The sequence below is a fragment of the Mangifera indica genome, unplaced genomic scaffold (assembly GCF_011075055.1).
Source record: "Mangifera indica cultivar Alphonso unplaced genomic scaffold, CATAS_Mindica_2.1 Un_0029, whole genome shotgun sequence".
Lineage (NCBI taxonomy): Eukaryota > Viridiplantae > Streptophyta > Magnoliopsida > Sapindales > Anacardiaceae > Mangifera > Mangifera indica.
This window is the reverse complement of record NW_025401121.1, coordinates 115625-259803: the sequence shown is the minus strand read 5'-3', so window position 1 is coordinate 259803 and position 144179 is coordinate 115625. Positions and strand designations below refer to the sequence as shown.

The window sequence follows — 144179 nt, the reverse complement described above, 5'->3', positions numbered from 1 at the left end:
ACCTATCCAATTTATAGTAGGTTAATTGACCCTCCATCAAGGTCTAATAAACCTTAAGACCCATACTTGTGACCCCCAATCATAACCTTTAAGTGTATTGAGTTTATCTTTATTGATTACTTGATTCCATTTTTAAATTGACATTGAACTATTCAATTTCTCGGTTTTATTAAACAAAACTATAATTAATGTTAGCTCACACTAGAAAATTTCTAACACAAATGGCAAGTACGAATGCAAAATGGAAGCTGTTGAGTGGTGACCTTATTCTTTACAATTACACGTAGATCTGAGTCAGACGATTATTTTTGCTTTAGCAAATTAAAGTTGGTTCCTCCAATAATTTTCCTATTAAGTCTTGGCCTTCACTTCTAAGGTGTGCTTTAGCATTACTATATATTACATACTGCCTTGATTTCCATCATTTCTACCTCTCTCTCTCTATTTCTTTGTTCGTTTGTTTTCACCCAACAAAAGAAAAATACATGACTATGGAAGATCAGTTTCCGAAAATGGAAAACTTCATGCACAAGGAATCGCCATCTTATTTTCATAGTCTGATGCCTTCAGGATTGAAGTTTTTTGGCGATTCAAACTTTTGGGGTGACTTGAATGAGACTGCTTGCGGTGATCACTGCCTGAATTCTTCATCTTCCCCACCTGATAGATTGTTTTCGAGTTCTGAGTCTAGTTCATCGGCTGAAGAGGTTTCTGGTGCCAATTTGCTTAATAACATTCCTGGATTCATCAAACAGGACGTTGTTAGGGAGCAGTTTGTTTCAGGATTGAGTTGTGTTCATCCACATGGCAGAGCTTCGGTTTTTTATGAGAAAGATAGTTTTATTCCTGTAAATTTCTTGCAGTCTTTTCCGAAACTGACTCAAGCTCAAGTTTCTGAACCGCCTTATCCATCTTCATTATGTACCACGTCCAAATTCCCAAATTTAACTTTGTTTTTGAAGGAACCTCCCATGTTAAAATCTCCAGCACAAATGGCTGAATCAATAGGCAAGAACCCTTCATTTGGTCACATTCAGTGTGAACCGGGAAACGAATGGCTTAAAGTCAACGAAAGTTTGACGAATTATTCCTCCAAAGGCTTCAGTGATTACAGGCTCAGCACAACGAAGACACAAACAATGAAATACACAGGAAGAAGACTGCAAAACCAACATAAAAGAGGTCCAAAATTGTCATCAGTTTCATCACCGGGAAAACTCTATAGAGGGGTGAGGCAAAGGCACTGGGGCAAATGGGTTGCAGAAATAAGGCTTCCAAGAAATAGAACAAGGGTTTGGCTGGGGACTTTCGACACAGCGGAAGAAGCCGCGATCGCTTATGACACAGCTGCATATATCCTCCGTGGAGACTATGCGCATTTGAATTTTCCGGAACAGAAGCATCAACTAAAGATAAGTTCTTTGAATAGAACAACGGCAGCTCTTCTTGAAGCGAAGTTGCAGGCGTTATCCCAAGGCATTGCTTTGAATAAAAAGGCTAATGACCACCAGCAACTATCGACTTCGCCAAAGAAAAATTCGTCCGCTCAGAATGCAGAAGTGCTCAAAAATGTGCGCCAAAACACACAAACTACAACAAATTGTCAGTTTGAGTTGGAGAGTAAAGTTGGATCAAAAGTGAGTGAAAATAACAAGAAAAATCAGGAGGTTTCATCACATATGGATACTGTTCAGTTAAGTAGAATGCCCTCCTTGGACATGGATATGATTTGGGATGCTCTTTTGGTCTCTGATTCATGACAATTTTTTCCTTTTTACAAATCAAACTTCATGAGGGGTTATGTTAATTATCAATGGTGAATTTAATTTGCTTAAGTGATGATTTACTTTAAGCAATTTCTTTTCATTTATTTTTCTTTTGTGTTGTTTCTAATAAATTTTACAATTATTATTATGTTTTTGAGTATGGAGTTGAGTTTAAAATTTTAAATATTTAATAGAATATTGGAAGATGAAGAATAACACATAGTTGTTGTAGTAGCTGTCATATTTAGAATGTGGAAGGAAGATTTATATTTATTCTATATTTATGTTTTGATATTATAAAATAAGTAGTATTATGCGTATTTATTTTTGAATATATAAATAAATATACATATGATATATCAATATGTGATTAATCATATATAATTAAGTATTATTTTATCGATAAATTATTTATTTATTTGATAACATATATCAAATGTATATTTATTTATATATTTAAAAATAAATATTTATAATTTTATTGTTTTAAAATATGAAAAAAAAAAGTCATAATGGTTCCATTTTGAATTGGTATTCACCTGTATTTTCAGTGGCGTTTGTTGGGTGTTATTTGTCGTGGTTATGACCATTTTTAATCATAAAAATAAAATAAACGTAAAATGAAATTCAATAAAAAGATAAATTCTCTATATTTATGTTTTAGAAAATAAATTCCCACCCAGTATATCTTTCATCGGTAAATTTTATTTAGTTTTTGTGAAAATAATTGTTTTACCTTTTATTAAAATTATAAAACTACCATTAATATTTAATATAAATATCAAATTATTAATATATTTTTATTATTTTAAAATTTTATTACTTAAATCCGAAAATATCAAGACTTTAATTAACTTTAAAATATTACATATTGTACAATTTTTTTTGGCCGTATAACTATCATTTTTTAAATTATTGAAAGTATATTAAAATTTTAAAGACACCCTCAAAGTTTTTTCAAATTTACAAAACCTTTTAAAAATTTTCATTAACTTCTTTAATATTTTCAACAATTACCATTTACATCACTAATATGTCATTTGAAAATGAAAAATATATTTAAAAAATTTATACAAAATGATCTTCTTAACCGTTTTCGAACATAATTCCTGAATAGAAATGGATGATGGGTGAAAATAGGGATGGCAATGGGGAGGGGCGGGGATGGGATATCAATCCCCGTCCCCGTCCCCTCCCCACGAAGGAAAATCCCCTCCCCATCCCTGCCCCGTTCCCATGGGAAAAAATTCCCTCCCCATACCCGCAAATATAAATTTTAATTCCTTTATGTATTTCAATAAATAAAATAAATCATATTCTCTCAAAATATCATTTGCTACAAGAGCTATAAAATATTCATTGTTATTTTAGTTCAAATACAAAGTTTTCATAAAATCTAACAATATGTAATAATCAATCTCTTCATTAGTCGCTCTTCATATATGTGATTTAAGGTAATTTTATAATAACATTAAATTTAACACTTTTCATTCACTTCAATTGATTTTATCAAGTTTATAATTTTTTTTTGTGTAAAACCTGGTGGATTGACTGATTAAGTTTTGAAGTTGAAATAGAATTAATTTGGTGCATTTGCATTTTATGATAATGAGATTCTAGAGTTTTTTTAATATATTAGATTAATAGTTCAGAAATTAGTAAAAACTGATAATTGATAATTAAAAAATTAGTTAAATTAAAGTTATAGTTTTAATAAATCATAATGTAAAAATTTCTAGAACTTAATAGTTTAGAAATTATTATATTAATATATTAGATTTAGAGGGTGGGGTGGGGTGGGGAGGGGAGGGGCGGGGCGGGGACATATGTGTCCCCGTCCCCAATTACGGAGATTTTTTTCGTCTCCATCCCCTCTCTTTTCCCCGTTTTTATTGGGGAATCCCCTCCCTGTTAGGGTCAAGATCCCTAAAGTCGGGTCCAAATTGTCATCCCTAGATGAAAATATGACTTTTTGAAAATTAAAGGGTGGCATGTCATTTCATCAAACCTTGGATGGGACACAGTGTTGTGGCCTAAAATAACATGTTGGGTTGTTTTTATGCAATTGCTAATAAAGTCATTTCCCTCGCGCATTTTCTTGTGCGTGGCATGAAAGAGGAAGCCAATTCTTCAATAAGCTCCGTATCTAGTCTTACTTTAGAGTGTTGAGCCAAATTGAAGAGATGCATTCTAATTAAGATAATATGAATAGACCAATCATATTGCATTTAGCAGCAAAAATGTATTAATATATATTGGATATTTTACCTTTGAATTCTGATGTGATTTTCTGCTTTTAAAATAACAACTTAATATTGGATATTCTAAGAGTGCATATTTGGCGAATATTTTTACTTTCATTATTTTTTCCATCTTTTTTCCAATGAAATCATTGAAGAGGAAAATATCCCGACCTTCTTGCAAATTTAAGTTAAAATATTTTATTATAAATTTCATTAAATTACGTAATTTGAGTAATAAAAGTGAAAAAGTGAAGCACGGATATGTGTTCAAAACTTATTAATAATACAAAAAAAAAATATCAAAGGATATGCACAATTTTATCTGATATCTATTTTGTCAAATTCAAATCAAACAAAATGTTTTCGGATGAGCAATCTAACAACAAACCAAATCAATTTAAACCGAGTTGATTTAATTTAAATTTAAGTAGTTTTCTCTTTGTCATACTTGTATTTTTGTGATTAAAATTCGTTGGATTTGATTATAAATGTGATTGAAATATATTTTTGCCTTCAACAACTACATAGTAAGCTTGTTAATGATAAATTTATTCAAATTGCTACCGTAGTAATATAATCCAGACCAACCTATTAAAAATATCACTGAGTTAGATTATTTTAGTATCTTGAAAGGCCAAATAACAATTTCCTACCCAATGTTTGATATATTAACAAATTTTCATCTTTAAGTTTAAAAAAGCTAATTTCCCAAACAAACAAAGATTTTTATGTCATTCTGTTTAAGTATTATAATAAAACTATAATTAAGTATACCCCAAGTTTAAATATTATAATAACATTCATATTGGATTGAATTATGAATAATATTATATAGGTGTAAATATCAGTTTTTTTTTTTAAACTTAATAAGACAAATGAATATTTTTCTACTATCTTGTTTAAAAAATTATCATGTTCACTCATACATTTTGAAAATATAATCGTAGTCCTAATAATTTTTAATATAATATTTACACACATAATATATTGTGTTTTATTTAGTTTTACTTTTTTGTGGTATAACTGTGATTTTTTAGACTATCGAAGAGAATATCAAAAATTTAACATTTTCAAAAATACTTAAGACTTTTTTCAAAACTTAAAAGCCCTTTAAAACCTTCATTATTACTTTTAGGGGGCGTTTGGTTTAGGTAATGTTTGATTACTAAAATAAAAAGATTACCTTGAAGATAGATTATTTAGAAGATTACTGGGTATAAATGATTACTATGTTTGATAAAATTTGATAGGTATAAAAATTATTGTGTTTGATTAAAGGTAATAAAAGATTACTAATAAATTATTTTACTTAAATGTCCTTGAATATAATTATTTTTAAATATTTTTTATATTATTTGTCATATTAATTAAAAATAAATTTATTTTTATCTCAAAAAATTAATAAATAATAATATAATTATAATAAACTCAAGATTACCTCAGTAATCTTTAAATACCTAAGGTAAAAGTGGTAATCAAATTGCCACATATATTACCTGCCACGTCAGCATTGGTAATAGAAGATTACTGTAATATTTTATTACTGACAAACCAAACAAGGGAATAAAAGATAGATTACCAAGGTAATCATAAAATCCCTCAATCAAACGCACCCTTAGAATTTTTAAAAATTATAATTTACCTTCAAACATTCGTTTATATATCATTGATACCCTATATTTATATTTGTACTATAATTTTTTATTATTTTCAATTGAGATTGATATAAATTATAATACATGAATTATTTAAAAATTCTTGGGGTCAAAGTGTTATATAATTTGAAGGCTTTTTGGTCTTTTCAACAATTTTATAAAATCTATTACATATTTTATTAACAAATTTAATATATGGTAAGAAATTAGTTCTTTTAAATTTATAATGGTAAAAATCTGTTTTTTCATTAAACCTTATAAGAGAAATAGTCACCTAAACCATATTGCCCGGTTTGGTTTCAATTTTTATGCATACCTTGGAGAGAGATTTGATTTATCAACTCCGTATAACAATTATGTTTTTTTCAATGACTTCAACACTCATTTATTGGATGATTCTGCTTAGGCTAGAGAAGACTAGAATTTAAATATGACTTTAGTGCAAGTAATCAGCTTTTCTTTTTTGGTTAATTATAATTGAACTTTAAGAAATTTTCACAGGGAATTGGATTAACAATGTCAGTGTGCTTTGTTAGGTGACAAATGGGCAAGAATGGCATATCTATTGCTAAACATTACAATTTCCTCCGGAGAAAAATCATCAACTCAGAACTCAAACATCAAAGTATGATTCAAGCTAAAACAAATATAGTTGGAAGAGGATTATGAAATTCACTAATTTTAACAACTGCAAGGCCATCCATGTGTGAACTGATCCCATATCATTTCTAACCACAAAACTGCCTTGAATTGGCTACACATCTCTCCTTGCTCCCTGCTTAATCATTAATACACTCCCTAATTGAAACAACAAACTACTACAGAAACTTTAAATGAAATAGAACAACGGCACTAAACAAGTTACAATGAACCAGCATAGTCAAACTAACTTACATTGAGCTACATTCATTAGTTGTTGTCTCCGCTCGTGTATCAGCTGAGAACTAAGCTTTCTCCACCTTTTTTACCAGCTTTTTCGACAAGAGCATCTCTTGTAATATCATTACCAATACTATCAACCCTATTATGTCCAACATTATCGTCAACCTTAGGCCAGTTTAACGGGGGCTCCTCTGCTGAAACTTCGACACCAACATTCCCAGATTCAGAATCTACTCCCACTGCCTGAGATGCCTTGATATGCAAATCCTTTCCTGTAGCCTTATCATCTTCAAAATCACTTTCAACGGAGATACTATCATTTTCTGGAGTTTGAGGAGAATCTTCAATTTTGTCAGGCTTTGTTTCTGCTTCAATCAAATCTGCCTCTTGTCCTGGAAGACGCTGTCGTAGTGGTATAGCATCACTGATGACTTGACCCGTCCTCAGTCGCTCCCGATAGTCCTCCATCTCTATTCTGTACCTTTCTTTATCTTTAACAGCTTTCTCCTGATAAATCTAAAGATCACATGTGCCAAAGTATTTGCTAGATATGTTTAGAGAGACAGGATTAAAAAGCGAAGCACAAGGCAAGTATTGAGTTCAATAAATAGAAGAGATGTTATGGTTCTTACAGCCTTTTCAGAGTCGTTAATTGTGGTCCACAATTCACCAATCATTCTACTGATCTCCCTGTCCTTCCCTGGGTGCAGTGGCTTCAGTCGTGCATGTTGCTCCGCAAAGAAGAAATTATACCCACTTCTGTTAGGTTTTGGATGAGCAGGGTCTCTCCTCTTAATCTCTGATTTCTTCCTGCGACGGTGACGTTGTACTCCAGAGACTGCACAAGCATTGGCAGAATTGTTTGTGTATACATTATGAGATGGTTGCACGTGCTGTACAGGGCCCAGTGCAGACTGATAGAGAACACCTTTTAGCTTCTCTGAGCCTATAGTGACAGTGACGAGATAGCCACTTTCAAACTTCCCATCAATGACCCCTATCACTGGATATCCTGAAGTTGATGCTGGTCTTGCTGCAACAACAAAAAAAATGTGGATTTTACCTGGATCACAATGTATATAATATAGCACATTGAATTAACAATACAGTAAAGCAACCAAAAAAGTAAGGGGTGGAGGGGGTCGCATCACATTAACAACTGGGAAATGAAGATGCTTAAGATTTAGAAAAATTACCAATTGGTTTATTATATTTATATAGATGACAGAAAAAAAATTGTAGTGAAGTCATACCACCAATAGTACACTCACCCTTGATTAAATATTATTCCACTTTCCAACCAATCATGTAACAGAGGTTTCATAGCCCTAAGAGATCTCGCAACTACTAGACCATATAAGTACTCATGCATTTTTGTAATTTGCAGAGACTCAAAATTGGGGAACTATGAGAAGTCTCAGTAGATACAATGACAATTTATGCTCATGATTCTAGTGCATAGAATAGACAGCAGATTTTTAACTATTTTAAGGAGAGGAGAGCAGGGTGCCCAGGAAGAAAGGCATATGCCAAGGAAAGAAAATGCTACAGGTTTTAGCAAATGAAATAGTACAAGGATTTAAAAAACAATGAGAACCTGTAGGCAACTCAGTAGGATTAATCTTTGGTTGCTGGATAATGGAGGCTGGAACATCTGATGATGGCTGCACTGTCCCTTGATCTAGTATTGGTGTGGTTGACGGGCTCTGCCAAGAATCTGCAAAAGGTTGTTTGGAACTAACTATAAAATTTTAATTTCAGAGAGTAGAGTGTTGCATGTACACAAAACTCAGATTAGAGTTCAACCCCGGGATCTAAAATAGTAAATTTGTTCATAACGATGAAGCAACGAAACATAGTATTTGCGCAGCACAAAAGATGCATTCGTTGCTGTGGAAGGAAAGTTGAATACAGCAGTAACTTCTTTCCATCTTTTCTCCTTGATAATCTGTGAATTGCATCATGAAAGTATTTATTAGTCACAGCGCAGCTAAGAATTCAGCTTATGTCATGAAAGGCATTACATAGTGAAAACAAAAGTTTTTTGAAACAACAATAAATAAATATATGACTCCCTTTGGTTGCAATGAAAATACAGTTGAATAGAAAAACAAAATTATTATTCGTAAATTTTAGAACTTATCAGGATTGCAATATGTCAAAGCTATATATAAACTTTAGCCAGTTAAAATAGCAATGTGGGTAAGCAAGCAACCAAGAAGCATGTGGCAATCAATCTAGTGCTCATAAAACGGATTCAACTACAACTTTCAACTACATTTTGAAGCCAAAATATCATGATAGATGAGCAATGGAGAAAACAATACTTGAAATCATTAAAACATATGGGATTTTTCACTCACAAACTTCAGTATTACAGTGCATGATAAGTCTGCTAGGAGTTTTGCATCACCAACTGACCAATACAAATAAATCAAACCATTTTTTATAATTTATCCAGTAAATTACTTTTATTTGAAGTGTTGATTTCTGTTAGAACTTATATATACATTTCCCGCAGGAAAAGAGAGTGTATAAAAGGTTAGACTTTTAGCAGCGAAGGGATCAGAGGGCTATGGCTCTAATGCAAAATCAGAAGGCTATCACTCTAATGCAAAACCAGCCACAAAAAATATGGAAACGTGGCAAATCAGGGGAAAAAGAGAAAGAAGTAGCTACAAACTTCTTTTAAACTAAATCCCAAAGAAAGCAAAAAAACAAAAAGAAAAACTACATATTTGACAATAAGAACAAAATAAGATCTCAGAAAGTAAGGTATAGATCAGCTGCATGTGTGAAATTTGAATAAATAGTACATGCTATAATATACAACACAATTAAGAGAGAGAAAAGATGAAAAAATATTTTTTTTTTTACAACCCAAAAGTTTCTATATCGATGGATAACCCCCTGACCTGCAACTTAAACTAAAAGATCAGGATTCAAAAATAATATCTAAGCTCTAACATATTCCATCCCCTATAATTTCACATGAGAACAAAATATAACGACAACTTATTACATTTTTATTCATTACAATAGAGCAATTGCATGCATGATACGAAAAAGCAAAGTGAAATTAAACGAATAGAAACTTCAAATATTTAAATCAAAGAAGCAACCACTTTGCTTGAACCTCAAAATATGAGTACTTTCCTACCATTTACTTTCAAACAAAGATCATTTAATTAGCAGCTATGCATTCAATGACATATGCACATGTCTCTCGATTATCAAACTAATCAAATGAAAAACCCAGGTGGAAAGATGCATAATTTTAGTTGTCACTGAAAGAAGCCTGGACTAGAAATTAAAAAGAGCATCATCTTTGGAAATTATCTTGCATAATCAGCAAATCTTAAAGTATTGTACAGAGTATGGATCAAACATTATTTAACTGACTTAAATTTTTAATGAACTTTATAAGAGTACAGAAAGTCAGGAATCTGTAAATCAATTATGAAAAAAACAACTGCCACATTGTTTTTTGGGTTTCCTTTTAGGCAAATTACCACATCTTTTATATCTGAACAAATTATTAACCTAGACAAGGTGTACAACCAAAATAACTAAGAACAAACATCTGGCAATGAATTGCATAAGAAAAGAAAATAAAATAAAAGCTTTAACTTACCTTCTCAATACCACCACGATAAGTAACCTCCACAAAGAGCCGATGCAAATCTAACTCCTTCCCTCCAATAGTGGGGATCCTGAATTTAGAGTACACATTGACAACAGATTATCAATAGAAGGCAGTAATCCCCAAAAAGTAAAAAACAAATTCAGGTTAAAAAAAATTACTTAAATACATGTTAAAATATAAAACATTTCATATAGCTTGCTCTAACAAAACAATTAAATTCAAGTTTCTGATATGCCAAAGCCTACCTACAAAGATATAGAAGTCAGCCTTACCACTATGATTACAATAATATCACCTATTCCTAATTATTATTAACAAAAGCTTGTACATAAACATAAATGTTTATAATCCTATTGAATTAGGTCTCTTCAATAACCAATCAACAAAACAGGACATGATTATACAGGATAAATTACTTCCAGTTTTGCACAAATGAGGGAGAGAAATTTAAAGAATAAACTTAATTTCAAAACATGCGACAAGTAGCTTTTAAAGCGCAAAATTCAGTATAGTTATTAGCAGCATGTACAAGCAGGATTTAAACGTAATTAGTCAGACATTTGGTGGAGACAAAAAAAAAAAAAAAAGATATCTTGTGAGATAAGTCCTTGGGCGCATTGATTTAAAGTCTTGAAAGGCAAGGAAATTAAACCTCTTTGAACAACTTTGTAGGTGATATTAGTCTTCAACCAAAAGATAAGGGAAGATGAGTCAAATTTTCAACCAATGGTATCACAAACTTAAATGTAACAATTTAATAATAATTGAAGTGGGATCTACTTCTGCAAAATGGATAATAGTGAACAGAATACATGGATGCCAAAGGGGTGTTTAAAGGAATAGGAAACAGGCAACACAAGAAACTGTTTTACTAAGATCAGGATACTCGTGTAACCAAGCCAGCAATCTAGAAAAACCAGTATCACTCTTTTACCATTCCTCAGATCTTTCTCTCTATATTCAAAGACAAAATAAAGGAGATCTTGTGACCAGATCTTACCACTAATGAAATATTCCCTTTTATTCCTTATCTAACCCCAAATAAGAAAGATAAAGTTCCTGTTTAATCTAAACCCAACAAGCCATTGGCTTATAAATAAATATGAAGAATTTGTCAAGAAAATAGAAAGCAAAGATGCTTGCATTACTAGAATAACTTCGAAGGTGAAACTTGGAATAGGGGCTATGAAGAGGAAATACAACAAAACACACACATACACACACACAAAATGGAAAAGATGGAAACAGACACGTAGCAAAGATATTGCGGGCAACTTACTGTAATCCACATTGAATTCACAGTAACCACCCTTCTATATAGCAACATGCATAAAAATGCCCAACGGTATATGTTCATATATACAGAATGCTCAGATAGATTGTTGGTTTTTAATCAAGAAGATATAAATCTATTAGAATTCATTTTTTAACTTTAGCAATCAGAACTTCAGGATTATTATTAGTAGTGTTAACCAAGAAGCAGCAAGCTGGTGACAAAGGATAAGAAGATAGACCGGCATACATAAATTTGGTTCCCACAGTAGCATGAAGCTTCTCAAGAGTAGATATGAAGAGCTTCGGACTAGCTACGATTTCCTCATATGTTACAAGACGAGTTGGATGATCAGTAGATGATGGTACTTTCGTCGGCAGTGGACTCTGTTTGGCACAAGAAGTTGACGCCATGGTCAAATTCTCTTCACCAATTAAAGTTTCTCTATTTAACCACCACCAACTCTAGTATTCAACATTCTTTCTCCCACTGTGCTATAATAAACAACAACATAAACATAAATGAAAGTTAACAGATGGAAGAACTTGCAGGTTGATACTAAACTAAATAATTAACTCAATGCCAAAAAACAAATAAGAGAAAACCACCATCAAGAACAATGCCAAATAACAAAGTTGAAAAGAGAACAAGATAACCCCAGAAGAAGGAAACATAAAAAAGAGCACCTTGATGTAATAACTCCCAGTGATAAGGGAGAAATTCAAAACCCAAGAAAAGAAGCAAAAGGTAATAGCATAGTTTAGCTGTCATAGTCATGACATCGTTCACAGAGTACCAAGGATTAAAAGAGAAGATATCCATAAAAGCTCACCCTCCCATAAAGAGAAGGCCAACGGACTGTTTCCCTCCCAAGATTGCCGTTTTTTAAATACTCTTTTAACTTTGAAAATCTTAAATACCCACCAATAAACAGTTGAATTTAACAGTACTTTAACCCTTTAAAATTTTATTTCTTTTTTCCCACTTAAACTTTAAAAACTAAAATTTTTCACCCAACCTAAGTTTTAAAAAATGACAGTTTCCTCCTAGGATTTGGTTTTCAGATCTTTGACGCTGTTACTGACCCTTTATCCCTCTCGAAGCTTTCTCTCCCTCCAACGGTCTCTTTTCACCCATTAGGACTCTCGATCAATGTCAAATGAAGGTTGGAAGACGACAGGAGACGAAGAGCTTTATCTTCCCCGATGAAACTCTTCATCTTTCAGAAGAAGATCGACATCAAACGAATGTTCAAATAGATGGAGAGAGACCGTTGGAGGGAGAGGAAGCTTCGGGAGAGATAGATGGCCAGCAATATTGCTAGATTTAGCGTTAGAGATCTGGAAACCAAACCTTAGGGGAAACTATCATTTTTTAAACTTCGATTGAGTAAAAACTTTTAGTTTTTAAAGTTTAGGGAAAGAAAAAGAGATAATATTTAGTTTATTTTTATATTATAAATAAAATAATAATTTTACTATCGTTAAATTTAACTATTTATAAATAGATATTTGAGATTTTTAAGATTAAAGAGAGATACTTGAGAAAACAACAATCTTACGGTGAGACATAGTCCTTTGGCCTAATGAGAACACCCTTTTAGGATCTGGCAATAAAGACCCAGATACACTATACTCAAATACACAGCCATACTCTCTTTTCTCTCTATATTAAAGCAGCAGACTATTGCAGGCCTGCATGGCCTATAACTTGAGGCTGACATTGTAGACATATGCCGATACTATCTATTGTGCACCAATCAAACGTGCATAAATAAACATGTTACCAATCCATTCACAAAGTCCAACATCCTTTTTTTTTCCTTTATCTGACACTGTTTCAGGCTTTGTATTTAAACACTTCGAGCAAGCAACCAATCTGGGTTAGCTTGTATAGTCCATCAATCAAATAAAAAAATAGATTTTTATTTTTAAAAGCACCAAAACTCCCGTTTGCTTAAATAACCACCTTTATTGACCCTGAATTTTCAAATCAACAATTGTACACACCTGTCCAACCGGCTCTTCCCTGGCGGGTGTGAAAGAAACATAGAAATAAACATTAAAAAATAAAAATTACCTGCAATTAGACACATCAATAGAGCAGGTTGGGTAGGCTCTGGTCTGGCCTATCGGGCTTATGAGTCTAGTCAAGTTTTATATCTATATATAGTAATAGATCTTTAAATCGGATTGGTTCATTTAAATAATTTTTTTAATTTTAATTAAAATTTTTAAATATATATTATTTTTAATTATTAAACCAAAGATATTATCTTGAACAGTTGATTTATAATCTCTCTCTTGTGACGAAAGAATATCATAATTATATAATCAAAAATATTATCATAGTACAAATAAATTTATTTACATACTATATAATTACAAACATAAATAAAATATATATACCATATCATTTATTTACTCGTCTTCAACATCTAAATTTATGAATTCATTTGACATTAAATCCATTTGTAATATTTTGTAATGATAAAACTGAAATAAAAATGAAATTATAAATATAAATAATTATTATTTACAAATTTAAACAGTTTTTAAAAGAGAGCTGATAAGAGAAAATGATATTGAAAATATAATGAAATAATTAAGATTGAGAGATTTGTAAATAAAATTGAAAATAAAAAATATTTGGATTTGTTTATATAGAAAAAATATTTTAAAAATAAAGTCTTGCTTCTGTCCTTTTTTTTTAATTTTTAAACAATATCAAACCAATCATAGGTCTAATATTAAAACTTATAGTCCAGTCTAAAAGGCCTATGAGTCGAGCCCATAGTGCTGCAGTACTAGGTCAGACCCCTTTTGGTTTGGCCTAATTGATATGTCTACTTGCAATAGAAAGATTATATTTTATTTTATATTTCATTTTTATATAGTATAAGTTGTTATTATATTTTGTACTATTATTTCTATTATTAAATAGAAAGCCAAGATGAGAGACGTAACTTACCAAACTGTGTGAAAGAGGATCGAGAAAATGAAAAGGCCGAAGGACTTATTTTCATCCAAAGATTGTTGTTTACCCAAGTTTTAATCTTTTAATTTTGAAAAAAAATTTTAATCCACCCATAATGGGTAAATTTGTTAGTTTTAAGAACAAAATTATAATTTTAATTACAATATTAAAAATAAATGAAAATTTTATTTCATTTTTCTCTCTTTAAACCTAAAAAACTAATAATTTCTCATAGGTCAAGTTTTAAAAAACAACATTTCCCCTTCAAGGTTTACTCTTCAATCTCTAACCGCTTCTTCGATGTCATCTTTAATGGTATCTCCCTTCCAATGTTTTCTCTCCCTTTGGCAATAGTCTCTATTTCCTCATCTCTCCCTCTAACAGTCCATTAAAGTAGGAGACGAAACTCTTTATCTTCCCAAAAAAAGATGAATGTCTTGACGAGGAAGACATGTTTAGGAAGATGAATAGCTTCTTTTTTCCAGCGAAGCTCTTCATCTTCTCGGTTTCAATAGGATATTGGAGGGAGAGATGAGGAGAGAGAGACTTTCGCCGAAGGGAGAGGGAGGGTTGGGAGGAAGAGATCGTTGGAGGAACGGTTAAAGATTGAAGAGTAAACCCTACAGAAAAAATGTTATTTTTTAAACTTGACTTAGGAAGAAAATTATTAGTTTTTAGAGTTTTGGAGCGAAAAAGTTAATATTTTAAACCTAACGGATTTGGTTAAAAAGGTTTTTCAAAGTTAAAAAATAGAAACTTAAGAAAATAACAATCTTTGGGTGGGAATAAATCCTTTGGCTAATTGAAATCACATTAGTTAATCTATGAAGCTTATGAGTTTGAATAATTATATAAAGAAAAACTAATATGACAACAATAATATCGCTTCTTTTTATATATGTTGAATCTTATGAAGATGATAATAAACTTAACCCTTCCCTAAGATACGTACGCGCGAGATAAATGGCAATTCTACTCTCATGCTGTTTTAAATATGAAAATATTGAAGGTAGTTATACTCATGGGTTTCAAGGCAAGAAGAATGGTTGGCCAAATGACTATTTCCCACCCAAGGTTTGAAAAAATCTTTTTTTGGTTTGACTATTAAATTTGTTAAGAAAATCTCTTTTTTGTTTTTTTTAATAAAATTATAAAAAAGATAAAAAAAATCAAACCAAATAACACTCTATCCCCAAAATTTTATGAAATGTAATGTTTACCCTTTATTTATGCTAATTTCAATTAAAATAATATAAAATTAAAATTAAAATTAATTGTAGCTAACAATAAATGTTATTGTCAATAATTAATTTCTAAATTTATTTAGGTTAAAATAAAAATTAAAAAAGTAAAGTATATGACATTTGAATAAAATAACATAAATATTACTTGACTTTAACAAACAATTACAGAAAATAGTTTTCAAACTAAAAAGAATATATCGGTGAAAATAATTATTTGGGCTAAATATTATTTAATTGACCTCCCTTGAAATGGCAAAATATGAAAGAGGAGTTATTAAATTGCCCATATTTCATGGGTAATAGACAAATTTATCCATATTTTTGTGGCTTAAACAAAAATATCCTAAATATCTAAAAAATACCACGACTACCTTTTCTTTATTCTATATAAATCATATCTCTTCTTTTATTGATTAACATATACAATTTTACTCATTATCTGAGAGATATTTCCAGAGAGAGAAAAAAGTTTGTGATTATGATTTTGAGCGAGAAAGAAAAAGTTTGTGATATCGAGGTATTTATATGTACTATAACTTTAATTATTATTATTTTTATTGATAATGCAATTATATGTGGTATTTTGTATAATAAATTAGAATTGTGTGTAAAAATTAAATTGATAAAAATTATAAGGGTATTTTGTAATTATAATAGTAAAGGGGTGAAATAATGTTTTATAATAAAAGGTGTTAGAGATATTAAATAATATTTTTTAATAAAGGGTGTTAGAAATATTAGATAATATTTGGGAATAAAATAATATTTGACGATAGAAAGGTAAAATAATATTTTCAAAAATTAGTATTAAATTAATTAAAGTATATTAACAGTCCCAATATGTAATAAAATTATGGAATAGTTGTAACTGTACAATAAAAATAAAATTACGAAGCTCGAACATAATAATAAAATAATGTAACACAAACCTGTAAATAGTATTTTTGGTCATGTTATTTATGTTAATTATATATTTCATTATAGAATTAATCTAAATAGTGGGATATGTTTAAATTAGATATGAGAGAGAATTGATAGAAAATGGTGACAACGTAATAAAATATATTTGAGGTCATATGAAAGTAATTAAAATTACAGAATACACGACATTTGAGGGATTAATACCAATGGTGAGTGAAAAGTGTAATATAGATCGAAGGGTATTTAACATTTAAATAAACATGAGACCAAGGCATCTTGATGATGACATCCTTCTTGAAATTTCAAATGCTGAAGATGTTGAGGTTTTTAATTGTTTGTCTAACCTCTTTAAAGAATTTGTTTCAATTTTTATAATAACTACACTTAATAATGATAGTTATGATGTTTAACAAGTAGATAAGGGTTTACAAAGTGATGAGTCAAGTAGTTATCCACAAGATCATAAGATTGGTTTACGAGAGATTCAAAATATCGGAATTAATTTGAAACAAAAATTTTTTAAGGAAGACTTTGTTTACTTAAATGATGGTCATGTTGATATATTGTATAGTGCAGAAGAATTTGCGCTTAGCAATCAAAAACAATTTTCAAATTGGAGTGAATTTGATGGGAAGGTTGTGTATGATATTCCCATCAATGAACCAGAGTCCGAAGAGAAGATACATATTAATGAAGATATTGGAGGTACAAGAAGACACATGTTAATAAAGATATTGAAGATATTCCCATCAAATTCTGATAGTAGGAATATTCGTATTGATGCATTTCATTGGTTACCCAAATTTCCTGACCAACCATCTACATCTAGAAACCGAGGAGTGCAAAAAGATGATAATTCTCCAAAAATTGGTATATTATTTCCAAGTAAACAACATGTCATTGATGTAGTAACTCGAGATGCTCTTATGAAAAGATATCAGTTTAAAGTGCACAAGTCAGACAAATTCAGATAAAAGGTTAAATGTCGTAATCAGCAATGTAATTGGTGTGTATAAGCAAACAAGGTGGGAGAAAGTGACAGTTTCAAACTACGTTATATGGATAGCCAACACACATATCCTAGAGATTAGATATTGTCTCATCATAGGCAAACAAGCCCTTGAGCTTTAGGGAAAGTTTTGAAAACCAAATTTATATTGGTTGATCATATATATCAACCTAAGGAGATCATTGTGGACATTGTCGACTGATATAAATTTGATATATCATATGCACAAACATAGTGGACGAGAAATTGAGCACTTCAATATTGAGGGGCATATTTAAAGAGTCGTTTATGTTAATGTCAGAGTATTGTTACAATTTAGTATGTTGTAATCCTAGAACTGTGACACATACACTAACGGATGAGTAGAAATGATATAAATACTTTTACATGGCATTGGGTTGTAGTATCCATGCATTTCAACAACATATTTATCTAATCATTTATATTGACACTGCTTTTTTAAAGGGCAGATATCTAGGTCAATTATCTATTGTTATTGTATTGGATGGCAATAATTAGATATGTCTATTAGCTTTTGGCATCTATCTAAGGGAAGATCATGACACATGGTGTTAGTTTTTAACAAAATTGAAGAATTGTATGGGTAAGGTACCTCATTTAGCAATGATTTTAAATCGACTTGTCAGTATTTTCTCTGCAATGGTTGAAGTCTTTCTAAGTCTGCACCATGACTATTGTTATCATCACCTTCACTAAAACATGCAATCAAAATACAAGAAGAATGCAAAAGTTACATGGATGTATTGGAAAGTAACTAAGGCATACACAAAGTATAAATTTCAAAAGATAATAAAGTTATTATCTTGTATGCACTCTGATGTAGCAACATACCTATGTGATGTAAGTTATGATCGATGGGTAAGGGCATATTTCCTAGGGCATAGGTACAATATAATGATTACCAATATCACTGAGTTGTTTAATACACTTGTCAGACACGCTCGAGGTTTGTCCATTACTATGTTTATCGAGTTCATCAGAGGTATATTACAATGATAGTTTTATGAAATGAGAAATCATACAAGTAAGTACATATTCAATATTATAACATGTTATAAATTTGTTTATGTATACTTATACTTAATGACTTATCATATGTGTTGATATTTATATGATTTGCCAATGCTTGCACCAACCCTGATAACACCTTGGGCAGAGGAAAAGATTGCTAAACATGTGCGAAAGTCTTCAAACTTGAAGGTAAGGCCTATTACATCTGAACAATACAAGGTTCTAAGTAGTGGCTACTTCGATGGTATGGTCAACCTTGTGGAGCAGACATGTATATATAAAAAATTTCAACTATCACAGGTTCCTTACACATATGTTATCGTCATTGCAAGATATATGAAGTTCACCACCTGTGTTCAATGGGTGCATCCATACTACAGTGCCACCTTTTACTATGCAATTTACACGGAGGCCATCAATCCGTTAGGAGATTAATCAGAATGGTTGCATGTAGAGGAGGCACGCGTTATCCATCATTGTCACGCAAGACATCCAACAAATAAAAATAGACATCCTTTATAAAGTGAGGTTGTTAAACAACTTATTTGTTAACTGATGTTAGAAACTTAGACCTACAAGACAAAATTGCAAAAGTCTTGTTCCAATACCTAGTTCCATACCATCAAGTTTAGCAACAAAAAAAAAGGGTTAGAGATAATTGCACTTGTGATTATATTTGTTCATTTTGATATAAAATTAGTGATTTTATTTGTTACTTTATATATAAAGTTTGTGATTGTGATATATTATCTTTAAAACTTGTGATTGTACTTGTTAATATATATATCAGATTTCGGCTTGTAATTGTTATTTATGTCAATGTTGATTTCATATATCCATTTTTAGTTGTTTTTTGTTCACTTGTCCAATCAGTTATAATAACTATATAAAAGACACTGCATATAAATGAATAAACATATAGACATACTAACGCATAAAACATATGAATGAATAAACATATATAAATATACAAACACTTATAATATAAAGATCAATCAATATCTTGAAAAAATAGTTGTGTGGCTAAACATGTATGTAGGCATAATGAGTCCTCAGCCTCAAAAGATAATGGTCAACCGAGTGTCAAACACTCAATGTAACATAACATAAATACACCACAATCATCTGATAGGGGTGCGTGATACGGTATATTTATCACCCTATATAATGCAAATGGATCGTTCCATGGAGTTTAACTTGCCTAAGACCAAAAGGATGTCATAACTAGTAAATGTGATATCATCGACATATACCTTAACATCTTTCTATTAAATATCTCTGAGTCAATAGTAAAACTCTATAACAAGTCATAAACTATGATCTTCCACTCCTTAAAATTCAGGACACCTATTACCCAATATGTATTGTCAAAGTTTATTGGGATAAAAATCTGCACATATTGACAAAATACATATATTAGACTTGAATTAAGTAATCTTTGTAAATTAATTGATTATCGAATACTAACCTTATCCACCACACCCTAAGGTTGCAAATGTAAGTTAGAAAGATAATCTACATCAACCGGTAGTATGAAAAATGGAGGAAATTAGAAATTAAACTAATATTTTATCTACGCGACATACTCATGAGGGATATGTGCAACAAAACAACCCAGAACTGTCATCTAATTTTGACGAACCTCTGTCATAACATCAGTTGTCACTAACTTAATAATCCCGAAAAGAATCTATGTGCTATAAAAATAGATAATATAACATTATCACGCATCTGAACAATATTCTATATTAAAAAACAAAATTAATTGACCAAGTCAATTCACCTCGTCAGATAACTATCTAGATGTGTCCATAACTGTACTGTAGAAGGTAATTTTGGTCTTCATCCCTATGTCATACACCTCTATTTTCTTTTAGAGATCAGGGTCTATATACCATTTTTTGAAAATTTCCTTGAGTTTAGTACTCAATAATGGCATAACAAGCCTCGCCAGTTAGATCCTTAGTTTCAATAGATTTGTGTATGAGCTTCAAACAAGTGATCCTTTCTTGACAAATCGACCATAAAATGTGCGAAAATACTATACCAAAAAAATAATGTATCATTTAAAATTTATTAACTAGTGAGATTTTCAAATTTATTTTAAAACCTTCTGTAAGGCAAGAGTCATGGCCAGGGAATTTTCAAGAAAGGTTAGGTCAACTATATCAAATTTTTGGACCAATTGGTGTTAAATACATAAAAATAGTAAATAAATAATATATTTTTTCTTCATATATATAATATATAATGAAAAAATTAATGAGATTTGCATACCTGAACTATCTTCCTTTATACCGAGAGTTGAACCATATTGTCCCTTACACAAGTGATGTTAATCAACTCATCATCCTGAGGGAATATCAGTCACCTTTTTACCCTTGCTTGGAGTGTTGAGATAGACCAATCGAATATCTTGTCATAACAACAGATAAAAGGTAAATGACTTTTTATATTAACAAAATTAACAATTTATATTGGTTAATCAAACGGTTTACCTCAACCATTAAAGAAGGTGATAATGGGGAATTCTTATGAGGTTATCCATCATAGTGATATCCTATAAAAATATTAAAATTTTATGTTGGTTAATCAAAGTGTTTTACAGAGATTACAATGTCTATAGTCAACATTATATATAGCTCTACCGTAAAAACAAATGTTAATATGGGATCCCCTCTCGATGCAGACTCATCAGATCGAGGCACTGTCATAATGTCGACAATAATGAGTTAACACAAAATGGATAAATGAATGTTGAATTGAGATATAACATTACAAACGATGTTATACTTACCTAACACATCATAGAATGTATCAATGAGGAAACCTCATAAGATGATCTATCATTGTCGACATCTTGTAACAATATTAACATTTTATATTGGTTAATTAAAGTGTTTTACAAAGATTACAATATTTACAGTGGACATTATATGTACCTCTACTGGTAGAACATATGTCAATATAGGACCTTCGATATAACCTTATTGATGTTGGAGCACTGTCACAATGTTAATAGTAACGAGTTAACCGGGAATCGATAAACAAATGTTGAATTAAGATATAACATTTACAAAGAACGTTATACTTACCTAAACCATCATAGAAGGTGTCAATGGGGAAACCTCATGGGATGATCCATCATCACCGATATCCTGTAACAATATTAACATTTTATATTGGTTAATCAAAGTGTTTTACAAAGATTAAAATGTCTATAGTCGACATTATGCATACCTTTACTATCAAAATAGATGTTAATAAGGGATCTCTCTTCAGTGTGACCTCAACAATGCTAGGGCACTATCACAATGTTGATAGTAATAAGTTAACAGGGAATCGATAAACAAATGTTTAATTGAGATATAACATTTACAAACGACATTATACTTACCTAAACCATCATAGAAGGTGTTAATGGGGAAACCTTATATGATGATCTCTCATTGCCCACATCAAAAGTTAATATAAGATCCTCTTTTGATGGTACTTCTTAAAAAAACTAACACTATAACAATATCAACAATCATAAGTTAATAGAATACTAAAAGTGCTTTTAAAATATCATTTTCAATATACTCGAAAAGTTTAGTACTTACCTCAACAGTATGTGGAGATGTGAATATCGGACCCCCTTTCGATAATCTGTCATTATCATCACAAAGAGACTATAACAATTTATATAATTATTATAAGGTTTGTATGTTTGTATATTTAATTAACTAAAATATTTGGTATATCATTAACGTTTTTACCTGCACAACAATATCTATGCGAAAATGAGATCATGTGTTTTCCATACAAGTCATCATGTCTTTTATACGAGTCATCCTATCCTCATACAAGTCAACCGATCTAAGATAAGATTACACCATTGAGCCAATGCAACATCAAAGTAACAAAAATGAGAAACCCTATCCAATGATGAGGGAATCGTCTGACGTGTGCTTAGTAAAGATAGTTGGGATAACATTCTATCTCGGGATGTCTTTCGTATGCCATTTTAACATATAGGCAGATCTTGAAACTAGCATGATATCCACCCATTGATATAGTGTGTCCAACGTCTCATATGTCCAAAACTGCAATTTCAACTTAAATATGTTACTTTATAGAATTACAATCGTATTAAATCAATTCTATTTTAATCACAATTTTTTAAAAAATTAATAGATGTCGTAATTACTTGGAAAGCTAGCAGGAACCTCATGATACCATATTATTTCATAAGATTTTCCTTCTTCTTTAATAAGGTCGGAATCCATAGAAATTCGAGAGATATTGTCACAGATCAATTGATATGTCATTTGCCATACTCGTACTCCTCATGGGTATGCATTGAACCCATCAAGATGATCTACCAATTATAATATCTTCTGATGGATTTTTTTCCTCAAATCACTTCCTAATAACCCTACGTGAAGATAATACAACAAGGCCAACTTTATTGCATCAGTGTCGTCTTCCCCTTAAGGTCTCTATTGGAAAACATGACTTAGATCGACATATGTAATTGACTTATGCCTATGAAAATATGTATATTGGATTTGATATGTGGCCTTCGATAGAATATACATGTCAGTATCTAACATTCGACTGAAGCTCGTATAGGTTGAACTTGATGTCAATCTCATTAACTTAAAACCATAACTCATCGCTCGAGTTTGCCTTATTTACCACTCTTAGGATGAAGGAGTGTATTAATATTCCACTGAATCGGCTAGTCTTAAGGTCAAAAAAATATCTGAAATAGGTATGTTAAAACATTTGTAACTACCGCTCAGTTAATATTTTCTTAATCATGACTCCCACATCTCTATATCTACATATAGTAACTTCAGCCTTAAAGTGCTTTTCAATAGAGAATTTCATTTCATCCTTTCTCTCATCTTTTTTTCTCTTTTATCGAGCTCTTTGTAAAAAAAATTAATTGTAGTTATATCAATTTTATATGGGAAATGATTCAATTTTGAACATAGATGCATTATTAAAAAAAAACCTCAAATTGAAATTCTACACTTAAAAAAAACCTTGAAAATAAAAAAAGATCTCAATTTGTCCCCTCATATGAAAAAATATCAAAAAACACTGATAATTATGAAAAAAATTTATTTTGCCACCCAAAACCTACCACGCGAAATCCTGTGATTGAAAACTTTGAAAAAACGTATTTTTCACTCCATCACATGAATTTGTGTGTCAACAAAATTTTTAAAATTACAATTCTGCCCCACCACACGATTTACTGTGTAAAAACTCGCACTTTGGCTCCTAACTACACAAATTTGTATGGTCCAAAAAGTTTGAAAAATGCATAAAACCTTCCCGTCACTAAGAAATCTCACCACACAAATTCGTGTGGTGAACAAAAACTTTGCATGGTGATTGTCGATTTCGTGTGGTGAGATTTTACTTCCTAACTTTGTTTTTCAAATATCATTTCATCAATAAGCAACTATGCAACTAATCTAACACAAAAACCCTAAGAAAATTAAGCCAAAACATTAACAAATCAAACAATTTAACAAAATTTTCAATTTGAAACCCTAATTCTAAACATCTAAATACCGCATCTAATCGACTAAATCTTACACTAAAATGCATAAAAACATGACAAGGATTGTTTTACTAACTTTTTCATTCATTTTTGTTGTGAAAAACGTCGCCAAATTCACCTGAGAAAATCGGTCAGGGAGAGTTTGCAGTATCGTGTAACCAGGTAGGCATTTTCGTGTGGCTGGGAACAAAAGTTTGTCGTTTTCTTTGATTTTTATTGAAGGGCAATTTTGTCTTCAAAGTGAAATGGGGCAGTTTTGATTAAATTGTAAAAATTTGGGCAGTTTTACTTTGCACCTCTAAATTTTGGATAATTTAATTAATTTGCCAATATGAAAATCAAAAGCAAAAATGAAAAGAGATAAGAAACAAAGAGACATGGGTGCCATAACAACTGCTTAGCTTGTTGATATTGGCAAAAAAAAAAAAAATGTACTGATAATTAATAAATCGAGAGGCATAGTCATCCACTGAGAATTCTAAACTTGCATTTTGATTATATTTGATATCTTTTTCTTCTTATTACTTCATTACCTACTTAGCATCACCTTCAACCCTTCATTATAATGCAATCACTTGGATATAAATTTAATATTAGACATAATTTCTTTATAATTTTAATTAATATCATGTACATATTTAGCTTTTAAAATTTAGTTTACATTGTAGTTAATTTTTATTTTGGAGAATATAAAAAAAACATAGGATAATAATAAACTTTTATAGAATTTTATATTTCTTTGATCAAACTCACAAAGTGACATATAGAAAGTGATTTGTTACAATAATACCAACTAGCAATCTGACATTTGGATAAAGGTCCCCAGCCAAAGGTAATGACTTGCCAACCTTCATTATATCTTTACCTTTTATCAAAGTCAAAAACCTACAACTTCCTGCTAAATTAGGATAAGATTATTATCATGTTTCCAATATAGCCAAATAGAAAATTATATTTTTAATTTAAATTTGAATTATAATTGATAAAATTGTAACTCTTCTTCTTGGCATAAAGGATTACATAAGAGTTACCTCAAGATAAGCAAGGCGGCTTTCAGAAAGATATAATTATAATCAAGTCTTTATTAGAACATCTCTCTCGTAGACACTATTCACAGTCTAATTAAATACTTTTACAAAGTCGTTAATAATATAACTATGAATGTAGGATCTTGAGCAATGGGTTAAACTATATTAAAAATTTTATTATGTCTAAATCACTTACTGTAACACCCATGGATATGTCTCAAATATATTTTATTCATTTTAAATATTTTAATCATTTAAATTTGGAAATTTATGAAGATGAATGATCATGCATGGTCTTGGTACTCCTCTTTATTAGGTAAGTATCATTCATGTAAAGAAAACAATCATAAAAGAGGTAAATAAGTTATTTAACATGACAAATGATCGTGTATAAAAAATATACAATCATTCTTTATAGTTGGTTATTGGATACTTATGTCTCCAAAGAAGAGTGAACATGACCTTTAATAGTTGAACTACTTTGAAAAATCATATAAGGTAACGTCTGTTCATTTAGGGAAAATTTTACAACTTAAATGTATATATTCAGTTGGACAAAAAATAAGAGAAAGAGCGAATAAAAAGTTTTTAAAGGAATTTTGCCAAATTTAGACTTTAGAAAAGTAAAAAAATAGTTGTAGAAGGAATCCCATTGCTATGTAAAGAGTGTTCAGTTGTCGTCAGAAGTATTATAAGTAGGTGAAGACAATATTACTTCTAAATTTGAAATATCATTTGACTATGGTATGATTTGTATATTGACATGGTTTTCTATGTATAAAATCAGTGATTAAAAGCATGATACGATGATAATAAGATTATATTAATTTTGAATTTGCTTAAGTATGAGTGGATGTGATGAAAATGTTGAAAAATGAGTTGAAGTATACTATGATTATCAAACTGGATATGGATGCATGTTGACATTAGTAATGAGATGTTATTCATAACCTAGGGTAATATAAACTTTTATTTCATTCATTAAGGTGTAAAGAAGATAATCCAAAGTTATAATTTAGAGTTACAAACAACAATGAATGACTATTCATAAAGAAAGACGATCATTTATGTGTGATGAAAAAGACAACGAACAGTGGATCTCTAAACCATCAGCAATCACAGTGACAATAGTACCAAACTCAACAACTTCCTCCATAACATCCTTAATTGAATTGATCTTAGCAATAATACAATGAGCAGTATCCACTTGATGGCCATAAAAGACAGTATCCAATAAAGTAAGATCCTTTAATGTCACTTGACCATTTGATTGATCACATGTATGAATAATTCTAATGATTGAATTATGCAATGTGTTTGACTTAATGTTCTTTTTGTATACTTAGACATAGTTTAATGTTTCCTAAGCTACTTGAGCATCAAAACCTCAGTATCACACTTAAGCCACTAAGCTAAGACTTTCAGTTTCACTTCAAAGTAACTTCCCTTCAATGCAAATTTCAAAATGTAGTTCCCTTCAAAGTAACTTCCCTTCAAAGCTAAGACTTTCAATTTCACTTCAAAGTAACTTCCCTTTAAAGTATCACATTCTTATGTGTTTGATTGTAGATGGGAATTCCACAAATCTTGGTATGATAATTTCATTAGGATTGATTTTTTAGTGTCATAGATGATGAAAGTAGCTTAAAACCAACTCAAAATCGAAAGAAATCAACAAAACCATGACGGAGGACAACAGTGAACGACGGTTGGATCTTGACCAAATGAATGACCGACAAAATATAGTGCAAAATATGAAGGAGATAATAATGAAGCATACAAGATGTCACCATGATAATGTACAAGGACACACGATCATCATAAGGATAGTGACACCCATACATGTGAGTAAAATGGTGTACAATCATGCATCAACCTTGTAAGCCCATCACTAGAATTGAAATGATAAAAATATCTTGAAGTTGTATACATTTAAAAGGAATTAACGAGTGCAACATTATATAATGGAAAATAGGGCAAATGGACAATAAAAGGTGCTCTAACTTGTGTATTCTAAGGCATAAACATGAAGATGATATATTTAGATCAGATAAGAGATATAAGTCGTGGTTGCATGGAAACAACTAAAAATTAATATATTGAGCCACCGACTATGTTATCCATGGTCTAAGATTATAAGAGAAGAATCGATGTTGTGTAATCTTCAACTGGAATGGATTAAACACATAAATATAATGTCCCTTTCCAAATACATACCCCTATATGGAATATGATCCAAAGAGATGTGCACAACTTGATCTCTTAACTCATATAATGGAATAAAAAAGTGTGCAATTTAAATACTAACATAAATACGTGTAAAAAGGAACAGTTAAGATACTGAATAACATCATCATAAATAAAAATTGTCAATAATAATGTATGAAATCTCAATCATATTCATACAGTGCATAAGTATCTATAAAGTCTCAATTAAAATAAATACATAAATATCACAAATCTAAAAAATGATAATTTTGCCTTTAACCTTATACAACGAACTGAGTTAGATCGTTTGCCCCTCCATATGCTGTTTACTTATCTTTACTAAGAAAATCACTGAAAAATAACATGTGAATGAAAAAAAACAGTAAATAGGTGACCTCTCGACACCTTGTACACAACATAATTGAAATCCTTATGTCTTATCATTAAGTTTGAATGTGGTTAAAGTGAATGTTTTTCGACACTCTCATATGCTCATCCGTTTACTCTTGGTGTCCTCACATAGAGTACTAAGACCTAAGTTGAATTTGACATATCTAATGCCTTCATGAAAGTAATTACCATCCCAGATGTCTACTAACTATTATGCCTTGCATATATGCTAGTCAAATTATCGGACTACCTAGCTATGATACCATAGTCACATAGGGAATTTAGTCCTAGTCCATCCCTTACCACATATGCATAACTACGAGACTTCTAACTAAATTATTATCCTAGGATGACCTCTACCTTGGATGCTTATATGATGCATCCCACTGACCACATGAAGAATTAACTGAAAGGTCATTCTCCTTTACCATGCACACATGAACTAAAAATGAGTAGTAATTGTGCCTTGGCACTGAATGTATGATACATCTCATGGATATCTATCTCTCATATAGTCTTACTATTTTCACATATCTCACCACTTACATATATAACTAATGGCCTTCTAGGTGTACACCATTTTCCTTAACTTTCTCTATTTTTTATTCGGATTTGACTTTATCAAGGTCTGTGTCATCTTTCACATAATCAAATACCATTACTATAGCTAGCTATCTTAAATTTCCTTGTTGAAGTGTTTCTATTCTTTTTCTTTTTCTTTTTCTTTTCCCCTTTTTGTAGATAACTTAGGGGTAAAATAGTTTTTTTGCTTAAGGTACATGTGCATCCCTTAGCCTTACTCCTAGTATCTTTCACACAGCCTAGACATGATCATGTATAGTACTAAGGATGGGCATCCTTCTAATTGTTGACTAATGGCCAACATTGGCTAACAAATTTTGAAAACTATGACCATACACAATTGTTTTATTCTCCTTAAATGGTTGTTTACTTTTGGGGAAACCTCACACGAACGTATATCTCATACCACACAGTTTGTATCACCCACAGGTAAGTCTAAGGGCATTTTAATCTTTTTTCTAGTTTTAAATTTCGTGATTAATGGCTTTCAGAGGTACACACCCATGTATGAAGGCACAAATAATTGTGTAAGGTCAATCAAAAATCAAACTTTTGGATCAAATTGTGATCATGACGAAATAAGAAGTTGTCTTAGTTAAGCAACTAGATACACGATTGTGTATGGCTTGTACACACTTATGTATCGTGTCTTAGAATTAAAATAAAAACGTGATAACCCAAACGTTTTTCAATTATCTTTCATAGGTACAAAAAATAAAGAGTTAGAGAGAGAAGAGGTATTTTCATCACTTGAGAAGTCACTAGCGATCATCAGAATACTATAGTCGTGCAAGGGAAGCGTTTTCACCAGAATCTAAGCAAGTGGAATGGTTTCCTTTGTTTGATCATGAAATCTTATAATTTTTTTATTATACACATTATTTAGAGTTGTTTTGTATATGAATATGATGAGACATATACATGCTTATTCCCTTGAGTGTATGAATATTATGTGTTTTGGCTTGATAGTTCAATAATGTCATAAATTTATTGTGTATATAGGCTATAAAATATGATTTTCAATAAATAAACTACTTGAAGGACCTAAAGATTCCTTGTATCGGTCGAATGACCTTATTTATGATTAGAACAATGTAAAAACCTTTAGGATGAGATTTCTAGATCGTGACACGTAGCCGGTACGGTCTTATACACGTTTATGTGTCATCATAAAAATTTCGAAAGTCTGAGATTCCTACACTTGTTTTTAGGGAAAACATGCATGACTGTGTAGCATGAGACCTACGCTCATGTATGATGTTCTACAAAGTGGACAGTGTGTAACAAAAGACACGTGGCAGGTATGCATGGAGCAAAGTGCATGAAAGTGTGTCCAAGTTAACTCCTCGTGTGTACCTGTTCTATGCACGATCATGTGTTAAGTGCCACACACCCACGTATATAGGTCAGGAGGCACCTAGGCATAGGTAAAGAAGCACACGAATGCATACCCTTAGGTAAGGATAAAAGATTATTATACCCCTAGGTTACATACATAGAAAGGGAAAGTTAAATAAGGAGAATAACAAGTTATCTGAGGATAAAAAATTCAAGAAAGTTATAAATAAGTTGTCCGACTGTAAGGATGATCCTACTTTGAGACATTTCCAGTTTTAAATTTATTTGTTGAAATGTATGTGTGTGTGTTATATACAAAACAATTACAAAGAAAAACAAAGATATATATATATATATTAATATATTAAAAAGTATGTAAATATATATATAGAGAGAAAAGTCAAAAAAGGCAACTTTTACCCTTTTTTCCATCATTCTCCTATCTCTTCCAGAAGAAGACAGTGTTCTTCTTTGTTTTTGCTGTGTTTTTGAAGAAAAGTGGGTGATTTGGAAGGGTTTGAAAGAAAAGTAAGGAAGGAAAAGAAGAGGAAACACTTTAGAAGCGTTGGTAACCAAAAAACCTCTTTCTTTTCCTTTTACCTATGTTTATATATATTGGATGCATGTTATATGAATATGTTAGTATGTTTTGGTGTTGATTTAAGGTGATTTTGGTGATAAAGGAAGCAAAACAAGGAAGAGGGAGCCAACTTGCAAAGATTGGCTTGAAACAAGGTAAGGGGTATTATCCTTGATATGTTGCATATTTTAGGCTTTTGGTCCTTTTGATCTATGTTATAAATGATGATTTTAAAGTTGAGAAATGTTGTTTTGCCATTTAGGGTATCTAGGTGTGTGATTTTGTTCATGGTAGAGAGTTGGATAATATTTATAGTTTTGCCACTGACTTCATCCCATGTTTACAGAGCTATTTTTGTGAACGTGGGTGATTTGGAAGAGTTTGAAAGAAAAGTAAGGAAAGAAAAGAAGAGGAAACACTTTAGAAGCTTTGCTAACCAAAAGATCTTTTTCTTTTCCCTTTACCTATGTTTATATATATTGGATGCATGTTATATGAATATGTTAGTATATTTTGGTGTTGATTTAAGGTGATTTTGCTGATAAAGGAAACAAAACAAGGAGGAAGGAGTCAACTTGCAAAGATTGGCTTGAAACAAGGTAAAGGGTATTATCCATGATATGTTGCAAGCTTTTGGTTCCTTGGATCTATGTTAGAAATGATGATTTTGAAGTTGAGAAATGTTGTTTTACCATTTAGGGTATCTAGGTGTGTGATTTTGTTCATGACAGAGAGTTAGATAATATTTACAGTTTTACCACTGACTTCATCCCACGTTTTGGCTATCTTATCTGATGAATCATGAGTGCTATTATATCTTCTTGGAAATCTCTTTGAATCCTTTTTTCAATGATATATAACTTGTATGAATTAGAGACCGTTTGGACTGTTAACTTGCATGAAGAAAAAATCTGTTTTACCAAATAAACAGTGAAGACAGGTTTTTTGCCATTGACTTCATCCCACGTTTTGACTGTCTTATCTAATGAATCATGAATGTTATTATAGCGTGTTGGAAAACTATTTTAATCCTATTTCCAATGATATATAGCTTGTATCAATTAGAGATCGTTTGAACTGTTAAAATATTGTATGAACCAAAAGGACTGTTTTACCAAATAAGCAGTGAAGATAGTTTTTTGCCACTGATTTCATCTCACGTTTTGACTGCCTTATCTAATGAATTATGAGTGCTATTATAGCTTGTTGGAAAGGTCTTTAAATCCTCTTTTCAACTATATATAGCTTGTATTAATTAGAGACCGTTATGACTGTTAAATTATATGAAAAAGAAGGTTGCCCTACCTCATGAATAGTCCCGTAAACAGTATTTCACAGTTTTTGGACAGGAAAGAAAAGAGACAAAGGAAAGGAAGAAAGAAATAAAGGAAAGGAAAGAAATGAGAGAAAAAGAAAAGAAGAAGAAAAGAAAGAAAAGTAAAAAAAGGAATTTGAGGCTCAAGATTCATAGGTCGTCCCAAGAGTATGATCTAGTGAGTTGTGAATAGATTTAGATAGAAGCAAGATTAGTAAGATATAAGACACGCATGCATGCTATGAACTATGAAGGGGCATTTTACAAGACACGCATGCATGCTATGAACTATGAGGGGGCATTTTACACTATACCACCCGTAGTAGGGCACGTTCATAGTAGGACACGTCCATAGTAGAACATAGATCCCTTGTAGGGTCTGCTCGCAATAGAGTATACTCATAGTAGAGCTCAATTCAGATTAAAAAATGGTGTAGTGAGATACAGGAAGAGAGCTCAAGCTTAGAAAAGTACCAAATCCCTATAGTCAACTTCTAGAAAGTATCAAATAGACACCAGATGGGACAAAGTATGACCTAAATAGTAAAAAATGAACTAGATTATCCCATCGATTTCTTATAGCGGTTATGATATGGGGTTGAGCCCCAAGAGTGAGTTAGATTAGAAAAAAAGATAGTTTACTTAATTCTTGCCCCTTACTGAGTGTTCTTATCTCTCATTTCCTTTTCTTTCATGATTGTAGGTATAAGTGATCGAGGTAGCTCCGAGACAAGGTCAGGTCAACGAAGATAGATCCGGCTAGTGCAGGTTATCTCTAGTTTATATTACATGCATATAGTCGCATGTTCTTGTTGACGTATGACCTTTTTGAGATGATTGTATAGTTGTATATGATTACTTCATGTTTTCAGATGCTTTTAGATAAGTTTTCATATGAGCATATACATCTTTTATTCATTTTCAGATTTTCAGTTTTCTTCGAATAATTTCTAAACATTTTTAGTGATGCATTCATTTTAAAGTATTTTAAAAGAAAAAAAATAGACGCTCTGGATATTAATTCGTAACATTTCTCTTTCGGTGGATAGTACTTTTAGGGAGGGATGTTACAAGTTGGTATCAGAGCATGATTTTAGGGAACCCAAAAGATGTTTTCCAAAACAAAGTGGAGTAATCCAAAGTAACACAGAGATGAAATACCCTCCAACCACGCTGACCACCCTCACAACCGATCACTGTAAGTTAAGTTTTCACTTATACCTGCTAAGTTTTATGAGACTGATGTGTTCATTTTTAGGACTTATGAGTCGAACACCAGTAGATCCTTTTCAAAAGAGCCAGAGTGAAGGAGCAACCCCCTAGATACCCTAGGGGGCACTCAGTGCACATGATGTGTAACAGATTTTCAGAGAGATGATGAGAGAGCATATAGGTGCTCCTACACAAGGAAGTGAGACAACGCATACACCGCCGACCTGGGGACATGATATGATGGAGGTTACTTCAACATCTACAACCACCCCAGTGAGGACTTAACTGCATCTTATTTTTAACCCCCCTAGTATACATCAGCCTTAAAATTTTAATGGTGCAAAGGACCCAATAGCAGTTGAAGAGTGGTTGGAATCAGTAGAGAGTGCAATGACCCTATTTGATATGACTGACTAGGAGAGAGTGAGATATGTCACCTATTGTTTCAAGTCAGAGGCAAGAATATGGTGGAACTTAGTTAGGGAGACGATCAATGTCTTAGAGATGACATAGTCCAAGTTCAGGCACCGATTTGAGACAGAGTATAGAGGTACCGATGTTACTTGTATTAGGGCCCAAGAGTTTATTAATCTAGTGTAGGGGACAAATTCAGTAAAGGAATATTTCACGAAGTTTAATCAGTTGTTCCAGTATGCCTCCGAGATAATTAGTACAAAAATAGGGCATATGTAAAAGTTTATGTATGGGCTAGATTCGGAGATAGCTCGAGATGTTATGATGGGGACGCAACCACCTAGGACTTATATAGAGGCCCTCAATAGAGCTTTGAGGGCAGAGGTTTTTATGAGAAGGAGGTTTGGTCAGACCACAAGGTAAAAAGTTGCTACCATGCCAGTTCCCCCGATGAGTAGTGGTTTAGTTTCAACACAGAGAGACCCTCTTCCAGACTGAGATAGGAAAGGTAAACGACCTCTCCAGTTTAGAAGCATAAAAAAGAACTAGAAGAGTGGAAAGAAATAGAGAGGACCTGAGATACCAACTTGCCAGAAATGTGGGAAACAACATAGAAAAGAGTGTTTGATAGGCCAGACAGTTTGTTTTAGATGTCGTCAACCTAGACATATTGCTTATTTTTGTACAGCTGCCCCAGTGAGAGTAGAGTAACAACACCTTATAGGAGAGGCCACAACTAGAGTTTATACAAACACCCAAGGCCGAGCAAAGGCTAACGCATCAGTAGTCATGGGTCAGATTCTCTATCTTGATACTCCTGTTTTAGTTGATTATAGGGCTACTCATTATTTTGTAGCCAAGAGTTTGCTTGAGAGGCTAAAGGTGCAACCCATTAGAATAGCCTAGAGGATTATGATCGAATTGTCTGATGGAGGGTCAGTCATTAGTGAGATGATGCTACTAGGGCAGAGTATTGTGATTCAGGGTCGACAGTTACTAGTAGACCTGATTATGTTCGAAATGTCAGATTTTGACATGATTTTAGGGATATACGTTTCAGGGAGATACAGAGCTGAGATTGATTGTAAAAAAAAGAAAGTGAGATTTAACCTATACTCTAGAGATCAATTCGAGTTTGATAAGGCCATATCCGGAGTTTGATGATCAGTATGTTGAAAACTAGTAAAATGTTGAAAATAAGGTGTACAAGATATTTGGCTCATATAGCAAGTAAGGTTAAGTCAAGCCTAACTATTGATGAGACCTAGTGGCACGTGAGTTTCCAGATATGTTTCCAAGTGAGCTACGGGATTAGCTCCTAAGTGAGAGGTTGAGTTTAGTATAGAGTTGACACTTGGCACAACACTTATTTTAAGAGTACCCTATCGAATGACCCCTGTCGAGTTACAAGAATTGAAAAAGCAACTTCAATAGTTATTAGATCATGGTTTTATTAGACCGAGCCATTCTCCTTAGGGAATTCTCATCCTATTTGTGAAAAAGAAAGATGGGTCCATGAGGATGTGCATTGATTACAAAGAGCTGAATAAAGTCACAGTTAAGATCAAGTACCTGTTACCTAGGATTGATGACTTATTTGATCAGTTGAGGGGATCTGTGGTCTTCTCCAAGATAGATTTAAGATTTAGTTACAACCAGGTGAGAGTGGCAGAGAAGGATATACCTAAGATAGCTTTTCAAATGAGGTATGACCATTTTGAATTTATAGTGATGCTGTTCAGATTGACAAACGCCCTTACGGTATTTATGGATTTGATGAACAGGGTATTCCACGACTACTAGATAAATTTATTGTGGTATTCATTGATGATATCTTAGTGTATTCTTGTAGTCGATAGGAGCACGAGCAGCACTTAAGGTTTACCTTCTAGAGATTGAAAGAGAAACAATTGTATGCCAAATTCTTGAAATGTGAATTTTGGCTTGATAGAGTTACCTTTTTGAGGCATGTGATTTCAGCAGAGGGTATTAAATACCATCCAGGCAAGGCTAATATGGTTACAGATGCCCTTAGTAGAAATGTAATGATATCACAATTGACGGTCCAAAGAGAAATTTAGAGAGATTTAGACCGAGAGCAAATTGAGCTTATGATTGGAGCCCTTGCCAAATTAGAGGTTTAGCCCATTCTTATAGATGAGATTCGAGAGGCTCATACAAGAGATGAATGGTGTCAACAAAAAATTCAAAAAGTGCAAGAAGGTTTTAAGATAGAGTTTCAGGTATCAAATGGAGTTCTCAAATTTAGAGATCGAGTGTATATTTTCCAGATAACTGAATTGAGATAGAGAATTCTTACAAAGGCTCATAGTTCTCTTTACACTGCCTACCTTGAGGTTGTAAAGATGTATCAGGATTTAAAAAGATATTTTTGGTGGTCAGACATGAAAAGGGATATAGGTAAGTTTGTTACTAGATATCTCACCTGTCAGCAAATTAAGGTCGAACACCAGAGACCTTCAGGGTTGCTTCAACCTTTACCTATTCCAGAATGGAAATGGGAGCATATCTTCATGGATTTCATCAATGGACTCTTTAGAGCTCAGAATAGATGTAATGTTATCTAGGTGATTGTTGATAGATTAACCAAGTCAACTCATTTCGTGCCCATCAAAGATACTACTATCATAGATCAGTTGGGAAAATTATATGTTAGGGAGATTATTAGATTACATGGTGTATCTAGGACCATAGTATCTTAGAGTGATACAAGATTTATATCAGCTTTCTTGAAGAGTCTCCAAAGATCCTTGGGTACTAATTTGACATTTAGTACAACCTATCATCCTGAGACAGATAGTTAGACAGAGAGGGTTAATCAGATTTTGAAGGATATGTTGAGAGCTTGTTACTTGGATCATAAAGCTACGTGGGTAGAAATGTTGCCTTTGGTGGAGTTTGCTTACAATAATAACTACTAGGCGACTATTCAGATGACACTTTATGAGGCATTATATGGTAGGAGGTGTCGTTCTCCTCTTCACTGGGATGAGATTGGAGAGAGAGATGTGTTATCCCAATCCCTTACGCTTGAGTTGACCCAAAAAATGATTGATGATGTCCAACTGATCAAGCAGAGAATAAAACAGGCATAGGATCGACAGAAAAGCTATGCAGATCATCGACGTTGAGACTTGGAATTCAATATAGGTGAATTTGTATTTATAAAGGTTGCTCCATTCAAGCATTTGATGAGATTTGGAAATAAGGGAAAGCTAGCTCCCAGATTTATTAGTCCATATGAGATAATTGAGAGAGTTGGTAAAGTGGCTTATAGATTGGCCTTACTAGCGAGTATGTATCGGATTCATGCTGTCTTTCATGTCTCATCTTTGAGGAAATGCCTTGGTAATCATTCCCAGGCTGTGAATACAGATGATATTCAGTCATCAGAAGACCTTGACAGGAGAATTAAGCAACTAAGGAACCGACAAATTCCTCTGGTAAAGATCCTATAGAGAAACCAAAAGATAGAGCAGGCCACCTGTGAAATGGAGCAGACCATGAAAGAGAAGTATCCAGAGCTGTTTTTATGAATTCCGAGGATGGAATTCTTGTGAGGGAGGAAGAGTTATAATGCCCTCAGGTACGTTCTAAGGGCATTTGTGTCTTTTAGTCCTACTTTGAGACATTTCCAGTTTTAAATTTATATATTGAAATGTATGTGTGTGTGTGTTATATACAAAACAATTACAAAGAAAAATAAAGATATATATATATATAAATATATTAATATATTAAAAAGTATGTAAATATATATATAGAGAGAGAAAAGTCAAAAAAGGCAACTTTAACCTTTTTTTCCATCATTCTCCCGTCTCTTCTAGAAGAAGGCAGTGTTCTTCTTTGTTTTTACTGTGTTTTTAAAGAAAAGTGGGTGATTTGGAAGGGTTTAAAAGAAAAGTAAGGAAAGAAAAGAAGAGGAAACACTTTAGAAGCTTTGGTAACCAAAAGATCGCTTTCTTTTCCCTCTACCTATGTTTATATATATTGGATGCATGTTATATGAATATGTTAGTATGTTTTGGTGTTGATTTAAGGTGATTTGGTGATAAAGGAAGCAAAATAAGGAGGAGGGAGCCAACCTGCAAAGATTGGCTTGAAACAAGGTAAGGGGTATTATCCTTGATATGTTATATATTTTAGGTTTTTGGTCCCTTTGATCTATGTTATAAATGACGATTTTAAAGTTGAGAAATGTTGTTTTGCCATTTGGGGTAGGCCAAACGACTATTTCCCACCCAAGGTTTGATGTATTCTCAAAAGTCCCCTCTTTAACTATGGAAACACCAAATACCCACCCATGGCCGGTTAGATTTAACCAAACCCTAACGCCTGAAAATTTTATCTCCTTTTGCCCCCCTAAACTTTAAAAACTGAAAATTTCCCCCCGCCTAAGTTTTAAAAAATTGCAGTTTCACCCTAGGGTTTGGTTTTGAAATCTCCGGTGACCTTTCCGGCTCTGTTGCCGACGACCGCTCCCTCCCGAAGCAATCTCTCCTTCCGGTGATCTCTTTCCTCCCATTTAGAGGTCCGATCGACGCCCGGAGACGTCGTGGGAGACGAAGAACTTCATCGGGAAGACAAAATTCTTCGTCTTCCCAGACGAAGTTCTTCGTCTTCCCAGAGGTCTTCTTCTGGGAAGACGATCGTCTTTCCAGACGAAGACAACGGTGTCATCTTCGTCTGGGAAGACGAAGAACTTCGTCTTCCCGACTAAGTTCTTCGTCTCCCATGGTGTCTCCGGGCGTCGATCGAACCTCCAAATGGGAGAAAAGAGATCGTCGAAAGGAGAGGTTGCTTCGGGAGGGAGCGGTCGTCAGCAACGGAGCCGGAGAGGTCACCGGAGATTTCAAAACCAAACCCTAGGGTGAAACTACAATTTTTTAAAACTTAGGCAGGGGGGAAATTTCAGTTCTTAAAGTTTAGGGGGGCAAAATTAGATTCTGTTTTAGTTTATTTTTAATATTATAGCAAAAATGATGATTTTACCCCTACCACCGTTAGGGTTTGGTTAAATCTAACCGGCCATGGGTGGGTGTTTGGTGTTTCCATAGTTAAAGGGGGGACTTTTGAGAAAACGCTAAACCTTGGGTGGGAAATAGTCGTTTGGCCTTTGGGGTATCTAGGTGTGTGATTTTGTTCATGGCAGAGAGTTGGATAATAGTTATAGTTTTGCCACTGACTTCATCCTACATTTACAAAGCTATTTTTGTGAACGTGGGTGATTTGGAAGAGTTTGAAAGAAAAGTAAGGAAAGTAAAAAAGAGAAAACACTTTATAAGCTTTGGTAACCAAAAGATCTCTTTCTTTTCCCTTTACCTATGTTTATATATATTGGATGCATATTATATGAATATGTTAGTATATTTTGGTGTTGATTTAAGGTGATTTTGGTAATAAAGGGAGCAAAACAAGGAGGAGGGAGCCAACTTACAAAGATTGACTTGAAACAAGGTAAGGGGTATTATCCTTGATATGTTATATGTTTTTGGCTTTTGGTTCCTTGGATCTATGTTATAAATGATGATTTTGAAGTTGAGAAATGTTGTTTTGTCATTTGGGGTATCTAGGTGTGTGATTTTGTTCATGGCAGAGAGTTAGATAATATTTATAGTTTTACTACTGATTTAATCTCATGTTTTGGCAGTCTTATCTGATGAATCATGAGTGCTATTATATCTTTTTGGAAAGCTCTTTGAATCCTCTTTTCAATTATATAGAACGTGTATGAATTAGAGACCGTTTCGACTGTTAACTTGCATGAAGAAAAAAACTGCTTTACCAAATAAACAGTGAAGATAGTTTTTTTGCCACTAAATTCATCCCACGTTTTGACTTCCTTATCTAATGAATCGTGAGTGTTATTATAGCTTGTTGGAAATATCTTTGAATCCTCTTTCCAATGATATATAGCTTGTATGAATTAGAGATCGTTTGCACTGTTAAAATATTGTATGAACCAAAACGACTGTTTTACCAAATAAGTAATGAAGACAGTTTTTTGCCACTAACTTCTTCTCACGTTTTGACTACCTTATGTAATGAATTATGAGTGCTATTATAGCTTTTTGGAAAGGTCTTTGAATCCTCATTTCAACAATATATAACTTGTATAAATTAGAGACCATTAAGACTGTTAGATGATATGAAAACGAAGGTTGCCTTATCTTATGAATAGTCCCGTAAACAGTATTTCACAGTTTTTGGGTAGGAAAGAAAGGAGAAAAAGGAAAGGAAGAAAGAAAGAAAGGAAAGGAAAGGAAAGGAAATAAAGGAGAAAAAAAGAAAAGAATAAGAAAAGCAAGAAAAGGAATTTGGGGCTCAAGATTTAACGGTCGTCCCAAGAGTATAATCTGGTGAGTTGTGAATAGATTTAGATGGAAGCAAGATTAGTAATATATAAGACACGTATGCATGCTATGAACTATGAAGGGGCACTTTACATTACACCGCCCATAGTAGGGCACGTTTATAGTGGGATACACCCGTAGTAGGATACGTCTGTAGTAGAACATAGATCCTTAGTAGTGTCTGCACGCAGTAGAGCATGCTCGTTGTAGATCTAAATTCAAATTCAAATTCAAAAATGGTATAGTGAGAGATAAGAAGAGAGCTTGAGCTTAGAAAAGTGTCAAATCCCTATAGTCAGCTTCTAGAAAGTATCAAATAGACATCAGATGGGACAAAGTATAACTTAAATAGTAAATAATGAACTAGATTATCCTCTCGATTTCTTATGGAGGTTATGATATGAGGTTGAGTCCCGAGAGTGAGTTAGAACAGAAAAGAAGATAGTTTACTTAATTTTTGCACCTTACTGAGTGTTCTTATCTCACACTTCTTTTTCTTTTATGATTGTAGGTACAGGTGATTGAGGTAGCTACGAGATAGGGTCAAGTCAATGAAGTAGATCCAGCTAGTACAGGTTATCTCTAGTTTATATTACATGTATACAGTCACATGTTCTTGTTGACGTATGACTTTTTTGAGATGATTGTATAGTTGTTTATGATTAGTTTATATTTTTAGATGCTTTCAGATGAGTTTTCATATGAGTATATACATCTTTTGTTTGCTTCTAGATTTTCAGTTTTCTTCGAATAATTTTTAAACACTTTTAGTGATGCGTTCATTTTAAAGCATTTTAAAAGAAAAAAATAAACGCTCTGGATGTCAATTCGTAACATTTCTCTTTCTGTAGGTAGTACTTCTAGAGAAGGATGTTACAGATGACGACACAAATTGAGACAGAGTCAAATTTGAATCAAAAAGTCAATAACCTTAGGGCTAGTGTCACACATTTAGACAATCACAGTTATATACATAAGTGATGATAATTGTGAAAGCAATAGGACTGGATAACCATGAGATGCATCATGCACTCCACATTAAGGGGCATAGTTACCCAGTTCAGTTTAAGTGTATAGGATGTTGCTTTTAGATTTTCCTCAAGTGATCAATATGATGTACCACATATTACTTGAGGTTAGGGCCATCTTTGGATGGTTAATTAACAATTCTAATCAGCTTATATAGTTAGGGAAAAAGTTTCTACTAGAGATTTTCCTTGTGATCAGGTCCCAATTAGTTAGTCCAATAAGTCATTTGGCATTTGTACAAGACACTATAGTAACTTTCACTAGGGTATTAAATATATTGATTCCAGCTAAGGTCTCCCTAATTTTCATGGATGATTCAAGTTAGGTCATCAAGGTGTCGTAATGTAACCATATTTAGCTTACAAATAGAATGCAAGTTTTATCGCTAGTTAATTTAATAGTTACGAATATTGAAAGGTCTCTACGTACTGAGTTTTACTTACCCATTTTCTTTCATGCGTTTTATAGGTAAAGGTGAGTAGTGGGGCAAAAAAAGGGATCTAGCAGTCCAACGAGCAGCTGTGGGAAGGCGAGGGGGCTATTATATCATTTTAGTTTTTATAAGACATTCACCTATTGTTATTACTATTAATGTTTTCAAAAACAGTGATTATTCATGTTTTACACAATTATTTTATATAAGAGATTTCTAAATGCTTAATATTTACTAGTTTTTATTATTAAAAGAGTTATTTCTTTGTTACATCACCTTTTTGCACGTTTTATGATTATGATCATGCATTAACAATTTTTTAATAGATCAGTCATGCATGTCTCTTCTACTATATTTCTATCAGGGGTATATATCTAAAGATGAGTGTTATATGATTGTACGAAATCTATCCTCAAAATGAATGTGCCATTATCAAAAAGCTTTCTTTTTCAATAGGGACACACAGACCTATATAACTATATACATGGCTCTGTGTCATGATCTGGGAATCACACTTTATTGATTTTTATGTTTTTGTAGGCAACACATTATCAATTTCTCATTTTCAATACACTGAGTTGGTCTCTAATCATCCTATTATCATGCTGGAGTATCAAAATCCATAAAATTATGCCATTAATTAAGCATTCTTTATCAACATGTATACAAACATGTATATTTTTTCCCAGCATAGTAGTTCAACCATAATCTACTTTCTATATGTTTACTAACACCATATATCTCATTATTTCATGCTTTCAAACACATTAAAATCACCAAATGGAATCATCATTCTCGAAGTAATAACAAACTATCTTTAAGAGGGAAATAAAATCAACTACTTACATTTCCTCTAAAGACTTGCTAATTCTTGACGTGGCAATAGAGATTTCAATAATTCTTCTCCTTTCCTTGTGATTTCGTGTTGCCTCTCAATACTATTCACCTCTCAGTTTGACTACTGAACTAATATGTATAAAATTAACCTAAGTCATGCCTTATGCCTTTTTTATTTTGCCTACTAAACATAACAAACGGTCATGTGACTCTTCATACATAAGCATGCATGTCGTTACCTATTAATGGTAATTTATAAAATTTTCACAAAACTTGTAACATCTCTAGTCTAATAGTTTGACTCATTATCAAGATATTATACACTTTGGACACACAATTTATCATGGTTTTATTTTTTGGCTTTACAACCTAAAACATATCTTAATAGCTTAAAAAGCTCATAGATTATTTAACTAGTTCAATATTCTCATCTCCAAGCAATGTGAGATTATAAACAGACCCAACATCTCTCTTGTGCTTTATCGATATAAGATTTGCCTAATAGTGTCCTCGCTGAGTTTGCCCTACCATCACTTAAAGGGATATGTGAAGCCGCTCTGATACCATATGCCATATCTCTAGTCTAATAGCTTGATCCATAGTCAAGATATTATTCATGATAGATTATATGTCTAAAGTGGATAATATTTTGATAATGAGTCAAACTATTGGTCCAAAGATGTTACAGTATCTAACTTATTAATCAAACTATGTCAAAATAGAGATTTGACATCTTGACCATATAAGATTATAATTATGCAATTCACTCCCCATACCACTATCAAACTATAATCAAACTTGAGCCTACTACAAATCACCACACGTTACTGTAGTTGATCGTGACTAATGGTTCTACTACAAGCGGTGCAAAAAGTATCTTACAGGTACCTCTTCATAACAACCGTAAGACTTGTACCACTAAGTATGATATGAATGCTAACTTAAGCTTCCTAGCTATGAGCTTATTATGTTTTTAGCTTTTTACTAAAGTAACTTAAGCTTTTGAGGTAGTATCCCATTCTATAGGTCTTACTCTTACCCTTGGAGTTTTCAGAATTCATTACTTATTCTCAATTAATCATACAACATAGCTAATAGTCATTCCTTCCCTATAAATGTTTGTCTATTCTTTGTTCATGATGAACATACGTTCTTATTTTGATGAACATTCATTCATCATCTCTCTATGAATGTCTATTACTTTTTGTCTTGCTCATTCATAGGCCTTAAGGGTATTCTAGTCATTTTATGCTTTGCATTACCATTCATTCCTAATAAATGTCTGCTTATGATGTTTTTTCAAATGAAGATGAACGATGAGTAGTATGTAAGCCAATTCATCCATCATCGTTCAAAAAATTACAGGCCATGAACGAATGTTCACTACCTCATGAGCAAATGTTCAGGATGTGTAAAATGTCATTTTGGGCATGTAATATTCGTAGGTCTTAGATGAATAAATGTTCATAACATCTGGAAAGCCTAAAATACACTATTTTTAGACTACAGTATGCTCTTCTGTACTCCATCAATTACACAAACATTCTAGCAACATTATAATACTTAAAACCATGCTAGAACATAACAACATATAACTAGTACACGTATATAATGTATACATATGTTATATATATTTTAGTTCATTTAATATGTTTTTTTCAACTGTATCATAACATTAACAATATGCTTTATCAAATCCTTATAATCAAGAATTCATGAAAATTAACAATAACCATACTTGGAAGCTCCATAATGTTGTATCAAAGGTTAGCCACGCATACGTATGCATATACATAACAATAATCCTTATCTTCTGACATATATGAAACCATAACACAAATAAAGACATTCTAATGCAAACAAATCAATCATCAAGGCATACAATTCATAACTTCTAATAGTTTAAGACAACTCCTACTTTACTCTTGCAAAATCCAACAAACATTGAAGGTTGTCGATCTCTCTCTTTCTATACAATTTTTACCTCAAAGACCTCGACAAAAACCACTACCTGTGATGAGAAATAAAAGGGTTACAACTATTCTCTTTAGTGTACTTTTTCTTTAAGGTTGACATTTTCGTGCCTTTGGGTAAAAATTATCCCCAAAATCATAATACGTGCAACTTTTAAAATGCAATTCCCATAACAAAATGAATGGGCGTTCCTCTTATGGGTGAATGTTCATTTGTTTTGCTTAAAATTTTGTATGTGGCTCTTATCGACCTACTGACATGGAGAGCTATGCATGAAAGTTCATGGGCTTACTGACATGGGAGCTATGCATAAAATTAAATATTCTTGTCTTATTTTAGTTCATTTTGGTCCACGGTCAACATAAGTTGACTTATGACATTTAAAATAATTATTTTACCATTGATTTTTCCTATGGGTGTTATAATATGTATGATGTTAAAGGAAGTTAAGAATCCATTGAAGTTTCCATGCTTTCATGAGACATATATGTAATGGCAAAAAAGGTTGACAATAAAGAAGAGTGATTAAACTTTCACAAAAAATCAATGTGATGTCAAAAAGTATGAAGAATGTGGTAAAGTTATTAGACTTTTATGCAACATTTGTGTGATGTCGATGAGATGTCAAACAATGAATAATGAAGCATAATGTCATCTAAAAAAAGTGTAGTTGAGAAGCCTTAATGATGAAGTTGTGTGAAAAAATTATGTTAAGATTAAGTTGTGGAATGCTAAGATTAAGTATAAGTTGTATGCATTGTGGTGTTTAATAGGTTAACTACCTACTAAGTGTTTTCACACTCATTTTCCTTTGATTGTTTTATAGATAGGAGATAAGCATAGTAGGGCTTTAGGAGGAAATTAGGCCAGCTAACATGGATCGCATTAAAAGGGGCATATTTATTGCATTTTAGTTTATGTATTTGATGTTCATCAAACATTACACTAGAAATGACACATATTCCTCTCATCACTACTCTAGTTGGCTAACCTTTTTGCACTATAGTTGTCACAATACTATTACTTACAAAACAGGTAAGGAGGGTGAGTAAGTGATAATCCTTTAGTAAATAGGATAATTTAATTACATTTTACTTAAATCTCCTTCTTACATTCAGTTTAATCCACCTAAACTTGGTCATCAAAAGTACACTTTCAACTCTTTACTTTGATAATGTGGATTTTCTTAACTCATTAACTTAACTCAGGAAAACTTGTGGTCTTAAAAACTAACTAGGGAGACTCTAAATTCTTGTACAGTCAACTATGATTCACTCAAGATCCTAATCTAGGATGACTTTTTTACATCTTAACATGTTCAAGTGAAAGCACTTATACCTAACTTATAACATGAAACTTTATACTAATCAAACTAGATCAAGACAAGTATTTTACACCTTGGCCATATGAGCTAAATACTATGTAACCCTATTTCTTACATCATTGAACATCAAGAACATGATTAAGCCCTACTATAAGCCAATATAAGCTAGTACAATTACAATGTCTTACTACAAACTACTATACCTTACTACAACAATGTAAGAAGATTAGTCTCGTAGATGCCCTCTCGTATCAAACCTAGTGGACTTATTCACTGTTGGAGGAAACTGGTTTCAAGTGTTTATCAAATGAGATATGTTCACAACTGCATTTAACTTAGGCTTGTATTGGCTGTCACCCTACTTGTTTTATTCTATTTCCCTTAACTACAGGGTTCCCTTTCCTTTTAATATGACTATGGATACTAGTATGTACCTTCTATGTCCTACTATCTATAACACCCATAAATATATCTCGAGGGTAAAATATTTTTTATTCGTGAGTTTATTTGTTGGTGAAGGATTAAATGTGAATTAAAAGTTAAAATAAAGATTTTAGATGACATACAATTATGTATAGTAAGGTCATGCCTGTGTGTTGACATCACATTAGTTAGATAAGGTGATTCCGCTTGATTTTCAAATTTTAGTAACACATGACTGTGTGTCTATGACACATGCCTTGTATGTGTGTAACGTGTTTTCTGCCTTTTCAAAAGATACGATCACTGAGTTTGATGTATATTATTTTGCATTCACTAAATGCTCATCTTTTCCCAAAAAAATAGAGATTGAGTCTGATATCCTAGCTATTTGTGGTAGTTCCAGTGACCCAACTTTGATAAGAGAAGAGCTTGAGAGAATAGGGACTATTTGTGCGCTTGTCATCTATAGAGTTAAGGTAAGTAGGACCTCTCATTGCCTTATTATTTGTATTGATGATTTGTGATTGTGATTATGATGTTAGTAAAATGTTATATTACATTTGAACTGAGGAAATTAATAAGGTAATAGGTCATGTTTTTATTAAGATCGCATTAGGATTGAATGTGTTGAAATATGATTTATTATGTTTGGTCACCTTGATCCATTATACTTTACATATAAGAGTTCTCTCATGATAATGATGAATATGTATATTGATGATGAGAATATGTTAATGAATGTTAATGCTAAGAACATTGATGTATATGTTATTGATCTATACCTATATGCAATTGCTTTGTGGTAATAAGTGTGCTTACATTACAGAAAAAGGAATGAATATTTTGATGGCCTTTCGGGCATGAGAAATCATGAGAGTGGTATGTTATGAATGCTATGAGAAAGGGATTTTACATAGAAACCAAATTAGGGTTCAAGCTTGACTTTTTTATGTATTCTGGATTTGACACACAATTGTGTGATATGGGACACATGATCATGTGCATGAAGCCTAGAATTTTATTGACGTTCTTCAGTGTTCTAATGATCATTAGATGTCGTTGACTACTTAATAGTCAACTAAGGCACGTGGACTTTGTAATACTCTCAGATACGTTCTAGGGGCATTTGTGTCTTTTGGTCCTACTTTAAGACATTTCCAGTTTTAAATGTGTGTTATATAAATATATATATATATATATATATATATATATATATATATATATATATATATATATATATATATATTTAAAGAGAGAAAAGTAAAAAAAAAGGCAATCCTACATTTTTTTCATCATCTTCTTCGTCTCTTCCAAAAAAGGCAACCTTCTTCATGCTTTTTTTTTTTGTTTTTAGAAGGAAAGTGGATGATTTGAAGGGTTTGAAAGAAAAGTAAGAAAAGAAAAGAAGAGGAAACACTTTTGGAGCTTTGGTAACCAAAAGATCTCTTTCTTTTTCCCTTTTCCTATGTTTATATATATTGGATGCATGTTATATAAAGATGTTAGTGAGTTTTGGTGTTGATTTAAGGTGGGTTTGGTGATCAAAGAAGGAAGACAAAAATGAGGGAGCCAATTTAGCAAAGATTGGCTTGAAATAAGGTAAGGGGTATTATCTTTGATATGTTTTATGCTTTTGGTTCCTTGAAACTATGTTATACATGATGATTTTGAAGTTGAGAAATGTTGTTTTGTCATTTGGGTTATCTATGTGTGTGATTTTGTTTATGGCAGAGAGTTGAATAATATTTATAGTTTTACCACTGAATTCATCCCATGTTTTGGCTATCTTATCTAATGAATCATGAGTGCTATTATAGCTTGTTGGAAAGCTCTTTTAATCCTCTTTTCAATGATATATAGCATGTATGAATTAGAGACCATTTGGACTATTAAATTGCATAAAAAAAAAACTACCTTACCAATTAAACAGTGAAGATAGTTTTTTGCCACTAACTTCATCCCATGTTTTGGCTGCCTTATCTGATGAATCATGAGTGCTATTATAGCTTGTTGGAAAGATATTGGAATCCTCTTTTCAACGATGTATAACTTGTATGAATTGGAGACCGTTTGGACTATTAAATATTATATGAACCAAAAAGACTATTTTACCCAAATAAATAGGAAATGCAGGTTTTTGTCACTGAATTCATCCCATGTTTTGACTACCTTATCAAATCAATCATGAGTACATTTATAGATTTTTGAAAATCTCTTTGAATCCTCTTTTCAACGATATACTGCTTGTATGAATTAGAGACCGTTGGACTATTAAATTGTATGAACAAAAAGATTGCCCTACCAAATGAATAGTCTTATGAATAGTATTTCACAGTTTTTGGAAAGAAAGAAAGAAAGAAAGAAAAGAAGGAGAAAAAGGAAAGAAGGAAAGAAAGAAAGGAAAGGAAAGAAAGGAGAGAAAAAGAAAAGAAGAAGAAGAAAAGAAATAAAAGGAATTTGGGGCTCAAGATTCAAAGGTCGTCCTAAGAGTATAGTCTAGTGAGTTATGGATAGTTTTATAGAGAAGTAAGATTAGTAAGATATAATGCACGTATGCATGCTATGAACTATGAAGGGGCACTTTACACTACACCGCCTGTAATAGGGCACATCTGTAGTAGGACACGTCCATAGTAGGACATAGACCCATAGTAAGGTTCGTTTGCAGTAGAGCATACTCATAGTAGAACACAATTCAGATTCAAAAATGGTGTAGTGAGAGAAATAAAGAGAGGTCGAGCTTAGAAAAGTTTCAAATCCCTATAGTTAGCTTCCAGAAGGAATCAAATTGACATCATATGGGATAAAGTATGACCCAAATAGTAAAGAATGAACCAGATTATTCCCTCGATTTCTTATGGAGGTTATGCTGTGAGGTTGAGTAACGAGAGTGAGTTAGAACAAGAAAGGAGATAGTTTACTTAATTCTTTCCCCTTATTGAGTGTTTTTATCTCTCACTTCTTTTTCTTTCATGAGTGTAGGTACTGGTGATCGAGATAGCTGTGAGGCAGGGTCAGGTCAACGAAGATAGACCTAGGTTAAAGCTGGTTACCTATAGTTTTTGTTACATACATATGATACTATTGATTTTGGCCCTATTTAGATAGTTGTATAGTTATATCTATGTATATGATTACTCTATGATCTTAGATGTTTCAGATGAGTTTTCATATGGGAAATATATATCTTTTGTTCGCTTCCAGGTTTTCAGTTTTCTTAGAATAATTTCTAAATACTTTTAGTGATGCATTCATTTTAAAGTATTTTTTAAAAAAAATAGACGCTCTGGATATTAATTCATAATATTTCTCCTTTGATAGGTAGTACTTCTGGGGAAGGATGTTACAAATTGGTATCAGAGCATGATTTTGGGAACCCAAAGGATGTTTTCAAAAAACAAATTGAGTAATCCAAGTAACATAGAGATGAAATGCCCTTCAGCCACGCTGACCACTCTCGCAGCCGATCACTACAAGTTAAGTTTTCACTTCTACCTATTGAGTTTTATGTGACTGATGTGTTCATTTTCAGGACCTATGAGCCGAACACCAGTAGATCCTTATTAAAGGAGCCATAGTAAAGGAGTAGCTCCCCAGGTACCCCTGGGGGCACTCAGTGCACACGATGTGCAAGAGATTTTTAGAAAGATAATGAGAGAGCATAGAGGTGCTCTTATGCAAAGAAGTGAGACAACACATACATCACCGACCTGGGGACATGATATGATGGAGGTTACTTCAACATCTACAGCAGCCTCAGTGAAGACTCAGCTGCATCCTATTTTTAACCTCCCTAGTATGTACCAACCTCAAAAATTTGATGGTGCAAAGGACCCAACAAGAGTTGAAGAGTGGTTAGAGTTAGTAAATAGTGCAATGGTTGTGTTTGTATAACCGATCAGGAAAGAGTGAGATATGCCACCTATCTTTTTAAGTTAGAAGCAAAAATATGGTGGAACTTAGTCAGGGAGATGATCAATGTCTTAAAGATGACATGGTCTGAGTTCAAGCATTGATTTGAGGAAGAGTACAGAGGCACCAATGTTACTTTTATTAAGGCCTAAGAATTTGTTAATATAGTGCAGGGGATAAATTCAATAAAGGAATATTCCACAAAGTTCAATCAGTTATCCCAGTATGCCTCCGAGTTAGCTAGTACAGAGATAGGACATATGTAAAAGTTTGCATACGGGCTAGATCCAGAGATAGCCTAAGATGTTATGATGAGGTGCAGACACCTATGACTTATGCAGAAGCCCTCGATAGAGCTTTGAGGGCAGAGGATTTTTTGAGAAGAAGGTTCGATCAAACCACTAGGTAAAAGGTTATACCCCCTACTACCATGTCAGTTCCCCCGATGAATAGTGGTTCAACATAGAGAGACCCTCCTCCAGACTGAGACAAGAAGGGTAAACGACCTCTCTAGTTCAGAGGCATAAAAAAACCTAGAAGAGTGGAAAGAAAAAGAGAGGACCTACGATACCAGTTTGCCAAAAATGTAGGAAACAACATAAAGAAGAGTGTCTAACAGGCTAGACAGTTTGCTTTAGATGTCGTTAGCTCGAACGTATCACTCGTTTTTGTATAGCTACCCCAGTAAGAGTAGAGCAGCAGTAACCTATAGGAGGGGTTACAACTAGAGTTTATACGATCACCCAAGGCCCAACAAAGGATAACCCATCAGCAGTCACGAGTTAGATTCTCTATCTTGGTACTCCTATTTATGTTTTAATTGATTGTAGGGCTACTCATTATTTTATAGCCAAGAGTTTGCTTAAGAGGTTAAAGTTACAAACACGTAAGAATAGCCCAAAGGATTATGATCGAGTTCCTTGATAGGGGGTTAGTTATTAGTGAGATGATGCTACTAGGACAGAGTATTGTGATTCAGGGTCGATAGTTACAAGTGGACCTAATTATGTTCGAAATGTCAGATTTTGACATGATTTTAGGGATAAACTTTTTGGGGAGATACAGAGCTGAAATTGATTGTAAAAAGAAGAAAGTGAGATTTAACTTGGACTCTAGCAATCATTCGAGTTTGATGAGGGTCATATCCAAAGTTTGATGATTAGTATGTTGAAAGCCAGTAAAATATTGAAAAGGGGGTGTATAGGATATTTGGCTCATATAGTGAGCAAAGTCGAGTCAGACCTAACTATTGATGAGACGCTAGTGGAACGAGAGTTTTCAGATATGTTTACAAGTGAGCTATCGAGATTAGCTCCTGAGCGAGAGGTTGAGTTTAGTATAGAGTTGACACCAAACACAATACCTATTTCGAGAGCACTTTGTAGAATGGCCCCTGTCGAGTTACAAGAATTGAAGAAGTAGCTTCAAGAGTTACTAAATCATAGTTTTATCAGACTGAGCCATTCTCCTTGGGGAGCTCTCATCTTATTTGTGAAAAAGAAAGACAGGTCTATGAGGATGTGCATTGATTATAGAGAGCTAAATAAAGTCATAGTTAAGAATAAGTATCCATTTCCCAGGATTGATGACTTATTTGATTAGTTAAGGAGATTCATGGTCTTCTTCAAGATAGATTTGAGATCTGGTTATTACTATATGATAGTGGCAGAGAAAGATATACCCAAGACAACTTTTCGAATGAGGTATGGCCACTTTGAGTTTGTAGTGATGTTGTTCAGATTAACAAATGCCTCTACGGTATTTATGGATTTGATGAACAGGGTATTCCACAATTGTCTGGATAAATTTATTATGGTATTCATTGATGATATCTTAGTATATTCTTGCAGTCGAAAGGAGCATGAGCAACACTTGAGGTTTACCCTTCAGAGATTAAGAAAAAAACAATTGCAAGTCAAATTCTCGAAATGCAAATTTTGGCTAGATAGAGTTACCTTTTTGGGGCATGTGATTTCAGTAGAGGGTATATCTATGGATCCTAGTAAGATTAAGTTTATAGTTGAATGGTAGAGACCAAAGATAGTTAAGGAGGTTTGTAGTTTCCTAGGTTTGGCAGGGTATTATCGGAGGTTTGTGGAGGGATTTGCCAGATTAGCTAGACCTCTCACAACTCTCACAAAGAAACTAATATCGTTTCAGTGGTTAGATGCTTGTGAGGCAAACTTCCAATAATTAAAAAGAAGATTAACTATTACTCCTATGTTAGCATTTCCAAATGAGGGAGTTTAGTACAATTTGTACATTGATGCCTCATATGGTGGTTTAGGAGAAGTATTGATGTAGCGAGGCAAGGTGATAACATACGCCTCAAGATAGTTGAAAGAATTCGAAACCCGATACCCTACTCATGATTTGGAGTTAACAGCGATAATTGTTACTTTGAAAATCTGGAGATACTATTTGTATAGGGTAAGATGTAATATTTATACTAACCATAAGAGCCTCAGATATTTCTTCACTCAGAAAGAGTTAAATATGAGCTAAAAGCGATAGCTTGAGTTAGTAAAAAACTATGACTGTGATATTAAATACCATTTAGGCAAGACTAATGTGGTTGTAGACGCCCTTAGTAAAAACACGATGATATCAAAACTAATAGTCCAAAGAGAAATTTAGAGAGATATGAACCGAGAGCAGATTAAGTTTGTGATTGGAGCCCTTGCTAGATTATAGATTCAACCCACTCTCATAGATGAGATTCGAGAGGCTTAAATAAAAGATGAATATTGTCAATAGAAAATTTAGAAAATGCAAGAAGGTATTGAGATAAAGTTTCAAGTATCAAATGGAGTTCTCAAATTCAGAGATTGAGTGTATGTTTCTCAGATAACTAAATTAAGATAGAGAATTCTTGTATAGACTCATAGATCTCTTTACACTGCCTACTTTGAGGGTGTTAAAATGTATCAGGATTTAAAAAGACATTTTTGGTGGTTAGGCATGAAAAGGGATATAGGTGAGTTTGTTACCAGATGTCTCACCTATCAGCAAATTAAGGCCAAACACCAGAAACCTTCAGGGTTGCTTCAGCCTCTGTCTATTCTAGAATGGAAATGGAAGCATATCTCCTTGGACTTCATGAGTAGACTCCCTAGAGTTCAAAATAGATGCAATGTTATCTGGGTGATTGTGGATCGATTAACCAAGTTATCTCATTTCCTGCCCATCAAAGATACTACTACCACAGATCAGTTAGGGAGATTATATGTTAGAGAAATTTGTATCAGTGTTTTAGAAGAGTTTTCAAAGATCTTTGGATACTAATTTGGCATTTAGTACAGCCTATTATCCTCAGACAGATCGTTAGACGGAGAAGGTTAATCAAATTTTAGAGGATATGTTAAGAGCTTATTGCTTGGATCATAAAGCTATGTGGGTAGAAATGTTACCCTTAGTGGAGTTTGCTTACAATAATAGCTACTAGATGACTATTCAGATGATACCTTATGAGACATTATATGGTAGAAGGTGTCGTTCTCCTTTTCACTGAGATGAGATAGGAGAGAGAGATATGTTATCTCGATCCCTTTGGCCTGAGTTGACCCAGAAAATGATTGATGATGTTTAGCTAATCAGACAGAGAATAAAACAGGCCCAAGATCGACAGAAAAGATATGCAGATCATCGACGTCGAGACTTGCAATTCAATGTAGGTGAATTTGCATTTGTAAAGGTTACTCCATTCAAGCATTTGATGAGATTCGAAAAGAAAGAAAAGCTAGCTACCAGATTTATTGGTCCATATGAGATAATTAAGAGAGTTGGTAAAGTGGCTCACAAATTGGTCTTACTAGCCAATATGGACCATATTCATGATATATTTCATGTCTCATCTTTAAGGAAGTGTTTTGGTGATCATTCCCAGATCATGAATATAGATGATATTCAGTTATCAGAAGACCTTAGTTATGAAGAAAGACCGATTTAGATACTTGACAAGAGAATTAAACAACTAAGTAACCGACAAATTCCTCTAGTAAAAGTTTTATAGAGAAACCAGAAGGTAGAGGAGGCCACTTGGGAAATGGAGCAGACTATGAAGGAGAAGTATCTAGAGCTGTTTTTATGAATTCCGAGGACAAAATTCTTATGATAAGAAAAGAGTTGTAATACCCTCAAGTACGTTCTAGGGGTATTTGTGTCTTTTGATCATACTTTGAGACATTTCCAATTTTAAATGTGTATGTTGAAATGTGTGTGTGTATGTTATATACAAAGCAATTACAAAAGAAAAACAAAGATATATTAAAAAGTATATATATATATATATATATATATATATATATATATATATATATATATATATAGATAGATATAAAAAGAGAGAAAAGTGAAAAAAAAGGCAATTCTACCTTTTTTCATCATCTTCTCCATCTCTTCCAGAGAAAGCAGCCTTCTTCATGTTTTTTTTCTTTGTTTTTAGAAGGAAAATGGATGATTTGAAGGGTCTGAAAAAAAAAGTAAGGAAAGAAAAGAAGAGGAAACACTTTTGGAGCTTTGGTAACCAAAAGATCTCTTTCTTTTTCCCTTTTAATATGTTTATCTATATTGGATGCATGTTATATAAAGATGTTAGTGTATTTGGTGTTGATTTAAGGTGGGTTTGGTGATCAAAGAAGGAAGATAAAAATAAGGGAGCCAATTTAGCAAAGATTGACTTGAAATAAGGTAAGGGGCATTATCCTTGATATGTTTCATGTTTTATGCTTTTGGTTCCTTGAATCTATGTTATAAATGATGATTTTGCAGTTGAGAAATGTTGTTTTGCCATTTGGGGTATCTATGTGTGTGATTTTGTTTATGGCAGATAATTGGATAATATTTACAGTTTTACCATTGAATTCGTCCCATGTTTTGGCTACCTTATCTGATGAATCATGAGTGCTATTATAGCTTGTTGGAAAGCTCTTTGAATCCTTTTTCCAATGATATATAACTTGTATGAATTAGAGACCGTTTGGACTGTTAAATTGTATGAACAAAAAAACTGTCTTACCAAATAAATAGTGAAGATAATTTTTTGCTACTAAATTCATCCCACGTTTTGGCTACCTAATCTGATAAATCATGAGTGCTATTATCACTTATTGGAAATATCTTTGAATCCTCTTTTCAACGTTATATAGCTTGTATGAATTGGAGATCGTTTGAATTGTTAAATATTATATGAACCAAAAAGATTGTTTTACCCAAATAAATAGGAAATATAGGTTTTTGCCACTGAATTCATCCCACGTTTTGATTATATTATCAGATGAATCATGAGGGCTATTATAGCTTTCTGGAAAGCGTTTTTAATCTGTTTTTCAACGATATATAGTTTGTATAAATTAGAGACCGTTAAACTGTTAAATTGTATGAACAAAAAAACTGTCCTACCAAATAAATAGTCCTATGAACAGTATTTCACAGTTTTTGGAGAGAAAGAAAGAAAGAAATTAAAGGAAAGAAATGGGAGAAAAAGAAAAGAAGAAAAAGAAAAGAAAGAAAAGCAAGAAAAGGAATTTTGGGCTCAAGATTCAGGGGTCATCCCAAGAGTAAGTTATGGATAGTTTTATATAGAAGCAGGATTAGTAAGATATAATGCACGCATGCATGCTATGAACTATGAGGGGGCACTTTATATTACACCGCCCACAGTAAGGCACGTCCATAGTAGGACATAAACCTATAGTAGGATCCGCTTGCAGTAGGGCATGCTTGTAGTAGAGTACAATTCAGATTCAAAAATGGTGTAGTGAGAGAAAGGAAGAGAGCTCGAGCTTAGAAAAGTGTCAAATCTCTATAGTCAACTTCTAGAAAGTATCAAATAGACACCAGATAGGACAAAGTATGACTCAAATAGTAAAGAATGAACTAGATTATTCCATCGATTTCTTATAGAGGTTATGATGTGAGGTTGAGTCCCGAGAGTGAGTTAGAACAGGAAATGAGATAGTTTACTTAATTTTTTTCCCTTATTGAGTATTCTTATCTCTCACTTCCTTTTTTTTCATGAGTGCAAGTACTAGTGATCGAGGTAGCTGCAAGGCAAGGTCAGATCAGCGAAGATAGACCCAGGTTGGGGCTGGTTACCTATAGTTTTTGTTACATACATATGATATTGTTGATTTTGGCCCTATTCAGATAGTTGTATAGTTGTATCTAGGGGCATTTATATAATTACTCCATTATCTTATATGTTTTAGATGAGTTTTTATATGGGATATATACATCTTTTATTCGCTTCCAGATTTTCAGTTTTCTTAGAATAATTTCTAAACACTTTTAGAGATGCGTTCATTTTAAAGTATTTTAAAAAAAAATAGACATTTCGGATATTAATTCGTAATATTTCTCCTTTGGTAGTAATACTTATGGGGAAAGATATTACAGACTTCCTATGTGTAACTTTAGCATGATTGTGTGTATGTTAAAATGACTAGAATACCCCTAAGAAGTAGTGTAATCGAGAAAAGAATTGAAAAGGAAAGTGAAATAGATACATGAAGGGGCATAAACCCGTGTTAGATAAAGTACACGCCCATGTGTCTATGAATAGTGAAACACAAGTAAAAGCCACAGGGAAGTAGCCATGTGTGAGTAAAGTAAATAAACACACCATTATGTGCCAAGATGTATATATCTTTGTGTATAAGACAGAAGAAAGAAAAGAGCAAAGGAACTAAGTTAAAGATTTAAAGGTCATCTTAAGTGACAGTACATATATTATAGGTGCGCATTAGTACCTTATGTGCCTAAGAGTAAAAATATAGAATGGCATGAGAAACATTTTAGGTGGAAGCGAGAACAAGCCAAGTGAATTAGAGCTCGAGATGTATGCATGCCATACATCATAAGATCATTATAAGGGGGTACCGTGAGTACATATTCACTACACCAGCTGCAGTAGGGTACATCTATAATAGGACATCAAACCCGCAATAAGGTACTTGCTCCTTTTAGAGCCTAGTTAAGATATAGTTTTGTGTAGTGAAATAAACAGATAACTCACATAGCCAAGATGTTAAATCCTTGTATTTGATCTAGATTGATTGATCTAGTATACAATTACAATTACAACTTTTAGATTAGGATGCTTCCTTTAAGTTTAGTATGGTCACGTCAAATAGAAATATGGGGGAGCAGTTCCTTGGTAATCAAGTAGGACATAGTTCAAATCGAGAGTTATGATATATAGTCTAGACAATCCTTAGAGTTCAATATGAAAATTTCAGTGAAACTTATCAATAGATTCTCCTACTTATCAAATATTTTATCACTCACTCCCCTACTTTCATGTGTGTAAGTGCAAGTAATTGTGACGATTAGATAAGGAGCAATGATTAAAAGGCGTAAAGTTGCAAGGGCATTTCTGTCATTTCAACTTTTATTAGTTTTTACTCTTTAATGGTTTATTTTAGTTTTATTTATGTATTTGACTACACAATGTGACCTTTTTTTATTTTATGTTTTATGATTAGACATCTTTTGTATGCTTTCAACAAACGATTTTTAAGAGGGTATTTTAGTCATTTTGTAAGTTTAATAAAATGTGTTTTCATTTGGTTATTTTGAGAGTTCATTATATGTTTTATATTAAATACATGCTCCAAATAGATAATTTAATGACGTCTTCCTTCGAAAAGTAGTACTTTTTAAGGGGGGTGCTACACTATCCTTTAAGAAAACTTATCAAACACCTAAGCTTAATACTTAACTTCATCTCTTTTCTTTCTTGAGTGCAAGTTTATGCATTATTGGGTGCACAATTGTGTGTCCTTTCCTTTATGCATGACTTTACCTTTACAAGCAAACTTGGTTGTGACATACTATATGGGTGTGCATGTTAGGGTGCTTAGGTGTATATTTTTCTCTTCTTGAGTATAAGTTATCCCCTCATGAGCATCCTTGGGCATGACTTGGTGCACAGTCAAATGAACAAATGTGTATGGTTAAACGCATGGACATTCAACTAATCTCATGCACACTTACTTTCCTTTTATGGTCATACATGTTTCTTAAGGGTAATTTTGTCATTCTACTATGTAAACAATTGTATACCCTTTCTATATGGGTGCCCACCATCACCTAGTCTATATGCAACAGATGGTCGTGTGTGTCATTTGCACAATAGTTTATTGGCCACCAAAGAAACTTGAGGTGTTGTGCATATGATTATTTATACCTTCATGCACGACTATACATGACATGAACTTCATAACATTATAGGTATGTCGAAAAATCAGGGATTAAACAAAATTGGTAAAACATTATAATTTTCAAATAGAAGTCTTAGGTTTGAGTCTCTGTCACATTTGTAAAACCTTAGAAAAATTACTTACCAAAAAAAACATTATAAGTGTGTCATAATCATGTTTGTCTTTCGGACAATCGTGCACGTGCTTTTGGAAGCCTATTTTTAGTTTATTTTCAAGCTACCCTTATACCTAATTGGTTCATAACATTTCATCAACTATCTAACATTTCTCTGACACCCTACAAACATAATTTAAGTCTTACAAACATCAACTTTTAACAATTTCATACATCATGTTAATTTGATACTATTAATACTTCTATGTTAACATATTCAACATACAGATTATCAACATCATAGACCACTATCTATGTACTTACATGTCTTCTCAATATGATCTTTTGATTACTATGAATGTATTTACTTTAATTAGGATTGAATCAAGTTATTATCAAGCGAAATGTCAATTCAAGAGGTGATATACTCACTAATATAATTCACAACACATCAAGATTCGTCATACATTTCGTAGATTTGACATACTACATTAACACCATAAGAATCATCTCATAAACCAAAATAAGAAACTCTATTTACTTAGTTTTCAAAAAGTGTTGATTTGCTATCGTTAAACCTATTTTCTTTCTCACTTTAAACTCGTTAGAAACTGATGATCACTGCTAGAGATTTCCTTTGGAAACATAAATTTTTCTCTATCAGATACTAAAGATAAGAATAAACAAATAGGTTTTGGGAAAATAATCCTAAACAATGCAATGATGTGCCTTTTATAAATTTTTTCTAACTATAATCAAGTGCACGAGTGTGCATCCTAAACATGCACGATTTCCCCTTTTACATTTCCTACGTGTTACATTAACTATTATGTTGATGTGACATCAAATGAACGGTTCATTAGTTTTATGAATGGTTCGTTTAATTTCCTAACTTAAGTCACATTTATATAATATCATTAAAATATGCAAAAAGATTGTTTTTCTTGAGACATACATGTGAGTGTTATAATATAAGTTGAATAAAAGAATGGAGCAAGAGGAGAATGATCCTTGAGAAACTCTCATGTCTTCAATGACTACTAAAATAGTTCCACACAACGCACTCTCTACATTCATACTAAGAAATTCTTGATAACTCTTGATAATTGTTCTCTACAAACATATTATAAAGAAGAGTAAATAACATTACAATGGACATATGTTTTGTTAAGATAATCTAACCACTTAAAAACTCTTGATCTCTTTTATTGGTTATTATTGTTTGCTAGCTACAAACACTCTCTGTAACATTCTAATCACATCTCTCAAATAACATCTTCAAATAAATACATAAATATGTTGGTGTGTGTTTTCACATCTATTATAACCGTCCATTTGAATCCAAAGCCTATAAAACCATATGACATATTAAGTAGCTCAAACAAACAATATATCATCACATTTCCATTTAAAAACCCTAATGCACTAATTCATTTTTCCACCAAAAAAAATCTTATATCTATATAAATTTATAATTTTATCTTATTATAGGGCAAATATTCCCAAAAAAAATAATTATAAATAAATAATTTTGCGTGCCTATATGAATGTTTAATGTGTCTTATTTTATTTCCCACACTTACGTGAATGCTTAGGATAAGTTATTTTAAAAATATAATTGTGGACTATCGAATTTAATATTATTTAAGTAATAATAAAAAAACTAGTAAGAAATTGCCTTTTCCAAATTATTGGATTAATGAATTTTTTACATTTATAATATAAGAGCTTTAATATTAGACCAAAAAAAAAAAAGGTTTGGGCAGTGGCTTAAGCCCTCTTTAACTTATGTACTTTAGAAATTAGATTATTTTTATTTGAGTAGTATTATATCTATAAATAATATGTATAATTTTATATATAAATAATAATATGTTATTATATAATTAAATAATTTTTAATAAAAAATAAAATAATATCTAATTATATAATAATATATTATTATTATATTATTATTAATATTTATCTAAAAAATTATATGTATTATTTATACATTTAACTTTATTGTTTTTACTTTTATCTCAAATTTTTATTACTTAATCAATATTTTTCAATAATATATGACAAAATAAACTAGTGAAAGGAAACCCGGATTCAGATGATAGCACAGAGAAGATCCGGGTGTGGACTAAACTTAAACCACTCGAACCCTCACGTCTCCCCTCCGAATTTTTTAACAACCGTTAAAACTTCAGTTTCACCTTTCCCCGTTTACATCAGTAAAACCCTATTTCCTCTCTCTCCTTTTCCCTTCTCACTTTCACTCCTCTCCCTCCTCTTCGTATTAAAACCAAAACCCACAATAAGTTTGGGCTGAGACTTAGCTCCTCCTTTTCCCCCACACAACTCTCTCCACCGTTCTTAGTCATTAGATCTTAAGCTTCCACACCTATGTAACACCATTTCTCCCAACATTTCATCATCAATCTTTGGCCTCTCGCTCCAGATATTAAGGTACTAATATTATTTATCTTTAATTTCTATGCGAACTTCTCTGTTTGAATCGTTTACTTTTTGCTTGATATATGCTTTTGTTGACCTTTGCAGTAGTCTAGAAGCTCTCAAATGCGCTCTTGAATCCAAATAATCATCTGGGTCGTTTCCGAATGCCTGAATCCTTAATAGGTTCTGTTAGTTTTGTTTTGTTTGCTATTTTTTTTCAATCCATTAGTTGTTCTTTATATTGACTGAATTTAAATAGTTTTTATGTTTGTTGGTTCTATTCCATGTATACGAACCTGACAATAGTTTTAGTTATCTATTATTTTTAGTTTTATTTATTTTTTATTAAGTTTTTGGTGTTGATGGTTGTGACAATATTTCACATAGATAGTGGGATACTCATTATGCATTAAAGGGAAAAATTATTCAAGAAATTAGATTGGAGTTGTTGTTGTCCACGATTTCTAGCAGATTATTGTGGTATCCGTTGGATTAACTGTTTCTCTTTCTGTTGCCATAGACTGATTAGTTTCTATGATTATTTTGAATTGGTTTTAGGGACTTATGGGGAAAGGGGTTGATAAGAAGAGTAGAGCTGCTAAGGAGAAGCGAGCTGCAGTCCTATCTCCTAAAAACGTTCCTCAACAATCTAATCATGTTGAGAGTTCTAATGTTGGTGTTACAGTGGTGAAAGAGAGAAAACCTTGTGTCCATCTTGACAAGGGTGTTGATTTGGATAAATTTTCTGCTAAATTTCAGTCTTCAAATCCTATAAGGTGTGAGGATTGTCGAGAAGGTGCAAATGATAGAAGAGGGAGGAAGGGAAAGAGTAAGAATGCGAAGAAGAAGGGGGGTGGTTCAGCAGATTCAAAATCTGGCTCAAAAGCCATTTGGGTTTGTTTAGATTGTGGGCATTATGCTTGTGGAGGGGTTGGACTTCCTACAACCCCTCAAAGCCATGCAATTCGGCATGCTAGACAAGCTCGACATTCTTTGGTGATCCAATGGGAAAACCCTCATCTCCGGTGGTGCTTTCCATGCAACACACTCATTCCAGTTGAGAAAACAGAGGAAAATGGTGAAAATAAAGATGTATTATCAGAGGTTGTAAAATTATTTAAGGGTAAATCAACAGAAGGTTCATCTGTGGATGTTGAGGATGTTTGGTTTGGTAGTGGCAGTGTTACCAGTGAAATCAAATCTGAAAGCATTATACCAGTTGGGGGTTGTTTAGATGGAAAGGCTGGCTACGTGGTAAGAGGTTTGACTAACCTTGGGAATACTTGCTTCTTTAATTCAGTCATGCAGAATCTTCTGGCCATGTTTAGATTGCGAGATTACTTCCTGAATATGGATGTATCTTTTGGCCCTCTTACTATTGCTTTGAAGAAACTTTTCACTGAAACAAAACCAGAGGCAGGGTTGAGAAATGTTATAAATCCAAGATCTTTTTTTGGATGTGTCTGTTCTAAGGCTCCCCAGTTTAGGGGATATCAGCAACATGATAGTCATGAATTTCTTCGTTTCTTACTTGATGGACTGTGTACTGAGGAGTTGGTTGTCAGAAAAAAAGTTAATGCTTTTGAGGAAAATGAGAATTCTTCAAATCCAGGTCCTACTTTTGTGGATTCTGTATTTGGGGGACTGATTTCTAGTACTGTTTGTTGTGTGGAATGTGGACATTCCTCAACGGTTTATGAGCCATTTTTAGATCTCTCTCTTCCAGTTCCAACCAAGAAACCTTCGCCTAAAAAAGCCCAACCCTCTCGAGCCAAGAAAACAAAACCACCACCAAAGAAAAGTGGAAAGGTTCAAGGTAAAGCTAACAAAGATACTGATATTGTAACAGTGCAAAATTCTCCAAGTCCAGCTGCCATCAGTGAGTCTTCGTGTGTGATGAAGTCTACTGCATCTTCCACTGGAAAAGTGGGAAGTTCTTCAGATGGTTCTTCATTATTAGATTCTGTTGGCTCATCAACTATTGCCGCTGAAAGCAGTTCTTCTCAGAAATTTTCAGCTGTTGCACAGCCTGAGGATGAACAAGTTTTGGATCATTCAATGAACCAAACAGTGGCTTCATTGGATGATTTTACGTGGTTGGATTATGTGGAACTAGAATCTATGTCAGATAGGCATGATTTGAATTTGCGAAGTAATGATTTATTTGTTCAAGATTCTGGAGATAAGGATGACGTTTCAGGTGATATCTTATTGGAGAGTAGTCAGACTTCTTCACTCCATGAAGAGGCAAATTCGAAACAGGATTCTTCTTCTGTGAATCCTTGGGAGGATGAGCAACCATTGCATGCTCAAGATTCAGAAGTTATCTTACTTCCATACAATGAAGAAAGTCCCACTACTGGGGAGATTATGAGTGGAGACGCTGAGGCCTCCTCATCAGTCATTGGCTGTGGACAAGAGGAATTGGAATTTGATGGCTTTGGTGGGCTATTTGACGAACCTGAAATTGCTGCTGGGCCAGTCGCTGGGCCCTGTTTCGGTAGTGATAAGGTGGAGAGTGGTTTTGTACTAGGAAGTAGCAGCGGATCTGATCCAGAAGAGGTTGATAATTCAAATTCTCCAGTGTCTGTAGAGATTTGTTTGGCTCATTTTATAAAGCCAGAGCTTCTCACTGATGATAATGCTTGGGAATGTGAGAGCTGTTCAAGGAATGTGCAACACCAGAAGTCGGAAACTTTGAAGAAGCTGGCAAAACTTGCTTCACAAGTTTTGATAAATGGAGGTGAGACTAGAAAGCAAAATGATCAAAAGACTATGAAAGATGCATCCTGTACTTCTGAAGTTAAAACTCTTAGTAATGGACACATCAAAACTGATATTGATCTGGACACTTCTGGTGAGAGCTTGGCTTTACATAAGGCGAAAATTGATTGCTTAAATCAAACTTGTGTGAAATTTGAAAATGGTCAGACATGTGAGATTAATCCAGTTATTTCTCAAGGGGAAGAAGGAACAATAGAGACGAATGATGCAGTTCCTGTGCAAGAAAGTCAACAAAACATTGCTCATCAAGTTGAAGATTCTCATAGTTTTGATGGGTCTGATAGTTCTCTGTGTGCTCCTGCTGATGCTCTGTCAACTGAGGTGATAAATTCCCTAAAAGTAATGGTGAAGCGGGATGCAACCAAAAGGGTCCTTATTAACAAGGCCCCGCCTATTTTGACTGTTCATCTGAAGAGGTTCAACCAAGATGCTCGTGGTCGTTTGAGTAAATTGAATGGCCATGTAAATTTCAGTGAAGTGATTAATCTTAGACAATATATGGATCCCAGGTACATATTCATTTATGAAAAGAGATTTTATATCCAGCAGAAGCAATGTTTTCTCCTTTCTTTTTCTTTTTTTTTGCTGTGGGGTTGTCACTGGTCGGTTAATTTGGTGCAAGATTATATTCTACTGTGATTTGAATGCCTGAACTAGTAAGTGGTCAAGAATAGTACATGATATACTAACATTTGCTTGTGACAATAGGGTGTGTTTTGTAACTATTGGAATTATCTGATGTTTTACATGGCAGTAAAAAATATTCCTAGTGGAAGACTAGGGATTTAGAATGGTAATATCTTTTATGTTCTGCCACAGGCATATATTCTTGTTTTATTGTCTTTAAGAATGTTAGGAATATCTTTAATATGCAGAATTTGGCCTCATTCAGTCCTACTCTCCAATGCATATGTGCTGTACCTTTGGTGCAGTTCCAAGTACTTGGAAGACAGACCAATATAGGTTAATATTTTCCGCTGAGGAGCTTTCTTTAGTAGATTTGCCAGACCTTTATCTCAGTCTTTAACCATAACCTCTATAAGTACTTTTGGTTTTGCTTGACGATACTCATAATACCTTAACTTTGAAAATGGCAATTTAAAACTAGGAGCTGGGATGAGGGCTTTTTTAGTTGGTTTATCAGAAACTGAAAAAGCTCTTTGCATCTGTAGTCAAAAACCAACCAAAACAACAGCGACATATGAGAATTTTTGAATCTTCAAATTTCCGTTAGAATGAATTTCTAATAATTGCACTTCTATGGTTTTGAAGAATTGGAATGTTCTTTGTCACATTTTTGTTACCCAGTCTTCTCAGAGAAAATTACTGTTTCTTTCCTCTCTAGATGCATTGTGGAGTATTTTTATTTTAGTTTTTAATGTTCTGTTTTCTTAGTTTCGTTGGAAGATTAATTTACAAAATTAAATATAGATGGGACTTGTAATTGATCTCCACAGTATTCCAGGGGTCATTTGGTTCGACCCCTGGATGCCTAGGCTTTAGTTATTAACAGCTTCAGCTTTATACAACTAGGAACATTTAGGCAGTAATCTGCTGTCATGCAAGAAATGTAAATGACTAATCAATGCCCTCTGAGACAATAGGTTTTGTCTCCAAATATGCAAGTACCCTCAGATAAAGTAAAATGAAATATAAGACAAGGTATAACGAGAACAAAAAATCTGAATGTGACTAGATACACAGGATCTTAACTAGATGACCAAAATAATTTTTCTCAATGTGTTTTTATATTTGCCTTTGTTATCCCAAGAATGACAGGAAAGAATTTTCGAAATTTCTCTGTCGTCTTGGTTATCTTTGTGTATTTACTGAATATTGAGGTTTCTTAATGCTGTAAAGTACTAAATTAATCCTGGATAATATGTTTGTGCCCTAGTCAATTGCTAATTCCTAATTCTATTGCCTGAGCTTGATTCCGAAAGATATGTTTGCTCCCTATCTATTTGTGGGACATGAAGACATGATTATATTAATTGAGAGGCTTTTATTGAAACATAGTAGTTAACTTGGTCTATTGGATATGTTTATTGAAGAAACCTAATGTTGCAGTATGCATCACTCTGTAAATAAGTTTATTGCTGGGTTTTTGCAGGTGCACAGATAAAGAGAAGTACAATTATCGTCTAGTTGGAGTAGTTGAGCATTTAGGAGGCATGAGAGGGGGTCACTATGTAGCCTATGTGAGAGGTGCAAAACTTGAAGGAAAGACACAGAAAGAAAATGAAGGTTGCCTGTGGTATCATGCCAGTGATGTGTATGTGCGTGAATCTTCCCTTGAAGAAGTCCTTGGCTGTGAGGCATACATTCTATTCTATGAACAAGTTTGAAATAATTTCTTGGTCATATACATTCTATTATGTGATCTTCCCACCAAAGGGAAGAGAGGCAGAAAAACTAAAAACCAGAGGTGAGTGTACAACTATAACCATACCAATTTTTTTGACATGTATCGAGTTTCAAGATGTATATCTTAAAACCATATTATACACAAAAATTTGTGATTTTTTTGGCTCCATTGCTTGTAGACCTTAGCTACCCCAAGTGTTGAGGCTTTCGGCACCGTACCAGATTATTTGATTGATTGTTTAACCAGACAAATTTTCTTGCGAAGATTATTACCACTTAGTCTTAAGCCTTTTGAAAAGATAATTCTTAGCTCACATTTTGAATGATTCAATAAATTGATGCCTAAATGAACAAATATATATCATAGAAGTCACAAGTTTTTCTGATAATCCATTAAAGTAATAGTTGATTGAGGCTTAATTTTCTTTTATAAGGAGAAATCTTTCTTTGAGTCAGACTTGCCCTTCAAGATTAATCCGGTTACACCGATCAGGTGAAAGCACACCAAACAAATTCTAAGACAATAATTCAAAAATACTTTTCTTTCCAGAAAAACACATGGTTTGAAAAGCCTCAGTGAAAACGGAAAGGTAGTCTGCCCAGTCTTGTTCCCCAGCTACATTTTCTGGAAAGTAACAAAAAATTCTTTTTACAATATTTAGGGTAATTAATTAAGATACTTACTATTGAGGGGCACAAACAAAAACAGTCAATATTTGATGGACTATAACTTACGGTCAATTGATTCCATTAATGTCAAGATTGTTCTATCTTTAATAAAACGACCGAGAGTAACACAATGAATTATACGGAAGAAAACAAAAAATTGTTATAATCCATTTGTACATAGTGCACAATGAATTGGTTAGGTTATTAAGTATTATCGGTCTGAGTATTGATTGTAGGCTAAATGCTTTCCTTTCCCGGTTACCATGAAATTCGATAATGCAATCAATGGGATGTCATACAACATTTGAGGATGATAATAATTTTGCTTGCAGCATTGCTCTTTCTAAGAAACTGATATAACTCTTTATCTCTATTTGTGACAGTTACTCCTAAATCGAGAAGAACTTGCCTAGTTCATGGTTTCAAAGCACATCTATTTGAAGCTGAGAAAAACCTGCTGAATGAGACAATACATATGACTTTCTAAACCATCCAACCCATTTCAAGGGAAACAAAAATGGTTTTCCCTTGAAGACCAATATTGGAGAGGATGCATCAATGTAAAACCTCTCTGCAACCGTGTGCCCTCTATGCCTCCCCCTGGATGAGAACGTACAAGATTCAAGTCTAGAAAATTCACATAAAAAAATAACATAACCTAAATACATATTGATAAAAGTAAAGTTCAAAACATTAAAACATTTCATTTCATCAACTATCAATTAAAATTATCCAACTCACTTCAAATCTAAACTTCAATTAATTTGCAGTTTAAAGATGTTTTCCAACGTGACAATAAATAGTCTTTATTGAATCCAATATTTCTATGCGGAAGAATAAAAGAAATATGATCTTAAATTAGGCATCATCATTTTCAAAGTTTTATCTTCTTCCCCTCATGCTTTGGCCGACTGCACCGTTGTCCCACAACTTCCGCTCACCTATTATATGCAAAAGCATTCAGTGCTAATCACTTAGTAAGTAATTGATCTTTCTAATCCGTAAGTCATGGACATTGTCTAACATTAATCTTAAAACATAGACATGATCATAACTATTTACACTACATCCAAAATATTATATCATTCAAGCACATAACATATATGATGAGATGCAGTATATATATAACACTTGTGAGACCATATAACGATCTTCATACATAATTGACATTATAGAGCCCATGTGTAGATGAGTAGGGTCTTGTTGCTTTGATTAAGGAAGCAAAAATGGATTCATGATGGAATCTATGTGGTGGAGCGTTCAGACATAAGTATAAAGTTATATTCACCTATATTATTTGTATAACAAACCCCTTGATTTGTTGGGTTGGAAATATGTTTTTAGATTTTCCAAGAACCTTTTCAAATTCACAAGTGCATAATTAAACATTACGAGGACTTCTACAAAAAGTGGATATTGGCTGGCAATGTCTTCGTACCTTTTTTGTATAACCTATCTTATCAAATCAACCATCAAATTCTAATGCATCTAATCTTCCACTAAAATCAGAAGGTGGTTCAAAACCACCTTCCTATTATCTACTTTTATAAGGTCATAGTGAAGAAAATAAAAAACTGTTAGCTTGACAACATCTTCATTGTTGTCCCCTTAGGCTTGTGCCTCAAAGACCGAATAAAAATCCGCATAACAAACTGAATTATATCAAATAAAATATCTTAACTTTAGTTGGTTTACTTTTGAGACTGACACATATAATTATACGTCGTTTTGATAACTAAATTCAATCTAATCATTAATGCTAGCTCCAAAAGGCTAAATACCGACATCCATTACACTCAGCCGAAACCAAAACTCTTAGAAGGGGTCTCCACAATTAATTTTTCAAAAAAGTAGTGAATGGAGGAGCACAACACTGATTGTATGCTTCTCTCAGTATCAATATATTTTCCAAAGCATGTCCCCTGAAAAGAAAAGTTGCCTCTGACACCCACTTAACCTTCCCCTGAATGTTTTAATTGTGTCTTTGGGCCTTCTCATAATTAATTGCACCCTAAAGAGGTGTGCTTTATGGAATTTATATTTTCCTCCTCCTTCGAGATTAACCTGATAAACTGACCGGCCCCTTACTTTTCTATTATCCAGAAGTTGCTTAATGAAATAAATAAATCAATTTTAAATTAGTTTAAGGGAAATAAATGGTTAAAACAAATAAAATACAAGAAAATTTAACAAACTAACATTTTATAAAATGAAAAAAATGACAGAAATATATTTCAAAATTATAAAAAATAACATTTTACCCTAATAAAAAAAATATCATTTTACCTCTCAGTAAGTGTGAACCTAGAAAATGTCCATTTCCCTATGGTAGAGCTGCCCACTGATTTCGTTGAATATTAGAAAGTAATTGGGCTTGATCTACAAATGTCCATTTTCCCCTCATAGGCCCCAGATTTTGATGAATAAGAAGTGGGCGCGATTGCCCCGATTGGATTTTCACAACCCATGATAGAAAAATCTTCTTATTTATGGTTAAATTCATCATTCCATCAACAAATCAAATAATAAATTAACTAGAAATAAATTGGCATTGTCTCACAACCAATTTAAACTTGAAAAACCTTATTTTCTAAAAGAAAATCAAAAAATTACCTTTAAACCCTAAACTTTTTACCTATGAAAAATCTAACATTTTTCTAGCAAAATTTATATTTTCAACACAAAAATCACACCATGATCTACCGAAGAACAATTTTTCATCAACTAATAATCAATTTTAAACTCAAAAACTCGATATTGATTATAAAAATTGGATTTTCTATACCAAAAAGAAAATAATCATAATATATGTTAGAAATTTTGAATAAATAATTTAATATTAGCTTTTATGACTTATTTTAGAGATAAATTTCACTAAAATGGAGAAAAATCGAACATTTCAAGTTCAAGATCTATAAAATAGTAGTAGACAATTTGAACTGAGTAAATAGTGGTATAACCACATATATATATTTGAACAATTTCAAAAAAATTAATTTTCTTTATTATATCCGTATGATCTCTTAACTTATAACTAATATAGTTTAATCCTCCTAAAACCCAATTATTTTATTAATTTTTCAACTAATTATTTATTTATGTCTCCAGTTTTGTGAGGAAGAATCGAATTTACCAAATTAATCGTTGCTAAATGGATTCCAGCTCTAAATTTCCTCATTTTGAATCCACAACAATAATAAAAAGGCTGGAAGATAAGACAACCTTGCTTAGATTTCAAATTTGAAAATTCAGTCCCCGGGGAGTCAATTTTCCGGTTAAGTTTTTACCTCTTCTCAACCCCCAAAGTAATCAAGATTCAGTATCCCCGAATCCAATTTTATAAAGTAGCTATCACCGAAGACAAAAATATTCAAGAATCATATAAAAGGACTTTGATTGTCAAATTCAGTGTAACGAGGCCGAATCCCAGCTGTCTATGTGGATTAGCATTAGGGCAAAAAACTTATTCCTACCCAATGTTTAGTCTATTCTTAAACTCCTATAGTTAAGTTTCAAAAATCTAAATCTCATATATCAATAGTTAAAGTTAATAAAATTCATTAAAACTAAGGGGGCATTTGGTTGGGGGTTTTTAAAATTACCTTGGTAATCTATCTTTTATTCTCTTGTTTGGTTTGTCAGTAATAAAAAATTACAGTAATCTTTTATTACCAATGCTGACGTGACAGATAATATAGGTGGTAATCTGATTACCACATTCACTTTAGGTATTTAAAAATTACTGAAGTAATCTTGAGTTTATTATAATTATATTATTATTTATTAATTTTTTGAGATAAAAATAAATTTATTTTAATTAATATGACAAATAATATAAAAAATATTTTAAAATAATTATATTCAAGGGCATTTAAGTAAAATAATTTACTAGTAATCTTTTATTATCTTTAACCAAACACAATAATTATTTATACCTACCAAATTTTATCAAACATAGTAATCATTTATACCCAATAATCTTCTAAGTAATCTATCTTTAAGGTAATCTTTTTATTTTGGTAAAAAAATATTACTCAAACCAAACGCCCCTTAAGGGTATTATTGTTATTTAATCAGTAATATTAAGAGAATAAAATTTAAATTCATTTCTCTATCTTAGTTTTAAAAACTAACATTTTCCCTTAGCTTAAATTTTGAAAACTTATCTCTTTTCCCTTAAGGTTTCATTTGTTTTATTCCTTCTCTGATCACCAAAATTTGATTGAGAATCGATGACGCGCTTTCTTCTTTCTTTGTCAATACTCTCTCAGAGTCTTTGGAGACGACAAATTGATGACAATTTCATGAAAACTCCAAAGACAAAGGTCGCATTCAAAGATGCATAAGTGAAATTGCTTTCTCTTGTGCAAAGAAGGTACCATTTAGGGTTTATGAAATGTCGTCCATGTTCAAAGATGCAAAAGACGGAGGATGTTCACAAAGATAGAGAAAGAAGGAGACAAATCAGCATAACAAACCACACAATGGAGCTGATATGGCAAAGCACATGACAAAGAACATGTGTCGATTCATCTTCATTCGATTCTACTAATTTGTCATCTACGAAGACTAAGAGAAAACGTCAACAGAGAAAGAAAAGAGAGTGCTAACAAAGAAAGAAGAGAGAGTGTCGCCGATTCTTGGTCAAATTCTGATCACCAAGAAAGGAGAAAAGAAATGAAACCTTTCGGGTGAAAATATAGGTTTTTAAAATTTAGGTCGAAGAAAAATTATTAGTTTTTAAAACTAAAATAGGAGAATATAATAAAATTTTATTTTTTTATATTACTAATTAAATGACAATTTTATCTTTAAATTTAATGAATTTTATTAACTTTAATTATTTATGAATAAGTATTTGAATTTTTAAAACTTAACATAGTAGAAGTTTAACAATAAATTAAACCTTAAGTGGGAATAAGTTATTTAGCCTTAGCATTATTCACATACAATATAAGGGACAGAAGAGAGAGAGAAAAAAAAAATTAGAAAAGAGTAAACGGCATTTCCTGCCCAAGGTTTGTCCAAAGAATACTTTACCAGTCCCAGATAGTATAAATAATATTTGTCACCTAAAATCAAGCTCTATTTAAAAAATAAAAATGATATAAGGATAAAATAATAATTTTATCATAAAGTATTATTAAAAATAAAATAAAACCTTTTTATCAGACCCAGATATTTTAAATATAACAATTTAATCTTTAGAAGGTTTAAAAATTCACAAATCAGTTTTTAAAATTTTTTCAAATCCCACATATTTCGAAACTACTATTTGTTATAATAGTTGTAATATAACATTTACACTTATATTTTGTTACCTTCTATTCAATTTTTGGGGTGTAATTGTCATTTTTAAATTATTAGGGGTAGACATATTTTTAAAAGACCCTCAAACTTTTTTTATATTTCTAATTACCCCTTAAAATTTTTAAAAACCTCAATATTTTCAAAAATTACAGTTTACCACTAGATATACAATTATACGATAAAAACATTCCTATTTTTGGAAAGAGAAAAAGAAGGTTTAAAAGTGAAAGAAAATGAAAATAAGAGGCTTCTTATTAATTTGAATATTTAAAATGCTCATTTTAATTTTTGTTAATTTAAAGCTACATAATAATTTTGATAAATGATAAAATGAGGATAACATGGTCATATCAATTTCTAACATTGTTGCTTCATCAACAAAGTTAACTTTGAGGGTGAAATGTTATATATGCTTAAATTTGGGTGGAAAAGTTGTATTTATGCCAGTTAGGGGTGAAAACAATGTTTTAAAGCCAAACCTTAGATGTGCAAACGTAAGTCACTCCTTAGAAAATGATAAGTCTCTTTCGTCCAAGTCAATATTTGAAGGGAAATGACCTAAAATGATCAAAATTGAGGGTACCTACTTTGTAGCGTTTTTATGAATATAACTAAAACATTATACTTTAAAGAAAATGTTCATATATAAAGGAACCTTAAATTCATTTCCAACATTGAAATCTCACATATTCATCTTGTATACCCACTAAAACCACACATACTTAGAAGTCTGAATGCATTTTCGACAATTTTACTCAATTTTCAAAAATTAAAATAAGCAAAAAGATTAGTATATTGTTCCTTATCATGATTATTAATTTATAATATTGAGATTTAGCCGTTTTGTAATAGTTTTCTTAGAGTTTGGAGCTCAAGTTCACTAGTTGAACTTTGTGTGAAATACCTTGAATCCTTTGTAATATTCATGAAATTTGTCAATGACTTTGTCTTAGAATAGATGTGGAATCGATTAATGGTAAAATTTGGTTTGAAAATGGAAGATTTAGGATGATTTTCATCACCACATGTGATTTGCAATCACCATGTGAATCACGTGTAGTGACAAATGTTGAAGTTGGGGTAAATTTTTTAAATATTTTTTATCCACGCATGATTTGCATGGTGAAGGTTTTAGGATATTTTCAACCACGTGGGGGTTTTAGGATATGTAAATGGAATGGTGGGTGCTTTTGGCTATTTCCACTATGCACATGGGCGAGGGTAAGGAGGGGGGAAGGGTGGGCGTGAGTGACCATTCAAGGCCATTGAGATGTGATGACCAATATTTGAGTGGTATTGACAGATGAGCAAAAAGAACTTTTCAAAATAATAAGTTTTGGAAAGTTTATTGAGTTACAAGATTCTTGATTTAGTGAAGTATTAGCACACTCCTTTATATTACATGAGGTGGTGAGAGTGAACTTCGATGAGAAGTTATGGTTTATAGTGAACACATTGGACATTCATTTTAGCCCATATGAGTTTGCCTTGATAATAGGCTTTGATTCAATCATCATAAAAAAATCATGCATTATTTTCCCCCTTAGTTGAACAAAGGATTAAAGATACATATTTTGTTAGCAAGATGTTTGTGATGTACAATAACACATGAAAGTGTCTAATAGGAGACCATGGGGGAGGATGACACCAATGTTTGTGAATATAGCGCTACTATATTGTCTTTACATTGGTTTATTATAAGTAAAGATGTACTTTAGATGGTAGATCACCTAGATGGATTTAATTCCTACCAGTGAGGCATATATGTATGAAAAATGACATAAAAATCTACCTACAATTGTATCAGTCAACTGTGCACAAAGTCAGAGTCGATAAAGAGGAAGACCCCTTATACATTTTTATAGTTTAATTGAGTTTTTGTTAGCTTTTTGGGTAGTGTGTTGTCTATTCCCATTAACAATTATTTGTTGAATTGTAACATCCCTCCCTAGTAGTACTACCCACCGAAGGAGAAATGTTACTAATTAATATTCGTAGCGTCTATTTTTTTTCTTTTTAAAAATACTTTACAATAAACGCATCATTAAAAGTGTTTAGGAAGTATTCCAAGAAAACTAAAAATCTGGAAACGAACAAAAGATGTATATACTCATATGAAGACTCATCTGAAAGTATCTGAAAACATGGAGTAATCATATGTAACTGTACCATAATCTCAAAAAGTCAAAAGTCGATAAAAACATGTCATTGTATGCATGTAATATAAACCAGAGATAACCTGCTCCAGCCGGATCTATCTACGCTGACCTGACCCTGCCTCGCAGCTACCTCGATCACCTGTACCTGCAATCAGGAAAGAAAAGGGAGTGAGTGATAAGAACACTCAGTAAGGGGAAAGAATCAAGTAAACTATCCTCTTTTTTTTTTTTTTCTGTTCTAACTCACTTTTGGGACTCAACCTCACATCTTAACCTTTATAAGAGATTGAGGAGATAATTTAGTTCACTCTTTACTATTTGGGTCATACTTTGTCCCATCTGGTGTCTATTTAATACTTTCTGGAAGCTAACTATAGGGATTTGACACTTTTCTAAGCTCAAGCTCTTTTTCTTTCACTACACTATTTCTGAATCTGAATTGAGCTCTACTGCGAGCGGACCCTACTAGGGGTCTATGTCCTACTACGGACGTATCCTACTGCGGACGTGCCCTACTACGGGCGGTGTAGTGTAAAGTGCCCCCTCATAGTTTATAGCATGCATGCGAGTCTTATATCTTACTAATTTCGCTTCCATCTAAATTTATTCATAATTCACCAGACATTACTCTTGGGACGACCCTTGAATCTTGAGTCCCAACCTTTTTTTTTTCTTTTATTTCTTTTCTTTTTCTCTTCTTTCTTTTTTTTTCTTTCCTTTCCTTTCCTTTCCTTTCCTTTCTTTTCTTTTCCTTTCCTTTCTTTTCTTTCTTTTTCCTTTCCAAACTGTGAAATACTGTTTACAGCCCTGTTCATTTGACAGGGCAGCCTTCTTTTTCATACAATTTCACAGTCCAAACGGTTCCTAATTCATACAAGATATATATTGTTGAAAAGAGGATTCAAATAGCTTTCTAACAAGCTATAATAGCACTCATAATTCATTCAATCAGGCAGTCAAAACAGCAGATGAATTCAGTGGCAAAAACTGCCTCCCCTGTTTATTTGATAAAGCAGTCCTTGTGGTTCATGCAATATTTAACAATTCAAATTATCCCCAATTCATACAATCTATATATCACTGAAAAGAGAATTCAAAGAGCTTTCCAACGAGATATAATAGCACTCATGATTCCATAAATAAGGCAGTCAAAACGTGAGATAAACTCAGTGACAAAACTGCCTCCTCTGTTTATTTAGTAAAACAGTCCTTTCGGTTTATACAATCTTTAACAATCCAAATGATCTCTAATTCATACAAGCTATATATCATTGGAAAGAGAATTCAAAGAGCTTTCCAACGAGATATAATAGCACTCATGATTCCATAAATAAGGCAGTCAAAACGTGAGATAAACTCAGTGACAAAACTGCCTCCTCTGTTTATTTAGTAAAACAGTCATTTCGGTTTATACAATCTTTAACAATACAAATGATCTCTAATTCATACAAGCTATATATCATTGGAAAGAGAATTCAAAGAGCTTTCCAACAAGATATAATAGAACTCATAATTCATCAGATAAGACAGCCAAAATATGGGACGAACTCAGTGGCAAAAACTGTAAATATTATGCAACTTTCTGCCATGAACAAAATCACATACATAGACATCCCAAATGGCAAAACAATATCCCTCAACATCAAAATCAACATTTATAACATAGATCTAAGGAACCAAAAGCCTAAAACATGTCACATATCAAGGATGATATCCCTTACCTTGTTTCAAGCCAAATCTTTGTAAGTTGGCTTCCTTCTCCTTGTTTTGTTTCCTTTATCACCAAGATCACTTTAAATCAATACCAAAACACACTAACATATTCACATAACATGCATATAAACATAGATGAAAGGAGAAGGAAGGAGATCTTTGGTTACCAAAGCTTCCAAGGTGCTTCTCTTTTTTTCTTTTTATTTTATCTTCCAATATCTCTTCAATTTCTTCCTTTGGCTTCACAAAACAAAAGAAAAGAACATGAAGGGAGGCTGGCTGCTGGAGCTTTTTACGGAAGAAGATGCAAAATGATGGAAAAGTCTTCTCTTTCTCTTTATATAATAAGCCTTATCTCTTTCTCTTTTTCTTTTTGTCTTTTTCCTTTTCTTTTCTTTTTTTTTTTTCTTTTTCTTTAGGTATATATATATAAACACATATACATGTAAAACAAATATATGTACTTAAAATGGGAAATATCTCTAAATAGAGTCAAAAGACATAAATACCCCTGGAACATACCTGAGGGTATTACATGAATAACATGGTAATAATATGTGAATAACACTTTTAAATTATTATTGCAGCATTGAATATATGAGACATTAGAAAGTTGGGTAGATTTGATGTCATTCTTAACAATACCAATACCATAGATGATAAGGTGGCACACTAGTGACATCACAAGTTGTGGTGACTTTAGAACTATTTTTGATGGAGACCCGACAAGCAAATTTTAATTATTGGATGTTATTTGTTTTAATTTATTTTATATTTTGATATGCAAGTATTGACTTAATGATAACAACGAAAAGTATAACGTTAATTTCTTATTAGTTGTATCTCTGTCAGAGAAGGGCCAAACTTGATATAGAAAAATCATTGAGTACATGGGCATGACATATGCCTACATTATGGTTTCACCATCCACTTCATCTATTGATATGGGTGGTTCACCATTGGTAGATGATTTCCTCCCACATGTGAGATAGAGTATTCACCACCTAAGTTTGCACCTAAGCTCTTAGCTGTTAAGCCCTCAACGCCTAAGCCCTTAGCAATTGAGTCCTAAGCTCATAAGCCCTGATCATATGAACTCGTTGCATATGATCATGTTAAACTTGACATCAGAGAAGCCTTCATTATCAAATTCTTGTTTAGGATTGAACTCAACATCATCATCTTGTACATAATTATGCGACTCTACCCCTTATAAACCAACATCCTCTTAAACATCATTTTGTGAATATAGAACATCATAGTTGATGGTTTCTAGAGATGCATTTCTAGATTTAGTGATACTTGTCACATAAACTAGAATGCACTCTCTCAATTGGTGAGAAAGACCAATAAAACAATCAATATCTTCATCATCTACAATCTTGATAGGTTTCTTACTCTTGATATTTGTTGGTTTCATGCTTATCTGAATATTAGTCCACTTATGATCAATACGAAGATGTTTGCTTACCAGTCGAACTAATCCCTCGTGTCGTGTTTGCAAGGATTTTTGCCACTTTCTTATTGCCACTAACATATCCCATGCTATTATCATCTCTCTGTATGCATTCCCCTCCATACTGAAACCAAACAATATCAAAACTTGTTGTTTTGATCAATTCTACAATAGAATTATTCATAACAAAATTTACCAGAATTTTCATAACTAAATCTATAAATAATCTTAAAAGTATTAATTTACCCCTTGCAAAGTCAAATATCATTCTATCCACTGCATGCTTAAATACCATTTTACTCGTTAGTAAAATATCCTACTAACCTCTATTCAAACTAAACAATAATAAAATAATAAAACTCATCATGGGATTTAAGGTTTAACATTTTACTTGAAATATTAAGGTTTTAGGGGTTTGGCGTTTAATGCTATAGTGTTTTGGGTTTTAGGGTCTAAGGTATCAATCTCCGCATGGTAATCTATTGATTTACACTTTACATGGCAAAATATTCGTTTACCCCTCACATCATCACCCATACTAATCTTTCTTAATTATGTACTATTTAGTATAGAGATTAGGGGTTTAGGGTATAAGGTATCAATTTAACCCCCACATGGTAATATATTTATTTACACATCGCATTGTAAAATATTAGTTTACTCTCATATTGTCAAATATTAATTTAAACCAATACTGATTTTTCTAATGTATTATTTAAGGTTTAGAGTTTTAGTTAAGAGAGTTTGAGTTTAAGGCATTAAGGTCTAAGATGTCAGTTTCTCCCCTGTAAAGTAATACATTGATTTACACCTTGCATGATAAAATATCAGTTTACCCCCCACATCTTCAAATATCAATTTACACCCATATTGATCTTTCATATGTATCATTTTGTAACTAAAGTATCCGAAATTATATAATTAAATATACCAGTATAATCTTAAAAAAAAATACAAATATTGAAAAATATCAATTTTACCCCTTTATGATAAAATATCAATTACGCCCATATAAAAGTTTTCTATATATGGTAGCAATTTTATAATTAAAAGTACAAAATATACTTTTTAAAAAATTGATACAAAATTAAAAAAATATCAATTTACCCTTACACAATAAAATATTGATTTGCTCCACAAACGACAAAATATCATAAAACCCTCTATATGATAAAATATAAAATAACCCCACATTGTAAAAAATGAAAAATCGTTGTATTTTTTTTTATTAGAAAGATATCATTTCAATCTTCATTACTGTTCTTGATTTTGAAACACTATAAAACTTATCAAATGATTTAACACATCACAAAACAATACACAATCAACAAATAAATGAAAATTTTAATTAATATTCATATAAATACCACAATATAACAATCTTCCTCCCTTGAATTCAAAATTACGAAATTAAAATTTGGGTGTGAATGTAAAATAAGAACTTTCAAATTTTGTGGGATTTGCTTGTGAGATATATATATTGGTATAAGGTTAGGGCTTATAATTTAGATATTAAATTAAGGGTTTTAATTGAATCATTATAATCTCTAAAAGTTAATCAATTTGTTTGACGCCCTTTAATTTTGATAATTTTAATTATTTTCCTTTTTTAAAAAATAACATTAAGGGTTAATAATAACAATATGAAAAGTACATACTTTTTGTCCAACGGAATTTACTTTACAAATTACGAGTGATTATAATTTAATTCAAATTATAAAATTAAATCAATTATTTAAAAATTACGGTTTGATTTATAAAATGATTGAGTTTGGATTGATAAATTTTTTAATAGTTTTTAATTTTAGTTATACTTGAAACGATTTTCAAACTGAACCACACTATTAACCATATTTAAAAAAAACATATATATTTGACAATATTTTTTAATAAGTAATTTGATATATAATTTGTTTTTTTTATTTATTATATAATTTTTTTTAAATATATATTGTATATATATTTCATATTTACTTTACATATTTATATTATATTAAATAAATTTTTAATTTTATTAATTTTATTAAATAATATATATTAAGTGAATGATTTAAATAAATTTAAACAGTTAACTAAATCAAATCAAACCATATATTTTTAGTTTCCTTTAGTTTAAAGAATTTTAAATAAGTTTTTTTGTTTAGTTTAAAAAGACTTTTAAACCGCGTGAAACCGAACAACACAAACCCCTGCTACATATACACTCTTCATATCTTTAAGGGTATAATTGTCCATTCATATCCAAGCTAGCAGGGACCTCAGAATTACACGGAAAAAGCAAAATAGCTGTCCTCAACAAACAAACACCTAAAAAGGCTGAAACAAGAACAAATCCATTACGTGGGATATTCAACTAAGATAAGAGCAACCAAAAGTAAAAGTGAAACGCAAAAACAGAAATATAAATTTAAAGAAACCACTAGACTCTCTCATACTCCCCCTTCTCTCTTCCTTTACTAACCAAGCTTCCTAATTCAGAGACTCCACCTATAACTTTCTCCTCATTCTCCATGGCACCAACACGCTCAGAGCCGTTACAGTTCTATTTCTGCATGGCCACGATCATCATGGTGGCCACCATTGTTGAAGCTCAAGAAAACATCAACTGGTGCGTTGCCAGAAGTGATGCGAGCAACCAGATGCTGCAAACGGCTCTGGACTTCGCTTGCGGTGCTGGTGCAGACTGCAATCCCATTCTGCCCAATGGCCTCTGCTACCTTCCCAACACCATCCAGGCTCACGCTTCTTACGCCTTCAATAGTTACTTTCAGAGAAAGGGCATGGCGCCCGGCTCCTGTGACTTTAATGGCACTGCCACCGTTGCTATAACTGATCCCAGTTTCCTTCTCTCCATCCCCTTCTTACACTTTTTGGTCTAATTTTTTCTAGTGTTCTGTGGGTTAATGTTTGTTTTTGCCTTTTTTATTTGCTTTGGTTGTGGTATAGGTTACGGATCTTGTGTTTATCCATCTTCAATAAGGTATGTTTATTCTCACTTAAATGTTTTTTATTTTGTTTGCTTCTTAAAGAGAAAATTTACTATAACTTAAGCACGCAAGTAACTTGGTTATGTTCTTTATTGGATTCTTTAGCATCATGTCACCTGGTTTCTTTTTCCTCATCTCATTTGGTCTCTTGGGTAAATTGGGACTGATAATTTTAATCAAAATATGAGCGTATATCTTTTGGGGAAATTGAAATTTTTACCACTATTTTATTCCTTGTATACAAAAATGTCACCTATCCTAAAGCTTAAACATATATACCACAAAAGTAACCAACTTTTCCAAAATACCTCTCTTTAATCTTTCATGCATATATTCTCTTTTTTCTTCTCTGTTACTTTTTTTTCTCTTCTTCCTTTTCTTTCAAAGTGATAAATGAATCACTGTTTTTTCTTCTTCATCTTAAAAAACAAAAGAAAGAAGGAAAATACTGAATTCTTCAAAGTAAGGATAATAAAAAAAAAGAGCAACCCACAAAAAAACTCAACCACATCCACTTTATACGTTTAACTGGAAAAAAAGTTACCATCGAAGAAGGTCATTTAGTAGGATTTAACTAAAAAAAAAATAGCATTTAAGGATTAAAACTGAAAAAAAAAATTTACGTTTAACTAAAAAAAAAATAAAAACGTTGACGTGAAATTCTGGGTATTAAAGGTTGGCGTTAACGCCAACCCTTGGCGTTATGCCAACCCTTATATGTATAGATAATATTATAATATTAATTATTATTATATTAATATAATATATAATATATTAATATTATATAATATAATATTATATAATATAATATATTATATTATAATATATATTTATAATTATATATTATATATAATAAAATATATAAAAAATATTATATTATATTATTCTTAATATATAAGTTAAAGCAGGGTTGGCGTTAATTTATTCTCTGCAAGATTCTTCTGCGATATTCTCTTACTTCTCTGCAATATTCTCATGCTTCTGCAATCAAATTTAGCAAGGATTTAGGGTGGGCCCACCGTTGCATAAAATACAAAAATAATTGTTATAAAAAACGAAAAGGGTTGGCAGCATGCTTCTCCAATCAAATTTAGCATGGATTTAGGGAGGGCCCACCGTTGCATAAAATACAGAAATAATACTTATAAAAAACAAAAAGGGTTGGCATTGCCACCAACCCTTATTTAATTGTTTAATTTTATTAAGGGTTGGCCACGCCAACCCTTTTTGTTTTTTATAGCATACCGCCAACCCTTGCTTTAATGTATTGCATTTTATTATTGTTTTTGTTAGCCTATCATTTTTTATTATTGTCTTCGTTAGCCCAGACCGTGTTTCAATAAAACAATGTGTTAAATACACCATACAAACAATAACATATTGACATCATTCGAACAATGATAAAATACACCATACAAACAAAATATTATAATTACATCATTCAAATAATAATAAAATGACATCATTCAAATAATAATAAAATACACATTTCAATCAATAATAAAATACATCTTTCAAACAATAATAAAATGACATCCAATTCATATGCATGCCCATCCATCCATGCTTTAATCGAAATCCTCGAAGCCTACATTGTCACATTCCAATTGAATTGAATAAATACAATCAATTTAGTAAAGTTTGCTGACATATAAATAAACTCATAAACACTAAATACTTACTGAGGGCCCTTCCTTGGAATATGGTTGTAGTCACGCGCTTTCTTAACCTCTTGGAATGTGTTGATGTGAAATTAAATGGCTGATCTTGGGCAAGGTATTCCATAAACATGAATAAAAAAATGCCACAGTCTCCGTTTCCAACATCCTGTTTATGGATCTTCCACCGACATTACAATACAGGTGTGTTCGTGATGTGCCAAAACAGGATGTTGGAAACGGAGACTGTGGCATTTTTTTATTCATGTTTATGGAATACCTTGCCCGAGATCAGCCATTTAATTTCATATCAACACATTCCAGGAGGTTAAGAAAGCGCGTGGCTATAACCATATTCTAAGGAAGGGCCCTCAGTAAGTATTTAGTGTTTATGAGTTTATTTATATGTCAGCAAACTTTACTAAATTGATTGTATTTATTCAATTCAATTGGAATGTGACAATGTAGGCTTCGAGGATTTCGATTAAAGCATGGATGGATGGGCATGCATATGAATTGGATGTCATTTTATTATTGTTTGAAAGATGTATTTTATTATTGATTAAAATGTGTATTTTATTATTATTTGAATGATATCATTTTATTATTATTTGAATGATGTAATTATAATATTTTGTTTGTATGGTGTATTTTATCATTGTTCGAATGATGTCAATATGTTATTGTTTGTATGGTGTATTTAACACATTATTTTATTGAAACACGGTTTGGGCTAACGAAGACAATAATAAAAAATGATAGGCTAACAAAAACAATAATAAAATGCAATACATTAAAGCAAGGGTTGGCGGTATGCTATAAAAAACAAAAAGGGTTGGCGTGGCCAACCCTTAATAAAATTAAACAATTAAATAAGGGTTGGTGGCAATGCCAACCTTTTTTTTTTTTATAAGTATTATTTTTACATTTTATGCAACAGTGGACCCTCCCTAAATCCATGCTAAATTTGATTGGAGAAGCATGTCGCAACCCTTTTTGTTTTTTATAACAATTATTTCTGTATTTTATGCAACGGTGGGCCCACCCTAAATCCTTGCTAAATTTGATTGCAGACGCATGAGAATATTGCAGAGAAGAAAGAGAATATTTCAGAAGAATCTTGTAGAGAATAAATTAACACCAACCCTTGCTTTAACTTATATATTAAGAATAATATAATATAATATTTTTTATATATTTTATATATAATTATAATGATATATTATAATATATTAAATATATTATATTATATATTAATATATAATATAATTATAATTATAATATATAATATATTATAATATATATTATATAATATAATATATAATATATAATATATTATATATTATATATAATATATAATATATAATATTATAATAATATATATAATATTTTATATTATAATATATAATATAATATAATATATAATAATTATGTTATATATTATATTAATATAATAATATAATATATTATAATATTATATATTATATTATATAATATTATAATATAATATAATATTATAATATATAATATTAATATATTATATTATATAATATTATAATATAATAATAATATATAATATATTGTATTAATATAATAATATTATTTAATAATATATATTATAATATTAATATTAATATTATAATATTATCGGTACATATAAGGGTTGGCGCCAACCCTTATATGTACATATATTAAGGGTTGGCGCGTTAACGCCAAGGGTTGGCGTTAATGCCAACCTTTAATACCCAAAATTTCAAGCCAACGTTTTTATTTTTTGTTTTTTCAGTTTTAATCCTTAAATGCTAATTTTTTTTTTAGTTAAATCCTACTAAATGATCTTCTTTGAAGGTCATTTTTTTTCCAGTTAAACGTATAAAGTGGATGTGGTTGAGTTTTTTTGTGGGTTGCTTTTTTTTTTTTATTATCCTTACTTTAAAGAATTCTTAATTTGAAGAATTCAGTATTTTCCTTCCTTCTTTTGTTTTTGAAGATGAAGAAGAAAAGAGAGTGATTCCTTTATCACTTTGAAAGAAGAGGAAGAAGGGAGAAAAAGGTTGTAGAGAAGAAGAGAGAGAATATATGCATGAAAGATTAAAGAGGGGTATTTTGAAAAAGTTGATTACTGTTGTGGTATATATGTTTAAGCTTTAGGATAGGTAGTATTTTTGTATATACGAAATAAAATAGTGATAAAAATTTCAATTTCTCCTATCTTTTGATTCTTTTCTATATATCGTTGTAGCTTCCTCTATATTTTGTATGTTCCTAGAGAGGGCAGAAAAGTCAAAGTTGTTTTTTTACTGTGTTAAGTTTTTACGAATGCGTTACATTGTTATTGTGCTTGATTGAGTTGATTGGTGCTCAATCTATCACTGTTGATTTGAAGATACGATTGTGTCACTTCTCGATCACGAGGTCTTTCCCTTCTTTTGATATCTTGGGGACTGTTTGGTGCATATGGAGTATTAATTAGGATGGATGAACATTTTGCGTTTAAATTTTTTGACAAATTTTTTATGAATTTATATTTCTAAGGAAATTTAATATTTATTTCAACAATATCTTTATTCTTTAATAATTATCTTTCCTTTTTCAGTAATATTTTTTTAGATACTATTTTTCTTCGATAATATTTTTTAATAATATATTTTAATATCATTATATTAATTATAAGTTTAATAATTTACATATAAATCAAAACATTTATAAATTTGTTATGAAACAGATTGATTTTTTTAATTATTCATATGTCTATATCAAAATAAAAAACGAAAATAAATGCTAGTGCAAGTGTGACGTGATATAAAATTTTTCTAACCTAAATCGAAGCACTTGTGGTTTGTTTAAAAAAATTAATTGATTGATTAAAAAAATGATAGAGATGATATATATACTTGGATTTGATGATCAATAGGTTGACGTAGGTGATAATATTTTAAAATATATTGGTAGAGTTGAAACATTAGTTTTAATTGATAAAAAAAATCAATTATAATGGATTTTGTATAAACAGTGTCTTTGTTTGGGTATTGATCGAAGTTGTAATGAAATAAAAATTTATATGTCAAATTCAATAAAGTTTAGTAATTTGTCATATTTGTTAAAAGATGACTATGATTTTTGGAGCATGATGAAGCTATTTAGATCACACAAAAGATCTTTGTTATTTCTTGAAGTGGTGACACGCCTAATTGAAGTCAAAATCAACTATGAATAATAACATCAAAAACCATAACAAGGGGTTCATCGATCCCCATTAATTGAAGTTTACACTTCGGATAAAATATATATGTAATTGGAAAGTGTGCCAAAAAATATCAAGGTAAATGTGAACTTTCATCATGATGATGTTGAGGTTGGGGTTAGCTTGTTTTTTTCATCTTGAGATTAGACGCATGATGGAAGATCCTATAATTGTTATGAGGTACATTCGAAGGATGTTATCAGATAGAAGATTTATTTATAGATGATTTTCACTTTGATGAAAAAAAAAAAAGAATATGAAGATTGTGATGATAATGGTGGTGATAGTGATGATGGCGGTGATGATAATAGTGGTAGTGATGAGAATGGTGGTGTTGAAGGGGGTAGTGATGTAGGGGTTAGTCCATCAGGGATAATGGAGGAAAGTTTATTTCACATTGCTCAAATACATCACAGGTCCAATTCCATTAAGATGCAAGTTTCAAATCCATTTTTCGGTGGTCTAAAGCCTTATATAAATATAGAAAATGCGAGAATTAAAATTCATGTAACTACATCATGAGATGAGAGATTCAAAGTGAAAGATCAGTTTGCTTGTAAACGGGTTTTAATGGATACGTTACATAGGGATATATTAAAAAATGGTTATTGATTCAAGATTTCAAATTCAAACAAAAAAAAAGATGAGATATAAAATGTGTGCATCAACAATGCAAATAGAAAGTAAGAGGTGAAGTTAAGTAATAATGATATTTTTATGTTATGAAAGTTGGGAACGTATAGTTGTCCTTGAGATGTCATAAGACTTTATCATAGTAAACTAATATGATTATGTATCAAACAAATAATCAATAAATAAAAATTTTGACAACATTTTTCCAGTATTTTATGCATCTCTCTGTATTAAACAAATAACATATAAAAAGACACTATAATATATGCATTTAATTCACCTAAACTTTAACTACAACCAAATATCAATAACAAATAATCAAATTGTTGATTACAAACAATTATAAGTATCATAATTTAAATAAATAACAATATAATATCAATCAGTATAATATAAATAACAATTATCTATAATGTGAAAAACAATCATCTAGAGTGTGAATTACCCTCATGTTTCCAAATCTTCGATGTCACAATGCAACACATTGAGGTGACGTTTTTAGTAGAAAAATCAATTTATCCTCTTGTGGCAAGGTATTCTAAAATTAAAACTACAAATATTCCATAATCATTAGATGTTGTGGTCTGTAGGGGTACTTCAATATATCATGTGATTATTAATGACTCCATCTTTGTCTCTACACTTTTAACCTCTTAGTAATTAGTTGCACTGATAATGGATGGAAGGTGATAATATCATGTCATTATCTGGAAGAACCTTTGTATAGACTCAAAAAATTTGTTGATGAGTCAAAAACAATTAAAGTTTATGTATTTAGGTCTAGTTTATCATATGTCCAATGTTGACAATCATAATTGATTGGAATGTATAATTGTGATAATAACAATCACTTCGTTATTAGTGTGATGAATATGTGTAAGGTTAATAAAATTAAAAATTAATATAAATTATTATGTGTTAAACCATGCTCATATGAGCCTATGAGATATAGCCTTAATCTAGGGCTAAATAATTTATTCTTTTCATTGGGTTTAGTAGCAATCACGATCATTAATAATTATCAAGTTTAGCTTCTTACCAATTCTTTATTTTTGGGGGTAACCACCCATCAAAAGACGTTTCAACGTATCCACTTAACAGATGAGAATGCGTGTCGTAACACGATTAAGTAGTTATTAATATGTTGAAACAATAATATTATAAATATAGTGAGGTAATTAATAATATAATAATAATATGACGAAGATATAATCTCCTATGTTGGGTCAAAATTATATATCTAATCTATTAGCCATTGATTATCTTCACATAGTGTGTTTTGCCATTCTTTTTTTTTCCATGATCTATTCAAAAAAGTAGTTATTATGGTGTCTTTGTTTGTCCCCATACCATTGTAAAAATTTCATCATATTATTTTTTTCCCTTTTCGGATGCAACGGTAAAAAAAATTTGTGCACCTGTTGCTGTCTCAGTGGGTCAGTATACGGGTTTTGAAAATGAATGATCATTCTTTATAATTCTTCCCTATAATGTCTTACTAGTACCAAATCGATGTTGTATTGGAGTTTCCATTTCAGGGGTAGTAGGGTCCTGGGCACCTGTATCTTCACATCCAGAGAACTCAATTATGACCTCGGTTATCTTGTTTTATATTATAAGGAAAAATATTACTAGTTGTAGGAAAAAAAATATAACTAGTTAATCTTACAAATTGTGCATAATAAATAATTATTGGAAAAAACGTATTTCTTTTGTTGGGGTTGCATAGTATATACGTTAGAGTTTTATTAATTTTGTTTTGAGCGACACTTAATGCTCGATGAAGTTTTCAAGTCGCTCATCAACTTTGTCCATAAAACCTTTGGAGAAGCTTCTAAAGTCGATTGACTTTGTCTTCAACTATTGATACAGATGTGATAAGTGCTATATAGGGTGTGTTTTTTTGGTTGTTCGAGGAGATAACGTGACATGATTGCGTACAGGTGGACATGATATGACGAGACTGCGTATAGGTGCATTCTTTCGATGTTTGCGTATAGGAGTACTCTGGTATTGTAAATGATGAGATTGGATTTCTGTAGGAAATCATATAGTGTACGATTATTATTAGGTTCTTCTCTGTCACCAATGTAATCCATGATATCTTTGTAGCATAATGATTCCTTCTCAATCATAAACAAAATTAAAAAAAGAGTCACAACATCCTATCAAATATGACAAATTTTAGTTTAAAAAATAATAGTTATTTTTATATATAATGTTATAAATCGTAATAACGTGTCTAAGAAGTCCCAAAGTGTGGTAAACATCCTTCTACCATACGCTTTAAAATTCTTTCATCTCAACATTCAGGGGACACTGTTTTTAGACTTACAAACTATAAACCCTTAAATTGCTCAGAGTTTCATATATTTACAACTATAATATTGAAAATACATCATTAGTTTTATATAATTAGTCATAAAATGTAAGTACAAAATAACCATTATCATAATACTTAGGGTGTTTGGAATGCTACTACATATTCCATCATCCCATAAGATAACACTGAGATACCCTTTTTATATGGTGGATATGCGTTCAAAATTTTATCATACTTTTTCTTTATCACCACATTCATACATTCTGTTGTCATCCTTCAAACAATTGTTCCTTATGGATATTTATTAAACACACTCTAATCATTAACTAGATCAATGATACTTTTCGATATGACTTTCCTACTATTTGATTCTATCAATCTATAATAGAGCAAATATAGGTAGCTATTTTTACCACATTTTCTTCATTGTTCTATGCATTCTCTTTTAAAATTTTGCGCAGATCATTGTATGACATATGTTTGACACTTGGAAAGTACTTTTTACTCAACTATGCTTCCCTTATTGTAATATAATCACTTGTATTCATCTTTTATTAAATTTCAACCCTGTTATTATAGCAAACTCAACAGAGTTAAATTTACAGTCCACTCATTCAATCTAAACTAAAAAACCTCTCCCAACACTCCCCTATTAACTTGTCAAAAGAGTACACAATACATCAAAGTCGAGTTATATTTATGAATTTTAAGATCTAAAATTGGTTCAAAACAACTTTTCCTGAACATTTCTTTCTAACAAAGATTAAGATTAGTTCTTATATGCATGAATGTTTCTACGTAACTTTGAATTTTTAAAGTAGCCATTGAGTTATGAGTATCACTATGCCACATTTTTTTAGGCTAATAATTAATTGAAATTCTCTAAAAAAATAAATATTTGTAATGTTAATCCATTATAATGAAAAAAACCATTTTGTGAACAATGCGAATAGGAGTGTGAGTGACTATAAGTGCGAGTGTGAGTGACTATAAGTGCAAGTGCGAGTGAGTATAAATGCAATTAGAATTCGACTTGCTTCTTTGTTAATGACAACATAATAAAAAATTTGATCAAAATATGCATACCACTATTCGTAAAATAAATCATTACAACCTACAAACCCTAAACCAAACACAACATTAAAATTGAAACTTTAAACCATTCCAAACTTAACAAGTGAAAGAATTAGTCTTACCTTAGATGACGTTATCGAATGTTATTGTGTTTGTTGATGTTTGAAATATAAGAAATGAAGTCATTGTTACTTTGTTATGTATTCCGATTGCAAGATTGTAATGTTGTTTACAAAGAGAAATGTTTTAGTATTTTTTTAGATTCTGAATATAAGGGTAGAATGTATATTTCACATATATTTTGTTTATAAATGTAAGTGTCTCAAATGTTTGTCAAAAAATGTTTAATCAAAATTTTTTTTACCTATTTTAATTAATATCTTGGTATGTCTTGTCATTTAGTTTTCTTGGAATATTAATTGAAATAGGCAAAAAACTTTCTGATTAAGTGTTTTTAGGTAAACATTTGGGACACTTATATTTATAAGTAAAATATAGGTAAAATACTCATTCTACTCTTCTATCCAAAATTTAATAAAACTAAAACATTTCATTTTCTAAGCAATATCACAGTCTCGAAGTTGGAACATATAACAAAGTAACAACGACTTCATTTCTTACATTTCGAGGATCGACAAACACAATAACATTCGACAATGTTCTCTAAGGTAAGTTTGATTCCTTGGCTTGTTAGGTTTGAAATGGTTTAGGGTTTTGATTTTAGTGTTGCATTTAGTTTAGGGTTTATAGGTTGTGATGATTTATTTTGTAAACAATCGTATGTATATTTTGGTTGGATTTTTAATCGTGTTGTTGTTGATAAAGAAGAAAATTAGATTCTAGCTATATTTGCACTAGCACCCGTACTCGTAGTCTCTCACACTTGTAATCAGTCTCTTGCACTCGCAGTCACTCATACTTGCATTATTCATAGAATGATTTTTTTTTTTCATTTAAATGGATTAACCTTGCAAATGTTTGTTTTTTTTAGGAAATTTTAGTTAATCATCAGCTTGGGAAAAGACGATATATTAATATGCATAACTTCATGGCTACTTTAAAAGTTTGAACTCACGTAGTAAAGCATATAAGGAAAGTTATTTTGGATAATTTTTAGATCTTGAAATGCATTGTGTACTTTTTCAACAAGTTAAGAAGAGAGTGTTGCAAGAGGTATTTTGTTTTTAAACTGAATAAGGTGGACTGTAGATTTGACCTTGTTGAGTTTGCTATAATAACATGATTGAAATTTAGTAGAGAGATGGGTATGAGTGATTTTGTTATGGCGGGGGAAGCATAGTTGAGAGAGGTATTTTTCAGGTGCCAAATATGTGTTGTATGGTGGTTTGTGCAAAGTTTTTAAAGAGAAGACATGAGGAAACAATGATGAAGATGTGGTGAAAATAGCTACCCTATATTTGCTCCATTACAAACTGATGTGATTAGATAATAGTTAGGTTATATTAGAAAACATCTTTTGTCTAGTTGATGATTGAGATACGTTTAATAGATAACCATAAGGGACAATCATTTGGAGGATGGCGATAAAGTATATAAGTCAGGTAATAAAGAAGAAATATGATGAAGTTTTAAAAGCATATTCATCGTATAAAAAGGATATCTCAGTGTTATCTTATAGGATAATGAGATATGAAGTGACATTTTGGGTATCTTTAGTATTAAGATAATGATTATTTTGTTATTATATTTTATAACTGATTATGTAAAACTAACAACATATTTTCAATATTATAGTTGTGGATATATGAAACTCTAAACAATCTAGGGGTCTTGTAGTTTGTAAGTCTAGAGACAGTGTCCCTCGAATATTGAGATGAAAGAGTTTTGAAGGCTTAGGGTAGAAGGATATTGACCACATCTTTGGGGCTTCTTAGCTACATTATTTCAATTTATAAAATTATATGTGAAAATAATTATTATTTTTTAGCATAAAATTTGTCATATTTAATAAGATGCCATGACTTCAATTTTGATTCCATTTATGGTTTAGAGAGAATTATCATGGTATAGAGATATTGTGGATTACTTTAGTGACGAAGAAGAAACTAATAATGATCGTATCCTTGTAAGATCCCTTGTAGAAATCCAATCTCCTCATTTATAATATCAAAGTATCCTTGTACGCAGACATTAAGGATTGCACTCATATGCAGTCTTGTCATGTCATCTTATTGACCAATTGAAGAAACACCCCATCATGTAGCTCCTACCATATCTGCATTGACAGTTAAACACAAAGTTGATCAACTTTAAGAACTTTTCCGAGGGTTTATGAACAAAGTTGACGAACGACTTGAAAATTTAGATGAGCGTCAAGCATTGCTTAAAACAAAATTGGTAGAGCTCCAACTTATGTACTATACAACCCTAATGGAAAAGGTAAGTTTTTTCCAATGGTTATTTATTATTTACAATTTGTAAGATTAACTAGTTATATTTTTTCTAATAACTAGTAATATTTTTCGTTATAATACAAGACGAGTCAATTGAACTCATAATTGAGTTCTTAGGTCATTTGGATGTAGGTTCTAGATGTCTACTACCCTTGCAATGAAAACTTTGATATAATGTCAATCTCATATCCATAGGCATTACGGAAAAGGATTGTAAAGAAGGGTTCACTTTAGTGCCCGCATACTAATCATTGAGGCAGCGACGTGAGTGAGAAGGTTTTTGATCATCACATTTGGATGGAAAAAAAGATAATATGATAAAATTTGTGCAGTGGTACAGACACAAATGAAGATGCCACAACAACAACTTTTTTGAATAGAGCGTAAAAAAAAATGGTTGAACACTCTGTGTGAAAATAATCAATGATTAATAGATTAGGTACATGATTTCGAAACCATATGAGAGATATGTGTTGAATCTTTGTCATATTATAATTATATTATTAGTTATCTCGCTATATTTATAATATAATTGTTTCAACATATTGATAACTACTTAGTCGTGTTATAATATATGTTCCCATCAATTAAGTGGATGTGTTGAAACCTCTTTTGATGGGTGGTTGTCCCTCGAAATAAAGAATCAAAAGAGGTTGGACCTGATAATAATTAATGACTGCAATTGCTACTAAACCCAATTGAAGGAATAAATAATCCAACCCTAGTTCAGGCTATATCCCATGGATTCATATGGATAGGGTTTGACACATGTTAAATGATATTAATTTTTATTGTTATTAACCTTACACATATTAATTGCACTGATAATGAAGTGATTGTTATTATCACAAGTATACATTCCAATTAATTATGATTATCAATACTAGACATGTGATAAGCTGGACCTAAGTGTATAGACTTTAATTGTTTTTGACTTATTAACAAATTTTTTTAAGCCTATAGAGAGGTTCTCTAAAGTGATGACAAGATATCATCACTTTTTATCCATTATTAATGCAATTAGTTATTGGGAGGTAAGGGTGTAGAGCCAATGATGAAGCCATTGACGATCACAAGATGTACTGAAGTATCCTAACAGGCCACAACATCTGACGATTGTGGGATATTCATAGTTTTGATTTAAGAGTACCTTGCCACAAGACGTGGATTTGATTTTTCAGCAAAAAACGTTGCCTTAATGCACTGTATTGTAGCATTGAAGATCTGGAAATATGAGGGGAATTTATACTCTAAATGATTGTTATTTATATTATATTGATTGATATTATATTGTTATTTATTTATATTATGAGACTTATAGTTATTTGTAGTTGATAGTTTGGTTGTTTGTGGTTGATGTTTGGTTGTTGTTGAAGTTTGGGTGGACTAAATACATATATTAGTGTATCTTTTTATTTGTTATTTGTTTAATACATAAAGGAAAATGCATAAAATATTGAAAAAATATTACCAAATTTTTTATTTATTTGTTATTTGTTTGATACAAAATCATACGAGCTTATCTATGATGAAGTCTTATGACATCTTAATGACAAATGTGCATTCTTAACTTTTGAAACACAAAAATGTCACTGTTTCTTAACTGCACCCTTCTTGCTTTCCATTTCATTATTGATGCACACATTTTATTTGATTTTTGTTTGAACTTAAAACCTTGAATTGATAACCATTTTTTAATGCATCCTGTACAACGTATCTATTAAAACTTTTTTACAAGCAAATTGATCTTTCATTTTGAATCTCCCATCTCGTGGTGCAACTGCATGAATTTCAATTTCCTCATTTTTTTACATCCTTATAAGGCTCTAGACTACCAAAAAAGGATTTGAAAATTGTACATTGAAGGGATTTGAACTGCAATGCATTGAAGCAACAAGAACTAAACTTTCTTAAGCTATCCTTGATGTATTGACCTTCGTATCATCGCCCCTTTCAGCACTACCATTGTCATCACTACCACCAGTATTATCACCACTATTATCATCACAACCACCAGTATTATCACCACTATTATCATCACAACCACCATATTCATCTTTTTTGTTGGAGTGAAAATCATCTGTAGGTAAATCACTTATCTGATAATCTCCCTCAGGTGTACCCCATAACAGTTCTGAGCCTATTTCAATCATGTGCGCAATCTTGAGGCAAAAGAATTAACCCAATCCCAACCTTAACACCATCAAGATGAAAGTTTGCATTTACCATGCTATTTTCGGACACATTTTTTGGTTGCATATGTGTTTATCCAAAAAGTGAACTTTAATTAATGAGGATCGATGAACCCCTTATTGTGGGTCCAGATATTGTTGTTCATAGCTGATTTTGACTTCAATTGGGCATGTCACTATTTCAAGAAATAACGAAGATCTTTTGTGTGCCCTAGATAGTTTCATCATAATTTGAACATCATTGTTATTCTTCAACAAATATAACAAATCACTGAACTTCATTAGGTTTGACATATAAATTTTTACCTCATTATAATTTTGATTAATACCCAAATGAGAATATACTATTTCTACAAATCTATTATAATTGATTTTTCTATCGATTGAAAACTAATGTTTGGACTCTACCAATGTATTTTAAAATATTATCACCTCTGTCAACCCATTGCCCACCAAATCTAAGCATATATATCACTTTTACCATTTTTCTAATCACCCAATTAATTTTTTGAAACAACCCACAAGTGCACCTATTTAAAATTAGAAAATTTTTTTATCATGTCGCACTCATACTTGCATTTTATTCACATTTATTTCTGCTTCTCGTTTCGATTTGGATATATTAATAATCAAACAAAAAATTGACCTATTTCAAAATAAGTTTATGAATGTTTTAATTCATAATTAAGTTACCAAACTTACAATCAATGTGATGATGTTGGAGTATGCTGTCGAAGAAAAACATGACCCAAAAAAAAAACACAACTGAAGAAAGGTAATTATCAGAGAGGAAGGATATTATTGGACTAAATATTAAGTTTGCGTAAAAAAATAAATTCATTAAAAGTTTCCTTAAAATGGGTTAGGTGTAAATGTTTTCGCCTATTTTAATTAATATTCTAGTTTTTTGTGACATCGTTGGATGGTCCTATTTAGACACCCTAAATTCTTTTGCTGTGTCAATTTCTGTGTGATTTGTTGTACCAAAAATTAAATTAGATTAGATCAGATTGGGTTTAGACCTATCATATGACTGGTATACTGGGTTAGGTTGACCCATTTTCACCTGAATATCTTGGCTTGGTCAAGGCCTGTTGGATCATGCCTTGGGGGACAATGCAACTTGTCTTTTAATATATATATTTTTACATTATTATTTATTTTTATATTTAATTAGATTTTTTATTTTTTTTTTAAATTAATCGAAACAAGGATAGTTCTTAAAAATTTTATTTAAAATGTCTTTCTTATAACAAAAGAATATCATAATCATACAATAAAATAATTAAAAAAATCGTATATAAATATTTATTAACATATTTTTACTCATTTTCAACATTTAAGTTTTTAAAATCTTAAAAAATATCGTCCATTATGTGATTTTGCAATTTGAATTCTATAGTTATCTAATTTTTCATATACATTATCATATCGACTATATTTGAGTGTAAGTTTGACCGTCTATTATTAAGATGAATCTATCTACACTAAGAGTTTATTCCAATACTACAGTAGATACTAGAAGTGCTTGTATATCATGTGTTATGGTAAAAAATACAAGATACGTATTTTAATGTCTTTTTTATCATGCCAAAATATAAGAAGTTCCATCATTAGTCATAATTTTAGAAAAATGATCAATATCGATTATTTGCATTTTTTGTTGCCTTCACCGTGATATCCTAGTGATCAATGCTCAAGTCTATATTATTTGACAACTTATTTAATTTTATACTGTATGATTGAAATTAATTTTATTTTTAAAGATTATAAGTTTTATAACCTTTTGAGAGATATAACAAGAGAAATGAAAGCGAAAAAAAAAATTAGAAAGAAACACTTACTATTTGTTTTAGATACCATTTTGGATCTCGAGACAAAATTATTAGTTCAAAATTTATTAGAAGTGATAATTTGTTAAATGTTTTAACTTTTAAAATAGATGATATTTAAAATTTTTTGTTTGAAATGTATAATATTTATGAACGTCAATATAGAAACACTGCTCCAACTATAGAACGATTGGGGCGGTGAAATTTAAACCTAAATATAGTCCAGACGATTATGGGCATAAAAGATTGGGTGATTGCAAAATTTAGGTTGCAAAATCGCATAGCAGACAATATATTTAAAGACTTCAAGAACTTAGATATTGAAAATGAGTTAAAATAAAATGATATATATTGGTAGTTGTAAATGGTATAATTCATTTTATTTTCTTCATGCACCATTTTTTTTATTTGTTTATTTTGTAAACACGTATTCATCCACCATAAGTGAGACAATTTTAACAAAATTTTAAAGGTATTTTCCTTGTTTCAATTAATTTGAAAACAAATAAAAAATTAAATTAAAAATATTTTTAAATATATAAATTAATTAAAAGGCAGGTTGGCTTGTTAGGGAATGGCTAAGGGGGCCCTCGATTGTGTCTAAGCCTGTAGGTCGGCCTACTACCACAATGGATTAAGCTAGAGTCTACACAACATGACTCGTTGTCGTGTCTAATTGAATTAATTTATTTTTGATGATTTCTTTTATTTGATTGAAGTATTTCCACATCATCAATTTTGCTTTTTTTTTTTTTCTGGTGATGGTGCTATACCTACACGTTTGTGTTTGAAGTTTTTTATCAAAGTAATTAAAAGGACTGAACTCTTTTGATCTGAAAACCATTTTATATAAATGGAACAAAAATAATAATTAACTGAATTCTAAAAAAGAATGGAAATAAATTAGTATGAAAAAATTAAAAATTGATTAATAGAGGTTGACACTGAATTTATATAAAAATATTGAGATCGAGAGAGTTGAAGAAAGTTGGGAGTGAAATGCTAATAGAATTTGTAAAATTTGGGGTGGGGTATATATAGACAATTAAAAAAATGTGAAAAAATAAAAAAAATTCAAAAAGTAGTCATTAGGTTGTCAACCCAACAGTTATTATCCCTTTCATTGCGTTGGCAGGGAGTCATTGCCTAACTACTCTCTGTCCCTTTATAATTTTTTGTATTTTTTTTGTTGTGCATAGTAGCATGTCGTGTCAGACTGGTTTTTAAGCCTGGTTTTAAGACTAACAATGACCTGCTCAACGTAAAAGCTCAGGGCACCTTGCAATTTTGCAGGTTGTGCCATTTAAGGGAGGCTTGGGGTGCGCTGACCCTTATTGTGTCTAGTCCTGTAAGTTAAAAATATTGAATGGTAAGGATCCTAGAGGTGTGACTAGACATGCGTGTTGGGCCATTGCCTATCAAATGATGGGTCGTGTTGACTTGTGGCATAACAAGACTTGGGTCATGACTTTAGGCCCAATAGGTCATGCCTCCATGGCTTTATGGGGTTTTTTCTTCTTTTTGTATGTGTGTATATCTATATAAGGTAATCTAAATAAAATTTTAAAGGTGTTATTTTCGCTTCATTTAATTAAAAAGGTTTACAAATAATTAATATATATATATATAAATTATTTATAATTTTAAGCTTTTTTAATTTAAATGAAACGAGAATATTACCTCTAAAATTTTATTTAAAAGGCTTTATTTATGATAAAGGAAAACGTGTTTATATGATAGAAAAATAAGATTTACAAGCATCCATATCAATCTATCATACTTTTTAAGTCATCTTCAATATCTAAATTCTTAAACTTTTAAAATATACTTTTTAGTTACTTTATTTTTTAACTTAAGATCTACAGTTACCCAATCCTTTATGTATATAATAACTTTTTAGTCATATTTGGGTGTAAATTCTAGCTTTTGTCATTTATGACACATTCACTTGCATTAAATGCTAATTATAATGTTACACTAGACATTGGATACATTAATAGATCATGTGTCATGACGAAAAGCATAAGATAAACTTTTCATGTGCTTTCCACCAAATCTGAATATAAAAAAATTTCATTTTCAATCATAATTTTAGTTAAATTATCAATATTAATATAATTAGTAAATTAACCAAAATTCAAACTTGAACCTGCCGATTTGTTACCTTTCCGTAAGATAGACAATAAACTCATTTTGCCTTTAGATGAAACATTTGAACTTATCTATGATTATAAAATGTATGCAATGTCCCATATTTAGGTTTATAAATAGAATACATTTCAATAAAAAATCCTTAGCACCTTCCAATATGAAAGCAAAGGTTTCTAACAACTTTTCACTAATAACTTCTGGCAAATTTTGAACTAATAATAATTTAGTCTTATGATCAAATACAATAATTACAACAAATAATGATGGTATATTTTTCCAATGTTTTTTAAATTTATTTTCATTTGTTTTGAAATTTGTCCAAAAATCTCATTATATTTATAATCTTTCAAAATAAAACTAATGTTCATCATACAATATAAAACTAAACAAGTTGTAGGAGAGTAAATTCCTTAACATTGAATAGCAAAATTTTTTTAGGGACTTACATGTTCATTAAAGGACCATCAATTTCCCAATCATGTTTTGTTAAAAAATCAGGTTTTTCAGGAATTTTTGGTTTTGTATTAACAGATTGGGTTATTGTTATTTTGTATATCCATCACAAGATTTAAACATTAAATAAGTTGAATTCCATTTAGTTTTACCAATGGTTTTTAATTTTTTTCTAATATTGTATAATCAGCATAAGAAAAAGGTTAGTTGGTGACAACAATGTACCTAACTATATAGTCTTGCATTACTTGTTGATTGTAAGTGAAGTTGAACATTTCTCCTATAGCAGAACCAGATGGATCACCTAAATAAAATTCATAAACTAATCTTTAATCCTATGAAGGCAATTTGTTGTTGCCCTCTTAAGTGTTGCGGTATTTTTCTTCAATGATCATTTATATGCCAACATAGATATACAGTTCCCCTTGAACTCACATATGTTAAGTATGAACTACAATGTTTGCATATTGTCCTTTGAACCAATTTATTGCTTATATTTTCTTTTGTCTAATTAAAGGACTCCCACGCGATTGATTCTTACTTTCTTTTTTTTTCCTGGTAGTAGTGTTATAGTTGCTTGCTCCTGTTACTGAGATTTTTCATTAACAGATTGAATGTCTTCATTCTCCAAATAATCAAAAGCATTAAACTTAGCTATCTTGAATCTATTTTAATATGAACAAAATAAATATAATAATTAACAAAATATATAAAAAAAGAAGGAAAAAAGGAGAGTTGAGAACTTGATAATTGATATAGAAAGATTGAGATTGAGATAGAATTGAGAAGTATGAGTGAATTGTTGTGTGAAATTATGAATTTGGGGTATTTATAGGAAATTTAAAAAAAATATGGTAGGTCATGCCCCAAGGCCTTAACATAGCTTGTAGGCCTAACACAATTGACAAAATTGTAGGTCGTGCCCTAATCGGGTATGTTTTTTCCTATGGGTTGGATTGTGCCATGGTGGTATGACATGTTGACCATATCTAGGTGCATCAAGCTTCCCTTGGTTTGCAGTTGTATAGTGATTTGGGGAAGTTTTATTGTCTACCTCAAGTAGACATGATCAATGGGCTGGGTTGTCCCATGGAACAAATTGAGTCAGTGGATATAACACTGTTTGTAAAGAGTATGACCTACAATTTTGTGAGTCGTGCCATACCTCCAGGCTATGTTGAGGGTCTTGGGGTATGACTTGCTATATTTAAAAATATTATACTTATTGGGTTGCACAATCTAAATCTTTCTATATCAATTTAAACAAAAATAAAAACAAAAAAAACAGTAGTTTGACTGTAATATTTTAAAAAAAAAATTTGGCAAGTTATGCCCTAAGACCCTTAGCACAACTCGCAGACCAAACATGACCTATAAAATTGTGGATTGTGCTCTCTGCGGGCCATGCTTTTTCAGCAAGCTAGGTTATGCCATAGGTTGGCTTGCCTGTTGGACATGTCTAAGTGCGACAATCTTCCTTAGGTTTGCAGTTGTATAATGATTTGAAGAAGTTTTAAACATGTCTAATAGGTCAGGATGGTCTGTGACATGGTCTGACTTGTTAAAAAAAGCATGATTTGCAAAAGGCACGATCCATAATTTTTTGACTCATATCAAGCCTTTAGGCATGGCTCGTGGGTTGTCCCAGCACAACCTGCCATATTTTAAAAAAAAATAAAAGAACTTTAAAATTTTTTTATAATGTTGACAACCCAATGTCTATTTATTTATTTATTTTTGTTTTTTCAAATTAACTATAAATTACCCCCTTTCCAAATTCATAATTTCACATAACAATACACTCACTCTCCTAAACTTTCTCAATCTCAATCTTTCTATATTAAACTTTAAGTTCTGAATCCTCTCCATCAATTCCTTAATTTTCTAAATTAATTTGTTTTAATTTCTTTTCAGTAGTTTTTCAATTATTATATTTATTTTATTTATATCAAAATAAATTTGAGATCAAATGAGTTTAATCATTTTGATTATTTTGAGAATATAAAAAAACAATATGTTGATGAAAAATCTCATTAAAAAAAAGCATTAAGCTACAACACCACTGTTAGAAAAAAAAAGATAGTAAAAATCGACGGCATGGAAGTGTTTTCTATCATATTGAAGAAAATATAAATGGTATATTGGTTACATGGATAGTGTGCAAACACTGTTCAACTTTGAGAGCATTAAACATCTTCTTTGATATATAAATGAACACTGTAGAAGAATATTACAACACTTTAGAAAGCAATAACAAATTTCATGAATCTCATTTAGTTAATCTATTCGGTTCCGTCATGGGAGAAATATCCATCTTCACTTACAATCAACAATTAATATGAGATTATATGAGTAGGTATGTTATCACCATTTTTTCTTATGTTGATGGTACAATATTAAAAAATAATTAAAAAATGATGTTAAAATTGGATAAAATTCAACTTATTTAATATTAATATCTTGTGATGGATATGAATCAACAATAACTTAATTTTTTAATGCATAAAAAAAAAAAACTCATGAAAAATCTTTTTTTTTTATTGAACATGACTGGGGAATTTGTTGTGCTTTAATGAATATATTAGAAAGTTTAAAAAATTCTATTGATCAATGTTTAGTAGTTTCCTATCCTACAAGTTATTTAATTTTGTTTTGTATGATAAATATTAGTTTTATTTTTAAAGATCATACATATAATGAAGTTTTTGACAAATTTAAGAACAAATGGAAGATAAATTTAAAAATATTTGAAATATATGCCTGTATTTTTTCTTGTAGTTATTGTATTTGATCTCAGGGCTTAATTATTAATAGTTTAAATTTTGTTAGAACCTTTCGCTTTCATACTATAAGATGTTAAAGATTTTTTCTTGAAATACATACTATTTATTAACCTTAAAGTGGAAATATTGCACATACTTAACAATCCCGAATAAGTTCAAGTGCTTTGTCTAAAGACAAGATGTGCTTGTGGTTTATCTTACGTAAAGGTTCAGGTTCAAATTTTAGTGAATTTTTTAATTATAGTAATATTGATCATTTGACTGAAATTATATTTGAAAATAAAAATTTTGATATTTTAATATGGTGGAAAGCATGTGAAAAATTTATTTTGTACCTTTCGTCATGACACGTGATTTACTAATGTTTTTAATATTTATTGTAGCATAAAATCAACTTTTAGTGTAGATAGATGCACTCTGAATGAAAAAAGGTTGAATTTATGCTCAAATATGGGTAAGGTCATGATGTGTATAAATGATTGAGTGATTGCAGATTTCAAATTGCAAAATCGAATAACCAAGGATATAATTGAAGACTTAAAGAATTTAGATGTTTAAGATGATTAAAAAAGATTGATATTGATATATGTACATTTTATGTTTAAGTTTATTTTTTTATATATGATTTATTTATTTTATTTTACTATCATGTAACCGTAGTTTTCTTTTCTGCCATAAGAGTTTTTTTTTTTTTTTAAAAAAACTTTAAAGGAGCTTCTCTTGTTTATTTAAATTATAAAGGCTAATAATTATAAATTTTCAGGCCTATAGAGGCACAACCCAGGGGTCGTAGGCTGTGCCCTGGGCTTTGACATGTTGCGAGCAATAAGCATAGCTTGTAAGGCTTGCCATTTGCTAGGTCATGGCTTGACATAGCCCATGAGTGTGAAGTTGTGTCGACATGATCTACGACCTTGTCTAAGAGTAAGTAATTGATCAAGGCTACCTGTAAAGATAGTTTGAGTGATAAAATGAGGCTTGCCTTAGTACGATAGGTTGTGTCAAATAAGGCATGACCCACCCCCCTTCATGGACAAGTGTGACCGTTACAGTTCTCAAGTCCATTGATTGGACTAACTTAGTGATTCTATATGAAAATTTTTTTTCTAGTGTTATAGAATTGGTCAATCCAATATTCAATAAAATATCCAAATACTTCAAAGAAGTCACAAGATTACATCATATTAAGGATGTTTGATGGGGTCATTATTTGGGAAGTAACTTGATGAAATTTTAAAGATAAAGGATAAAAAATTGTGCATACCAATTTGATTGATGAATTTTTTGATGATGAACCATTTTGAAGACTATGCAAACACTTGCAATTATTTCCACAACACACTTTGCTCTTATGCATTATGATTCTGTGTTATGTCTTTTGGAACAGAGGAGAAAACAAAGTTCTAGTTTTATGTAATATGGATTATGAAAAAAGTGTTATTTTCTAGGTAGTTTTAGCCTTATTTAAACTAAAGGCAACTCCCTTGTAACTATTATTAACTGCCATGTATAGTATGGTAAAACGCTTATAACTACCTTGGGTAGTTTTGTAATTCATCATTGCATGGACATGAGTTGAGTTAGCCATATAGGTAAACCAAGCCCAATATCTCCTACTCACATATGATGGGTGATCCGTATTAGAACTCATACACAAAAAACACTCATAGTAGTACATTTTATACTAGCAAATGTGTCATGCGACTTTACAAGCTAATTTAATGTGTAATTGTTAGGAATAATAATAGTTGCTTCAATCCAAATAAAATAATAAAACGTTAGTTTCGTAGTATCTTAAACTTACTCGATAACACTAGCTCTCTTTAATTCTTCAATTATAATCGTGTTATTTTCCTATGTATCCATGATTAAGTCTATTCTTCCATATGAGTGACAAGATCAGCCAACCAATATACACATACAATAGATAAGTCTTTCTTTTCTACTTGAAATTCTTGATTTAAGCTTAGTTGCTTTTCTAATCATATTCCATAGATCGAATTGTCTATGCCCATAGGTACCAAACTAAGTTAGCAATCACTAATCATAAACACCAAACAATAGTAAAGAGTGTAATGGTATCAAATGAGGTCATTCTCATAAAGTCTTACACAGTGAAGAAGCAGAGATTCATCATCTCACTATTTCAACGATCGACTTACTTATGTATAGATGGTATGAAACATGTGCTATAGTGTGTATTTCTTTAAATGTCATATTAACACTGTACAGATCTTAGTTCAGTCGTTGTATCCAATGCCTAACTTGAATTCTTAATCATTTCTCCAATATTACAGGTATTACTATTAATTAAAAACTCACATATGACATTCATAAGTTATTTAAATGTGGGGAATCCAAATCAATCATTGTCAAATTTATTTATTCATAACCTCAATCATCAAGGCGATATGTCTAATTATAATTCCTTTCTCGAGTAACCCTTCTCCTCTATGTGCATTGTCTTAGCGCTATCAATCTCAAGAAATATATCTTATCTTTACATGTTCTCTCAATGTCAAAGGCGATTGTTTGTGTAAGTGAGTCAATCTCAAACTTGTATGATATTATGATCTTGTTGAAGTTTCAAAATAATGTGTATATAGTGAAATACCAAGAATTAAGACGTGTATGAAAACAAAAAAAAACAACAATCTTGAATTCCATGGTTTTTAACGTTGTGATACAAGTACAACATATACTCAATAATTCATCTTTTGAATCGTTGTATAATCTTTTGGATATAACGCTTTTGTAATAGAGCCAAACGTTTTTAAGAACAATCTCTTTCGATTTTAATACTAAAAATATAATCCGTTTTACCCATATCTTTCATGTCAAAATTTGTAGATAACCGATTCTTAATGGTTATCACATACTCCAAATCAGTTCTAGCTATCAGTTCATTATCACGTAAAGAGATAGAATTGCAAACTTGTCATCAAACATTTTTACATAGACACAGTGGTCTTATTCTAACATCTTGTAATCATAGGACAATATAGTTTTATGAAATTTTAAGTACCATTGTCTCTATGACTATTTCAGACCATATATTTATCTTTGAAGCATGCATACTTTGTGTTCATGGCCTTTCACTATGAAACTTATAAGTTGTTCCATATAGATTTTTTCGTCACATTCTCTATTGAGGAAAACTATCTTGACATCTATTTGATGTAATTCTAAATCCAAAGTGCTACTATAGCTAGAATTACACGAATTGGAGTAAATCTCATGACAAACGAAAATGTTTTTTTGTAATCTATACCTTCTTGTTAGGTATAGCCTTTTATCACAAGACGAACTGTGTACTTATCTATCAAGCCATCCGCCTTACATTTTATTTTGAGAATCCATTTATTCCCAACGGATTTTCAATTTGGCGACAAGTTCAATAAACTTTGGACTTTAGTTAATTTCCATGGATTTCATTTCTCCTTTCAATGATTCTTGTTATCTTTTATTATCAGGGGATGATAAGGATTTTCTAATATTTTTAGGCTCTTTGTCTTCTTGAGGACCAGTTACAAAAAGTTTATTTTCAATTTCAAAACATCGCTTGGGGATTCTTGGATGTCTGCTTTTATTGAATTGAGAATTTTCACTTCCACTATCCAAAATAGGTTGAAGCTCAATCTCATTGCTCCTATTATATGTACCTTCTCCTAATTCTTTTTTTGTCTTATACAAATGAAGACTTTTATCGATATCACCCCTAGTAGGAAAATCAACTTTTATGAATTTCGCATATCTAGAGTCTATTTCAGTCACTCTTTCATTGAAATCCTCATCAATGAACACGTACATTTTAGAGTGTTAAGACACATTTCTTTTCTCTCAGCTCCAATTTTCTAAATTTATAAGAGGAGTCATGGATATATGATATTGACCCCTAAGGCTATAATATATTTAAATAAGGTTTTCTACCTGTCCATAACTTATAAGAAGTGGAAATAACTGACTTAGTGGACACTCAATTAAGTACATAAGTTACAGTGAATAGGGTATCTCCTTAATACAAATTTGGAAGACTTGCTTATGCTATCATTAATCTAACCATTTCCAACAAAGTTTGGTTTCTTCTCTTCGTTACATCGTTTTGTTGTAGAGTTCTTGGGATCGTTAGTTGTCTCACTATTATTTTTTCACAATATAATTCTTTAAATTCAATAGATAAATATTCATGACCTAGATCGATTCTCAAGGCTTTGATCATTTTGTCTAATTGATTCTCAACCTTGTTTACATAATGTTTAAAACAATTTATTGCTTTTGACTTATGAGAGATCAAATAAACATGACCAAAACATGAATAATCATTTATGAAAGTAATGAAATAGAATGTACCATGTCTAGCTTTGACATTCATAGGACTACGAACATTTAAGTGCACAAGTTTGAAAGGAAGCTCAACTCTAACAGTTTTGCCAAATGGTATTCTTGTAGTATTTCCTGACAGGCAATGTTCACAAATAGATAGATCTAATTTTGTGATAGGTCCTAATAAACTTTCATGGACTAATTTATATATTATATTTTGGCCAATGTGCCTTAATTTAGCATGTCATATATTTGCATCTACTTCTACACTGCTAGAAGTTACAAATAATGAAAAACTAATAGAGTTATTATAATTACACAATACGATGTCTAGCACCATAAAACCATCTGATAGAAATCCAAATCCATAATACCTAGTACAATAATAAATTTAAACCAAGTTTTGAGATAAACACAAATTATATCCTAGTTTTAATAGAACAAGCACAAAGACTGAATTTCGCAAAATTTTTGGAATGTAAAGGACTTTATGTAGATATACGGTTTAACTACCACATAAAACTAATTTGCATATACCTATTCTTTTTAGTTCTACTTTTGTATTATTGCCTACCTAAATCCAACAAGTCTCCCTCGGTATTCAATGAAACTCTATAAAAGTTCCTATGTCCTGAGCTATATAGTCTGTTTCTTAATTCTACAATTCACATAAGATAAGATTCAGTTAATAAAACAATATTGGAGACATAAATCTCACAGTTTGAGATAGGATAAGATAATATCTTCTTTGGCTTTATGCACTCATGGACGAAGTGACCCTTATTCCTATAGTTATATTAGATTAGATTGGTCTTATTTCTTTTTCCAATATACTTACCTCTTTTGTGCTTGAGCCGCTTGTTCTTATTCATAGGTCATTTGAAGATCTCTTTCCCCTTCCTAGACTTATGTCATTTTCACTTGTAGCCAAAAAACTTCTTAGAACTAAACTCAATAACATATGCTTAAGCACTTTGTCTAGTAGCCTCTAAGTGCCCGGCTTCCAGCTCAAGGTGGTGAGCAACATCATCAAAAGTTCTAATATTATTATTGTGGGTCATATTGACTTTCATGTGCTTCCAACTGTTAGGAAGAAATTGTGTTATAGCATATACTTGTTACTTATCAGTTAGGGCATGCCTAACCTTATTTAGATCAGTTATCGTGTTCGATATTTCCTTTAGATGTTGTTTGATCAGCTTATTAGGAACCTTTTTGTATATGTTGAACTTAATATTCAACTGCCTAAGTTTGGAGATAGTGGTTCTTCTAAACTTCCCCATCAATGCCACCCATATGATGCGTGTAGTTCTACATTACTCATATTGATAAACAATGTTGTCATTCATTGAGTTGATAAGGATTCCTCTAGCAATTGGATCTTTCCTTTTCTAGGTGTTAGAAACATCTAAGTCACGTTTATACTAGACATTGTTAGGATTCTATCCTTCAGCAAGTTAGGGCTCTTCCATTACTTGATTAATAGCCTCTAAGGCTTTCTATTAATTCAAGATATGATGCACTTTGATCCTCTAATTTTTATAGTTATCCCTATTCAATCTTTCTACCTTATTCAAGTCGGTGATGATATTTTTTAAAGCCATTATCTATATAACAATAGAGACATATCAATACAACATCAACTAATCAAGATTTATACATATTTATTGTCATAATTGTGCATTAAAATTAAAATATATCATATAAGACATAGAGTTGAGAGTTCACTATATTCCCAATCATCATCTATAACTTAAATATTCAATATTTTAAAATTTAATCTAATTGCGCTAATGTAAATTCTATACGAGAATTATTAAATCATACTAAACTCAGAATCTCCACAAATGAAAAATAATTATTGAATTAACAAATGGTTCAATATTTATATAAAACAAAATAAAGTTCAACATAACGAACATTAATAATATTAAAAAGATTATGTACATGCAATTCAAACATCCCATTGACTGGGACTAGTGTTGATTAGAACAAGTATCTGAATTATTCTTAATCTAAGGCTTGTAGTTGTTAAAACATGACATTTTAACTAAAAATCGTTTTTCCAATCTATACTAGTCACGACGACTAAAGACCTCTTCAGTTTTGTCAATGATAATCAGAGTGACTCTATCCATGATAAAGTTCTTACATTGTTTGTGATAACCATATGCTTCATACTTCGTTGATTTGGAAGAATGGATAGAGTTGTGAATTTTCTAATATTCATGACAATATTTCGCTCTTTTGCAAGTTGTAACTCATACAAATAATCCAAATAGGCATTACTTTGTTGTTGTCCCGGATAAGATTAGTAATCGTAGGAGCCTAATGCTCGGGCATCGACATCAAAAGTCTATATATCTTTTCATTTTAGCTTAAGGATATGCCCTCATATCTCAATTCTAATATTCTCCCTATCATGGTCCAAATGTGAGTGAAGAGGTTGTATTTCAAATTCATTTTATGTTTCAAATAGTAGTCCTTACTTAACATATTCATCTTATACATAAAAAACAATGGATAATAATAAATTACACATGCATAATAATATAAACAACATATGTTCATATGTTATTTAACAATGTATAAATCCAGAACACATCTTAAAAATACTGTTAAAACTTTGATTCTTATAAAAACAATTTATACAGGCCTTTACGTTCGTTAGGACCCATAGGATTAAAGTCCACACGCTGATCCAAGCCTATACAAATAGCCACATATCGAAGAGAAGGCTTCACGCATTGAGACAAGTGTTTTGCATGACTTCATGCATTGAAATAGTGTTTCATGTGCCTTCATGTGCTGGGAACGGGTCTTCACGCATCGCGGAACACCTAGACACATTGGTGCCAAACTTTGACAATTGATTATTAATCGATCAACATTAATTGTTAATGGTCAACCAGCCTATGGGTTAAGACTAGGGTCAAACCACTCGATTGACTAGGTAGGTTGACCCATTGACCAATAGGTTTTGACTAACTAGTTGACTAATGAGTTAGGCAATCAGGTTTTTCCAACCCAATTGTAACTCACACACTAGCAAGAACCCTAATCTTGTTGTCAATTCAATTGGTTGCCCTTTGGTCGTTGATCAATGATGACATGTTGGGGCTTTTGAAGCTCTTAAGTTAGTAATCCTATTCATACAAATCTCCAGCGTAAACGTCATTAGAATCTGACAAATTTGGGACAAGGAGTTCATGACATAAGGTGATGTTTTTTGGCTTCTTGATATGTTGATTTCAATGTAATTTTTAGGTTAAAACATGCAATAATCATCCAATAATTATCCTTACATGATTCTATGCATCAAATTGATTAAAAACACAATTCGAATTTTATAAAAAAATAACCCAAAGTTCATCACAATTTCATAATTAATTTCTATAAATAATTCACAAAATAAGTAGCATCAATCATTAGCACAACATGCACATTAAAATAGTCTCTGATACCAATGATGGAATTTTAAAGATATAGGATCAAAAATTGTGCATACCCATTTGATTGATGAATATATTGATGATGAACCCTTTTGAAGATGATTCGAACACTTGCAATTATTTTCACAACACACTTTGCTTTTATGCATTATGATTTTGTGTTATGTCTGTTGTAATGTTGCAATTGAAAGAACAAAGAGAAGAAAGAAGAGTTCTAGTTTTACGTAATATGGATTATGAAAAAGCATTATTTTCTATAACAGTTTTGGCCTTATTTAAACTAAAGGCAATTGCCCTAATACTATTATTAATTGTCATGGGTAGTATGGTAAAATGCCTATAACTAGGATAGTTTTGTAATTTATCATCGCATGGAAATAAGTCGGGTCAACCCATCATAGCTGGACTAACCCTAATATAACTAATTAAGGTTAGAGTGGATTGCATAAAGCACTTGGTTCAATTAAAAATATCAAATTTTTGTTGGTCTACTTGGCATTTGACTCAGAATTGCTCTAACAAGATGAGTACAAAGATTATAGAGTAGTAGTGTCTTGAGAAGGACTTGAATTTAAGCAGAAGCTTTTAAAAGAATGGTTGGATTTGAGAGTAAATTGATTCTAAGTATGAATGAAATGTTTAATTTCTATTTATGTTTTATGTATCCCATTTTTTCCCTTAGCAATCATTCGATTCATACATATAGGATTAAATAAAGATGTTACAATGTTATCAATTACAATGCAAAATATTTAAATGCAAATATTAGCTTCCTAAGAAATTACATTAAAGTTAGGATCACGAATGGAAACCATATAGTAAGTAATTATTGTTTTTTATCATAGGCAAGCGACATAAAAAAGATGCTAATTGATGGATTATATTTTTTGGTCCCCTAAAACTATGTGTACCCATTTTGAGTACATACTTTATGTGTTTTATCAAGTGATTGAGTAATTTTAAATTAAAGATAAAATAATACCTAATCACATAATGATACATTATGTGTGTACTTATTTATGTACACAAAAGTGGGTATACATAACATTGCTTTTTCCAGGCAAGAGATGTCTATCAACTATTTGAAACATTGGTTATTACTTTTACAAATGGTCACTTTTGGAGCAAAGTTTCTGTGAATAGGGAACCATTACACAAAAATTATTCCCTAATTTTTGAAGTATGAGGAAGACTTTAGAAACCTATTTTTGTTGCCTACTTGGGTTGATGCCCCTTAGTTAAGAATGTTGATGCAATGCGTTGTGTATATAATTGTCGACTTCTTTGAGATAAAATTTATCTTATTAATTATTGCTATGATTGTGATCACCAGGATAGTGGCTTAACAGAAGCATGTGGTTGCGAAGACATTGATAGGGTTTAAAATAGCAAAAGGTCATTTTGGTTATTATAAGGTCACAGTTTTCCTATTTTAGGTTGAGTGCTTGTGAAGCAATTAATGGAGCTTGAATGCTATTGTGGGTTACAAAATTGATTAGAGCTTTACTTATATCTTTTAAATATTCATTGTCTTGACATGAATTTCAAATCTGCATGAGGATGATGGGTGATTTAAATTATGGCTAGCACACCAAGTTGTTTGCATACATTAGTGCACTTCTAATTAATGTTAGTTATATCCTTTTCGAATGTTCTACCCATGATGATTCTGAATATTGCTGGAATGATTTATCATTGGACGTGACAAATTTACATCTTTCTTGCTTTGTGTGAATCTTTCTTAGAGTTGGTATACACCTGTTTTATCTCATGATGACATAATCCTTTAGGAACAACTTAAATTTTTAACATCAAAGGATAACGTCACCAAGGTAGAGCACTTTTTCATACATTAAAGTTAATCTATAACCTCGATCATGAGTTATATCTCTTGCATGACAGAAGACAATATTGACTTGATGTTGATTATGTGTTAGACATTTAACTTGAGTGCTTTAACCACTTAGAAGCTAAGTCCAATTTGAATAGATGTTGTAAGTGAGATATGCATTACATACTAAGGGATACTAAGGGACATGAATTTCATTAATGTAAGGTATGCTCTAAATGTTGATAATGGATTCTATGGATCTACATTTGGCCACCTTCTTTAGAGAGGTCTAAACAACATCTATATGGCTGTGCAAGTTGTAGTTGCAGGTGTAATATCAATGTCATTTCACTTATCAAGGTCGTTATAACACTAATGCCCAAGGCATGAGTAGGTTTATCTTTCAACTGAATTCTTGTTCCTTGTGTTGGGAGATGTTATCCACTTATTGCCATTTTGTACCTCATACTTGAAAACCTAAGTCACTTTGCCTATTGTAATTGAATGTTGGGCCATTTTGAAGTGATAAGATTCTGATTCTTGGGATTTGCAATCCTTAGGGTTGTTTTCCCTGATAAGGTTAATTATGAGCTTAAGGTATTTGAGCGGACAAAGTCATGCCAAAAAGAGGCAAACTATTTATACCAAATACGGTATTCAAGAGTCACCATTTTAGTTCATAGGATTGGTAATTCCTAATTACCTAGTTGATCAAGTATAGTGTAAATAGGTTAGGTGTTGAGCATATAGTGTTACTAGATAATAAGAGAGAAATTTAGTTCATTTTTCTCACTATTCATCATGATGAGTGATTGTCGGTCATTAGCATGTGTTTGATAGGACTTAAGATTTTTGCAAGACCCTTTTCCAAAAGTATTTTTCTCTAGAGAGATATGCTACTTAATTTACTAATATATGATTAAATTTTAACATTAACTTTGAGGAAATAACATTACAAATTTATCACATTAACCTAAATATATTAAAAATTCATAAAGTCAAAAGCGTATAAAAGGATGTAATAATTTATAACAACATAATGTGTGTAGCATAACAAAATCATAGCATAACATCAGTCTTAAAAACATGACAACAATAACTTATAGCACAACATATGATAATGTGTCTCCTCATGCACTCTCTCAGATGTCCTACCTTTATATAGTTATCATCATCACCTGTTACTTGTAAAACATAAAGGGAAATGAGTGCTAATCCCTCAATGTATATGAGACATTAGATCTTACATTTAATTTCTCTTATTTCAATTTCACCCATTTACTTACATTCTTTAATTTATGAACTTTGTCATCAAGGGTACACATATAGACCCAAAATTGGATAACATGAAAGAAATGCATCTAAATAACTTGTTTTACAATCTTTGGTGAAAGCATTTGAAAATTTAACCTGACTATGTTGATCGAATTAGGTTGATGTGAGGATTTGGCACTTTGCTATGTGAGTCTCATAGACTCATAAGCTACTGCAGTCATAATACAACTAAACTCATCTTAACATCTCTATTATGGATATACATAATAGGACTCTCATAACACCTATATTGTAGGTGTATATAGTGGATTGTGTAATACCTTTATGAGGGTTTGCCCTATTTGGGCATATATAATTTCATGAGTGATCCTTGCAACAACTTTTTTAGGAAAATATGCCATTTAAAAACTTTATAGGAAAACATGATTTTCGTGTGTGTCATTAAACTTTAAAACTTATAGGGAGTCCTACTTATGTATTATGGGATTATTAGGTCTTTTGCATGTATTATAGAAACACTTTGTCCCAAACATATAATTGTGATATGTTTCTTAAGATGCATGATCTTTTACTCAAGTCCCATATTAAACTCATTTTAGGCTTGTTATTGCTTTCATATGTCATAAACATGGTTTAAGAAATGACCATTCACTACCTTAGGAACAGGTGTTCCCTTTCTTGTCCTTTGAATGTTCACTAAGGTTATCTCTTACCATTGTTCATTTATCTAGGGGGATTTTCATCTTTTCCCATGTGAATGGTTGAATTATTTTTTAGCACAAGTGTTGATCACACTTTAGTCTAAGTGGCACGAAAAGTCGTATTTGTCCTTGGGATTAATGTTCCGTTGTGAGTTGAAAACCCTAATTTTTCTGGAGTCAATTAAACCATTTCCAACTTTTAACATCACCAGGATGAAAAAAAACTAACTAGTATAACACATACCATCAAATCTATTCAAAATTTTGTTAGTCACATTCATAAATCTAACAATCATCTAGTTTTGATATATCTAAATTGAATAGATCATAGTAAAATGCAAATTCATTCATTCCTCATAAATATCATAACATGGACATGAATTCAGTATTGAACATTCAAATAATGAAAATTTTCCTTTTTAGTTGGATTCTTTGCTGAATAGTTCAATGTTGAATCACTTTTTTAACTTGATCTTCCTTTGGAACACACTCTGGAGGCTGAAAGAATGATACAAAAACAAATTTAGGGGCTTTTCGTGTATTTCAAAGAATGCCTATTCATGCTAGACATGATTCCTTTAATAGAATTTCAATAAGATAATAGTCAGAACAGACATTCGCCTTATTAGAATAATGGTTTGCCACTTAAATCACTTTTAATATGAAATTATTTGTTTTATCCACCTAGCATGAATTGAACGAGTGTTCCTTCATTTGGAACATTATTTCAACCCTTTTATTCTCATATTCTTTAACTTAAACATATGTTTCATTTGTCCTACATTAAAATAAATTCATACCTCATATAAAATAATAGAAATAACCTTGCTATACACTTGTGGGCATTACAATTTTGTTGCTCACATTACCAAAACTAATTGCTAGTCATTTTGAGAACTAAGATCCTTTTGATGTGACTAGATGGATTGAAGTCCTTGATTTTGCCATTAAGGTGCCGTATATTTTTGGCTTATGTGTTCATGATGATAGGTTGATAATTAAAATCGTAAGTTATCGACTTGTATTGCAAGTTGTACATTCTCATTCAAAATTATGACAGGAGTAGACTCATGCTTAGGGGATAGCATATGAGAAAAAAAATGCATGTTGCTTAAAGTTGGGGGACATAAAGAGTTGGAGGAATGCGACCAATAGGCATTCTTGCACTTGATGTTGCCTAATTTTTGTGGGTTAAACTCCAAGCCTTGGGTGACACTTAGACCATAAGTTTTGACCTCTTATAAATGTACATATTTTGTAGGTTGCATTCATATGTGTGTGGGAATATGATTATTTGAGGTCCACCTTGGAACTTTTTAAAAGAGAATTTTAGAAGAGATATTTTATATAAGGTCAACATGGAGAAGTTGTTTGCGTTTTGGTAGGTGTTCAGGCAACAGTAATTAAAAGATTGACGATGTGTTGGTGTGTTTGGTGGTAGGTCTTCTAGTGCTAAATTGTAAATGAGATTTCTTATCATCAACTGATGTAAACAATTTAGAAACTTCCACAAAATTGACTCTAATATTGGTGTTGAGGATTCCATAATAGACCTTTTTGTCCACTACAATAGTGCAAAACAAATGTGAAGAGAAGGTTGGAAAGAGTGTCGTTTTTTAACATGGTTCAACTCGTAATTCAAGAGTCCAAGTCTCTGAGTATGACTTTAATGACTATGAGAGAATGCTTTGACAAAGTGAGTACAAAGATTATAAAGTAGTGGTGTCCTGAGAAGAATTCGACTTCTGAGGAGGAGCCTTTATGGGAATTATTAATTTGAGAGGCTCCTTGCCTAACTTAAATTGAGGCAAAAGTGATCTTAAGCATGGAGGAGATGTTTGATTTCTATCTATGTTTTTTGTATCTCCCTCATTTTCCTTAGGATTCAAGAAAAAAGATTATAATGTTATCAATTACAAATCAAAATTCAAATTCAAATATTAATTTCTTAAACAGTTACATTAATGATACAATCACAATCTGAACTAACAAAGTAGAGAGTTATTGTTTTTCATTGTGATCAAATGACATGTAAGAGATGCTAATGGTAGATTATGTTATTTAATCAAAGGATGTCTATCAGCTATTTGAAGCATGAGATGCTGCTTTGGATGGTGGCTTCTTAAGGAGAGGCTCCATAGATAGAGAACTCTACACGATATTAATGAACATCTTTGCTATGGCAAACATATGCTGGTTAAATAAACAAGGAAGTGCTAGGAAGTGGAAGAGCATAAATTACCATGTCAAGGATTTATTGTCAAGCAGTGCAACACATACAAACTCGTTAGCTCTTCTATGTTCTTGTCATCTATATAATTTCTTAGGTTACTTAGATTTTTCAGTTTATTAGCCATATCATGCTAGATTAGTACTTGTCTCGTCAAACCAAAGAAACTAGAAACTAGACTTTAATGGGCAATGCTTATTTTTCTGATATTTTGGTAACATTCGACCTCTGATTTGATGCCTTTACGGCTGGTGCATGGATTCATGAAAATACGATCTTAGGATTCTAATGAGCTCTGCTGATGGTCCTACTGCCGCCACTTTTCTTACCACTTGGCACTAGCTTTACCCCGACCCCCATTATAGGCTGAAACACATTCTCTTGCCGGAGAAGCTGAGTGGTTTTTCTGGATATTCTCCATTCTTGATTTTTATTTATGGAAAAAGAAAATCCTTTAGGTGCTTGATGCGATACTTCTGTAATAGTAAATGTTTAGCAAACAGAAGTATCAAATTTTATTTTACAACTGACTCACTGTTTATAAGTTTGTTATTTACAAATATCTGTGCTAGAAGAATAGTAGCATTATATTGCGGTCAAAACACTTAATTCATACGTTTTGAATGATGTAAATTTGCAGCACTGCCGGAGGAAACCCTTCGCAAGGATCAACACCAACAACAACCACCACAAACAACCCTAACATGCCAAAAACGACGCCAACTACAATGCCTCTAGATAACAACGTTGGTAATGGAGTGAATTCGGGGTTTAGCCCTCCAATACCAACTACAGATAACTCCAAAGCGGCTGCAAAATTAATAGCGATTACAATATTAATGCCTGTCTTCTTGTGGACTGTTGTCTCATCGACACTGCCAAACATAAGCCAGAGGTAGTTGCTTTAGGCAGTGTGAATGCTTTATACAGTTTTGTTGAAGAGTTGAAACCTTATTTGTTTGTGGCATCAGGGTTTCTGAAAAGTCCATTTGATATTAGTTTGAGTAATATTATGCATATCCACTTTGAGTATACAAATATGTACACATTTATATGTGTCATTACGTGATTAAATATTATTTTATCTTAATTTAAAATCACTCAATCACATGTTGACATATATCTATTGTGTACACATTTGTGTACTACAAGTGGATATACATAGTTTTATTGTATTAGTTTTGTTGTTAATATGGTATGATGTGGAAAAAAGGCTGTTAACGTAATTGTAATTGACTCCTAATCATAATAATTGATACCTTAATCATAATAATTGATTTTATCATAGTGGTTAACCCTCAATTATAGTGATTGACGCCCTAATAATAGTGATTGACACTTTAATCATGGTGATTGATCTTATCATAATGGTTGAACCTAGGGTTTGATTCGAGCCGAACCGAGCTCGAGGTCAGCTCAACTTAAGAATAATATAGCTCGAGCTCAAGCTCGTTATGCTTGAGCTCGAACTCGGCATGAGTTCGGCTCAGTTCGTTTCGAATTTGAGTATTCGTTATTAAAACGATGTCGTTTTAATACATATTCATTTTTAAAACGACATCGTTTTAATCTACAATTAAGTTTAATCTATAAACTTTAATTTTAATTTTAACATTGACACCTTAATTATAGTGATTGACCTTAATTATAGTGACAATATAGATTTTCTTTTTTTAATAGTCTAATTATGTTGTATAAATAGAAACTCCATTGACTCAAACTAAACATATTTATTTATAGGTGTGTATGAATTCTAAGTTAGTTAGGATTTTAACTACTTGGATGATAAGGTGTCCAAGAGTTTTTATTAAATTAAGAAGTTTTAATGCATAGGAATCCTAATAAAATTAAGATTCCAACTCAACCTAAATTTTCTATCAAATAAGGACTCTAAAAAATCCTTATTTAATTAAAACATCTTACCCACAAGTTAACTCAACCAATTAAATAACATCTATCATTTGGCCTTGCTCGATTGGACTCCTAAGTGGATCCAATCGAAACCATGTAGTGCATTTGTACAATGCCATGTGGTACTGTGCACACCGAATGATTCCAATCAAAACACATCTATATGTTTCTTTCTTTTCATAATCCCAAGATAGTCATCAAATGATCATTGCCTCTTGGTTCATATCAACCTCTTAATGTGTGCGACCCATAAGTTCTCTATTGAACTAGTAGTGTTTGAATTCAGGTCAAATTTAGGCATAAACTAAGATTGGTCTCTAGCAAAACATTATAGCCACCTAGATGGCAAAGTGTCAGTGAACATTTCTATAAGCTTTAACAACATTATAGTTACGTGTAATTCAATTCTTTTCTAAATTGATATCTCTCGAGGCTGAGACATAGAAGTGTGTCATCTCTATAGTTCCTCGATATGAGTTTATACACATTAATGACTTACATGGATTAGGTTACAATTTCATCCCACCATGGCTATAAATTCAAGCAGTCATGAATGTTTTTCAATATTCATAAATGAGATATCTTCTTCTGTGTTCAAGAGTGATGAATCTTTTAAAATTAACCATAGCCTCTATGTCTCTCATGATATGATCAATCATTACCTTTATGATATCCCTATTACAATGATACATTGGATAGTGTTAAACCATACCAAGCCATTAGCAAACAACTTTGACATGTGAAAATTATCGCTACTTTTCAGTGCTATCGCTCAATACTATGATAATCTTATCACTATTACATGTGCCCTTGGTCATTGTAATATCGAGAATATGGACATTTATAAAATGACCACTTACTGTGTGTATAGGGTTCCTACGATCAGTTGTCTGATCCTCTTGTCATAGTTCTACCATTCTAAGGGCATGTTGTTTGCACAATCCTATAATAGGCAAACACATGACTTGAATAACTATAAATCCTTTTTATTAATTAATGAGATAAATTATAATTACAAATGTCAAATCAATTGGTTTTAGGAAATTTACCCTAACAAAGCTAAAGAACCTAGGTACTGTAACATATATTGATGTCAACGCAGAAAAAAAGTTCTAGTTTTACTTCAGGGCTTTAGGTTGTTCGATAAGGAGGTTCCAATAATTTTGTAACCTTGTCATTTGCATTGATGCCTCATATTTAAAAGGAAAGTACCTTAGGTCTCTTTCATTGTTGTTGCAAAAGACGACAATAATCAAATCTGTCCATTGGCCTTCGATATTGGACATAAGAAAGGAATCGAGACGTGGACTGAATTCTTGAGGTTCCTAAGTATGTGCATCAATGATGTTCCAAACTTGGCCATAATTTATTATCAGCACCATTCAATCATTGCATTGGTGGCGAACGTAATACCTAATGCCTACCATGGTTTTTGTAATTGCTATATCAAAGGTAGCATGTGTATGCAATTGAGAAAAGCTAAACGTATCGAAAGACTATCTTGGAGAGCTGTTAAGACATATTGCATTAGTGACTTTGATTTTTCCATAAGTAGAATAAACTAGGATAATGATACTCTAATAGCTTATTTGGCCAATATTGAGTATGAAAAATAGGCATGCACCCACTTTAGAGGATGGCGACATAACATTATGATGACTAATAACGCTAAATCCTTCAACACTTTGGCACAAATTGCTCTCGCCTTGCCTTTTACCATATTGGATAAGTTTCATAAGAGCACCATATAACATTAGTTTGTTTATATTTTTAATTAGGTATATATGAATAAAATTAGTTTGTTTATACTTTTAATTGTATCAGTTTTTATGAGTTTGTTTAACTGGTGAGAAATTTTACCATGGGTGGAAGACAAGATTGTTGGACTTGTGTGTAAGTCTGCCAATATAGTGGTAAAACCAATCAACATCCACCGATACAAAGTATATGATTCACAACAGCAGATTTCCCTTGTGGATATTCTACATTGGATGTACGATTGTGGGAAATTTCAACTTTCTCAAATTCCATGTACACATGTTACGACTGTGGTAAGGTTCAATAACCTTTCAAACTATTTCAAATAGGTGAGTGTATATTACTCAACGGAATATTTATAAAGGGTATATAAGGAAGATTTTAATCTAATAGGGGATTAGTACACTTGTGCATCATCTAATATACCAATAATTTATCTGCTGGTGATGTAATGAGGATGTTCTGATCATTCGTCTAACCATGCAATAAGGTCATCACAAGGAAAGAAAGTTCAACCACAACATTATAACCGATATCATCAACCTGGTCATACTAGACTAAATTGTCCAAGTCCTACTCTAATACCTGTTACTAGCTCATCTTGCGTATCAGGTAGTGATATAGGACAAAGTCATCATATGTATGGGTCTACCTTTCCAATGGAATAGTTGATCATGGTTTAGTTTCTGTATTGATGCATACTATAATTTAATGTTAGAATAATTTGCATGCTTAACTTTTCTTTTGGGTTTTTGTCCATGTTTTCTTCTATTAGTTTCTTGATGGTTTATTTTTAGGGTCTTGCTAATACAAGATCACAATGGCTTATAAGGAATATGTTACCAACTTCTTTGTAACAAAGCCACTTGTCATGCACAATCTCATCCAAAGTTTTATAAATGATCTTGTATAGACAAATGGCTTGGTTATTTAGTTTTGTAGTGGTTTGGATTATCATCGTATATTTATCGTACAAACTTTTACTTTAATTTAATGTTTTGTTCTTTTGTTCTTTTTATATTATGTTGAGTAGTAATTTGTTTTTTTAATTTTATGGAGGTCGTATGAGGTCACACTTCTAATAAAGTGTGCAATAAAGCTATCCTGAGGGTATGCAAGTCACTAATGTTATTTTCATTTAATGTATTTTACAATTTGACTCATAATCATTGTATATGTTTAACATTTACTAAGCTCATCTAATTCTTGCAACCTTGTATGAGTGTATATTATAAGGTCATGGATCCAACCTTGTATGGCAGTACATTTACCAAAAAAATGTATGTATATGCAAAGTGATTACATAATGAAATAAAATGAAAAAAAAAAATTGGTGCCTTAATAATTAAAAGTGCCTCAAGCAAGTACATGAAAAACGATTACATAAATAAAACACAACTAAAATGAAGTCCAACAAATCTATAACAAAATAAGCAATAGTGCCCACAGTAATTATATACATCAAAGGAAAACCAATAATTAAATAAACCAAGTATGCATGTACATGCTCCGTTAATTGTACTCTTCCAAAGTTGCATTGACAACAACATTTCAATAATGTATACATATAACCAATCATATGAAGTACTCCAAAATTAAAAAAAAAAACAACACAAAATATTTCTTACTGAGGGTCTTCTTATGAAATATAGTGGTGATTATGCATTTCCTCAACAACATATAATGTTTGGCTATGAAGTTGAATGCATGATTCTAGGCAAGGTATTTAATAAACATTAGCATAAAAACTTCATAGGCTCCACTTGCTACAACTTGTTTCGACACATCCTAGACAAACCAGAACTCTGATGGTTGTGAGGGCTCTAGCAAAGGGATATCTTTTGCAATATAACAATTACTTGCCTTTATAATGTATGACAATACCCTATATGGTGCCATTAACTTCTTCATTCTCTTTTTACAAGTGGTTACCTAGCATTGGTTGTCAAAGTTGATAGGAAATAATACTTGGCAAACAATGCAAATGAAAAATATTATTTAACATTACCTAAACCAAACAAACAAGTTAAAATATACCAACTTCTGGACATTGTTCTATGCCTAAAAGTACTCATTGGGCAAATAGAGGGAGACATTGTTAATTTGATGTATGGAAAAAGAGGGCCACTTTATTTCTAAACCCATGCATCTAAACTCTCATGCGTAAGTAGGAAGCAGTTATATAAATTGGGTAAAGATTGTAGTCTAGTTAGTATATAGGTAGAAGTTTCAAAGTATTCCTAATAAAGATTCAACGTGTTATGTTTGAGAAAAAGTTAGATCCTAAATTGAATGATAGAACCACCATAAATAAAAACATGAGAATAGTGCATATCATGTTATCCAACCATTGCCCTATTGTGATTAATAGGGTCCACCAAGCATCTTTGCTCACAGAGCCAGTAGTTCATTTGGTTTAGCAAGGAAGACACATCCAATGTCATTATCGAAAACACTATTGTACCATACATTGAATGTTATATAGAACTATCCTAATGTCGAATTGATAGGCCAAACATCTATTAGTTATTTATCATTTACCTAACTAGTCTTTCATGTTTTTGTAGGATTTGTGAATGAACTTATTAATTGTTTTTTCCTTTGGAAGAGCATGACCAAATGTTGACTATTTTTTTTATGTTAGAGCCTTCTTAACCTTTTTAGGTGAGACATTCTCCTATTATGGGACATCATCATGCTAGGTACATCATCCTCTTGGGACATATCATTATCTTAGGGCATATCATCCACCTGAATAAATAGCATTTGTTGCCATTTTATTATAACACATGTAAATAAAAGACAAAGACAATAAAAGAGGATATGAACTTGCACTAGTCTTGGTTTTTAGACATATGATCTTCAAGTGTCATCATCTAAGACATGATGAAGGATTGAATTTCCTATATCTCTTCACAAAGCATCATAACTTGCTACTAATGAAGTTTTTATATCTCCTCACAAAATATGGTGGCTTATTATTAATAGAGTTCCTGTATTTCCCCATGCATCATTGTTGTTTATTATTATAAGGGTTGCTAACACTTGACCTACATCATCATAACCTACTAGTCAAAGTGTTATTACATCTGACTACTGATTAGAGAGGCTTCCTACAAGAGGATCTATTGAAGATGGTCTTCTAATACATCATTGTTAGTAGTCATATGAAATGAGTGCCTTGTAGGATAGAATTTTTGAGACTCTTGACGGTGAGAGGTATGAGAGGTAGACATCTGAATAGGCACATTGATGAAGTGATGCTAAAGAGAATGTGGCTAGCTAGTCGATCTAAAGGGTTCACATGAGAAGCTAAGGGTTAGCCACCCAAGTAAAGGATACCCAAGCTAGAAGAGTAGGTATGAGGAACTAGGGCTTGGCCACCTATGTAGAGGAAGTCCAAACTATGGGAATTAGCGTAAGGAGTTAAGTGTTGGCAAATTGTGTAAAGAAAATTGAGCTGGATGAGTTGGCATAGGGAGATTAGGGCTTCAAACCCTAGTAGTAGAGGACTAAGAAGACCCTACTGAAAATGCTTAGAAAAACAGATGACGTGTTGATTAAACATTATTATAGTTATCAAAGATTAATTTATGCATTTAGTTGACAATCTTGATATGTTTGGTCACTACCTTTGGGGTTTGTTGTCATGCAATATTATAGTTGACTCTATGTAGCAGGGCCTGTAGATAAGATACGAGTACTGTGTATAGAAATACTGGCTTACAAAAGGTCAATCACTATTGTTTTCTATTTGATTATGAAATTCTCCATCGCATTCCAAGTAAGCATCGCTTATTTAAGGTTACTAAAATTCAAACATAATAACCATAACAATCCCATATACGATAAATATAATGTCACAAACTTTACTGCATCCTCATCATTGTCTCTATATATTTGTGCCTTTACTACACTCTGGATGTCACCATAATTTAATGACTTGTTTAGACCTGGCGTTCTTGAACAATTAACATAGCTAGACACCTTGTATCATGCCTGAACAACAAACTAATCACTTAAGCAAACTTTAATAGACTAAACCAAACCTCAAAACCATTTATTTTGAACCAAGGTTCTCTCATCGAGTCCTCATGGTTAATCATATGAAGTAGCATGGAATGAATAAAAATGACACTATACCGAGGCTCCTCCAATTCCATAAAACGCCCAAAACTTGTCATCCAAAACATCTCTTTCTAAACCATTGTTAGTTTTTCTCTAATGACATTTATTGTGTCCATCTTTATCTAAAGCGTAAAATGCATATGAAATTGGAATGCCTCATGGAACCTATAGGCCCTCACCTGGTTATTAACCACATATTTCTGACATAACAAAATAATTATTTACAGAGACAATAATCAACAAAAGTAGTGACCAACTCAAATAGATCTACAATCCAAATTGGCAAGATAGGGTTGGTGAGGTTGCCAAGGGTTGGCTAGGTTGCCAAGTTGTTCTTCAAATAAAATAACAATCAATCGCTAACTAATAAGGATTAACTAACCAAAAATTAACCCGATCTTCATACCAAAGCCTTATTTTCCTACCTAATCCCTAATAAATTACACATTAACCGAAAACAGGGTTGAGTTAGCCAAATCACCAACCTGTTCTTTCAAAGTAAAACATAGTTGCCAACTAAAAGTCATGCTCATCTAAATATAAAGCAACAAAACAAGTAGATTTTTATATCGAATACATAAATCTAACAAAACAATGCATCAATTATCAACAAATCCATTCAACATACCATCAACGGGGAAGAATTACTCACATACCATATTGCCATTATATTGTCATCAGAGTTTTCTAATGTTACATCATCATTAAAGTTGTCTATGATACTTAGATGTTACATCATCATCAATTGTTCTTGGTGAAGTGTGGGCTTAGAGAGTTTTTTTTTTTCAAACGGAAAGGTTTGGAGAATTTTTGGCTACAAAAGGTTCACGCATGTTGTAAATGGTTCACACATGAACAGTGCCAATCACGGGAATTTTGAGGCTTCTATGGGTTTTGTGGTGTAAATGCTAAACTTTTCAAATGTGTGGTATTTATGTATGGGCAATTATGTTTATGGTAGAGATTTCAATACCCACAAAAAAAAATGACATGCTATTAGGATTCTAAATACAAGGTTATATGTTCATATAAGGACTTTCAAAACATATGTTTTTCGAAAAAAATATCACCATTGAGCACATAAATCTTCCTAGATCATTATTGCTTCTTTATTAATAAGAAAACACATGTCAATTGAATAAGCTCAACCACATTTGGGTGTATTAAGTTCTCCACTACTAATGCATTTAAAAAATTAACCTTATGCATTAAAAAATGAATAATTTATCATTACCGAATGGAAAATTTTGTAAGCCTCAATAATGTACTACTTTGGCGATTACCATCATGAAAACTCACAAATTATTTCAATGATACTTAATATTACTGTCTTAATTAAGATATCATGAGACACAATATCTTATTGTCTCTAACAATTTTCCTTAAAATTGTCATGTCTAACCAAGTGAACAATAATTTTAACTTAATATGGTAACTTAGACACACACTGTAAAGTTGATATTTAAATTTATCAATCCTAATAATAGGAGGTACTTCACGCTACAATATTTAATCTAAAATTCAATTCACCTTCTAATGGAGACTTACAAGTGTCTTATATGCTTTTATATGCCATACTAAGTCATTCACGTGCTTCCACAAATCCTTAATGCACGTCATAAGTTGTTGTTTGCCTTTCATGTGCACTTACATGCCCCAAGAAAACTTTAAAACCTTATCATGTGCAATATTGTGACCTAGAAAACTTTACAACTTTATCATCTACTCTCACACATTGATGTGTCCAAAAATCCTTTAAGCACACATACTACTAGAAGCAATTACATAATTACTTGTAGCAACTCAATATAATTTGCCATTTACATGTATTGACATTCTTTTAGATGACCCTACATGTTATTTACATATACCATAAGCCTGTAGATACCTCTATGGACATCCATTATGCACTTACGCAACTAAAAAAACCTTTTCACATGCCTCCGAGATAGTTCCATGTGTCATGGCGTGCCACCAATTCTTCCCACATGCCATTACGCGTGTCAAATATGCCACCTACTCACTACATGCATGCTCACATGCACCCATGTGGTGTCAAAGTACAACCACAAGTAGTTAATGCATTTTGCATGCATATGAACGTGTCTTCATGTGCTTCATCATGGCTCTTTCATCTTTTGAATGGTGCGTGCATGACATATGCACTTGTCGAGTCAATAAGGTTTGGGCTAAAATTGGATCTGGGTTACAATTAACTTGATTTGACCATGATTGGGTTGACTTTATCAAAATGACTAAGCGATCAAGTTTATGGGTTTTCTTAACTTGATCATGACCTTTAAAGGCTTATAAACCCTAACTTTAATTTTTTGGTTATCGGCTAAAAAAATCCTAGGTTCCAATCAACAACTCAGTTTTAAACGATAGGGTAATCGTATATAAGCTTTCCTGATAGCTAGAGATCAATTTCATTGGTCAAATTCTACGAAATATTCATAGTAAAAGTATGCCATAAGTTATGACTTTTTAAGCCTTCATTGGTGACTATTCAGGGCTAAATAAGGTGTGAATGTGTTACTGGTTGATCAAGAATCATAAGGAGCACGTCTCATGCCTAGATCGACTCAAGTGACTCAGATGTCATCATAATTTGCGGTAAAAGGCAATAGTGTGCATCAACATTTGAAGGCTGATTTCGACCAAACAAAAATTCTTGATTGTGAAATTGAACATTCCAGGCTAAAATTTATTCTCGAAATCACTAGATTTGGGTTTTTTTGGATCCTAATTTTAGAGTTTAATTGACTAAATTGAAACCCTACTTTCAAATTAAATAAACCCTATTTACAAAATTGAAACAAAACCTAATTTCAATTTTTTAAAATTTTAAACTCTAATTCAAAATTAAGAATTTTTTATTCCAATTTTGAGAATTCAGATTCTATAACCAAATGTTTTTGCTCTAATACCATATGTAAAATTTATTTTATATAAACTTAATAAAATAAATCAATAATTATAATCTCAATATCTACGCATATGTTATAAAATATTGAATTATAATTTAGGGTTATAAGAATACCTGGATCACTATGAAATTTCAATATGTAAAGTTGTTGAGATTACCTCTTGATGTGACTTGGTCTTTTACTCTAGAAATCTTCTTGAATGACGATTTTTCAATTGGATAAACTATACTATAGTTATACTGCATTAGGTTTTAGAGTAGAGACCTAACTAATATATAGTAGGTTAATTGACTTTCTATCAAGGTCCAAAGAATCTCAAGACCTACTCTTATGTTGTCCACTCAAATCATAACCTTTAAGTATATTGATGTATTTTTATTAATCACTCAAGATCATATGTTAACTGGTATTAAACTATTTAATTACCTAGTTTTATTAAATCAAAACCATAATTATTGTGAGCCCACATTAGGAAATTTCTAACATTGGTGGCTAAGTTGTGTTAGCAGAAGAATGGTTTGCCTGGTGTTTTGAATACGCTGTTGCACCAGCTTCCTTAATTCTTGTTGTCGTTTCTATTAGGGTCTTGATCTAATAGCTGATTTGAGGAGCTGGTGATTTTTGTTGTCTTGTTCTCTTTGGTTTTAAATCTCAATCCGGTGGTCTGTCCTCTGCCTTACTTATGGATGAAAAGATTAGTCTTTGGTTTATACTTGTGTCGGGATATGATGTTGGTGTGATACCCCTAGACAAATCCTATATTGACAAAGTACAAGAGAAATGTTGAGTATGTCTATACTTTGTCTATGTATCCCATATTGGTTAGAGGTGAGAGAATTTGACCAGTTAAATAACTTGTGAGCTCTTTAAATTGTTAAGACGCATTTTGGTTGCAAAGCCTAGAAACAAAACCATGATAGACTGTGTGTCCAGAGTGGACAATATCTTAACAGTAGGCCAAGTTATTGGACTAGGGATATTATAAATAGTATTATAGTGGCTCTGTGTGTCCTTTTGAATGATGGTGGGGTAAATCTTAGCGAGGATGCTAAGTCTCATAAATAGGGTGTATGTGATGCCTTTAGGCAAATCCCATATCGGTAAAGCACGAGAGAGATTTTTGGTTTATCTGTACTCTGTCTATGTATCCTACATCGGTTAGGGGTAGGAGAATTTGACTAGATAAATAGCTTATGAGGTCTATAAACTATTAATATGGGTTTTAGATTGTAAAACCCAGAAGCAATACTATGATGGACTGTGTGTCTAGAGTGGACAATATTTTAATAGTGGGTCGGGTTATTAGACTAGAGATGTTGCAGTTGATAATTCTATGGTGTTTAGTTGAGTTAGAGTTATTGTTGTTTGTATAGTCTCCTTCAACTTTTCTTCTAAATTTTGAATTGATTGTAACTCTTGGTTTACTTAGAGTGGTTGCCTAGAATGGGCTAATGTAGTGTTTCATCTTGTTTGTGATTTTGAAGATGTTAATGCCAAGTTCTATATTGTTTGAATATAAGTGAAGATGTTACTACCATTAAGGATATGAATAATAAGGGACCTATGATCTCCAAGGCTTGCACCTATATAAATGAAGTAATTTGCTACTGTTAGTGGTTCTTAAATGAAGAGTTTGATCTTAATAGTGTTGTTTCACTAGATTGGTATTATGTGTTTGCTTCTTTTATGAGTTTTTCTACTCTTGTTGTACTACTCTCTACAAGTGCACTCAAGTCTTATGTATCTTTTTACTGTTGGTGTTCTTGTCCTGTAAGTTGTGGAGTCTTTACCTTGTTAAGTGGTGTTGTTTCCCTGGATATGTATTTTGTTTTTGCTTCTCTGCTAAGATTATTTGTTGTTGTTTCTGCTCCCTACTAATACTTCTTAAGATTGGTGTCTTTCCTTCCTTTTAGTGTTTTTGTTCAACAAGTCAAAGAGTCTCTACCTTCTCATGTTTGATTGTTGGCTTCTTCTCGGCTTCATCTGTTGTTCACTTTTAGGTTAGAATGAAAAGATTTGTTGATTCTCAAGAGCAATGAAGATTTTTCAATTGCTAATGCTTATTGTGTGAACCTGAATTGGGTTTTTATTACAAACATAATTAAGCACCACAAGAGTTATTGTTGGTTGGATATTCTTATTGGTACAAAAAGTGTCGAATCAAAAATGTCAGATGATGAAGTTATTGGTGCTGACTGAAAGTGTGGGAAGATGTGAAAGTAAAATGTAATGAAACATGATTGAATGTACATGCAAAATATGACTTAACACAATAGCAAAATAAAGAACTTTATTTGTATTTAAAATATTTCTAGAATACATATATGATTGTTCATAATGGTGCTTCTCACATTCAAATCACTAACTCAGAAAACATAAGAAAAGGATAACAAAAACTCAAGAACACACTCTTTAGGTTTCAAGAGGTTGGTTCTCTCCCCTTACTTACCAAGTTTTTAATTTTTTGCCTAATGTTTCCTAACTTATTTTCCTTACCTTATCAAGCTCACCCTTGCATATTGTTATTCCAATCCCAATTTGCCACATCTACCCATAAATGTTTTTGTGGTCTAGCCTTCCTTTTTGCATATCTTCAGTCTGTTGTGTGTTTGTCCCTTCCTCTTTTGTTGTCATCTTCATTAATTTGCTACTTGTGCCTTCAAGTTCTTTCCTTTGTTAATTTTTCTCCATCTTACAAAAAATATTGACATGGACTCAAAAAATCTTCAAGCAGAAGTTGCATGCTCATTTGTTTGCTGAAGTGCATGGTTCAATTTTTTACTCTTAAGACTTTGATTTTTCTTACATTATTGTTGTTGCTAACTGTTTAGCACTGAGTTAGCACTAGAGGCTTAGGATGTTGCTATTTGTTGTTAAATTTTGGACGTCATAGAGTTGTTTCATTATAATCTAGATTGCTACTATCCTCTGTTTTAGGAGATGAGCTTAGGTTGTATCGATTTGGACTTTTTTTTAAAGTAATGCTATGTGTATAACTTTGTGCACAAACAATGACTTGTTCCCATGTGATTAGATAATTGAAAATTAAAAATAAAACCACACCTAATCATATTATGATATGTCATTGTTTGTGCATATAGTTTTATTTATTAAGTTTTTCAATATTCTTAGACAGGGCTCCTTTCCTACCAATCCTACTAATGTCTTACAATGCCTTAAAAGTAAAGTGAAAATGACTAATCTTTAAAAATTATAGAGTCAAATCAATTCCTCATCTAGTCATCACTGAATAATTGATAATTTATCCCCAATAATTAGATATTGGGCTTTCAGGATCTTAATTTAACAAAAAGTTATTAACTCTTCCCTTTAAAAGACTATTTTAATAATGCACTTTAAACAATTAATTACAACGGTCTTATTTTTACCTTAAAACGAGTATCATACTTAATGATATGCATTCAAATCAAGAATGGTGTAAGTTTTCTTAGGCAGAAGAAACTGACAAGATACAAATATAGGAAAAATACCTTACAAACTTTTTTTCACTCCTTAGCCATCTTTATTTTGAACTTTCAAGTTGTCACCAATTTCTCTTCATTCTTAAAAAGTAAAGAAATAACACAATGATTTGAAAATATTGTTGTCACTAAAAATATTGCATTAATTAAGGCATACACGCACCAAAAAAAAAAAACATGAGATAAATTAATCTATAATAGCTTTCTATACTATCTCTTATAATTACTATCCAAAAGAAAGTTATACAAATGGAATGATAATTATACAATTATATCTAAAATAGAACTTGTGTATGTTGACAATATCATCGTCACTAACAACTCATCGATCCACAACAATTACAATGGTTATTAGTGCATTGGCATCTTGATTCTCCATAAGAGTCTTGGTTCTTTTAGTTTTTTGTTGGTATTGAAGTTCTCCATATCAAGTAAGGTTTACTACTATCCTAACATCCGTACATATCTGTTCTATGACATCGTCACAACATGCATGAGGCAAAGGGTGCTCACAGTCCCATGTCCACCACTAAAAAACATTCTTTTTGTGGTGACTCCTTCAATTGATGCAACTCAATACCACCAAATTCTTGGTGTCTTGCAATACTTGTTAATGACTTGCCTAGATATCTCATTTGCTATCAATCATCTATCACAATTTATGCATTTTTTGAAGCTTATTCATTGGGTGGTCATCAAGAGAGTCATTCTTTATGCTTCTTCAACTATTTCTGTACATGTGTTCATGTATTCTCTTATACCGATTGGGTGGGTTATATTAATGGCAACAACTCTATTTCAACTTATGTGGTCTTTCTTGGTGCTAATTTAGTTAGCTAGTCCTCCAAGAAATAAAGAATAGTTGCTCGATCATCCATTGAAACTGAGTAACATGTTGTTGTTGCTATCGTTGCAGAGGTCAATTAGGTTCACAATCTTCAAAAGAAAGGTTATGAGAGAGAGAGTTTGAACAGAGAGATGCAAAATCTTGAACTCTCAAATTTATGTTTCTTTAGTTATCCTGAAGCACACTATTTTGATATGCAACCAATGGACATTTCTTTGTTGTTACTAAATCCGTCAAGTTACATTTTAACCATTAGAATTCTCTAAATTAGTAGTTTCATAATGTATTTTCCTTTTTTATACGTAATTATGAATAAAATTTATTGAGGTATAATATATGGAAAACAAATCAAATAAGCACAGGTGTATTTTTATACCTGAGATACAAATTTGACAAATAAAATATAATTACTGACAATTTCAAACATCAACTCCCATAAAAAAAAACATACTTGCATGCTATATATTTCAACCTCATTGCTTTTTTCTTCAAGCCCGCTCCTACTTTGAGTCTCTTTTTAATATTCATTTGCTTCAAGTCTTTTTTATATCACCCATATCACAAATAAGTGATCTAGTCTCAATCATATTACTAGATAATTCGACCATTTTCAATTATTTTAGAGTATCGTCTTATTCACCCAACATATATTTTTTATTTATTTTCGTATAAATATCTAAGGTAATATTTCTTCTTCATCTAAATCTAAGGTATATGATTATGTTATAGATTTAGAATTTTTCATTTTGTTATAATAACCTTCAAAGTGAGAAAATTTACTTACCCAAAAGTGATGAATAGATCATAGATTTTATTATAGATAGTTTACTTATCTTTCTTAAAATACAATTAATATGTGAATTATGCATGTTGGGACAAAGGTTGCGGTTGGCGCTGACACCTTTAACTATAGTTTTAGTTTTAACAGTTTTGGTTTGAGTAAGCTTTTTTTGAATAAAATATAACATTTTAATTTTGAAATATATCTAAATAAAATATATTTATTTGGTGTTGTTATTTTATTTTTCTAAATAGATCTTTTAGTTAATTTATAACTTGGACATTTTTTTTTAATTTTTTGAATTTATAAAAAATTTTCTTCTACGATCTGTTATATGTCATATATCATATTATATATTGAAAATTTTTTTTATATCATATATAATTTATTATATATTTTTTCAAAAAGATGAGTAAAATTATGGTTGTATGAAATATAACAAAAGAAGAAATTTTTTCTAACATAATATACAATGAACAAGGAATTAATAAAGAGAAATATATAATATGGTATTGATTAAATTATCATAATTTTTAGTTTTTTTGTTTTCACACTTATATTTTTTGTTTAAAAAAATTATTAGAATACAAGGTAGAAGATGACTCTACATATCTAAATATACAAGTAAAGAAAAGAAATGGAATGATTCAAATGATTTTAATTTTTTATTAATACTCTATTATAATCTTGGCTTCTTGTTTGAATTTTGTTAAGTCATTGATACTTTATTCAGTTATTCATTACAGTCTAAAATAACATTGACATTTGAAATTGTAATTTGTAAGATGAGGACTTGAAAGCAGAAGAGGATTTATTTTAGTCATTCAAACAGTTTAGAAGATGAGGACTATGACTCAATGCACCACAGAGAAGATCACGAAACAGCAATGTGGGCTCATCGCCATCATACATTGCAATGGAGGAAACAACTCTTGAAATTGGAGACTGGCAGAACAACTAATGGTGGTGCTGTTGAGAGGAGACGTAGACGCCCTCCGAAGAACAATAACCATAATAATGGGGGTGAAAAAGGACGACTATCAAGAGAGCCAAGTAATCCACTCCAACAAATATGAAGTACTTCCAACAATAGGATAGACGAAGTACTTTTAAGCCAAAAAACAGTCTTGTCATGGTTGATTGACAAGGAGGTTGTTCAAGAAAATAAGCAAGTCTGGTACATGGATAAGAGCCACCATGCTGTGCTTCAAAGGGGAAAGCTTACTCGAGCTGGTGTGCTTTGTTGTTGCTGTAACAAAGTAATTACAGTTCATGAGTTTGAGGATCATGCCCAAAGAAAAGACCTCAAGAGGCCATATGACAACATTTATGTGGTCAGATTGCAGAGTTATCTATTATCATATATGGTTAAGGCATTGCAACGAGAGGATGAAGTCCAATGGCACACATTCAATTTCATTAATCTGCATAAAATTGCGATGACGCTTGCATTGTATGTGCCGATGGAGGGGACTTAATCTGTTGTGACCGATGCCCCACTACCTTTCATTTGAACTGTTTGGGTATGGAGGTAGGATTGATTGGTCAGTCCACAACATAGTCCCTGCACGTGCTTATTTATATAAATTTATGTACCATTTTATATTCATTTTCTGATGCAAATGCCTTTGAGAAAATAGGTGAAGTACAATTTACTGTTATTTTAATGTCTCTTAATTATTAAGCCGAGTCTGACATTTTTTTACAAATTGGTTGGTTGTGTCCTCACTGTGTTTGCAAATTTTGTGGTGCTGGCAGCAATACAGAATGCTTAGAATGTGAAGTGAAATGTACGTTATTATTCCTCTTTTCCTTGTTATGATTTAGAATTAAGTATATCATTGCCAACTATTTATGGCCATGGATGCATCTGCCCTGAGAGTCCAAATTGAAGTCCATAATATCACAATGATATTATTGGCTTACTCTTATTAAGATATCTATTATTTACATATGTCATAGCAAATTAAGTAGTTCTGTAATAATAAAGAGATACCAAATAATTATGAAAATAAACTAATTACCTCTTATGTATGAGAGCTTTAATTTTTGTTCAACTTTTCTAAGTTGCTACTGAAGCTCTCACATGAGTTGATTTTATACTGATACAGATCACGAGGAATGTCTTTTGGAAACAAAAGGCATAGATCTCAATTGTCCAAATGCATTTTGCAGCCGTATATGTGGGGAGGTGCTTCTTCAGTTTATGCTATTGTTACATTATTTATATGATCATTCAAAATATTATGACGATGTCGTTTCTCATTGCTATTGCTGTTATATTTAACTTTTTTCCCCTCTCTATAAGATATATACGAAGCTTCAAGAAATGGCGGGAGTAAGAAATGAACTAGATAATGGTTATTCTTGGAGTCTCCTGCAATGGATGCAAGCATCCACGACGTCTATAAGTGGTATTGATTTGCACAAAATGGTCGAATGCAACTACAAAATTGCAGTAGCATGGACCATCGTGGACGAAATTTTTTTACCCAACATTGATCGGTTTACCACAGTAGATATCATTAAGAGTGTTGTCTATAGTTGTGGGTAAGCATTATTTTTTCCGAAATCAATCTCTTATTTGAAGGAAAAATTTATTTAAATTCTGTCTTTCAGGTTTAATTTAAATCGGTTGAATTTTGGACATTTTTTCACTGCTGTCTTGGAGCACAATGATGAAATTGTATCAGTGCATCTTTAAGGTATATTGATTATTTTTATTTTTGTTTTGTTTTTCTGATATATTTATTGTTAAGCTTGTGCAAGTTCAGTATGAATATCCATTTAACGTAATGAGTCTTGGGTTGATGATGATTCTATAGAGTGCATGGAAACAAGCTAGCTGAGATGCCATTTGTTGGAACCTGTGAAAATTACAGGGCAAAGGAATGCTACAGAAACTACTTACTGCTCTCGAATCTGTAAGTTTTTTTTTTTTTTTGAGAATAATAAAAATTTATTAGTCACTTGTATAATCTTTATTCTCTTTTCTTGGAACAATTGGTAATGGAAATTAATTTGCAGGCCCTTTGCTTTCTGAAAGTGGAAAATCTTGTGATTCCATCAATACCTGAGCTTGTTCCAATGTGGAAGGAAAAGTACAGTTTTTCACCCATCAGAAATAGCTTGATGAAGGATTTAATCTTCACCAACACATTGATGTTTCCAACTGCTGTCAGACTGAAAAATCCTTGGCGCCACAACCCATAACTGATGCAGCAGATTTTTCTTCATCTTCAAAATCTTTCTATATATGCTCTTATATATGCATTCATTAATTCGGCGAAAGTTTTTTATTTCTGCAGATGCTGATAAATTGAACAGAGTCAATGATACTAAGAAGATCACACTTCCTGACTTGAATTTTGAACTCCCGGAAGAGGATCTTAATTAATATCTTATTTTGTTTTACGGAGTCTTGCATGTGTACCACTGTCATACCATTATTTGTTCATGACATAATTATTAATAATAAGCATGCAAGGGTATGTAATAAGCAAACAAGGGTATGACAGCGGCAAATAATTAGAAATTAAAAGTATGATGCGTCATGGTTGATAAGAATCGATTGATGTAAAATTGGTCTTCATTTATTTTTTTGTTTAAAAAATAATGATATTTTTAATGGGATAATTTATCGTACATACATTGAGAAAGAAGCCTCAGTTTTTTTTTTTTTTTTATAACAGTTTATTAGAGCTTTCCATCACAAATCCAATAAATTATTATTAGTTACCATATAATTTATCCTTAAATAGAAGCAAAATTAATCTGACACATATTAGATGCATGTACAAATTTATTATGACTGTCAAATATAAACCTTCTTTCAATTTCTTTCTGGATTCTCACCTGTATTTTCCTTTTCTTTCTAACTGTAATTTTAATTGTTTTGTTTTCTTCTAGAAAGGATTATAAATGTAATTATATTTTATGTAAATTGAGAATTAGGTGACCTGTATTTGCTTTAATCTTTAGATTCCTTTTCTGGTCAATTATGTTGTGTATATAACATATGGCCATGGATTCCTCTGCCTGAAGAGTCCAAATTGTAGTCCATAATATCACCATGATATTATAGACTTACTCTTATTTAAGATATCCGTTATTTTCTTCTCATAGCAAATTAATAAAGAGATATCAAATAATTTTTGAAAAGATACGATTTGCAAGTGTTATATATAACTTTTTTCTCCTCTTTGTAAGATATATACGAAGCTTAAAGAGATGGCGGGAGTAAGAAATGTACTAGATAATGATTATTCTTGGACTCTCCTGCAATGGATGCAAGCATCGATGGCGTCTATGAGTGGTAATGATTCACACAAAATGGTCGAATGCAACTACAAAATTGCAGTAGTATGGACCATCAAGGACGAAATTTTTTTACCCAACATTGATCGGTTGACCTCCGTAAATATCATCCACAGTATTGTTTATAATCTGGGGTAAGCATTGTTTTTTTCGAAATCAATCTTCTTATTTAAAGAAAAAATTCATTTAAATTCTGTCTTTTAGGTCTAATTTAATTCGATTGAATTTTGGACCTTTTTTCACTGCAGTCTTGGAACACAATGATGAAATTAAGTCAGTCGCATCCTCAAGGTATATTGATTATTTTAAGTTTTATTTTTGTCTTGTTATTCTGATATGTTTAATGTTAAGCTTGTGCAAATGCAGCATGAATATCCATTTAACGTAATGAGTTTTGGGTTGATGATGATTCCATAGGGTGCATGGAAACAAGCTAACTGAGATGCCATTTGTTGGAACCGGTGAGAAGTACAGGGGCAAAGGAATATTGCAGAAATTACTTACCGCCCTCGAATCTGTAAGTTTTTTTTTTTTCAGAATAATAAAAATTTATTAATCACTTGTTTAATCTTTATTCTCTTTTCTTGGAACAATTCGTAATGGAAATTAATTTGCAGGCCCTTTGCTTTCTGAAAGTGGAAAATCTTGTGATTCCATCAGTACCTGAGCTTGTTCCAACGTGGAAGGAAAAGTACAGTTTTTCACCCATACGCAATAGCTTGATGAAGGATTTAATCTTCACCAACACATTGATGTTTCCAACTACTGTCAGACTGCAAAAATCCTTGGCGCTACAGCCCCACAGACCCAACTGATGCAGGTCTTTCTCCATCTCCAAAATCTTTTTATAAATGCTCTTATATATTCATTCATCAATTCACTGGAACTTTTTTTTGTTTCTGCAGATGACGATAAACCAAATGGAGTCAATGAAAAAAAGAAGGTGGCACTTCCTGACCTGAATCTTAAACACCTGAAAGAGGATCTTAATTGATATCTTATTTTGTTTCACAGAGGCTTGAATGTAAAAGTGAACACGAGTGTTTGATGCTGTTATACCATTTGTTTGCTTATTATGCAATTTTCATGTATAGATGTAAACCAAGCGTAATAAAAACAATTATATTATGGCATTTGAGTGTATAATCGACACCAACCTTGCACGAGATCGTCCATTCAATTTTATATCGAAACATTTTAAGAGGCTAAGAATGCGCATCGCCACTACCATATTCTAAGGGAGGTCCCTCAGTAAGTATTTAGAGTTTATGGTTTGTTTATATGTTATCGGACCTTACTTAATTCATTGTACTTATTAAATTCAATTGGCTAGTGAAAATACAGAGTTCAAGGATTTCGATTAAAGCGTAGGTGGGCATGCATATGAATTGGATTTTATTTTATGTTTGTTTCAATGATGTATTTTATTATTGTTTCAGTGATGTATTTGCATTTACTAATTATAATTCTTTTTGGATGATTCCTTAATGCTTACTCATGAAATGAAACGAATTAATAAAATATGTTAATACGAATTACATGGTGTGATATAATAAAAAACCAAATTTATACATAAAATGAACATTAATAAATAAATGTCGTGGTAATTCCATTATGATGTTTTGATCTATTCCATCGTGTACATGTAAGATCCTGAACATAAAAAATTAATACATTAAAATTTGTATAAAACCCATAGATAAATTATGAAAAATTAAACATGCAATATATACACAATTAAAATTACAATATCAGACGCGATCATAAAATTAACTGTGATTACCTATTCGGTCGTATGTGTTGAACCGTGAGTACGACAACCTCGTCCTTATCCATTACTTGATGTGTGTGATGAGTCAACCACGGGCACTAGAGCTAAACTCGGACAATTCAAGCAAGTATAGCCAAGTTGATGACATCGGCTACAGTTTTGTTATCGAACTTCCTCTCCTTGTGAAGGTCTTCTTGCATGTGCGTGACGATGACCTCGTCCTTGTCCGCTACTTGATGTGTGTGATAAGTTAACCACCGGTATTGGAGCTAGACTCGAACAATTCAAGCGAGTGTAGCCAGGTTGATGACATTGGCTACAATTTGTTATCGAACTTTCTCTCCTTGTGAAGGTCTTCTTGTATGGTTGGAAGGACGATCGAACTGTCGTTGTTCCATTACTGGAGGATAAATCACAGACAAATTTGATGGTGCCTAAGTTGATTAATCCTCTAGTGGATTAATATCTTCTCTATACACCCAACGTAAATATTCAGTAGAGTAATATATATTGACCTCACCTACATAGTCCAACAGGTTATTATAACTTGCAATAGCTACAGTATGTGCACATGGAATCTGGAAAAGTTGAAATTTTTCACAATTCACATGTTCAATATAGAAGATTCACAATAAACACTTGTTGTTGTGAATCATGAACTTCGTATTGTTAAAGATTGATTGGTTTAACAACTATATTGGTAGATTTGAACACATGTCAAGCAAGCTTGTTTTTAACCCATGGTGTTAATAGGTGAGATCTCTCACCTGGAAAAAACAACTAATAAATGCAATGAAAAAAAAGAAACATAATTAAAATTTTAGTCATATGTACCAACCATGTTTTGCCTATTGAAAAACCAATGTTGCATTGTGCTTCAAAGTAACTCAACTAATATGCTAATAGGCAAATCCTGAACAATCTATGTCAAAGCATTGAAAAACTCAGCAATATTGGCCGTCATAATATTGTATCGCCATCCTCCAAAGTAGGCACACACCCATATTTCATACCTAATGTCAATCAAATAGGCTATTGCAACAGGATTTACTTGGGCAATTTTACTTATAGCAGCTTGAAAGTCCCTTAGGCGATATGCCTTAGCAACTTTCCAAAATAATTCTTCAATATATTTGGTTTTTTTAAACTGCGAATACATGTTACCCTTTATATGGTAATTACAAAACCCATAACAGACATGAGGCATTACATTCGCAACTGATGTAATTATTGAATGATGGCAATCAGAAATAATGGCCAAATCCAACAAATCACCAATGCATATGTGAAGGTATGTTAAAAAAGGCATCCATGTATCTATTCCCTCCTTGTGCCCAGTACAGAATATGAGCAGGTAAATTTGATTATTACCATCCTTCGCAATAGCAATGAAAAAAAACCCAAGATACTTTTCATTTAAGTGTGAAACATTAATGCATATTACCGAGTGACAAAATTGTTAGAGCCCTCTTATTAAACAACCCATACACATGAAAAAAGACTTGAACCTATTTTTCGGATCGATATCAATACATGTCATAGTCCCTGGGTTCTTAAGCTCTAAATTATGACAATACTAGCATAATAGACTGAAAGACTCTTTTGGATATCCTCGTAATGCATTTATTGCATATGTTTTGACAAGCCAAACTTGCGTGTAAGATATATCAATTCTGTACCTATCTGCCATGTCTGAAATAATTTTCTTCGGTCGAAAAATGTAATTAAACACAAACATTGACTTAAGTATGTTCCCTAATGATTCTACACCAGTTTGTTTATGGTACGACATTATTTGATCCCCGTAGACAAGTGTGTGTCTCGTTCATACATCGTAAGACCCAATAATCTTCATCTTGCTTTTTTGTTACTCATGCCCGCTATTTACATTATTGGTGTACACATATAAGCTTATATCATATATTATCAGAGTAACCAACCTTTCATTGAATTCTTGTCTCTAAAGGATATGTTCGAAATAATGCTTTCAATTCTGTTTTCGAATTATAAAAACGCATCACTTGCAAATGGTTACTCCTTTATGTTGCCCGATTACTAATATCTGCATTCTCAATATCAGCAACAAACTCAAGAACCTATTGAAATGGATTTGGATTATGAATGTGACTTGGATATGTTCTAATATTCATAAAGCCATGACGTCTCTTGCTACATTCAGCCCCCTCATTACAAACATGACTTTGACTTTTACCAACATTTTGGCTCAAAACACCATACATGTCCTCATCAAACCTTGAGAATTCTTCATCATCATCATTATCGTTATCCTTATTACCTTTTACTTCATAATCCTCATCTATGTTGTCATCATTATCATCATCAACACCATAATTCCTACCAAACTCTTAGAAACTTTATCGATGTGCCCACTTATTTGTTGGATAATTTTTCCTTTCTTCCTCATGAACATATTCGACTTGTTGATTGTCCCTTCCGCCAATTGGACTCTCAGTAACATAAAGTTTTGTAGATCTTTGTGAATTTCTTGTTAAAACCATCAAAAACCCCACATTATCATCATCTACAATCTCTATTGAACCCACATCACCTAAGGTAAATACACGCACATTTGACTGATTTTGATCGAGCCTTTGACGATAGTTTATTCTTGCAATGAATCCTTCAAAATCAACACTTGTGTCAATACACATCCCTCTCTTATGCCCACCAGCATATCTTGTCACATTATCATCACCTTCAATCCATTAGCCTCTATAGCAAATCATAAATGCAGTTTTTTCCATTTTGACTATGAATAACCCTAAAAACATAAAAAAATCTATATTCAGGCAAAGTTTATGTATTGTGAACAGTAACCATTGGTGAACAGTAAGTTTGAAATGAAGAGAATCACAGTTAGCTCACACAAACAACCTCAAGTATGGAGAATGGAGCAAAGGAATTAAGTATAATAGAAGAAAACAGAAAAAGATAAATTCGTGGGGTTGGCATTCTTTATTTGGAAACTTTCCATACTTGAATTTTTGTATTCTATAATCATCAATACAACATTAAATAATAAAAACAACATGAAATAAAAGCATTAAACAACATGGAATTAAGTGGAATGGAAGAAAAAAGGAAAACACCAATTTGGGGGTTGGCGTCGCCAACACATGCCGCCAAGGGGTTGGCGATGCCAACTCGTTCTTCATCTGAAGATTGTCCAAACCTGAATTTTTGTATTTTATAACCATCAATACAATATTAAACAACATTATAACAACTTTAAACAATAAAAACAACACGAAATAACAATATTAAATAGCATGAAATTGAGTGGAATGGAAGAAAATAAGAAAAAAAATCAGTTCCGCCAACCCGTTCTTCGTCTAGAAATTTTTTAGACCTGAATTTTTGTATTTTATAACCATCAATACAACATTAAATAATATTATAACAACTTTAAACAATAAAAACAACATGAAATAATAACATTAAATAATCTAACATGAAATCACAACAAAATTAAATTTCACATGAAGTCATGAACATGAATCTACCACACATTATTTGATTTTCAATTGCTCATTAATAAAACACATAACATATGGGCTTGAATCAATACTAACCTGAATGTGAATGATTTTGCTGTGAAATCTTTGTAACAAATGTTAATTCTCTAAATAAATTTAGTAATTTTCGTCCCTCCTCCCTTGTGTCCAATTTGAATCCTTTATAATGGTTTTCTCACCAGTTTTGTTATTCAATCATATGTCTTCTTTGTTGAAGAAGTGTTTTTCCCATACTGCAGAGATTTCTTCCTCATTGGAAGGTTGAGGAAAAAGATTCTCTCTTTCTGCATGCATGAGTTACATCAACAGAGCTATTTTGGAAAAATAAAATGCTATTGTGATTTTTTATTTAGTTTTTGAGATGAGTAGCATATATATATACATAGTTAAAAGAAAGGGTAAAAATTTCAATTTCCCTTTCATTAATCTGAATACAATTACGTCTATAAAAATGATGACGCTTGCATTGTATGTGCCGATGGAGGGGATTTAATCTGTTCCGACAGATGCCCCACTACCTTTGATTTGAACTGTTTGGGTATGGAGGTAAGACTGATTGATCAGTCCACAACACAGTCCCTGCACATTCTTATTTATATAAGACAGATGCCAATACCTTTGAGAAAATAGATGGAGTGTAATTTACTGTTATTTTAATGTCACTTAATTATTAAGCTGAGTCTGACATATTTTTACAACATGGCAAATTGTGCAGAATGTACCTCAAGGAGATTGGTTATGTCCTCACTGTGTTTGCAAACTTTGTGGTGCTGGCAGCAATACAGAATGCTTAGAATGTGAAATGAAATGTACGCTATGATTCCCCTTTTCTTTGTTATGATTTAGAATTATGTATATCATTGCCAACTATTTATGGCCGTTGATGCATCTGCCCTAAGAGTCTTATTAAGATATCTATTATTTTCATATCTCATAGCAAATTAAGTACATAGTTCTATAAAAATAAAGAGATACCAAATGGTTATGAAAATAAACTAATTGCCTCTTATGTATGAGAGCTTTAATTTTTGTTCAACTTTTCTAATTTGTCATTGAAGTTCTCACATGTGTTGATTTGATACTGATACAGATCACGAGGAATGTCTTTTGGAAACAAAAGGCATAGATCTCAATTGTCCAAATGCATTTTGCAGCCGTACCTGTGGGGAGGTGCTTCTTCAGTTTATGCTATTGTTATATTATTTATATGATCATTCAAATATTATGACCATGTCGTTTCTCGTTGCTATTGTTATATTTAACTTTTTTTCCCCTCTTTATAAGATATATACGAAGCTTCAAGAGATGGCGGGAGTAAGATATGAACTAGATAATGGTTATTCGTGGACTCTCCTGCAATGGATGAAAGCATCGACGACGTCTATAAGTGGTATTGATTTACACAAAATGGTCGAATACAACTGCAAAATTGCAGTAGTATGGACCATCATGGACGAAATTTTTTTACCCAACATTGATCGGTTTACCACGGTAGATATCATTCAAAGTGTTGTCTATAGTTGTGGGTAAACATTATTGTTTTCGAAATCAATCTTCTTATTTGAAAGAAAAATTCATTTAAATTCTGTCTTTCAAGTCTAATTTAAATCAGTTGAATTTTGGATATTTTATCACTGCTGTCTTGGAACTAAATGATGAAATTATATCAGTCGCATCTTTAAGGTATAATGATTATTTTTACTTTTATTTTTGTTTTGTTTTTCTGATATATTTATTGTTAGGCTTGTGCAAGTGCAGTATGAATATCCATTTAACGTAATGAGTGCCGGGTTGATGATGATTCTATAGAGTGCATGGAAACAAGTTAGCTGAGACGCCATTTGTTGGAACCTGTGAAAAGTACAGGGGCAAAGGAATGTTGCAGAAACTACTTACTGCCCTCGAATCTGTTAGTTTTTTTTTTTTTTTAAAGAATGATAAAAATTTATTAATCACTTGTTTAATCTTTATTCTCTTTTCTTGGAACAGTTCGTAATGGAAATTAATTTGCAGGCCCTTTGCTTTCTGAAGTGGAAAATCTAGTGATTCTGTCGGTACCTGAGCTTGTTCCAACGTGGAAGGAAAAGTACAGTTTTTCACCCATAAGCGATAGCTTGATGAAGGATTTAATCTTCACCAACACATTGATGTTTCCAACTACTGTCAGACTGCAAAAATCCTTGGCGCTACAGCCCCACAGACCCAACTGATGCAGGTCTTTCTCCATCTCCAAAATCTTTTTATAAATGCTCTTATATATTCATTCATCAATTCACTGGAACTTTTTTTTGTTTCTGCAGAAGACGATAAACCAAATGGAGTCAATGAAAAAAAGAAGGTGGCACTTCCTGACCTGAATCTTAAACACCTGAAAGAGGATCTTAATTGATATCTTATTTTGTTTCACAGAGGCTTGTATGTAAAAGTGAACACAAGTGTTTGATGCTGTTATACCATTTGTTTGCTTACTATGCAATTTTCATGTATATATGTAAACCAAGCGTAATAAAAACAATTATATTATGGTATTTGAGTGTATAATCGACACCCACAAGAATTTATCAAGAAGCTCTCTTCACCGCTAGTTGCCTCTTCTATAGGCAAGCACCCACAAGAATTTTGATGGCACCTCTGTTCTGCAATCCAACTCCAACCTAATTAAAGTTGAAGCCAGCGTTAAAGCTTCATGACCAAAGGGCAAAAGGAAAAAGCGTCAAAACTTGTAATTCTTTCCCTCAAACACTGCCTTTATCCAGTTATGATCAAGAAAAAAATGATTACTCATACTAGCATACTCTTCTTGATATAAACGAAAATACATTAGCAAAAAAAGATTCATTCATCAATTCACTGAAACTTTTATCTCTGCAGATAATGATAAACTGAATGGAGTACTCAATGACAATAAGAAGGTTGCACTTCCTCACCTGAATCTTGAAATCCCAAAAGAGGATCTTATTTGATATCTTATTTAATTTCACAGCGGCTTGTATGTACTGTTGTCATACCATTGTTTGCTTATTACATAATTAATAATAATATGCTAAAAAATGGTATGTAATAAGCAAACAATGGTATAACAGCAGCAAATACTTGAAATTAAAAGTACATGTCCCATAGTTGATAGCAATCAATTTCGAATCAAATTGATTGTTCTAAAACTGATCTTCCTTTCTCATGTGCTGCCAAAATAATGATATTTTTAATAGAATGATTTATCATTCATACAATGAAAAAGACTCATTCTTTTTTTTTTATAACAGTTTATTAGACCCTTTCATTACAAATCTAACAAACTCAATACCATCATAATCCAGATTTTATTTATAAAATGAATCATGTTTATTATTAGTTACCATATAATTATCCTTAAAATGGAACAGATATTAGATGCATGTACAAATTTATTATGACTGTCAAATATAAACAACCTTTTAATTTCTTTCTGGATTCTCACTTGTATTTTCCTTTTCTTTTTAACTGTAATTTTAATTGTTTTTTTTTTCATAGAAAGGATTATAAATGTAATTATTATTTATGTAAAATGAGAATTTGGTGATCTGTATTTACTTTTATCTTTAGATTCCTTTTCTGGTCAATTATGTTTTTCCTTTTATATTTATTTATTTCTTTTTATATTTATAATTGTCTTATTTAAAATGAATGAAAATACAGGTAAAATAGTTATTTTAATCTTTAATTTCATCCAAAATTTGTAAAATTACGCGTCTCAGCCCTATTTTTAAAACAATAATTTATTATCAAAGTCAAAATAACCATAAAAATTCAAAAGAAAAAAATGCACAAAATTAGAAGGTTATAAAAATTAAAAGTAATTAAAAGAAAACACAAGAACTATTCTATTACCTTTAAAATTCTTTTATGAGATAAGTAGACTCTAATTTTACATAATATTATTATTAAGTTTATAGAGAAACAATTCTTTTAACCAGGGAATTAAACCTATAATCTATAAAATGGAAAATACAATATTGAGAATTGAAGATTAATGTCCAAAGAAATAGAAAGGCTGTTTATATTTGACATCAATCATCCATCAAATTATGTGTCATATAAAATGAATTAATAAATAATTATTTTCTTACAATTTATATACTTCAAATAAACCCTTCTAAATGAGTAATACCATGTATATCCAATTTTGAGTATTTAATTAAATATTTAGATGATTAGTCATCATATGATTAAGTGTTATATTATCTTTAATTCAAAATCACTAAATCACATAGGAACTTATTATTTGAATACCTAATTAAATATTTAAAAATGAGTATACATAATTTTATAGTTTTTATTGCTACTAAATACATTTATCAGATTAACCATTCTTAACATAACTGTGTTT

The 144179-nt window shown here is 31.7% G+C and overlaps 4 protein-coding genes across 4 annotated transcripts; 3 read left to right on the top strand and 1 right to left on the bottom strand.

Annotated features, from left to right (window-relative positions):
- Window positions 1–450: 450 nt before the first annotated feature.
- LOC123206250 (ethylene-responsive transcription factor ERF062-like) lies at window positions 451–1787 on the top strand. The gene has a single exon (XM_044623404.1). The coding sequence runs from the start codon at window positions 486–488 to the stop codon at window positions 1758–1760; it is 1275 nt and encodes a 424-aa protein (XP_044479339.1). The 5' UTR covers window positions 451–485; the 3' UTR covers window positions 1761–1787.
- A 4543-nt stretch (window positions 1788–6330) lies between these two features.
- LOC123206249 (high mobility group B protein 15-like) lies at window positions 6331–11954 on the bottom strand. Its single transcript, XM_044623403.1, has 6 exons — window positions 11715–11954; window positions 10181–10259; window positions 8353–8494; window positions 8144–8263; window positions 7179–7579; window positions 6331–7062 (listed from the first exon to the last, which is right to left on the bottom strand). The coding sequence occupies exons 1-6, from the start codon at window positions 11876–11878 to the stop codon at window positions 6598–6600; spliced, it is 1371 nt and encodes a 456-aa protein (XP_044479338.1). The 5' UTR covers window positions 11879–11954; the 3' UTR covers window positions 6331–6597.
- Window positions 11955–60168: 48214 nt separating this feature from the next.
- On the top strand, window positions 60169–65658 carry LOC123206248 (ubiquitin carboxyl-terminal hydrolase 2-like). Its single transcript, XM_044623402.1, has 4 exons — window positions 60169–60350; window positions 60444–60521; window positions 60897–63631; window positions 65236–65658. The coding sequence occupies exons 3-4, from the start codon at window positions 60903–60905 to the stop codon at window positions 65468–65470; spliced, it is 2964 nt and encodes a 987-aa protein (XP_044479337.1). The 5' UTR covers window positions 60169–60350; window positions 60444–60521; window positions 60897–60902; the 3' UTR covers window positions 65471–65658.
- A 13547-nt stretch (window positions 65659–79205) lies between these two features.
- Window positions 79206–115251, top strand: LOC123206246 (PLASMODESMATA CALLOSE-BINDING PROTEIN 3-like). Its single transcript, XM_044623400.1, has 3 exons — window positions 79206–79634; window positions 79743–79776; window positions 114993–115251. The coding sequence occupies exons 1-3, from the start codon at window positions 79307–79309 to the stop codon at window positions 115249–115251; spliced, it is 621 nt and encodes a 206-aa protein (XP_044479335.1). The 5' UTR covers window positions 79206–79306.
- Window positions 115252–144179: the final 28928 nt, after the last annotated feature.

Coding starts and splice junctions, on each gene's coding strand:
- LOC123206250 (XM_044623404.1), top strand. CDS start 486: ATGACTATGGAAGATCAGTTTCCGAAAATGGAAAACTTCATGCACAAG.
- LOC123206249 (XM_044623403.1), bottom strand. CDS start 11,878: ATGGCGTCAACTTCTTGTGCCAAACAGAGTCCACTGCCGACGAAAGTA. Junction 8,495..10,180: donor ATCGTGGTGGTATTGAGAAG/GTAAGTTAAAGC, acceptor TGCAATTCACAG/ATTATCAAGGAGAAAAGATG. Junction 8,264..8,352: donor TTACTATTTTAGATCCCGGG/GTTGAACTCTAA, acceptor AACCTTTTGCAG/ATTCTTGGCAGAGCCCGTCA.
- LOC123206248 (XM_044623402.1), top strand. CDS start 60,903: ATGGGGAAAGGGGTTGATAAGAAGAGTAGAGCTGCTAAGGAGAAGCGA. Junction 63,632..65,235: donor AGACAATATATGGATCCCAG/GTACATATTCAT, acceptor GGGTTTTTGCAG/GTGCACAGATAAAGAGAAGT.
- LOC123206246 (XM_044623400.1), top strand. CDS start 79,307: ATGGCACCAACACGCTCAGAGCCGTTACAGTTCTATTTCTGCATGGCC. Junction 79,635..79,742: donor CGTTGCTATAACTGATCCCA/GTTTCCTTCTCT, acceptor GTTGTGGTATAG/GTTACGGATCTTGTGTTTAT. Junction 79,777..114,992: donor GTTTATCCATCTTCAATAAG/GTATGTTTATTC, acceptor GTAAATTTGCAG/CACTGCCGGAGGAAACCCTT.